The sequence below is a fragment of the Protopterus annectens genome, chromosome 1.part0 (assembly GCF_019279795.1).
Source record: "Protopterus annectens isolate FY-2018-M chromosome 1.part0, PAN1.0, whole genome shotgun sequence".
NCBI classification, from domain to species: Eukaryota; Metazoa; Chordata; order Ceratodontiformes; family Protopteridae; genus Protopterus; species Protopterus annectens.
The window spans coordinates 622,358,147-622,502,325 of record NC_056725.1 but is presented as its reverse complement, the minus strand read 5'-3'; the positions used below and the strand labels follow the sequence as shown (position 1 = coordinate 622,502,325).

The 144,179-nt window shown below is 38.9% G+C and overlaps 1 protein-coding gene across 1 annotated transcript; it reads left to right on the top strand.

The window, feature by feature from the left end:
- The first annotated feature begins 36,336 nt into the window (after positions 1-36,336).
- PRPH2 (peripherin 2) lies at positions 36,337-132,559 on the top strand. The gene is made up of 3 exons (XM_044061893.1): positions 36,337-36,917; positions 38,613-38,859; positions 132,004-132,559. The coding sequence occupies exons 1-3, from the start codon at positions 36,337-36,339 to the stop codon at positions 132,229-132,231; spliced, it is 1,056 nt and encodes a 351-aa protein (XP_043917828.1). The 3' UTR covers positions 132,232-132,559.
- Positions 132,560-144,179: the final 11,620 nt, after the last annotated feature.

The window sequence follows — 144,179 nt, the reverse complement described above, 5'->3', positions numbered from 1 at the left end:
TGAGACAGAAATCCCAAGACTCTGGTATTCAGGTCGGCTGAGGGCTACTTGCAGGCAGATAACCCAAATGTGATGACTGCAAGTTACTAATTGTTGCAAATTGTTTCTGTAGGCTACACACTAAAGTGCGCTAGCCGATTTACAGCATTTATAGCATTTACTGTCTGTTTTTTTCCTTATCTCTGTAATAAAAAAAAATCTCTTGTTTTCCCACTTTACTGAACTAGAGTAGTCCAGTTTCAGAGTTGCTGATCCCTGGGCTTTGTTTTTAGTTCCTGTTACTGATCCATTGCCTTATTAGGAAGGAGGGAAGTTTCTTTGCTTACCAGTGGGAGTGGGAAGCACTGAGCGGCCTTATTGTCCGATTTGGTGAAGTTTCAGCCAGAAACTAGTAGTCCATTGGTCGTTTGGGCCAGTTCCTAGCTCCTTCAGCCCCTGCGATAAAACACGCTAAACTGTACTGCTGATCTAACCAGCATATCCTATAACTGAAAGTTCATCTCTACTTGATTCCCAAGTAGACTATTCTCTATCTGTAAAGCCTAGCACTTACTCCTACAGTACTTGCACCTTGATAAAGCACTCTTATTATAGATAGTACCCCACCAGCCTAAAACCCACTCCCCCCGGAGTCCTTTGAAAGTTCTTTATCTACTACTTCTAGTATGTCGAGGGATCAGTTGCTAGTGTCCCTCCAGCTCAACTGGTGAACCTGGGAATATTGAGGCAATGTTACAATTGCCTCATGTACACAGACAATCCTCTCCTTCTCCCACAAAACACAAATACATGCGAGAGATGCAACTATACGGCCAAACTGGAGGCTGAGCTCTCTCAACATAGGACTGGCAAGACCAGACAGGAGGAGAAGGTAACCACACACAATACATACCCAGTCACACATGGTACCATCACAACTTCAAATCATACACATACTCACACAAAGACATACTCGAGGCTCTGATCAAAAATTTACCAAAACAGCAGAGGCCACCAAAGCAGACACCCAAACAACTACCACCTCACGACCCAACACATGCAACACATAGACCACACAGTCAGAGTGTCAAACAGTCACAGCCCTTAAGGCCAAACAAAATGCCAGACACACTTGTCATTGGTGATTCCATAGTCAGACACACTGGCGTCACCAGACTGAGTAAGGAGAAGGTCACAGTAAGCTGCCTGTCGGGTCCTAGAATCCGCCACATAACGCAAGCACTCAGGTCTCTCAACAGCAGGTACAAGTACGACTCAGTCATTGTCCACGCTGGTGTCAACGGCCTGGACTACATGAAAAGGGACATCGAGGAGCTCTCTGATTATGTAGCCCAGGCAGGTATGACCCTGACCTTGAGCAGTATCCTACCTTCACCTAGAATGATGCCACAATACAGTGATAAGATGATCAGCTTTAATAATTGGCTTAAATTCTGGTGTCATTCAAAGGGGATCCAATGTCTGTCTGCCTGGGATGACATGCTGGACAAGCCACGCTGGGGCGGCTTGCACCTGTCACCCCTGGGCTTCCGGATATTGGCAAAGGCTCTGCCACCCCATAGTGCCTTTTTAGGCAAGGCTCAAATTCTAAACCTACCACCCTAGAACACCAAAAGGAAAAAACTAAGGGTAATGCTGCTCAATGCCAGAAGTCTCAATCTCAAGATGCACGCGAGGCCCTTCTCAATATGGAGAACATCGATGTCTGTGCTGTGACAGAAACCTGGTTCAAGGCTCCTGAGAGCACCCCAGCACTAACAGGTTTCACCTCATATCATGCTCCGCCCCAAAATCGACAACACCAAGAAAGGAGGGGTGTCCATATTCATAAAGGACACCCACACCTCAAGGTTGGTGGCAACGCACGATGCATCGGAGACCATCCAGGTGCAATTAACCATAGGCAAGACTGCTCTGCAATTTGTAGCATGTTACAGGCCACCCTCTCAAACTCAGGAACCTCACATGGCCTTCCTGAAAACATTGGAGGGATAAATGTATCTCCAAACACCATCATACTAGGTGACTTCAACTACCCTAATATAGACTGGGAACACTACTCAAGCCCGAACACTCTAACCCAAAGATTCCTGAAGTTCATAAACTCAAATGCCATGGAACAACTAGTCACCATCCCCACAAGAGGTGAAAACATACTTGATCTCATCATCACGAACATGGGATCAAAATGTTCAACACCGGAAGTATACCCTCACTGGTGAGATCAGATCATAAACTAATCTCGCTGGAGGTCCTCATCCCGCCCCCACCTGAAACAAAAAGACCACAGTGAAAAACTTCTCAAAAGCCGATTTCACACTTCTAAAACTAGTGTGGTCTCCTTTAAGGCCCCTGAGCCAGTGGTAAACATTACTCAAACCGCTGAATCACTTACAAATGCCTTCTACCAGCACCTACAGGACTGCATGGATCAGGCAATCCCAAACAAAACTAAGACTCTCTGTACCAAAGGCAAGCGTCCAGTCTGGTGGACCCCAGCCATAAACAAGCTCTACAACAAAAGGAGGAAGCTACTACAAGATAGAGCAAAATCCTTGAAAGGTAAGACGCTTTGATCATTATAAGTAAAAACTAAGAGCTCTCATAAAATCATCCAAGGCAAATTTTGAGAGAAAAATCGCCAAGGACTCTAAAGACAATCATAAGGCCTTCTTTAGCTATGTTAGAAACCTAGGAGGAAACTCCCAGATATGCTCAGAATTAGTTCAAAATGATGTGAAAATTACTGAACCTACACACATTGCTAACATACTGGCTGACAGGTTCAGTGCAAACTTCTCCCCCTCCCAAAGGAGAGATATCTATTCCAGAGGATTGTAGCCCCCAAACATCTCCAACGCCCAGGTGAGAACTGCCCTCACTAAGGCAAAAACACAGCATCCATGGGACGGATGGTGTCCCCGGCTGTGTGATTCATGAACTCAACGAGGAATTAAACCCACAGTTAGGACAGCTGTTTAATCTTAGCCTCACCTCAGGATCAAGGAGTGGCGACTGTGGTCCCACTTCATAAGGGCGGTGCCTCCACAGACCCTGGAAATTACGCCCCATTAGCTTGACAAGCCTTATCTGCAAAGCCATGGAGAGGATCATAATGGAACTCATAAATAAAGACATAGGGAACTTGCAGACTTTGGATCCAACCCAGTTTGGCTTTGTCAAAGGCAGATCCTGCCTCTTAAACTTGGTTGACTTTTTGAGACAGTCACCAAGGCCATTGATGAGGGAAAGGCAGTCCATACAGCCTACCTCGACCTGGCAAAGGCCTTCACACAATACCCCACTCAGGTATCATCGAAAAACTCATCAGCTTGAATGTAAACCCATACATCACAAGATGGGTTGCAAACTGGCTAAGCGACAGAACCCACAGGGTCAGAGTTGCTGGAGCCATGTCAGACTCAAAGCCTGTCACAAGTGGTGTCCCACAGGGCTCAGTCCTGGGTCCACTCTTGTTCGGCATCTACTTTTCTGAAGTACAAGCAAACACAGGAGGGTTATGGCTGACAAAGTTTGCAGATGACTGCAAACTGGGCGCCATAGTCGAAAACACATCTGACACAGATATCCTCCAGAAGGGCCTCACAGAAACGGATAACTGGTGCCAGAGCCATGGCCTGAAGTTAAAAAAATGCATAGTCATACGAAAAACAAGGTTACCCCTAGCTACCATATAGATGGCAATCCACTTAGCACAGAAGGGATCTGGGGACCCAAGTTGACAGTAGCCTTTTGTTTGACACTCATGTTGCTAAAGTAGTTAGGAAAACCTTCTATATCGCCCACCTGATCATGAAGGGATTCACATCTAGATCAAGGGAGGTCATCGTCCCCCTGTACTCATCACTCATTAGACCTATGATTGAGTACAATGCCCCGTTCGGAATGTATCTGACCAGACACCTGATGCAGCTTGAAAGGCCCCAAAAGTTCCTCACCAAAAGGATAAAGGGTCTCAAAAATATGTCTTATGCTGCCCGACTGAAAGAACTCCAGCTCTATTCAGTCTCATACCGCTTGCTCAGAGGTGACCTGTGCCTGACATATAAGGCCATGTCAAACCCAGATTTGATGAATATGCTTCACCTCAAAAATCTAGATCCCTCAGAACCACAAGGGCGGGAGACTTAAACCTTGACACGGTTATAAATAGAACGTGCTGGAGGGACAGATTCATCACCCAGAGACTCCCTATGCTGTGGAACAAAATCCCGGTACATGTGAGGCAGAGCACCTCGCTGGCCTTATTCAAGAGGAATCTTGACCAATGGATGGGAGATCGCAGATATACCCCAGGGATTACTTCAGTGTCACTGCTTGACAGAGGCACAGAAAAATGATAGGCATAGTTTTTATTCAAACTAAAGGGGTGGCGAAAGCCACATAACTATGGGCTAGGCTTATAAATGCCCTTGGGCAGATAGCCTAGTATGAACCTATGAACCTATGAACCTATGCAACAGTGAATACAGTCGAATATCTACATTTATGGTAAGTGTACACAACTGTACTTTTTCTCTGCATGCTCCGTATTCCAACTGTTTTTTTAACTGTTCTTGAAGTCTCATAGTCAGACAGTCTTTCATTCATTTCAACCCCTGATTTCTGCAGTTCTATCTGCTCATCTGAATACCTACTTAAAGCTTTTTTTGTTCATTCTGTATTTTTGACATTTGGCTTTATAAATTCTTCCTTCTTTCTTCCTTCCTTCATTCTTAAACACATTTGTGTGTGTTTGTTTTATTCTTCTCTCTGTTACTGGAAGCCATCTCCTGTACCAAAGCTGAAACTTGATCTGCTGTTTGCTGAGCAGTTGCAAGGCTTTTCCCCACCAACAATTTTTCCCTCCTTTTCTCATAGATTTTCCCCAGATTTATTCTTTGCTGGCATCAAAGCAATGAAAGACTAACTTGTAACTGAATTTTACCCTAATTGATGGCTTTTACTGGCCTTTACCCCATAGTTTCTGCTTTCATATAGTAAGAGTGCAGTCATCTTGGAAGTCTGAGTCACCCTTTTTATTTTTGGGCCTTCTGCATTTAGCAAAGCCACCTATACCTTTGACTTTCCATCTTTTCTTTCTGTTTTGGAATTTAAATAGCTCTAAGGACAGAGATCTGAAAATTTCATATTCAGTATCTACTCCCCAGAGATAGGGGAAGCTTTTTAGGTACAAAACACCCCAGATTGTTGCATGTCTCCCTCCAAGCTGACAAGCACTGTGTTCCCTGTCAGACACCATGTCCTTTTAGTAATTTAAACATCTGTTTATCAGTCCAAGGTGGGGGAGATGCATGTCTGCTTCCATCCCAACCAGTCAGCCTGCTTAATGTTGCTGCAGCATCTTGATGGGGTTCATACATTTTGACCATTTTAATGTAATGAGTACCCTGCTTCTTGAGTATGCCTTTCCACTTCCCTGTGTATGGGAAGAGAGTTTTTCTGGACCAGATCAAGATCAGGTATCTAATGGTGAGGCTTTCCAGAGGCAGGTTATAGGCCTCTCTTCCTACTGCCAGAGGAGGTCATAAGGAGAATTGAGGTGTAGTTATATCACACCTGGAGCTTCCACATCCCATGTTAGTTTATGGACATAATTCTTACCGTCTATTCCCATGGATGGCCAAAATGTGGATGTGAATGGGTTGCCTTTGGAGGCTTTGGGATCTTTTATTGTCAGGGATTCCCCTTAGGAGGGCAGTTGTCTGTTCCTTGGTTCCACTCTGTCTCACTCAGTCCCTTTTTTACCAGGGTCTCCTGACTTCTGTATGAGTTGTGTAGGGGGAACTGGGAGCTACTAGAAAGAAGACTGTGAATTTGTTTTCATTAAGAGGGATTCTTCAGTTTAATTGAGTGGTATATGTACTAATTGGCTGGCTTCTGCTGCTATCAGGGAATATTTAAATATCTGATGATAGGCCTTAGTTCCAATCCAGGGACAAGGCCCATCCTGTCCTTGATTCCTGGCAGTGGACAGGATCTGTGGTATGTCTCCAGCTGTTTGAATAACTGCTGTTGTCTTTTCCCTTCTAGAGATCATTTGTCTGGGGGGGGGGGTCTTGAACTTTTTGGCAGGCTTATATTTCTTCAATGAGTCCTTGCCCCATGCCTCTGTGTTGGTGAAGGAGCTGGGAAAAATGATGGTAATCCTACTCATCAGTAAGACTTTCTGGGTGCTTCCCTCAGATGTATCTAGGTTTCCCAACATCCTGGGAGTGTGAGGTTCTGCTGTTGCCTTCACCCCTTGCAGGAAGGCATTTGGATTATCTGTACCACTTTAGTATCTTAATTGCCTCCAGAGTTTTTTTTTGGTAAATTATTAGCCACCATAATCGCCATGTAACTTTGGGTAGTGACACGTCCTTCATAGATAACATGGTAACCCCCCCCCCCATGTCCATGTTATCAGGCTTACCCCTTAAGTTTTCCCCATTACTCAGTTTTTTAATTAAGCCTAGTATTGGACATTAACTTCTATCACTCTCTCAGTTTTGCTGTTTGTGATTAAATGCAAACATAGGAGCTGTCAAGAAGGGGCCTGGGTTTGTGATTCAACACAAGCATAGAGCCTGTGCTTGATATAACAGATTAATTCTTATGGTATCAGTTAATATTTTGCAAGGACCCCTTTTTAATAGGCCAGACTTCATGAATATCCTTACTATCTCACTGAAGATGGATGGTCTTCCCATCTGGCTTTGCTGTTGAATTTACCTGTACATGGGGGTGCCAAATGGGTGTATGCTAATGGCAAGGGGGCATGCTAGCAAGAATGAGGGATGGCTACACTTCTGAAGTTGATCATTACATTTGTTTAATGGCAAAGTGAAACAATAGGTCTGTCTTGTCTGCCATTTAAGTGCCGTAACATTCTACTTCATCTTCATTCTTACATTGTCTTTCACCCTGTTTCCATCTATCCCATACTCTCTTGAATGCCTTTGTGTCGATTTCTTCTGTACCATCTGTTTTGGTAGTCCATTCCATGGCTTTACAACCCTTTCTGTGAAAAGGTATTTTTGGAGATGGAGCAGTTAGTCCATATGATCTGCTGCCTGGCCTCCTCCTTACCCCTCTATCCTTCCTGCTCAGAATGATCTCATCACATCTCCCTGACTTGATCTTGTGCATTGATATCATGTTCTTCCTGTTAATTCTGGTCTTAAGTGAGAAAAATTGCAGCTTCTGTAGCCTGTGATTATATTTCTTCCCCTCTATTTGATGGATCTTACTAGTAACTCTCCTCTGGATTTCTTCCAGAAACATGATATCCTTTCCTAATGTGGTTTCCAGAATGCATGTAGTACTCAAGGTGTGTAGTCTGGTCAGAGGTCCTGTAGAGTGGAAGCATTACCTCTTTCCTTCTGGATTCCATTGCCCTGAAGATATACCTCAGCATTCTGTCTACTTTTACATCTGCCCTCTCACTCTGCTGCTCCTCTCCCAGTGTGATCAACTTGGTTCCTTTTTCTGCTCTTTACCACAAGTTCCAATTCCCCCAGTTAATACCATACATCAGGGTTATTGTGACCTAAGTGGACTTTGCATTTGTTTGCAGTGAACTTCAGCTGCCACCTTTCTGCCTTACTTGTTCAGCCTTTCCAGGTCCTTCACTAGACTCTCTAATCCATTCTCCACTGCTTTCCCTCACATGTTTGAGACAAATGTACTGGACCTAGAACAGCCTTCTGTGGAACTTCACTAATCATTTTTCTAAGTCCTGAAATTGTTTTCTCATTACAACATTCTTTGTTCTACCATTCAACCATGCACCTATCCAATTCTTCAGTCATAGCCCTGCCCCAACCCCTCCAGTTTTCTTATTGGTCATCTGTTTTGGACCAGATCAGAAGCATTGCTAAAATATGAGCAGACTGTCTTCTGGTATTGCCCTGTGAAGTTCACCTGTAATCCAGGCATAAAACCTGTATCACATTTCCCTTATAGCTCCTCCTGTCTATGAACTGCTGTTGGTTGTTTTCCTGGAGATTGTTGTCTTTTAAAGTGTTAACAGTCTTCTCTTCAGTATTCCCTCTGTAACTTTCCCACCTTTACTGTTGTGGCTATCAGGTCAGAAGCTCACTGGATATTTTGCTACTCCACCTCCCACCCCCCCATGCAGATGGCTGTTGTTGATCTCCATTAGATGGTGTGCCAACTCACTGGTCATATTTCTGAGGACTTTGGGAGGCAGACTTTACTATGCTTCCTCCATCTCCCCATCACCCACTGTCCACCTCTTGTAGGCTCTATCTTTTGAACAAATTGCATCCCTATGAAGACACCTTAGCCTGCTCTTTTTGCTTTTGCCTCTTCCTCACACCCTTGGGCACAGCCCTGAACATTCCATCCCTGACTCATTTCAGCTGCTTGTTTATTCTGTTAGTTTGCTCCTAGTCTCCTAACTCATCTTTGACCACCTCTCTCAGCACAGTGTAATCCACTGTTGTAAAATTCCACAATGAGTTCTTTGGTACATTGTGTCATATAGCGTGTGCCATAACAGCACATGTTGTCAGTGGCATACAACTGTCCCAAAGTGCACGAGCTTTCCAAAATAGATACTGAATGCTGACTGATGAAGGATACATCAGCCCCATCAAGAAGAGTCCTCTTCAAAGATTAGCTGAAACATTGAGAGGTTATTTGTTATACCTTAGAGGGAAAGTCATTCTGTTCAATAAAGGCTCTCATCCGTCATCTTCTGAACGGATTTATGTTTGAGTCACACATGAGTCTTTCTTGTGCCATACAAGATGCTTTTCTGTACATAGTTATATTGGTTTTATTGTATTTCATTTACTACTATAGTTGATATGTGTGGTTTGGAAACCATAAATTCATTTTTGCCTGGAGTTTCTTACGCAGAAGAACTTAGTGTGTAGCAGTAAAGCCCCTCTACAAGGCTCAGATCACCACCTGTCAGTGCATTATAACTATAATGAACCTTTGTTCACTCAGGCAGTGAAATAGTACTGCTAAAGGAAAAGGCGAGGATCCACTGTGCTTTGCAGGTGAACAGGTCCACAAGCAAGATTCACAACTAAAATGTCTTTTTTGTAGATATACTCTTTTGATGAGTATTTCACACACCTTCCCTGTTTTATTTTGTTCCCACATCTGTGGAAAGGAATTAATCTCAGTGGTCACTAAATACAACCCACTTCTCCAATGACTTTTTAAATGGATTAGTCAGTGACATTATTAAATTACATAATGTCCTATCATGGCCCTCCTCACTTTCTGCCCACTTTTTATTTATATTGTGTCAGCATACATCATTTATTTTCTCTTTATTTGATAATAAATTTACATATTCTGTCATCCCTTTTTACCTGCTTAATTTTCCACAGTTTAGACTTTTGCTGCTGTGACTGTCTTACCCGCAGACATATACTTGTAGAGTTGTAATGCCTTGGTCTTAGGGGATCCATTGTACTTCGCAGGTATTGTCTTCCTCTCTTACTAATTCTGACAACCATTGTGGTTTACATTCATCCCATTATATTTATGTACTTCATGCAGAAGTCAAATGACTGATCATTTTAATTAATCAAGTAAATTTAAAGTTTATGACTTTAATTTTAATATGGTTTGTTTCCCTGCCTGCGTTTACTGCTAATTACACTGACCAGTATTTTTTCAAAGCTAGCTATCTAGATCTAAGTGTGAACTCCTGTTTTTGCCATTTTAAGAGTGTCTGATGTGCATCTGTCATTCTTCTGTTGCTTTCAGCCCTGGCTGGCTGATACATATTTTCTCTGTGGCAGTTATTCTGCCTCCTGCTGCTGGCAATGACTGTAGAGCATATTTTCTGGGTGGTATCTGCCTCATTCAGAATACCCATAAATAAGGTCCGTCTGTTTTGTGCCATTCTTCATTTATTTATTGATCAGTTAGTGGTCTGATCCAGGATGGACCCTATTCTGCCACAACTCCAGACCAAAGGAAAAAGAGTAACATTTAATATTCATGATGTGTAATCTTCAACAAATTAGAGACAGCTCCATAGAAATAATTCATGGTTACTATGAATGCAAACAAACACAGAGCGGAGTGATTGTGTTAGCGAATTGTATCAATTAATATGATATATAATGAAGAAAGAGGTAAATAAGTGCAGCAGTTGTAGGACTTGAGTCAGAAAGGTTACTGTGAGGTGTGCACATGGTGTACACCTTGTGGAAGCCATTTCTGATTCAGAGAGAGCCTCACAACAGTGCTTCAGCATGAAGATGTGCAGCAACACAGTTGGCTGTCTCTAAAGGCATGCTTATGATGCATTCCAGGGAGAGCTGCCTATGCTAATTAGCCATATGCTTTCCCTTGGAAATGCCTGCAGTAAGGAATTTACACAGCAGCATAAACTAACATGGCCTCTCACAGATACTAATGTTAATGAACAACATGCCAATAGCTCGTGTTCATACATTGGGGAAGAAGTAAGTGGGACACTTCACAGTGGGGGGTTAGTTAGGGGATACGCATGGTAGCTGCATATATCCATGTGAATGGGTGAGTATATCTATGAATGCAACTGAGTGGGGTGATGTGTGTGTGTTGGCACACATGAATGTGTGTGGAGGGTTCTCGCACCTCCACACTCCCCTAGACTAATAAGCAAATCCTTTTATACTGGGGAGTGGAGAACCCTAGATACCAAGGATAACTCTTCAGATTGTGCCTTAAATGCACCTAAAAATTAATAGAACAATAGCTTGGCAGCACAAAAGACTGTGGGTGAGCGGAAACTCTAGCAACCAAGGATACTCTATTTAGCATGCCATAAAGGCACAAAAAAAATCAAACACTGTACTCTCGTCAGATATCAGAAAAAGAAAACACTGAGGAGATTCTTCAGGCAACAGTTGCATACAAAATGGAGATCTAATAATCAAATAGTAGGTGTCAATATATTGAATTGTGTCATCAATTTTTATTAGTAAATAATAGGATACTGTACCTTTAAGTACTAGTTATTTAAGGATGTGATGTAGTCTGGGTTTTTATTCTGAAGGAGTTCCAGTTATGGAATGAAAGCTGTCAATCTTTAAATAAACTGGATTGTTTTTTTTTTTTTTACATTAGTTTGGGTTATTAACACCTGCTATTTGGTTATTATATCTGCATTTTGTATGTGACAGTCACCTGATCAATCTCCATGACGTTTTCTTCTTCCAGTTCCTAGTTTGTTTGAACCCTGAACACCTTTGTGTTCATTTTGCACCCTTACCAGATTCACAGAATATTTTGGTCCTCTGCGCCACTACTAGTCACCAGGGAGTAATGTAAAATAATGTCAAAGTATGAAAGAAAAAATAAGTAAGGTAAAAGGTGTGTGTAGGGGAAGGTCTCAGACACCGGTGTCTTAACTCAGAATGCAGCAATTAATCCACTGTACTGACTCACTGGTTAGTGTGGCAAAGTGCTTTTATTTATTTATTTATTTTTACATAATGTGAAGTATGAAACTCTAATCTCTGGTATTATTGAATGACCTAACTGTGGGACAGAGCACCTATAAGAGGCAAGAGCAGATGTGTCCTATACAGAGAGCTGGGTGCGTCTGTTTGAGACTTCAAGACAAAGTTGGGAGGGACACTTGATGATACCATGATGGATTTTTGAACTATGACCGAGTCACTTACAGCCTTAATAGAGTAAAAGGTGTAACCTCACAGTACAGTTTCTGCACAATAAGAAGTTTGAATATCTAATGGCTGGCATTATTGACTGAGTGTACTCTTCAATGATTTATGAGGGGAGGGAAAACATAAGAGACACATGGATGTTCTATCAACTCGGAGACAGGTCAGAGGTATGTGTTGTGTATGAATGTGTGCATAGATAGTGAATGACAGGGGTGCCTGTGCCAATGCCCTGCCTGGGCCACAAGTGTTTACTGCAAGAAAGTACTGATTAGCACTAGCTGCAGTTAAGGAACTTTCTGAGACATGCAAATTAACCAGTAATGATGCCTTTCCTCATTGTGGCTAACATGTCTCTGAATCGCAAATGTCCATATAATGTAAAAACCCCATTTTACTGCAGGTTTCATTCTGAATCCCCAGTGTAGTTTACAAAGCAACAAAATAGTTGCAAAATCAGAAATTGATATACCTGAAAAAAATCATTTGTATACTTGTACAGACATTCATCTGCCATTATTCAGTGTAAATGGAATGAGAAAGAAATAGGTAAGATTCAGGTAAATGCAAAAGTTGCTGTTCAGGAGATGGCAGTAAAGGATCCACCCCAATTTCCATATCTTGCTGCAAAACTCAACAAGCTGGAAAAAGTGTGGGTAGCCATTGATTACTGAACACAAATATTAGATGCAAACAAAAGGAAAGAATAGCAGTGGGTATATGTATGAAGTTAACTACCTGTGGTATTGACAGATTATATGACTATGGTAACAGTTATGTCTTTTATTACTAAAATACACAGATCATTTTTCTTTAATTTTAACTGTAAGAACATCCCAAATGTTTGAGCTACTGAAGTTGATGGCTCTTTCACAAAATCTCAAGTGTGTTTTGGGAGGGACAGACCACTAATTGTCATATGAAGTACAGTATTTCTGAGAATACTAAGTCTGGAGTGTGAGTCGTGATTAGGACTGGGTCTTCTGTTTGGATTGAATGTTTAGGGTGGCAGCATCTCTAAATGTGATCATATGTACTGTGCCTCTGTTCTATCCTTAACTGTTACTTAACCACTGAAGCTGGATCTGAGTGTATGATTCATGAGGCTTGATCTAAAAGAGGTCAGTCACAGTGTCTGCTCTGTGTTGAATTGGTAGCCATTTATTGCTAAGTAAGGTAATACAAGAGTGCCCAGATCAGGGAGCTAGTGAAATGAGTTTACAAACATTGCTGACTCCAGTTTGCATTACTCAGGATTTTACTGTACAGGATTCAGTGATGATAGGAAAGACACTGTCTCTCTGTGGAGAATTATTTTATCATCAGGGATTAGAAAATGGGGTTTCTTTTTGAGAAATAAAAAGTTGTCTCAAGATTTTGTATGCAAGATATTAAACATGGAGCTAAAAAGTGAAACCGAACCAAGGCAAATACCTAGATACTGGAAGTATGAAATAGTTTCAGCATGACACCCATGCCTGGCATTAGAGTACATGATAGCAAACCTTGCATGGGTACATCATAGTTCTGGCCATTCTGAGATTAATAAGATGGCATTAGGTGGAGAGCCATTAACATCTAATTAAATGATTTTGTAGTAATTATATGACTTCAGCAATGAATATAACTTTCTAATGAACACATATCATCATCATATAAGGACTTGAGGTTAGAATGTCCAGAAGAAATTGAATTTTTTCAACAGATTACATAAGGGATCTGTGTAGAGTTATTTTGGGATGCATATGAGTTGATTGCTATAAGCTGAATACCAATTTTAATCTAAAAGATTTAGGATAGCTAGTTAGTCATACAGAAGGTCCTTCAGCAAAACCATGAACAGAGAGTAACTTCGGCAGAAGGGAATGATTCACCAGGAAATGCCAATGACAGCAGCACCACTGTACCAGACAGCTTCTCTGATTATTAAGACAGTAGGTGGTAATTGTAACGCCCATGCCCTGGTCCAGCAATCAAGGAGCCTCAATCCTCACCACTTAACACCAGTGAGAGGGGCGTCTCATATAGGAGGAAAGGATAACAAATACACACAGTAAAGTGCAATTTCCCTTAAGAGCACACAGAGATCACAGTCAGTCCGGTACTGGTTGCTCCCTTGCTTTCCAGGTCCCCAATAAGACTCCCCACTGGCACAGCTATAGGGTCCAGATCTCAGCCAGCTGGACAAGCTAAAACCTCCAGCACCCTCTCTGTCCAACCAGTGCTTCATACTCCTGCCCAAGTAGCTGGCACACACACCTTGAGGTAAGAGTTTATACAACCACACAGACACTCCTGGGGAAGGCTGGCACAGATTCTCCAGCTGTGCCCCTTTACCCAGACTATACGGTAGAAATCACTACCACCCAGCTAATATTTAACAGCTATTCAAAGGCCCTTAAAAGGGTGTCCAATTATTACTGTGCAATATTATTATTCAATTGGTAGTATAACTAAACAGTCAAGGCTTATTAGAGTGACTTGGTACAGTAATCACTATAAATATGCAATGTACTCTAGAGCTTAAATTATCTCTACATAAAACAGCCACAGTTGAAAGGTTTTAAAATATTTAATAATAATAAAAACACCAGAATATACCTCTTACTACACAGTGCTAGTCAAGAGTTCAGAGATCACGGAGAAATACTTAAAATAATTCAGTAGTACAGTTGTGACATCACAGAAAAACACGTAGTCTAATCTTTCTAGTTTCTAGCTATTTCTAAGAGAAAACACAAAACTAAGATAAACTTACTTATAGAGCAAGATAGTGCTGTGAGTTGGATGGTCAAGACAGAAAATGCATAATTCTCCCTGTTTTTAAAATCACATTCCTGGTTCCCATTACATCATTCTTCACACTTCTATGGGTTCCCAGGCTAACAGAAAATACATTTACATTCTTAACATCTCCTTGTGTTATCTTGCAGTTGACCAGGAAGCAGAGCAATAAAAATACATTTGCATGTTCAAATCTAGCAATTTAACTCTTGGTTAAAACAATAGAAAGAATGTCTTCATCTAGCCAGGCTGGAGCCGACTTTAGATCAAAGGGTCACAGCATGTGTTGCTTGGTCAACTTTCTGCCAGCAGAGTGTACCATTGTTACATTTTGTCAGTTCCACATCTAACAGCAGATGTTAGGTAGTCTGATCTCACCTTCATTTTTATGTATGGGTTCGGAGCTGATCCTCGGCTCTGACTTGGCCAATTTACAAGCTGGAAGATGTCTGGTTGGCTCGTGGCTAAGCAGGTATCCCATAGTGCACCAGTACAATCCCCAGATTTCATTTGCCGCGTCGGAGTTCGGTTGTGCTTCTCTTGGCTCTGGCTAAGTTTTTCAAATTCTTTATATTCAATATCGTATTTCAATGCTTTATTAGAACTTTTATTGTATATTTAGTGTTGCTAATATATTAGGCAGTTGTATTGCTTGCCCTTTTAGAGTGTAACTTAGTTTACTAGTGGTTATTGATATCCTGTGTGCCAGTTAGTTTTAGGCGCCGTTGCGCATTTTTTGATTATTGGGTAGAGTATTAGTTTTTGGCAGTTTTCCCCTCTTAGTCAACAGGGGCTCCTGTTGTCTTGTCTGTTGTTATTCTGACCTTTTTTGGTCACCGTTGGCAGTTAGTTTTCTGCTATATTGAGATTGTTTGTTTTTGGCATGGATCCGCTTGTGAATTTACTAGGATTGCAGCCTCCCTAGTATACTACCTGTTATTAGAAATATAGAAATTTATTGTGTCATTTACGGTTTCTCTTGTGTGAGTTGGCTTTCCTTTCTGGTCTGTTTAAATTAGAAGACGTAGCTTTCTCTACACCGTGCTAGGCACATTTAAGTTAGAGGACCTAGCCCACGTGTAACTCCTCCTTAGGGCTAGGCTCGTTTTAGTCAGAGGACCTGGTCCTCCTCCTTTTTCTCTCTTTCAATCTCTCTAGGTTTTGTGTGTGTAATAAAGTCTAAGGAAAGTAAGGAGCATAAACCCTCTGGGTTCAAAAAGTGCACGAAATGCTCCCAAAAGATGTGTCTTTAATGGATGGCCACAGTAGCTGTGTCTACTGCCTAGGGGCCATCCACTTGCAGGAATCATGCTTGTTCTGCCATGCATTCTCTCCTAGAGTGTTACAGGAGAGAAAGAGCAAACTCGTACTCAAGGGTCTATTGAAACCATGCTTTGAGGAAGCACTATCCAGTTCATTGGCTTCCTCTAAGTCTGGGAAATCAAAATCCTCAAAAAGGCCTTCTCCAGTACTGGCTGGTGTCTTGGAGCCACCTCCTAAACAGTTGAAACAGTCCAAGTCTGCCTCCTTGACTCCGCAGCCTTCGGAGCTGAAGGAGAGCATCATGGTGGTGTCAGAGTCAGTTACAGGTGTTTCGGAGCTGATCTCTGAACCTATTGATACAGCAGTTGACTCTGCTACTCGGAGCCGGTCTGTAAGCTCCCTACCGGTTTCCATAACAATTAAGTCTCCAGTGCCCCCCAGGTCAAGATCCCCTACTATGTCTTCCAGGAGCCTCTCAGAAGATGATGTGGAGAGGGCAGTGCTGAGACTCCTGAAGTCGTCTGCCTTACCAAAATTATTGTTGGCTCCTACCCAGTCGGCTCCGGAGCCACTTGGCCCAGCTTTGCCTTTTTCTGCTATTCCTCCTCTGAGCCATACTAGCCTTTTGGAGCCGGAGTGCTTGGTGCCAACAGAGGAAATGCTGGCTCCAGCTCACTTTGTTGCTGCCTTGGAGCCGGGTTTGGCTCCGACACTCTTGGTGCCGTCCGTCGTGTCCAGGGGCCGAAGCTCTCCTGTCGGCACCAACAGGGAGGGTTGGAATCGATCTTCGCTTCCAAGCCTTCCTCTCAGTGCTTCGGCCAGGGTGAGCTCGGACCCTGCATCTATCTTGGAGCCGACAGCTCTGGCACTGACTTTCATCTCTTCGGAGCGGGGGAGGTCTTTGGAGCCAGAGAGGTCAGTGTTTGAGATGATGAGGAGCATGCTGTCTCATTCTCCAGCCCCTACCAGTGGCACCAGCACTCTTCCCTCGAGAGCATCCACTTCAGTCTCAGCCCCTAGTCTCTCTGGAGACAGCAGAGACTCACAGCCTCAGGAGCCATCGGCTGGTGGCCCCCACTCTTCTGAAGCATCCCCGGAATGTTCTTTCGAGGAGCCTCCCTGGAAGAGGTTATGTAAGAGGAAACATGTTGACTCCCAGGATGAGTCTTTGACATTGGACACTGACCTTGAGGAATCAGAAGGGTCCCCCAAGTCGTCCTCTGATGATGTCTCCTTTGTGGACATTTTAGAGATCCTTAGGCAGAGGTGCGAATGGCCTACTGTTAACCATTCTAATGAGGAGTCTGTGTACCTGAAGGCTTTCGGGTCTCAACCTTCTGCCTCTTGAGTGTCTCCACCTTTTTACGAACTGATGGATCTAGTTAGTTGAAAGGTGTGGAATACTCCTGACACCATGGGGCCAGTCCCCAGGTGACCGAACAAGTTCTTGTCTGCGCCTCCTGGTAAAGAGTTCTTGTCCAAGGGTGTTCCTGTAGATGCCATGGTGGTGGTGGCGGCCTCGAAGAAGGAGTTGGCGGAGACTTCATCTGTTTATCCCCCAAACAAGGTGTCTTGACAGATGGACAGATTTGGGAAGCATATCTTTAGTTCAGCGGCCTTTACCCTTCGATTGCTGAACTATCTCACACACTTCACGAGGTTGCAGAGGGATCTCCTCAAGGAGTTAGGAGATTCCATACAAGGTGCATGTACTGAGGGAGTTCCTGACAAGATTTCTACTCAGTTGTCCACCTTAAATTCTGTGGTTAACTCCTCCTTGCAACTTATCTCTTATGCTGTGGATGGCGCGAGTAGAGCAGTGGGTTCCAGAGTTACCTTGAGTGCCACTCCTGGATGCGCTTATGTAATTGTGTGGAACCGTTCAAGTCTACATTCACCAATGCCCCGTTTGGTTCCAAGGTGAAGGATACACTCACTCGGTGTGAGCAAGAAGGAAAGACTCTTTCTGCCATGGGAGTGCATTTTACTATCCCTTCCAGACCATACCCCAAGGGTCAAAAGGGCGGTAAAATGTGGCTCAAGAGGTCCCAGTGGGTCTTTCCTGACACACAGGGAAAATCCTCCTTCAGAGGCAGAAGAGGAGGGAAATGGCAGACATTGCCCTAGAGGCAGGGGTGGTCAACAATACCAACAAGGCAGTGATTCCTTTCAAGGATGGCCTTATCAGCGCTTCTCTGGGGCCGGTCGAGGGTCGCATTTCTTTGTACCAAGAAGCCTGGCTAAATCTCACCCGAGACAAGTGGGTACAAAGAGTTATTGCCAGAGTCTATATCATACCCTTTTCCCTATCACCGTTTGTTCCCAAAAGGATCCCAGATGTACCACCCAATCACAGGGATCAGGCAACTGTGGAGATCAACAAGTTGCTCTTAAAAAGAGTCATCCAGCCCATCCCAGCAGACCAGATAGGATCCAGAGCATACTCCTGGTTATTTTTAGTTCCAAAATGAACCGGAGATTGGAGGCCAATATTGGACCTCAGCAGATTGAACGGATCAGTGAAGAAGGACAGGTTTCAGATGGTAACACTGCAGTTTATACTCCCGTTGTTAGGGAAAGACTTTTGGATGTGCTCTCTGGATCTTCAGGACTCCTACTACCACATAAAAATGGGCAAGGCATCCAGAAGCCATCTACACTTCCAGCTGGGAGCCAGTCATTATCAGTTTCTCGCTCTGCCCTTTGGTCTCACCACAGCCCCCAGGGTGTTCACCAAATGCATGGCAGTAGAGACAGCTCACCTGAGATGTCAGGGATTCCAGGTGTTTCTGTATTTGGATGACTGGCTCCTGACTGCCCCCACCAGGCATCTACTCCTCCAAAAAAGGGATGCCACTATTCAACTTTGTGCTCAGTTAGGGATCTCCATAAATTGGAAAAAAATCTGCATTATTACCCTCTCAATCTATGATTTTTATAGGCGCAGAGGTAGACACAGTGAACATGACAGCTCATCTCCCCACCGAAAGGGCCCAGAACTTAATCTCCCAAGTTCAACGTTTTCTTCCATTGTAAAAAGTCAAAGCGAAATACGTTCCTCAGCTCCTTGGGACTATGGCTTCCACAATTCTATTAGTACCATTAGCCAGGTTGCACATGAGAATTCTCCAGTGGCTTCTGTCTTCTCAATGGTCCTTCCAATATCTCCCACTGAGTCATCCTATCCTGCTGATGGAATCGTGGAAGAAGGACCTTCTTTGGTGGATAGCTCCCAATCAACTGATCATGGGTGCCCCCTTTGTTCCGGCCTAACCCATTGCCACTGTGACCACGGATGCCTCCCAGATCGGGTGGGGGGTTCATTATCTTGGCAGGACTGTCCATGGCACATGGCAAGAACACGAGGCTCATCTGCATATCAATGTTCTGGAGATGAGGGCTGGCATTGCAAGCACTTGAAGACCTTCTTCCTCTAGGGACAATTGTGATACAATCAAACATGTCGGTGGTTTGGTATATCAACAAACAGGGCGGTACCAGATCTTACCCACTCTGTCGAGAGGCCATGCAAGTTTGGGAATGGGCAATTTCTTCCCAGCGTTTTCTGGTTGCAACGCACATTCCAGGGACGACCAACGTGATAGCCGACAAGCTCAGCTGGGCAATCCTAATGCCTCACGATTGGTCTCTGAAACGGGAAACAGTGGATCAAATTTTCCGGAAATGGGGACAGCCTTGCTTCATCCTTTTTGCCAGCCCAGTCAATACCAAATGCAGCAGCTATTTTTCCCTCATTCCCCCTCCAGGGGAGACTCCCAGAGATGCTCTGGCTCACAATTGGCCCATGGGACTTCTGTATGCCTTTCCTCCAATCCCTCTCATTTCCAAAGTGATTCAGAAAGCCAGTCGGCTGGGAAGCAAGTTGATCCTCATTGCTCCTTACTGGCCTCATCAGGTCTGGTTCCCCTTCCTCGAGCCTCTCCTCCTGGACGATCCTTGGATTCTGGACCCAGCTCCAGATCTATTGACTCACATGTCTTGTTCGCTACACCCCTCAATCCACACCCTCAAATTGACAGCATGGCTGCTCCAGTTCCATCCCTGGTCAGGCTTCATGATGTATCATCCTCAGTGTTGCATATTCTTATGTCCTCCCATAAACCTTCAACTAGGAGGCTGTATGGCAGTAAATGGAAAAGATTTTCTATTTTGGCATAGAGAATGAATGTAGATCCATACACTGCTTCTGTTCCTGTGATTCTGGATTTTCTTTCTGAGCTTTTCAGCAAGGATCTGCTGCGGCCACTATTAGAGTCCAATTGGTGGCAATTTCTCATTTTCACTTAGGTTTTCCAGATACCAATTTAATGTCTCATAAGCTATGCAAGACCTTTTTGAAAGTATTGATTTAAATTTTGTGTTGTCCAAATTGACTTCTCCACCCTTTGAAACTTCCCACTCATCTTCTCTAAAATGTTTGTCTTGGAAGACCTTGTTTTTGGTAGCTGTCACATCAGCTAGATGGGTATCGGAGCTACAGGCCTTGTCTATTAAGCCACTGTATTTGATTTTTCACAAAGACAGGGTGTCATTGCGTACTAATCTTGTTCTAATGCTACCTTAAACCAATCAGTAGAACTCCCAGTTTTCTTCTCTAACCAGTGTAATGCAGCTGAGTGCCGTTTTCATGAGCTAGACGTTCGTAGACAACTATGTTTTTATCTACACCGGACTAAGGTTTTTAGGAAATCAGATCAATTATTAATTTCTTTTTCTGACTCTAGATTGGGCTTACCAGTCTCTAAAGTGACACTAATTGGATTTCCAGTTGTATAGCCTTTATCTATAGCTCAGAGGGCAAACCTTTACCCTGCAGGATCAAGGCTCATTCTACCAGGTCACTGTCCACCTCTGCAGCCTTTAAAGCCATGGTACCACTTGATAATATTTGTCCAGCAACTACGTGGGCTACCCCTCGCATTTTTATTACACATTACAAATTGGATTCGCCATCCAGGGGTAGAGCATCCTTTGGCTCCATGGTGCTCAAGAGTATTTTCCAATGAGCCACCCAAGAATAAGGCGCTAGGGACGCTGTTCCATATGTAAAAATGAAGGTGAGATCGGACTACCTAACATAAAGAAGTTATGTACTCACCATAATGTTCCATGTTGGTAGTCCATCTCACCCTTTATTTTTACCAACCCATCGTCCTGCCCCCATCCTGGAAGATCTGGAAGTAATAATTTGGTTGCCCTTGGTTGGAGACCCTTTAGTGTTGGTTGTTTTTATGGTTGGTATTCTAGTGAACAGCAAACAAGATCTGGGGATTGTACTGGTGCACCATGGGATACCTACTTAGCCATGAGCCAACCAGAAGTCTTCCAGCTTGTAAATAGGCTGAGTTGGAGCTGAGGATCGTCTCTGAATCCATATGTAAGAAGAAGGGTGAGATGGACTACCAACATGGAATGTTATGGTGAGTACATAACTTCTTTTTTTTCCATTTAAGACAACAAGCCTGTGTCTTACATTAATATTTACAAATGATAGAATTATCTATAAAATTCTATCTGGCTAGGCTGGCAGCCTTCACATTTCTCCCCCCTGGAGAACTCAAGCTAGTTTTTCAAATGACCCTTGAGAAATGCTGCTTGAGAGAGTTAGGTCTGTCTGAGTGTACCTTACCCCATTCCCTGTCTTGAAAGCCCATCTGCATTGGCATTGCTAATCCCACTGTGGTGCTGCACTGGCATATCATATGCTTGCAACCCCAGGCTCCATCTTAGCAACTTGGCATTTTGTTGGCTGGCTCAATTTAACCATGTTAAGGGGTTGTGATCTGTCATAACAGTGAATTTCCTTCCATACAGATAAGGCTGAAGTTTCTGCATTGGCCACACATGGCTAGACATTCCTTTTCTACAGCTGCATAGCATTCCTGCCTGGGTTGTAGCCTATAACTGAGATAAACCACTGGGTGCTCTTCTCCCTCTGAAGAAATCTGGCTAAGTACAGCCCCCACCCCATGGTATGAAGCATCCATCTGCACAACAAATTATTTGCTGTAATCTGGACTGGCTAACACAGGGGGTCCTCCCAAAGCTTCTTTAAGCCTCTGGAATGCCTGCTCACATGCTGGGGTCCACACTACCTTATCTGGCCTGTTCTTCCTTGTCAGGTCTGTGAGGGGAGCAGCTATGGTACTATAACTTGGGACAAACTTTATGTAGTACCCTGCTGTCCCTAAAAATGCCCTCACCTGCTTTTTAGTAACAGGTGCAGGCCATGCCTGAATGGTTTCCACTTTGGCAGGTTCTGGCCTTATCTTACCACTCCCCACTCTATGTCCTAGGTAGGAGACCTCTGCCATACCCACCTGACATTTGCTCGGCTTAATGGTCAACACTGCCCTGTATAGTCTGCCCAGCACCTCCCTGACATGCTGAAGGTGCTCTGGCCAGGAATGGCTGTAGATGGCAATATCATTCAGGTAAGCAAGGGCAAACCCTACTGCTCCTGGTAGGATATGATCTACCAGCCTCTGGAAAGTCGCTGGGGCATTCTTCATCCCAAAGGGCATCTCTGTGAACTCATACAAGCCAAAAGGAGTCACAAAGTCTGACTTCTCTCTAGCACTGAGAGTCAAGGGCACCTGCCAGTAACCCTTGGCAAGATCAATGGTTGTAAGATACTTAGCCCCACCCAGCTGCTCTAGGGCCTCATCTGTCCTAGTCATGGGGTAAGCGTCTGACTCTGTGTGACTATTTCATTTCCTGTAGTCCACACAGAACCTGGTGCTGCCATCCTTCTTTGGCACCAGCACCACTGGGGAGGTCCAGGGACTGTTGGACTCTTGAATCACCCCTAGTTCCAACATCTTCTGTACCTCTTCCCTCAGAGTCTGTTTGACTCTCTCAGGCACTCTATAAGGGGCCTGCCTAATAGGCCTTTGGGGTCCTGTATCCACCTGGCCCTGCCCGGGTGGGTGCACCCTGGTTTCCCAGTGAACATGTTCCCATATTCCTGCAACACTGGTCAGATTTCTTGAACCTGTGTAAGAGATAGCTTCTGGGATATTGCTACCCCTTCCACTGAGGTTTCAGCCTGAGCTTCACTGAGGAGATCAGTCCCCAGATCTCCCTCAGACGACTCCTGCAATCCACTGCCAATGCTCAGCACAAGGGCCTCCCTGTTATGGTAAGGTTTCATCATGTTAACATGGTACAATTTGTGCCCCTGCCTTCTGTCTAGCAGTTCCACCATGTAGTTAACATCACTTACCTTTCTTACCACCTTGCAGGGTTAAGAACCATTACCTGCTGCCCCACAGCATACTCTCTAGCTCAAGCAGTCCTGTCATACCATACCTTTTCTGTTGTTGGGCTTCTGCCAGGTTCTCCTGGGCCAAGCCCACGAGTTCCCTGAGCCTTGTCCTGAGGTTTAGGATGTATGCCACAACAGACTCCTTGTGAGACTCGCACTTACCTTCCCACTCATTTCAAATTAAATCTAGAGGTCCCCTCACCCTATGCCCATACAGCAACTCAAAGGGTGAAAAACCTGTGGATTCCTGGGGAACTTCTCTGTAAGCAAACAACAGATGGGGAAAATATTTGTCCCACTCCCTCTTAAACTGATCTGCAAATGCCCGTAGCATGGACTTGATTGTAGAGTTTAACCTCTCAACAAGATCATTAGTCTGTGGATGGTAGGGGTGGTCTTCATGTGCTTCACCCCACAGGACTTCCACAGACAAGCCAGCAGGTCTGACATGAAATTTGCACCTCTGTCAGTCAGTATTTCTTTTGGGAAATCTACGCTGCTAAAAATCTCTAACAAAGCATTTGTTACCTTCTCTGCCTCAATGGAGGACAAAGCCACTGACTCATTGTATCGTGTAGCATAGTCGACTACCACTAGGATATACTTTCCTGTGGAACTTGGGTTACTCAGAGGACCCACAATATCCATAGCTACCCTCTGAAATGACTCCTCAGTCACAGGCAAAGGCATCAAAGGAGCTCTCACCTTGTCCCCTGCCTTGCTACTTTTTGGCACTGCTCATAGGTCCTGCAATACCCTGTTACATCTCTGGAAATTCCAGACCAGTAGAAGTTCTACATAATACACCTCTTTGTACGTTTTATGCCCATATGACCTGCAAAGGGAATATCATGGGCTATGGCTAGAAGCACCAGATGGTAGGATCTAGGCACTACCAACTGCTGTACTCTCTCACCTTCTAGCCCTTCTCAGGGGACCACTCTCTGTATAGTAACCCTTTGTCCCAGTATACAGATTCCCCCTTTCCTTGATAATCAGGTGCCTCCCTAGCTACATGCCTCAGGCCTTGCAATGTAGGGTCTGAGAGCTGAGCCTGTCTCAACTCTCTCCTTGTAACCCTTCCCAGCTCCCCTTCCACAGGAAGTTTGGCATCCTCTGACAGTGGTGCCTCACTGTCAGCCTGGGTACTACTACTCACCTCTACCTTTGCAGTCACTCTGTCCAAGGGAACATCAGTACCCACAAGCAGCTGTGGCTCACATGCAGTCTCACTGCTACAGAGTAGCTCCCTCCCTGAAGTAACCACCTCACCAGTCATGGCTGCAAGTATGCAGTCTGTCTGGGTCTTCCCCAGGCTACCAGACCCACATGCTTGTCTCCTAGCCACACTGTGTGTAACTGCATAAGCACATGGTACTGCCTCATCCAAATCCTTCCCTATCAGGACATCTGCAGGATGGTAGTTTGCTATCCTTGTTGTCTCAAGACAACCTACTGTTGGCATTTTGGCTTTCCCACTTACTGGCTCCCTCACCTTTTGTTCCCCACCTTGTCTCCATGGACATCTGTATGCTACATGGCCCCACTGGTTGCATTCAAAACATTTAACCCTAGGTCCTGGACGTGTACCTGGACTAGTGGCTTCCCCTGCTACTGGCAGATTCTGTTGAGGTGGTCTGTACTGACCACCATGGGTTCCTTTAGACCTATGAGCAGTACTGGGGGTCCCTTTTCTGGTGCAGGGCTGCCCTGCTTGCCAGGTATCGGTCTCCCATCTTCCCCAACTCATCTGAAGTAGCACATTGTCTATCAGCTAACCACATCCTCAGACAAAGTGCTAAGGGCTTGTTCCCTCACCAAAAAGTCTGCCAGCCCTTCAAAAGTGGTGACCTAACATCCACGCACCCACCTATGGCAACATATTCACACACACTTTCATCTGCCTTGTGTCTATGCTCACAAAACTTTTTCCTATACGTTTCAGGTGTTAGCTTAAACAATTCTAACAAATGCTTTTCAACAAGAGTATAATCAAAGCATGCAACGTCAGACATTTTTGACAACACAGTTACAGCTTTACCATGGAGTAAGGGGGTCAGGATCTGTACCCAGAGCCTTTGGTCAACACTATACTGTTTACATACCCTCTCAAACATATGAATGAAACTATCCCCCTGTAAACTGCCGAAGAAATTTACTGTCCTGTTGTGCTTCTGGGGTGCAGTTACTCCCTACCCAATTGCCTCCATGATTCTGATGAAGAGTCAGCATCTTCTTCTCATGCTGCCTCTGCCTCTCCTTTTCCTCAGCTTCTAGGCATAGCAGTTTCCCATTCTCAGCCTGCAAACATCACAGTCTCTCATTGTCCTCACTCTCTCTAGACACCTCAGTTGCTTCTTTTTCCACACGCCTGGCCTCCAGCTCAAGTCTCTTTAGCTCCAGATGGATGTTTAAGTCCTTTGCAGAAAGGTTGAGCTGTACATTCACCGAGGGTATTATATCTCCACTGCCAGTCTGATTGTCTTCCTGGTTGCTGTTTTCTGGTGCAGCTGTAACCAAAGCTGCAATCAGGTCTGCCTTAGGTTTCCATGCACCAGTCCCCTAGCCTGGCACATCTCTGCCAGCTGGCTGCTTGTCAGCTTTCCATACTCCTCTGCTGACATGCTGCCTGCTCACCTTGACTAACTAAGCTAACAAAATAAATAAAAAATTGTGATCTGAACTCTGAGTATTCACTGCATGGCTGATTTAGAGTACAAAGCACCTTCAAAGCTCACTGTACACGTGCTACAGGAATTCACTCTACCCACACCACTACAAGCCAGTTAGTATTTGCCAACCAATTAATATGTGGTATGGATATCTCACCACTGCCAAACAATTATGTGATGCCCATGCCATGGTCCAGCAATCAAGGAGCCTCAATCCTCACCACCAACACCAGTGAGGAGCATCTTGTATAGTAGGAAAGGATAACAAATACATATAGTAAGGTGCAATTTCCCTTAAGAGCACATAGAGATCACAGTCAGTCTGGGGCTAGTCGCTCCCTTCCTCTCCAGGTCCCAAATAAGACTCCCCACTGGCACAGCTATAGGGTCCAGATCTCAGCCAGCTGGGCAAGCTAAAACCTCCAGCACCCTCTCTGTCCAACCAGTGTTTTGTGCCCCTGCCCAAGTAGCTGACATACACTTTGAGATAAGAGTTTATACAACCACACAGACACTCCTGGGGAAGGCTGGCACAGGTTCTCTAGCTGTGCCCCTTTTACCCAGACTGTTGTTGTTGTCTTTCGGCTTTTCCCGGTTAGGGGTCGCCACAGCGGAACTCCGGTTCGCTAATGATTGGCAGTAAATTTTCACTATGCCGAGTTGCCAGCTCAATGCCCAACCTTCAATGAAGGCATGCCCATTCACGCATGTCTTTCGGAACGCCACTCGACTATACGGTAAAAATCACTGCCACCACCCAGCTAATATTTAACAGCTACTCAAATGCGCTTAAAAGGGTGTCCAATTATTACTGTGCAATATTATTATCCAATTGGTAGTATAACTAAACTGTCAAGGCTTATTAGAGTGACTTGGTACAGTAATCACTATAAATATGCAATGTACTCTAGAGCTTAAATTATCTCTATACAAAACAGCCACAGTTGAAAGGTTTTAAAATATTTAATAATAAATAATAAAAACACCAGACAGTACTTCTTACTACACAGTGCTAGTCAAGAGTTCAGAGATCATGGAGAAATACTTAAAATAATTTAGTAGTACAGTTCTGACATCACAGAAAAACACTTAGTCTAATCTTTCTAGTTTCTAGCTATTTGTAAGAGTAAACACAAATCTAAGATAAACTTACTTATAGAACAAGACAGTGCTGTGAGTTGGATGGTCAGGACAAAAACTGCATAATTCTCTCTGTTTTTAAAATCGCATTCCTGGTTCCCATTACATCATTCTTTACACTTCCCTGGGTTCCCAGGCTAACAGGAACTACATTTACATTCTTAACATCTCCTTGTGTTATCTTGCAGCTGGTCAGGAAGCAGATCAATAAAAATACATTTGCATGTTTAAATCTAGCAATTTAACTCTTGGTTAAAACAATAGAAAGAATGTCTTCATCTAGCCAGACTGGAGCCGACTTTAGATCAAAGGGTCACAACATGCTTTACTTGGTCAGCTTTCTGCCAGCAGACTGTACTGTTACATTTTTTTCAGTTCCACATCTAATGGCAGTTTTTTCCATTTAAGACAACAAGCCTGTGTCTTACATTCATTTTTACAAATGATAGAATTATCTATAAAATTCTATCTGGCTAGGCTGGGAGCCTTCACAGTAATCATGATCAAATGTTCATGTTTGAAGCTATGTTGCTTCTTAGAGATAAGACATGTTTGCTAATGAATTCAGGAATCTAACAGTAAATGGTCTTTTCCAGGTTAACAGGGTAGGTAGAATACATACATAAAGATATTTCAAGCAGGGGCAAAAATGCCTTTCTAACTTGCCAATATACCAAAACACTTGTTTCCATAATAAGTGTCCAGGCTCTTCTTAAACATATCTAAACTAGTTCTTGCTTTAATGTAATCTGGTAGTCTGTTCCATGCATCAGCTACTCTCAGAGAACAATTAGTACATTTTTTCATTCCTATAGAATCTTCTACACTGGTTGTCTGATGATTCTCTATTATTTTTGATAACCCCAAACATTCCCAGAGGTAGTTGTCACTAAATGCCCTATATACCTGAATAAGATCTCCTCTTAGATATCTGTAAGAGACACTATACAAGTTCAGATATTTTAGTCTTTCATAATAACTTAGATTTTCACATCCATGGATGCCCTTGGTATATTTCCGCTGTACTCTTTCCAGTTTACTTATGCCTTCTTTTAGGGTTTTCATATTGTTATTCCATACTGAAGTTTGGGTCTAATGCAACTAATAAACAATGCCTTCATTATTTTTAATTTCCTATATTTTATAAATGTTTTTATACAACCTATATTTCATTAACCAATTGGTTAATATGATTAGAAAAACTCATAGCTGAATCTACCCATATACCCACGTCCTTAAATGAGTCTACAGTTTCAATTACTGTGTGCTGTATTAAATATTCACCTTTCAGTTTGTCTCCCAAATCTCATATGCTCAGTTTTTGATGTATTTATCAGCATATTATTCTCCTGTGCCCAAGTGGTCAATTTAGTCAAGTTATTTTGCAGACATGCCTTATCTGTAACTTGTAATCAGTTTACCCAATTTCAGGTCCTCTGTGTATAGATTATAGAACACCTCAGATGAAAAAGTTAGGTCTGAAAGATACAATCTAAACAAAGAAGGGCCTAGGACAGAGTCCTGTGGGACACCCTGACTGTAACCAAGGAATGGCAGTAGGTTGATGATATGAAGCAGTGATGTCATGGACGACTATGCAAATTGATATCACATTGGTTTGTTTCCAAGTTGCAGGAGTAAAACAGTGTTGAAGTGTTGTGGTGAAATAATAAAATTGTTGGTCATTTTCAAAAATGAGGATGAAGCTGGCCAGCCCTTAAATTAGGCAGAGAGTGGAAAAACGTTAAGAATCTAAAATTAGTTATGGTTTTAAAGTAGAAGTTAAGAGCATAAGGAACAAAAGTGATAGTGGATCTAACACTATTGTCAGAATGTGGGCCCAGAAAAATAATGAATACTTCACTAAATAAAGGTGCTAACTGGGAATGAGTAGAAACAGATTAAACTGAAGTATTTTTGTTTGGTCTACAATACTGACCATCAAACCATCCCTCCTGGCTACTCTGTTAATCCATTAATTCCCCTACAAGTGAGTGCCTTCAGCCAGCTCATTACTGAGGCAAGAGTTAAACTAGCAAAGAGTGGATATTGCCATTTACATACTGGTAAATTGTTTTCCAAATTATGCTCTAGCATTCTGTGTGCATGCGTAGTCCCATCTAAGGTGCTGGTGTACAATGAGCCTTAATGATGTATGTTCACATCTCCATGTACAACATAATTAGCTGTCCATGCCCTCTTTTGTAAGCTGTACCCTCTGTGTGAGCCTGTCTCTACAAAGGCTTCAACCAGAGAGCATGCATGGACTCATGTTCCCCTGACTCTCTCCTCAAGGAGAGGTGATCAAGACAAGCTTCGTCCAGCTTCTTCTGTACTGTGCCATCTCCAACAGGTGTTCAAGCTGCTTATCAAATTCACTGGCACCTTAATCAGGTCTTTAATCCATTATACCAGTGGAGCTGGCTAATGGAGGTATTCCTTTACATTATTTTAAAGAATTTAGATCACCCAGACATACAGTTAACTTCTTTCTAAAAACTTTGAGATTGGAAAGAGGGTGAGGTTCTCCATTCTTTGGAGACCTAGTGGTGATTGAAAGCCTTTGTACAAAGATTATGAAGTGGGAGTTAAAGAGAAGTGAGCATTAATACTACTGGAGATTTTTCAATTGATCTACTTGCAGTCCCAACATTTTAGAAGCTGGTTGGGCTGTTAACTCCAATTAATGTAGAGGGCCGATAGTATGAGATCCTCATTTTAAAATTAGTCTCCGTCCTAAATGTATTTGCTAAAATCTTAAAACAGGATATTTTCCTCTGACTCTTTGAACACATCTATTAATAAATATGCCTTAATCTGCAAGAAATTAAAAAAATAAAGAATAAAGAATTTAGGAAACTGATAGTGAATATTGTGGTCAGAAAAAATAGTCCCGGGAGGGTAGATTCACGTCTTGATGAGCATCTTATACTTGAGATGAAAGTTGAAGTATGATATGGGTACTTAACCAGATAAAAATATTTCAGATAAAATTGGGGGGGGGCGTCGGTAATGGCAGGGGGTGATACCTGTAGATTTATAATCCTTTTAGGTTTATTAGCAGTAGCAATGTCCAAATGAAAATGGTTCTGTCTACAAAGATTAGGTTTGTTGGGTTCATTGATAAGTTTAAATAGATATAGGTCTTCTAATTGATCAAGAAAGAAAATCCATACTGTACAAAAACATTCACATTGAGGTCACTGAGGACGACAGTACTGGCATTAGAACTCCGTGGTTTAAATACTTTTAACTGGCACAGTAAGAGAGACAAGAGGGAAAGAAAGCAGGCAGCACATAGTATTACTCTAGGGCATTTTTTTAATGACATTAGCAACTTGCCAGTCTGGGCCAAACTGATCAGTAGATGGCAAGAGTAGATAAGTTCACAAGATAGCTGCTGCTTTGTCATTATCTTAAATCAATCCGGTGTGTCAGTAAACTTATCATACTGTTGGTAATATTTAGTCCTTAGTGGGTTAATGCACTGGATTCCGGTTTCAGGTATTTTTCAGAAAAGGATAGAAGGTAGCCATCATATTTAAAAAATGAAGCATCGAGGTAAGCTAGTTGATTTGAAATCGGTACAGCATTTAGCTTATCTGTAGTAAGCGTCTTATCTGGGGCATTCCCAAAAACAGAGTGGATGCTCTTAAGCAGTGAAGAGGACACCCTGGATAGTCATTTGGTGGACACAAATGAGAGCCAAGATTAGGATGAATCACCTGTGTGATAGCAGATAGTTGTACTACAGATGGCAGTAGAACCATTTCCTATAAATGAACCAGGATTACTTGGTTCAGAAGTGGACTCGTGACTAATGCTCAAATAAAACTTTGTTAGAGGTCGGTTTGGTTGAACCCAAAAGATTTGAAAACACTTATCAAACAGAGCAAAAAAAAACTGCTTTTGTAGGGGGCAAACCCCACTCTGGCACCCTCCCCCGTAAAGTATACACACACACAGGAAACTGCATTCCACTAACATAAATGTACTAATTCCGAGATTGCACAATACCAGAGAAAAGGGAAACTGTCCTCTCTCCAGTATTCTAAGATCTCTGACATTTACTGGTGTCCAGTGCATTGCTTTTGATATACATTTCGTTCATTCACATTGATTTGAACAAAATACATGTAAAAAAACAAAATGGCATATTTCCTTCAAAACTAAGTCTGCCTGTTTAATAAAAAAAATATTTAGTTTGTGTGAGCAAATTGGTGATGAACTGCAGTGTGTAACTAAATGCAAGAGTTAAATTGCCTGATGCTGCAAGATAATGCAGAAGTGTGTGGCTTAGGAGTGCACTGTATGCCTTTACAGAACTGGTCACAACAGTAGTTAATGTCATAGGTAACAGAAAAGTAAAGGCTAGAAATAAAAATGGCAATTAAATTAAGTTTAAAGTTAAACAGCAGTATCCTTGAAAGGACTGGGAATGTTTAGCACAGTATTAGAGGTGGTTATGAAAATCTTATTTGTTCAATTAAGGAAATTAAGGGCTGCAAGAGACGGGAATGACTGGAAGGAATATCTGAGGGCTAATCTTATTCGTGGGATGTGTAAAGGTAGGAGAAAGAGAAAAACCTGGTAGTAGCTAACAGTAATCATTTTCAGAATGTACATAAAAGAAGTAATTGCTGGAGGTAATGTAAAAACGTTAGAGGGTATAAAAGAAGAATGTCCAAAGGATTTAAATGGAGTGAGGAAGGAGATTTAGGCAGTTGGAAGAGAAATAAATACTGGATAGAAGCTTAAGGATAAATCCATTAGTAAAGACTATAGTCTGTTTCTATAAAACTAGAAGGTACAATCTGGATGGGATGGGAAAGGGGACAAGCGAAGTGTCTCCCTACTCACCGTCCTAAGGATACTAATTATAGAGTGCAGAAAGAGTGCACGATTCATAGGTAATTACTAGCCGGATGACCCAAGTGGCTTCTTTTTAAGCCTACCCATGTTAAGAATCAAACCCTATACCTTGTGTATGTGAAAGAAACACTTTAACCATTATAACAACCCAAGGAAAGAGCAAGACAATATTAGAGGAGAGGCAAAAATTCAAAGTGCTCTGTAGTTGTTTTAATTAAGATGGCATCTGCCCAGTATATAGGGAATCTAGAATGGCAGAGCTGTTGAAAATGTTTTTTTTATTCAGAAAAAAATATTGGGGCTATAAATGACAAATATTTGAGTCCAGGGCATTTTTAACTGTTGCAAGAGGCCAAGGATTTATTTGGACTGCAGGAGAGAGAGACTGGCTTCCCTATCAAGGATTGATATGAGAGTATAGGCAAAGAGAAAGAAACAGAGGGATCCTACGCTAAAGACCACCACTGGTGGAATTTTTAGTAGATTGTAGAACAGACGCTGCTTTTAAAAAGGAATAATTAGTACAGCATACAAAATACTGCATAGTAACTATAAGAACCAATCAGAAAAGGTTAGAAAGGATTGGGAAGAGAGATTGGATAAGCAATTCACAAAGAAACGCTGGATATATGTATGTCTCCCAAATGTGCAACAAAGTCTAGAAGATTTAGGATCTTTGCTTGTAAGTGTGTACATAGATATTTTTATACCCCAAGTAGACTCCAGAGAGTTTTTCCTCCGGTAGACAGCAAAAGTTGTAGGTATAATGGGGAAGAAAGGGGTAACGGGGACCATATTTTCTGGGAGTGTAATGAGTTGTCAGGCTTTAAGGATTCCCTGCAGACAGCTCTGTCAGAGATGGGTGAGCAAATTGATGTAACTAAGGAAATTATTTTTTGAGCTATGATACAGAATCGGAATTGCCTAGACATAGTAAAGTCTTGCTAAGTCTAATTATGATAGCTGCCAAAAAAGCAATTACTAGAAAATGGAAATCAAAGTCTAAACCAACCTTACTAGAAGTAATGAAGACAGTAACAGAGTTAAAACAACTGGAACTGGGATCTTTAGAAAAGGGTAGTAGCAAATTACATATGAAAAAATAGAAATTGTGGGAGCAATACATGCAAAGGAGGAGGAATGAAGTTTAACAGAAAGCAGTATTTGAATGAGCTGTGGTAGTGTTTGACTGGCAATGACTGGATAGATTCTAAGTAATGTATAATGTTTGCAACTACAATTATGTCAATATGGTTTGCGATGTATAATGTTTACAACTAAAAATATGTCAATATGGTTTGTTTTAATTTATGTAAATATATGATTGCCTATGTCATACATGATAATTTAATAAAGATGTTTCGTTAAAAAAAGGACAGATCATGATCACAACCCCTAACTGCTAGCACCTGGTGCACATGCCTCTCTCCGCCTACCCTTGCAATGGCTCTGTACTGATTAACTGGACATCGCAGGAACTGTGCGCTAATCCCAGGTTAAAAACAGCATAGATATACTTGGCTTTGTACAGTCATTTGGTTGTTTGTGTAAACAGATATGTATAATGGATGAAGTTAATGAAACATGTTTACAGTGTTTTTTCTTTTTTTTAAATGTGTGTCCCCATAGCATCATTCAGTTTGTTTAATTAATAAAGAAGTTTAAAAATGACATACGTCTGATTTATCAATAGCAAAGTATTGTTTTGCTATTACCAAACAATGTGCAGTTATAGAGAACCCTGCAGTAAAAAAACAGGGCTCAATGCTGCAGAGGAAAATACAAGAGAAAACTGACTTCATTATGAAGAAAAATACAAAAACTGAAAGTGTGTATTGTGTGATAATGCTGCAGTTCCATTTAGTGGTTTCATCAGGGTAATATAGCAGAAATTTGCATACCACTTCACAGCTTAGCAGCTTTAATGAATATACTGAACTCATCAGCAAGTTGACTGATACTGGGGCTTTGGAATATAGCCCAGTGTTAAACGTTTAATTTCACCATATGTGTAGAATTAGTATTCAGGCAGCAGTACAAGCAGTGAAAACCATTCAAGTCCCAGTGCAGGAAGTCACTTAAAAGTCAGACAGCAGAAAAGCATGAAGCACTGTAGGCTGCTTTAAAATATCAGACCATTGGTGCAATGAGAGCAGTTTCAAAAACAGAATTAATACACTGAACCCAAGCCTTGCAACCTGCTTGGTAATCATACAATTAGATGAGTCAGCAGAGAATGTAGACACAAAAATGGAAATCTGGCAAAAGCACATCTGAAAGAGTTTGTAGAGAATCAGGCCCCAACGGTGCATTCCTAATGAGCTAAGTGAGTTTCAACATTCATGAGCATGCTGTCTGCCCATCTATACCTGATACAATTTTTTTGGTTAGGTGCAAAAAAATCAGAAGCGGGCTAATGGCAACAGCAAACCCAGTGATCTCTTGCAAAACTTGATTGAACAGCAGCCCTATTTAAATACAATTACTGAAACGATTAATTAGAGTGGGGACACATACAAAGAAAGCTCAGGTTTACCTTATACATTCTGATATCAGAAATAGGTTTGTTTAAAACCTGGAGCTATAATCTGAATAAAATAAAAAATGTAAAAGGACTTGACTTCATAGGTAGCGCCACAGCAGACAAGACAAGCTGTAAATATGCAAATAAACGGAGAACAAAGGCCAAGTTCCAATTCCAAGTTGTACATCCTGAGTCATAGAGCTACAGGGTGGGGGTGAAGAAGAGAGTCAAAACCTTATCAGTGAATTGGTGGACTATATGCAGAGCACTGGCTATAAGCAGCAGGAATCAGCAGGAGTGCTTGAGGAAAGATTCAAAGTATTAACTAAAATGATGTCTGTCCAGAACAAATATATTCTAGAAAGACAGAGATACCTTCTTTTCATCTTCAAGGAAAATATATTTGATGTAAAATGGTAAAAATCTGAGTTCAGGGCATTTGTAAATGTTGCCAACAACAACTTTTTTCATCTTTGTTAAGAAGAAAACCCAACTAATTTACATGGCTTGTCTGCAGATTCTTTGTCATATCATACACATTATTTGTGAGTAAGAAAAACCAACCTTAGGAATGACACTACCACAGAATTGGTTTAATACTTAAATAAGAGAATATTTCTAAGCAATGACTGAACAAAATCAAATGAAGTACACAAACATAAACAGTTATAAGGTTTTAAAATCTTAAGGATTTGTAATTTCTATTTCGTACACTTCCCTTGTGATCATGACTTTGTAGTATTCCTGTGTAGGATTATGTAGTCATCTTCCAGTCTGTTCAGTTACCCACAATGTAACCTTCCCATTTAGCATCCCACATATTTAAACAGACCATTTTTTTTTTTTTTTTTTTTTTTATTTGCTTCTCCACTGGACCTTCCTGATTACTTGACTAACTTTATCCAGTTGGCCCGTTTGTTCTCTCTGCAGAAAGAGACAAGCATCTCTGCACTAGCTTTCAGGTCTGATAGCTTGGCCTGCCCCTCTCTTTGGAGCAGCCCAATATAGCTTCTCATAACAGCCAATTATCTGTGGGATGTGTGCCTCTGCACACTGATTTCCTCAGCCAGTGCATTTGGAAAGAGGCAAGATGTGATCGGCAGGCCCGTGCTCCACAGGTTTAAAGCCTAGTTCTTCTTCTTCTCTGTGTCACCCAAGCAGCAAACCAGAAACACTTCCATTCCTCAGGATGGGCAAGTGGACAGTGAGTGCTCACTCACATTCACCTCCCAGATCTTCCATTGCCCAAGCTGATAACTGAACTCACTCATTATCTATGATTTAGTCAGGCTTTTAGTTCTCTACGCCACAGAGCTGAAGCCCAAACAACCCATTTCTGTAATGAAAAGCTGGAAATCCAGCATTCAGATCATGATCATTAGTTCATATCTCATACTGCACATCTTTTGTGTATTTTTAAAGTTTATTCTTTTGGCATGTTTCACTGCATTCACTTAACCTGTTAGCATAGTGGACACAACTTATTCAGCTTCACAGTGTATAAGTAGAAGTTGTGAGAACAAGCCTAATGTGCAGGTTATTGCTTATTCTCATCTTGTTAATTAATACACTGTAGTGCTTACCGATTTATCTCACAACTTGCTGCTCCAACTACTGTTCTATATGCATGCCATTAAAAGGTATTTTGTTGTAATATTTCATTCTTTGTAAGCATAAATATGAACTATTCAGTGGAGAAAGTGTAAACTTGTTAAACAGTTAAATGGGCAATTACTTCAGCTGCTCATTTTATAGAGCAGATTTTTCTTAATTAGATAAAGTAGATTAACTGTACTAAGATGACGTCTTACAGCTTTAAGCTTGATCATCTGAAGCTCTGAGAATCTGTGTCCTTTGCAAACCAGAGTTCACCACAGATAGTTATAGAAGCTTTTGAAAGCTGTTTTCCTTTATGCAGAACAAATATTCATATTTATATATATATTTAAATATTGCTGTCTTACATTTGGATTAATAGCAGCCATGATGGATGGGGTGAAGAAGTGGTTAGTCAGACCAATGTCTTTTGAAGTCATTTATGAACAGCTGCATATTTATTTCTGGTTTATCTAAGATCTGAAAGGAATTCATCTGTGTAATTTAATTTTTAAATTCAGTTGGAAAATGACAATTCTTAAAATTAAATTTAACCAACAGAAGCGCGTTAAGCTAGCACAAGGAGTGTGGCTTCTGAGCTGGTTTTCAGTACTTGCTGGTGTTGTTATCTTTGGTATGGGGTTATTTCTCAAAGTTGAGCTTAAAAAGAGAAGTGAAATAATGGAACATGCTGAAAGTCATCTGGTCCCCAATTCTTTGATAGTGGTTGGCATACTATCCAGTGTTTTAAATGCTTTTGGAGGCAAAATCTGCTATGATTCTATGGATCCCACAAAGTTTGCAAAGTGGAAACCTTTTTTACAGCCCTTTATGGTTTTGTGTTTTCTTCTCAACATTCTGGTGTTTTTCTCCTCCCTTTTTTGCTTTACAATGAGAGGTTCCCTTGAAGAAACACTATCACTGGGACTGAGGAATGGCATGAAATTTTACAAAGACACCGACACCCCTGGGAGATGCTTCATGAAGAAGACAATCGATCTACTTCACATTGAATTTCACTGCTGTGGGAATAACGGGTTTAGAGACTGGTTTGAAATTCAGTGGATCAGTAACAGATATCTGGATTTCAGTTCTAAGGAAGTCAAAGAGTAAGTTTTTACACTTCTCTGTGAGTGAAAATCATTTTCTTTTGTGTGAGGTACTGCAACGATTCTTATCACAGCTTCATAAGTATAAATCTGAATTGTGAGCATTAGGTTTTCAGTAACATTTAACTTTAGACTTGAGCTTAAGTAGTTCTGGAGATGTACTTGTACAAGCACCCAGTGATGGATAAGAGGTGGCGCACACAGCCTTTGTGAATGTAAAGTTTTTTTTTTTTCAAAACTGCCTGTTAATTTAACTCTTCCACCTTTTAATATATATATTCATTAGATGAAAAAGTTGATATGGTACATATCAGTTTTCTAAACAGTTATCCATCACAGCTGAGGTGTATTCAGTTGGCTTGTTAAATTATGAAGGTATTATGACTAGCAGTGTTTAAAAAAAGATGGAATTTCAGCTGCTTTTCATAGTTCAACTACTCTGAAAAAAGTTTTTTATACTTCACCTACTCTGATAAAAGCACATCAGATCTCTGCACTTCTCAGACCATAGTTCGATATTTTATCAGTTCTGAAATTTCTAAAAAGTATGTCTCCACTGGTTTACTTCTGTGCTTCATCTCCATGGAGTAGTCAGACAGAATCCTTCTCTTAGCACCTTCCACAAAGGGTATTTGGGGATAGTTTAAGAGAATGCTTGCAGGTGTGGCAGTAAGTGTAAATGTAATGCCATGTGATCCAAGGTGAGATTTTGTAATTCAGTGATGTAACAGTAGTACTTGATTCATGGTGTGCTGATGTGCCCTATTTTTCGTAGCCATTTGCCCTGATTCTGTGTATGACTTCTGCATTACTAAACTACCTTTTCTGGCAAGGTCTGATTGTATTTAAGCTGTCCTCTTTTTAAACATTGCCACAGTGTATCTTTCTATTCCCTCCTGTACATACTGTTTGATGTTATCTCTTCTCTGTTTTAGTTGAGATGGTGATACAATAGTTATTGTTTAAAATCTGGTTGTGTGACAGTTTGGTGAAACTAACAGTGGTGTGCTTTAGTTACCAACAAAGCTTTTCCCTGGGAAAGGCCCTGCACCCATTATGTTAGCAGCCGACATCTACATGCTCTATTAAACTTTAAAATCAGCTGCAAGATCCCCAAATCTTGGAGAAAAGAAAAAAACACAAGTCTGCTTTTGATAGTTATGGATTGAAATACCTGCTTGTCTCTCCTTTGACAAGCCATTCCTTTCTTCAATTTTGACTAGATCATGTTTGACCAGTATGCCCTCTGCACAGGCATAGTTCACTGAACTGTCATTTACCCCTAAAAGACGCATGTTCTGCTTTTTGCTAATAAGAATTTCTTTGTATTTCTTCATGCACATTTTATTCTGTTACTTCAGCAATTTATATATTCATCTGCCAATGGACGTGGCATGAAAAAGGAGCATTTCTGTTGCACTCACTGGGATTCTGTAATCAACAGACAAGTTAAATGTTTTTCATTGCCATGGATTCTGTTATTTTAAAATTATTTGTGTAATTTTAATTGATTTAATCATACAGTTAATTGCATCAGTCCCATTACTGTACTGCTGATGTGATATGCATATTTCAGTTATAAAGTGAGTTTTGCTACTGAATATGTATGGATGTACAGGAATCATTTCAAACATTCATTAAAAATACCTTATGTAAATAAAGCCACATTAACTTGAATGCATTTTGTTCTTACAGTCGAATTAAAAGTAATGTTGATGGAAGGTACTTGGTGGATGGAGTCCCATTCAGCTGCTGCAATCCAAGTTCCCCAAGGCCCTGTATTCAGATTCAAATCACCAATAACTCTGCTCACTATAGTTATGACTACCAAACCGAGGAACTGAACCTGTGGACCAGAGGCTGCAAGGAGGCACTTGTCAACTATTTTACCAACATGATGCACACAATGGGGGCCTTAGTGTTCCTTTTCTGGCTTTATGAGGTAATGTTGATGCTCTTAAATTGTGTGTGTGTGTGTGTGTGTGTGTGTGTGTGTGTGTGTGTGTGTGTGTGTGTGTGTGTGTGTGTATGTGAGAGAGACCAACCATTTTTATTCTTCTCAGGTCTGTGTTGGAGTGAAATAGTATGTCATATTTATTTTTTATAATAGTTTATTTCTGTGCCACTGAGCCACCATAGTTCACACTGCCCAAAGTGGTGTAGCTGTCTCTACTGGCCTCACAACAGCTTTTATGCTTTCTGATTGATAGGCATGCCTTATCATTCTCTTTTGCATAAAAAATACTAAAAGTTGAGGAGTCTGAACCATGTAGAAAGCCACAGTGTAGCACTACTCATGTCCGAGTGTTCCTCTAAAAAAGCAAGTAGTCTCCTGTACTTCCTTGATTTCTTATTTCCATCTCCAAACACTATGCCACTACCTACTCCAACAGATGCCTGATATTATCTGAAGTAAAGGAAGAGGGCCTGTTTCAAAGACAGTAAAGCCTGTTAAACACTAAGGTTTGGTGTCGGACTGACTTTTGTGGCATGCAGAGATAAAGCCCTGACTACAACCAGTAGTAGCTCAGGTACTGAAATAGATGGGATGGGGAAGGTAGGAGTGATCACTTACAGGTGATATCAAACCAATGACTGTAACCCTCATTATTGTGAGGGTGGAAGCATGTATGTGCACAGGAAGGGTGAAGGACACCCCCCCCCCAGTGATGTGGGTGCCCATGTTAGCCACCAGTGGTGGCATTAGAGCTTTAACAAACACCATAATTGCTGGGATGCCAGCAAGGACACAAACTGCCTCCACAACTACCTGGATGACAACCCTTTCAAACTGCTAGCACCTCTGTGATGGAGATGCCTAGTATTGAGGAATGGTTAGACTCAAGATTGATGGAGGGAAGTTTGATGGTCGGTGGGCATGCAGACAAAAAACACATAAAAAAGAAATAGAGTCATTCAGTCATGCGCATTGCATGTCCCTGTATCACAGAGAAACATTCAGTGCTGACAGGCTCACTTCCAATGGGACTGTGCTCATGGTTTACTCTTCACATAGAAAAACATAATTTATCATTGCTACTCACTGTTGTACTGATTATAGGCCATTTTAGCACAATGAGATTCACTGATATTCACTTCTGGAGGGGAAAAACACTTACACACTTTCATACAAGGGACTATACCATCTTTTAAAAGGAATCAACTCTAAAGGTACTGCATGTGGGCTGAATAGACATCTCCTACTGTAGTGGTCCCAGAGCAGGGGGTCACTTATATATTGGTATTCCTCCAGACACACGTGTACACAGAGTCAGACACAAACACTTCTGTGGCCACATAAACCCACACGTATGATAATTATGTTTTTTTTTTCTGTTTTCAAAATGAAAAGTTTTCTTCAACTTAACAAAAGCAATTTACAGTCAGAAATACTCCATTTGCTAAGATGAATAAGTTGAACTGAGATTTGGTATGTTACATTTAGATGAGCCAAGCAATTGTATGTATTTTGTTTTTTGTCAAGATCATAGATGACATTTGGTTTAAGTATACATCTGGAACCTACCACAACTGATAACAGAGCAGAGCTGTAATGCAACATTACTAAACTCTAAGCCTTCGTTTTTGATAGTCTTGGAGTTCTTCTTGGGATAAGCCATTAGTGAATGTTTTTAATTGTAAAAGACAAGCAACACATAAGACAACAATGGACCTACAAACAAAAGTTTGAAATTATATAAGCGTTAACATACAGTAAATGGTACTGAATCTTTCCTTGGTACACCTGAGTTCTGCTCTCAACAGCGAAGGCCAGCATTTATTGATACAAAATAAGGCTGCTGTGAATGTTGTCAGTACACCATTAATTAGTGTGTGTGTGTGTGTGTGTGTGTGTGTGTGTGTGTGTGTGTGTGTGTGTGTGTGTGTGTGTGTATCAGTATCTATATTTTGTTTGTCTGTCGATCAGTCTAGCTGTCTTGATCTCTCTCTCTCACTCTATATGTCTATATCTACCTTGATAGATAGATATGTTGTGTTCTTTTTATTGAATGGTCATTTGTTTGTAAAGTGTAATGTAGGAGCATTTTTCTGAACACTTGTTTTTTCAAATGTTCATGTTGCTGAAAGAGGTAAGTGGGGTTATATTAGAGGAGAAAGTGTGCAAGTGTGGAATAGGGTCAAAGTTAGGTAAGGGCACTGATTTAGTGTTGTGTCTGTGGGCATGTAGTTGTGCCTGAGCTGTGTTGTATAGTCGTAGTGTTATGGAAAAAAAATTTCTAAGGTAAGGTGTAGGGTTAGGGGCAGGTGCAATATTAGTGTAAAGGCTAAAATGCATTACTGAGATGAAACAGTGGGGGTACAAGACCCCCTGCATCACCTTAGTAATGTGTACTGACCCTAACTCTGTCCCAGCACGACCACTATTCAGACAGATTATGTCTAAGTATTATGGAAAGGTTTTGGTTTAGAGATAGCCAAGGGAATTAATTTTATTTTACAATCTTTTATAGTTTTGGTGTTCTGAGTTTACACTAATGAATATTGCAATTTTTTTTTATTGCGCAAAAAAATGTTTAACATCAGGATCTAGGCACACAACATCAGGAAGATACATTTCCATAAGAACAAGGTACAAACGAGAGAGAAAAACATAAGAAATGTAAAAGAGGTTGAAGTACAACTCTGAAGTTCCAGCTAGCAGAAATTATTTTGGAGAAAGCTTTTTCTCCATTGGCTAGGCTAAATTGGTGAGTAATTAACAGAATACCTTCTTCATTACAAAGACAGTAGGAAAGTTGTTTTCTATGTAGTTTATTAGCTAGAGGTGGCAGTAACTGTTGCTTACAAGTTTGAAGGTGAGGACATTTAGTAAGAGTAATGTGCTAGCTGTTACTGGGAGCCAGTCCATCCCGTTAATAACAGAATCACAGTGACGATCCCAGTTACTAGCTACACTAATAAATCATAGCATTTTTGTTCTGTGTGGTTTAAATCAATGGCTTATTTTGGTCAATGTTTATGACAGTGAATGAAGGGTAATATTCTAACTATTGTAAAAAAAAAAATTCCTTCCCAGATGGACCCAGGTTTGATTAGCACCCCATGTATTTGATGGTACAGGCTGGAAAGATGGGAGTGGGGAAGGGGTGGATCCCAGCTGGTTCAGGCAGCTTGCTCCCTGATATAATCTCTGCCAGAGGGCATAGACAAAGTTGCAAGGGTAGGGCCTGGCACACCACCCTAGTATGGAGCATGCAGCTTACTACGAACATCCTGCAGGATCATACTGGACTGCCCCTGACATACCAAGGAAGCAGAACTGGGCTCTGAGCAGGCTGGACTCTTGCTCTTTGAAGTTATATATTTGTGCATCTGCAGTGTTATTCTGGTGTTTGGCAAAACTCTGTGGGTTCCATACATGTCTAATAAGCCAGGGCTTCACCAGGTGTCTGGTGTCATCTGCAACAGTGAATGAACATGTGGGGGTTTACTACATTTGTATATACATTACAAATGTAGCTCTTTACATTAACACTAGCTACAGTATATGCACTTACCAACTAGATGGCCTTGTAGCATTTCAATATGCAGGATGTGTGACTCATGCAGTTTCCGGGATGCTATGTGGGCACATTGCTTATGAATTCCTACATGTCACATACTACCTGGAAGATCACAGAACTGTAGCTCTTACTGTTCATAAACCTTTGTGACTGTGTACCGAGTGGGGCCTTTATTGCTAAATGTAAGCCATCTGTGGCAGTGAGTACCTTAGTGAGGTAGGCAGTGTCTTAGAGGGCATGTGTCATGTTAGCTCTCTCCTGTGGTGTGCTAGAAAACCATATATAATCCTCCACAGGTAGAAGCACAATGACAAGGAACTTGTGTTTTCTACAGCTGGAAGCCTATCAAATGTCCCTAGTTACTCTCTGAAAGGTGCTGGCTGGTAGTGTGGGATGAACTTTACATACCTTAGTTTCCAAAGGTAGGGAAAGCCAAGCACTACTATTGATTCTGTATGTGGGCAACACATGCCAACAAAGATCCTTACAATATCCCAATCAACTCTTAAGTAATCAGTGATAACTCCAAAGCAAATTTTTATCTATTGCCAAACATGTATTTGAACATTTGTTACATAATGTATTACATATTTTCTTTTATTTTATGTAAAACTCAGATGTATGTTAATTGTAAACTGCTTTCAGTATTAAATTATCAGTCTTCTACAAATCCATAACATTGTGTATAAACTTAACATATGTCCATCCATCTCCAACCTCATACAAATATATAACCCTTTCAGGCCACTTCATTCATCAGAGAAATAACTATTACATATATCCAAATCCAACATTTCTGCTGGCAAATCACTACTGTCCCACCACCTTGCTAAATTCTGGAATTTTACCCCACTAGCAGTACAACAAGAACAATCCTTAAAATCATTTCAAACTCAACTTATGTCCACTTACTTGGATAATGGCTCCGTACATGTGATATTCTTGGGTAATCTCCAAACCCTAACTGTCACCACTCTTTTATATAACTGGACATAATACAACTAGTACTTCACAATCTCTGTCTATCTAACCATCATCTACCGCTCTCAACTACTGTCTCTATCTGTCTTTTACCTGGACCTCTTCAACACTTCTTCATAATTTGTAACCATCTTCATACTATAATTACTTCACTGTCTCCTATAAAATATCTATTTACAGCTGGTGCCTACTGAAAATGACTAGACTCTTATAAGTTTGATATTAATTATATTGTATTGTATTATTGTTTAACTGTCATATCATTACTATTCTGTGTATGTGCATCTGTTATGTAAATCTTGTATAACTGCCTTCTACTCATTCTGCAAAATGGAGAATTTCTCCCTCAGTCTCCTCTGAAAGTGGGACCAGTGCCCAGTCAGCCTTTCCTGGTAAACAAAAGCAGTAAACAAATAAATAAATAGATAAAGCTTAGATGCATGTTGTTTATCTCAAACTGATTTTTAACTTGAGCTTTTCTACCTGAGCCTGCAGGGAAAAGTGTTTCTCAGAGTGCAGTGTGGTCAACAAGTGGAAATAAATAAATAATCAATCCATTTCTTGATCAGTGAAATTGTGATGTTACCCACTGACAGAAGCACTTATGCTGGCTCCAGATGACATCTTATGCTAAGGATTACAGCATGTTGCTTGTTGCCACTCCAACCATTCTTTATGTACAATGGCAACATTTTGGCATGCTTTGTCCTTTCATAGTCAGACACACAAAGCTGCTAAATTTCCTCTACATACATTGTAAATTGTGATTGTGTTCACCTTGCATACATTTTAATATCACTAGGTCCTTGTTTTGCTATCTTCTTTCATGTGCAAGTCATTATGCAGTCATTTGCACGTGTCTTCGATTTTGCATTTAGACTACTTGTAATATTTCCTTCTGCAGTGTGGACAAATTTTGTTTCAGTATTAGGGCTTTCTGGTGGGTTGAAGGTCAGATTTTTTTCTGATGAGTTAAATGTTGATGGGTTTTATAGTTAATGTAGTTAGTATTTCCAGCTGTAATGGTATATGTATTAATATGTACACACACACCAACATGCATGTATACTTATACCTCTTTCTCTTTGTAATTATGTTTATATCTATCAATCCATCTCTCTGCATGTGTGTGTATGGCTCTACTTCACATACCCGAAGACCATATAAACAAGCCAGAAATGACAAAATGTCAAATAAACGAATAATCATAAAGCTGAAATGTTTTCCAAGGTACGTAACCATTCGGCCAACAAGGGGAGATTTACTCTTTTCCCCACTGTAGTACGATCCCAGAGATGGTATATTTGGGTTGTAGATGGTGTGTTCTTTGTGAGTTTTTGGCCCAGTGCTTACTTACCCTAGGAGACATTTCAGCTATGGGATTGTTTGTTTGTTTGACGTTTTGGAGGTCTCGGCTCGGCTCAGTTATATGGTCTTCAGTTATATGGTATTTTGGGTATGTGAAGTAGTCCCACACACACACACACACACACACACACACACACACACACACACACACACACACACACATATATGTGTGTACACATATACATATAAATGACTAATGTGATATTTCATTGAAAAATAGGATGTGTCAACATTTTTGGATTCTACCCTCCATAACCCCCACACCTCTGATTTTATATAACCATCTCTCAGGTTGCACTAATTAGTGGCAAAGGGTTCAATCTCCCATCAAAAATATTTGATGAAATGTCCCACTTGATGAAGTGCTATAGCTCTATAGGTAAATAAACAGATATGTAATTTGGTATGAGTAACAAAAGTGCAACCCTTCTACCCTCCCAAAGCAAAATGGACTAAAATTAGCTAAAAAAACAAATCACCAAATGCAGGAAGCATGCCTTCTACTATCCTATGCTGGAAGGCTTTACACCTGCACCCCCTTATTTTTATATACTAATAGCATGGTTGCAGATTCACAGGGAAAAGAGTAACACCCTGCAATGATGGCAAAAATATTTCATACTACTGTGATCTCACAGTGTTTGTTTGTCTTTTCCCGGCTAGGGGTCGCCACAGCGGAACTCCGGTCTGCTAATGATTGGCAGTAGATTTTTATGGTGCCGAGTTGCCAGCCCGACGCCGAACCTTCAGTAAAGGCATGCCCATTCACGCATGTCTTTCGGAGGCCACTCGACCCCGGGGAGGACATGCAGACTCTACACAGAAGGCACTCCAGCCGAGAATCAAACAGGAGAACCTCTTGCTGTGAGGCAACAACGCTACCGCTGTACCACCGTGGCTTGCACTAATGTGATCTCACATAGAGCCAGTAAATATACGGGCCATTTACATGTAGAAGAATTTCCTGAGTATAGTGGAGACATGATCAAATGAGAGAGAGTTATCCACATAAATACATGGATATCTTATCTTATGAAGTATTAGTTTGGAGAGAAATAGCACTTATAACATTTCTGTTAACATTAAAAACATGTTAATTAGGCATGTGTAAATTGTGGGTGCCTTCTCTAAGTTGCACTGTATAGTGATTCATAGATGATTGTACTATGCAAATTCTATAAAGGTTGTATTTGACTATTAGCTGCATTGCATCTATTGATTTCAGTAGGGAATGTTATTTCCCTAATATAGCAAACTGTAGCTCTTCAGGTACAGTCTGCTGAATGCGGTGCCTACCTGCAGTTGCAACTGTATAGTAGATGCTTCAGAGAATGTCATCTGAAGGATTTAATAGGATTCAGGGGCATGCTAATTATTCATGTCTTTGGCCTACATTATAGCTGAGCAGAACATATCTGCCATCCTGAGAAGATCTCACTGTTTAGCTGCAGATATTTATGCATACCACCCATTTTTTTCACTGCTGTCATGCAAGTTACTTTGGAGCTGTTCCTGTTTAGTTTCACTCTTTATGCTGCATTGTGCAGTGACAGTTCAGCCAAGCCTTAGATGTGGATTGATGTTTTAGGGTGGAGCCTAACCTGCTGCATGAAGGTGCAGAGCTTGTATCTTATTGCTGCTTAAGTTTCTTAACTGTAAATTTTCCCTTAAGTACTGTTGCTTAGTAATGGACTGACCGTTCCATTGTGTTGCTGTTGCCTGGCACAGGTGTGGGGCAGTAATGCTCTGCAAATGACCCTTCTTTATGTAGCTTGAGGAAGGGCATGCCTGCTACTACTACTGCACACATTGCTCAACTATGTCCCCTGCTTGGCTTGTAGTTGTCACATTGTGTTTATTTGATACCACTGAGAGCTGTACTGATAGTTAACCATGCCATTGTTGCTGCTTTGTTTGAGGTTTATAATTGTTTTAGCATTTCCTACATGTGCTGTTCTCATCCACAAGGAGCAAATGAGGCAGCAGGTTAATGGGAGGCCTGGTGGCTGTCAGGCAAATTGAAAAAAAAAAACTTCTCATTAGAAAAGGACTATGATATCTAATCATTACAAACAAATGCATATATGATACACCATTAGCCAAGTCCATTTATTGAGTCTGACTGTAGCAGTTTTCTTTCTCCTACCTTTTCCTTTCATGTTGATTCGACATAGTAACATTTGCATATATTTTACTGCAGACAAGATAAATGATTAGTGTTTTATGTATCTACACGTTTGAACTTATTTGTTTGTCTTAATAATATTATTTAATTTACATTTATATCTAATTGACTAATAAAACCAGATGTTGTTTTTCAGTATTACATACTACCACTCCTTAATGCCTAAAAAGAGCAATGTTAGGTTAGCCTTTTTATGACACTGTCTTGAGTTCACATTTGACTGATGACTGGACCAGTCCACTCCTTCTTCTTTCGGCTGCTCCCATTAGGGGTCGCCACAGTGGATCAACTGTTTCCATTTCTTCCTGTCCTCTGCATCTTGCTCTATCACACCAACCACCTGCATGTCCTCTCTCACCACATCCATAAACCTTATCTTAGGCCTTCCTCTTTTCCTGTTACCTGGCAGCTTCATCCTTAGCATCTTTTTCCCAATATACTCTGCATCCCTCCTCAGCACATGTCCAAACCAAAGTAATCTCGCCTCTCTGGCTTTGTCTACAAACCTTCCAACCTGGGCTGACCCTCTAATATACTTATACCTAATCCTGTCCATCCTCGTCACACCCAGTGCAAATCTTAACATCTTCATCTCTGCCACGTCAAGCTCTGACTCCTGTCTTTTTGTCAGTGCCACTGTCTCCAACCCATATAACATAGCTGGTCTCGCTACCCTCTTGTAGACCTTCTCTTTCACTCTTACTGGTACTCATCTGTCACAAATCACTCCTGACACTATTCTCCACCCACTCCATCCTGCCTGTACTCTCTTCTTCACCTCCCTTCCACACTCACCATTACTCTGAACTGCTTTAAACTCATCCACCTTCGCACCTCTACTCCCTGCATCCTCACCATTCCTCTATCTTCCCTCTCATTCACACACACATATTCTAAGTCCTGCTGACCTTCATTCCTCTTCTCTCTAGAGCATATCTCCACCTCTCCAGGGTCTCCTCCACCTGTTCCCTACTCTCACTACAGATCGCAATGTCATCTGCAAACATCATAGTCCACGGGGACTCCTGTCTGATCTCGTCTGTCAACCTGTCCATCACCATTGCAAATAAGAAAGGGCTCAGAGCCGATCCTTGATGTAATCCCACCTCCACCTTAAACGCAGCCATTACTCCCACCGCAGACCTCACCACTGTCACACTACCCTCGTACATATTCTGTACCACTCTTACATACTTCTCTGACACTCCCGAATTCCTCATACAATACCACAACTCTTCTGTAGGCACCCTGTCATATGCTTTCTCTAAGTCCACAAAGACACAATGCAACTCCTTCTGACCTTCTCTGTATTTCTCCATCAACACTCTCAGAGCAAACATCACATCTGTAGTGCTCTTTCCTGGCATGAAAGCATACTGCTGATCACTAATCATCACCTCCCTTCTTAACCTAGCTTCCACTACTCTTTCCCATAACTTCATGCTGTGACTGATCAGTTTAATCCCTCTGTACAGCTCTGTACATCACCCTTATTCTTAAAAATCGGTACCAAAACACTTTTTCTCCATTCCTCAGGCATCCTCTCACTTTCCAAGATTTCATTAAACAATCTAGTTAAAAACTCCACTGCCATTTCACCTAAACACCTCCATGCTTCTACAGGTATGTCATCTGGACCAACAGCCTTTCCATTCTTCATCCTCTTCATAGCTATCCTTATTTCCTCCTTGCTAATCCACTGCAATTCATGATTCACTATCCGCTCATCATCCAACCTTCTCTCCCTCTCATTCTCTTCATTCATCAGCCCCTCAAAGTACTCTTTCCATCTGCTCAACACACTCTCCTTGCTTGTGAGTACATTTCTCTCATTATCCTTTATCACCCTTACCTGCTGCACATCTTTACAAGCTCGGTCCCTCTGTCTAGCCAATTGGTACAGGTTTTTTTCTCCCTCCTAAGTGTCCAACCTTTCAGACAACTCTTCATACGCCTTATCCTTAGCCTTTGCCACCTCACTCTTTACCATGCACCTCATCTCCTTATACTCGTCTACTTTCTTCATCTCTCTGACAATCCCACTTCTTCTTCACCAACTTCTTTCTCTGTATACTTTCTTGTACTTCATTCCACCACCAGGTCTCCTTGTCTTCCTTCCTCTTTCCAGATGTCACACCAAGCACCTTTCTAGCCATCTCTCTTACTAGCTCTGCTGTAGTTACCCAGCTATTCGGTAACTCTTCACTGCCACCCAGTGCCTGTCTTACCTCTTCCCTGAACTCCACCTCACAATTACCCTTTTTCAATTTCCACCATTTGATCCTTGGTGCTGCCCTCACACTCATCCTCCTCTTCTTGATCACCAATGTCATCCTACAAACCACCATCCTGTGCTGCCTAACTGCACCTTCCCCTGCCACCACTTTACAGTCTCCATTCTCCTTCAGAATGGCCCTTCTACATAAGATATAATCCACCTGTGTGCATCTTCCTCCACTCTTGTATGTCACCCTATGCTCCTCCCTCTTGTTAAAATACGTATTCACCACAGCCATGTCCATCCTTTTAGCAAAATCCACTACCATCTGACCTTCTGCATTCCTTTGCTTAGCACCATACCTACCCATCACTTCCTCATCCCCTCTGTTCCCTTCACCAACATGCCCATTGAAATCTGCTCCAATCACCAGTCTCTCACCCTTGGGTACAGTCATCACCACTTCATCCAACTCACCCCAAAATGACTGGACCAGTCCACAAAAGTTACTAAAGAAAACATTTGATGTAGTATTTAGTGTCTGTTTTTCTCCCATACCATCCATCTGTACCTTGAAGTTTTCATTGACGACACTGTCGTGGGATCCCATGACATGTGAAATTGCATCAGTACATACTAACATGGTAGAACAGTTCAGTCATGACATGAGTGCTTGTAAGATGCATGTACTTTAGCGTGCATATCTCTCAACTGTTTATCTTTTTCAGGAACATGCCTGAGTTTTCCTAAAAAAAAAATTGATTTGTCCTTATAAAATTTGCAGTTTTGTGACAGCACACTGAAGACTGTAGCCACAACATTGTCAAATACAATACAGTTGCATGTCTTTGTGCTACACGACATGCATGTTAACACTGTAAGTTTACACATTCTGGAGCCCTCATCCTATATCATTTCATCTTTTGTCTTTGATTCTTGACTGACAAGAATGAGAGCTATGCTGGTATGTATGAGATTTCAAAGTGTACACAGAAAGGGCTCAGGCACTGCACAAGTTTTAATAAGCATACGGAAGCGTAAGCAACTTCTGAAACGGCTTCCACTGTAACAATTATGTTTCATATACAGCACTAACAGTCTACCATTTGATGTTCTGTGCTGCTGTGAGACTCTACAGACAAACAAAGCCGGGTTGCCTCAGCTGCCTACCAAACATAATATGTGTAAGACTGCATGTGGTCACTCTGTTCAGGTGCAGAATGAATCCCTGGTTGTAACAGAGTGTTAGGATAACAATCCAGCATTTTTGCTGTGACCTGAGCATAATCCCACTATGTCTCTATCAGCCATGAATTTAAGGTAGTGTGACAGTAATATGGCAGTAGTTTGTGTGCCACAGTGGTAATGTTATGCAACACCTGTACAAATGGTGTTGCTACTGGGGAGCAATTTGGGGCACAGTTTCACAGTATGCTCAGACTGGATGAGGGCTGGTTTAACGTGTTTGGTTTCACTCCAATATTGCATTTTTAAATACTTTTATTGAAGCCAAACATACATTAACAGAAAAGAAAACAAACCATATTAACATATTTTTCCATTCACATACATTATACATCACATATCTTTTCTTTGTGATCATCAGTCCAGCATTGCAGAAATAGCTGAAATCCTGTCTTCCCTTAAGCTTCACTCCTTTTCCTCTTGAACATTATTCTGCATGTATTGTTCCCACAATTTTATTTTATTTCTGTGTAGTTTTCTCCTTCTTTCTTCTAAAGATCTATCTTCCAGTTCTTTTATCTCTTTTATAATATTCAATACCTCAAATATAGTTGGTTTGGACTTTGATTTCCATTTTCTAGTAATTGCTTTTTGGCAGTCAATATAATTAAACTTAATTAAGCCTTACTATATCTAGGCAAGTCAGATGCTGTGCCCCAGCTCAAAACATCATATCCTTAATTATAGCCATTTGTTCGACCAATATTTCTGACAGAGTTCTCTTTAGGGAATTTTAAAATCTGCCATCTCATGTTCCCATTTACTTCTTTCTTCCCTATCACAACTCCAACATTTGGTCTCTACCTGAGGAAAAATTCTTTGAAGTCTGCTTTGGGTATAAAAGTACCTATGAAAACACTTGCAAGCAAATATATTCAACCTTCTGGACTTTGTTGCACACTTGGAAGTCATACATATGTCCTCCCATTGTTCTCTTGCAAATTGCTTTTCCAATCTCTCTCCCCAATCTTTCCTAACCTCCTTTGATTGATTCTTATGGTTATCATGCAATAGGCTGTATGCCCTCCCAATTATCCATTTTTAACAATAACTTCTGTTCAAGATTTGACTAAAAAACCCCACCAAAGCTGGTCTTTTCTGTACCCCAACTTGCAGTCACCCTTACTGGCAAAATCTCCATTCTCCATTCTTCTGCTGGCTTAGTTCATAGAATACTTTCTAATCCTTTATGACTATAATATTATGTATGATTATTGTCATTCTCCTTAAGTATTTGCATCCAAAATCCATCTTTCTCTCTCTGTTTCTTGAACTCACCCCTGCTTCATCATCCCCCCTTTCCATTTTGAATTATAACATTCTGCTTGTCTTACGTATGTATATGAGTCTTAACTGTGTAGCTCTAACATATTCCTACAAATCAGGTAATCCTAAACCACCTTGTTGTAGTGAAAGGATCAACCAGTCCTGTTACTGGCTCACTTCCCCTCCCAGATATTCCTTCAATTCTTTATTAATTACTGTCCAGAGCTTAAAATATGCCTGACTCATGTATAAAATTAAAAGGACTAAAAACATTTCCACTGCTTGTATCTTACTATCTATATCCATAAGCAAGAGCTTCCAGTTGGTTATTTTTTTATTTTGTATTATCTTTTGCTTAGTCTCTTCCCACACATCCTTAACTGCTATAACAGAAGTCTTTTTAATCCATACTCCTAAACACTTCATCTCATCATGTCCCCAAAAATATGGGCATTGCTGAATCATTTTTATGTGAGTATTTAATTTACAGCTATAGCCTTGGTTTTATCTTCATTATATCCTTAAAAGACTTTGAAACTGTCTCAAAATGTTTCACAAAACTGACATGTCCTTTTCAGGATTTATCAGGCACAAAAAATGTAAACTTGCAAATAAATCCAGCTTTTCCTGACTGCCATACCAATTATACCCTTGCTTTTCTGAGTCCCTTATCATCATTATTATTATTATTACTGTTTTTTGCCAGTGGCTCTAAATATAAAGAAAATAAAAGGGAAAGAGAACATCCTTGCCTACTTCCTCTGTTGTTCAGACACAGTTTAACAGAGCGGAACCCTCCCACTTTAATTCTTATCATTAATCCTTCATATACCCCCCAATTAACCGTATTATTGTATCAAGGAGTGCATACTGCGGTGGTGGTGCTGCGGTAGTGTTGTCGCCTCACAGCAAGACGTTGTCCTGTTTGATTCTCAGCTAAAGCGTCTTCTGTGTGGAGACATGCGTGTATGGGCATACCTTCATTGAAGGTTGTACGTCAGGGCTGGCAACTCGGTACATAAAAATCTACTGCCAATCATTAGCGGAGCGGAGTTCTGCTGTGGCGACCCTAACCGGGAAAAGCCGAAAGATACAACATTGTACCAAGGAGTGCAAATGCTTCCATTGAACTACTCACAAAATCCCAGCTTACTGTGTCAAATGCTTTCTCTGCATCAAGACCCACCAACAACAGCAACATTTTCTTACTTTCTGCTTCCTTCTGATTCATCATTGTTCTATTAATGTTGTCAAATGTTTGTCTCCCCTCCACAAAACCACATTGATACATAACTGCAAATTTTGGTAACACCTTTGCAATTCTTCTAGCGACTATAAACATAAACACTTTATAATCACGGTTTAAAATTGAAATGGGTGTGCATGGACTGGGTCTGATGGGTCTTTACCATCCTTAGGAAATACAGCCAGCACAGCTTTCTTCCAATATATTGGTGCTAGTTTAAAGCTTGGAGGGAAGAAAGTGATAAAGATCTGGAGGATTTTCTTTAACAGTATTTTAAAATGAGTCCCCTCCTTTTAAAATATAGTTAAGGAAAATCTTCCAGATTTTTATCACTTTCTTTCCCTCCTAACTTCCAAGATTCCACAAGAATACCATCTGTTCCTGGAGACTTTCCTGAAAATTGATTATACATTACCATTCTTATCTCATCCCCTCCTATCTTAACCATACCTCTCAACTGTACAGATTTTCACAGAATGTCCAGATTTTTGCCTCATATTTTTGGTGTGTTCCTCCTAAAATCTGTACTTTTGGCAAATAGCTGAGGATTGAAGTAATTAAATAATGACAAACATTTGAGTTTAAGACTCCACATCCTTCACAAAATTCACGCTAATGAAAAACGTATTATTCTATCAACTTTCTAAGTTTGTAAGAGCAATATTTAAAATCTGCCCCCCCCCCCCCATCATTTTAGGCTTTGTCCAAATTTTTTGCTCTAAGAGGTTGAGAGGTATAATCTTAACTGTTAATTGTTGAACCTTAACTACCTCTATCCTTGGCTTAATCAAGTATTCCATAAGTATTTCCATTTGTACGATGTCTTGATTTTCAGATTGCTCTGCTTCATACAAATTTTCATAAAAAATTGAAATATCTTTAAAACCTCTACAGGGATTCTGGCTATTTTTTCTTGTAATAGGCTCCCAAAGTATTAAGAACAACCATGTCTACTTTCAGGAGACTAAGTCAGACTAAAAGCTAAACGTTTTTGTGCTCTGGAGTTCTTATAGAAATAGTTGCTTAATAGCAATTTTTCTAAATTCATAAATATTATCCAGATACTACCATATTTTTTCTTTAGCACTCTGCATTTGCACTACTTCTTCTGTGAGATTTCCCTTATCCTGTAGTACTTCAGCATTTACCAGCCCATCTAAGCAATTCCTGTTACTTCTTAACTATATACCTTTCTCTTTTATTTCTATCTTGCATTTAAACTGCATTTTTTATTTTACCCAGCTCACTAGCTATAACTTCTGAAGATATTTCTAACTTCTCTAATAACTTTTGAATAATTTAAATTACCCTGTGATGCCAGCCACTGCTGCCAATATGTGATGGGCACCAATGTGTGCTGTCCCCATGCTGGGCCAGTAATCAAGGAGCCTGAATCCTCACCACTGACAATGGAGAGGGATGTGCACTTGGAATACAAATGGATACATTCAGTATTTCCAGGTGCAGACCTCTCTGCATCAAGTACAGTTTCCCTTAAGAGCACACAGGGAACACACTCAGCCCAGGGTCTGGATGCTCTATGTCTGTCTCCATCCAGGTCCACAATAAGACTTCCCACTGGTACAGCTGCAGGGTCAGGTCTTCAGCCGAGTGTCCAAGCCAAGTCCTCCAGTACCCTCTCTGTAAACCGAGTGCTTCATGTCCCTGCCCCAAGTAGCTGACACACACACACTCTAAAATTTCATTTTCACACACACCTGGGAAAGGCTCGCACAGATGAACCCGCTCTACCAACTTTACCCAGACTATAAGGTAGTTATCACTGCCACCAGTCAGTTACTATAAGGCCATTAAAAGGGTATCCAATTATACTGTGTAATATTAATACTAATACTAATGGCAGTAGTTCACCAAGATGGCTAGGCCTTCTGGTGTGGCCCACACAGTATCACCAAATAAATATAAGCACTCTCAAAGGTTAATAGTTTCTAAAAATGACCACCAGCCACAATGAAAAGTTTAAATATATTTAATAATAAGTAATAAAAAAGCATGAAAATATTGAATATATATTCACAGTAAACTACAGCGTTCAAATCACAGAAAATATTGAAAACAACATTGATGGACAGACTCATACAAATAAAGAAAAACAATCTCTAAACTAAGCTTCACTATATTCCTGACTGAATCTAAGAGAATTTACTGTTCCCTAATAACTTACTTGGGCAAGGCAAGATGAAGTACGTGAGCAGTTTTTCTACTCAGGCTTCCCAGACAGAATACTCTATATGCTGAGATTACTCCCTGTAAAATATAATATCCAAGGTGACTTGCAGAATGACCTCATCTGGTCACCTGATTCTAGGTTCTCACATTATTTCCTTTTAACATTTGAGACAGGACTTTAGCAGACTGTTACACTACACATTTAGAGCTTTTATGGCAATACCTAGGAGGCAGACCCATTTACAACACTTCTCCCTTTTTTACAAAAGCTAACAGATAATGGCTGCTCCCAGACCTAGCATTTCCTGTCTGACTCAACACTGTGGAGTAGCATTTAATGATTTAACAGCTCATTTACATTTCCCTTATTTTTCTTAGAATAAGCCAGCTGATTAACCAAACATATACATTTAATTCAGATACCATAATACATGTACATTTCTCTTCATTTCAGCAGGGTGTACTGTTGATACATTTTGCACAATTAGCACAAGCAAAGCTCACAAATACATTTTCAGCACAAGCATCTGTATAGATCAGTTTGATATGCTAATGACATACAATTATTTATAAAATTCCAGCTAGCTGTGCTGGCACAAGTCATACATCCACTACCCTACTTCTCCCTGGTATGGCTGGCAGTATGTTTTACTGCCACATCCCCCCTACACACACACACACACACACACACACACACACACACACACACACACACACACACACACACACATTTGAAGACAAGCTAGTTTTTCAAATGACCATTGAGAAATGTGGCTTGAGAGAAATAAGCTTATCTGGGAATATGTTACCCCACTCCCTGTCTTGAGATTCCATCTGCTTTTGCATTGCTGACCACACTACAGTGTTGCACTGTCATATCATAAGTCTGCAACCCTAGGCTCCACCATAATAACATGGGACTTTCCTGACTTCCTGCCTGTAGCCATAGATCCCCCTCAGACTCCTCCTGCCAATACTCAGCACAAGGGCCTCCCTGTCACAGTAAGGTTTCATCCTGTTAACATGATACAATTTGTGCCCCTGCCTCCTACCTAGCAGTTCTACCATGTAGTTAACATCACTGACCTTACTTACCACCTTGAAGGGTCCCTCCCAAGTTGCCTGAAATTTACTGTGTCGGATAGAAATGAGAATCATCACCTGGTACCCCACAGCATACTCTCTGACTTGAGCATTCCTGTCATACCAGACCTTTTTCTGCAGTTGGTCTCCTGCCAGGGTCTTCTGGGCCATGCCCATGAGTTTCATAAGCCTTGTCCTGAGGTTTATGATGTGCCACAACAGACTCCTTGTGGGATTCACATGCACCCTCCCACTCATGAATCAAATCAAGAGGGCCCCTCACCTTATGCTCATACAGCAACTCAAAGGGTGAAAAACCTGTGGATTCCTGAGATACCTCTCTGTAAGCCAACAACAGATGGGGCAAATATTTGTCCCACTCTCTCTGCAGATGCCCATAGCATTGTCTTTAGTGTAGAGTTTAACTTCTCCACAAGACCATTAATCTGGGGGTGGAAGGGGTTTTCTTTAGGTGCTTCACCCCACAACTCTTTCACAGACAAGCCAGCAGGTCTGACTTGAAATTGGCGCCTCTGTCAGTCAGTATTTCCCTTGGGAAACATACCATGCTGAAACTCTCTAGCAAAGCATTTGCCACCTTTTCTGCCTCAATGGAGAATAGAGCCACCACCTCGATGGAAGGACAGAGACATCACCTCAGGATATCTAGCAAAATAATCTACTACCACAAGGATATTCTTCTTACCTGTGGAACTTGAAGTACTCAGAGGCCCCACAATATCCATAGCTACCCTCTGAAATGGCTGTTCTACCACAGGCAAAGGCATCAAAGGAGCTTTGACCTTGTCTCCTGCCTTGCCTACTTTTTGGCACTGCTCACAGGTCCTGTAGTACCCTGTTACATCCCTACCAATCCCATCCCAGGTCAATAAAGGTTCTGCATAATATGTCTTTTGGTGTGGTATGCCTTATGTCCATATAACCTGCAAAGGAAATGTCATGGGCTGTGGCTAGAACTGCCAGACAGTAGGCTCTGGGGACTACCAACTGCTGTATTACCTCACCTTCTAGCCCACCCTCAGGACCACTCTCTATACAGTAACCCTTTGCTCCAGTATACAGAATCCTCTTTTCCTTGAGAATCAGGTGCCTCCCTAGCAGCCTTCCTCAAGCCTCTCATTGCAGGGTCTGAGAGCTGTGCCTGTCTCAACTCTGTGTTTGTACCCCTTCCCAGCTCCCCTTCCACAGGAAATCTGGTCTCTTCTGACAGTGGTGCCTGACTGTCAGCCTGGGTACTACTACTTACCTCTGCCCTTGCAGTCACTCTTTTGAAGGGAACATCAGTACCCACCAGCAGCTGTGGCTCACCTTCAGTCTCACTGCTACAGGGTAGCTCCTTTGCTGAAGTAGCCACATCACCAGTCCTGGCTTCAGGTGTGAGGTCTGTCTGGGTACCCCCAGGCTATCAGACCCATGTGCCTGTCTCCAAGCCTGATTACATGTCACTTTATGCATTATCAAAATCATTCCCTATCAAGACATCTGCAGGGGTAGCCTCAAAACCACTTACTTGCTCGCTTCTTTTTCCACCCTCTCGGTCAAGTTGAACCCTGGCCAAAGGCATTTAGAATGGGATCCCTCCTAAAGCTCTGACTGGAGTGGACTGACCAAGTAAGTACTGCTCCTCTTTAACCACTGCAGGCTTCACAATGGTTATATCAGAGGGTGTGTTTCTCTTAGCATTGACTTGTTTTTCATCTACCAAGATCGGATATAAACTCTGCTGGTAGTTTGGTACCATTGTTGTCTCCAGACAACTTACCACTAGCATTCTGTTATTCCCCACTTGCTGGCCCCCCACTTTTTGTTCCCCACCTTGCTTCTGTGGACATCTATATGCTACATGGCCCCACTGGTTACATTTAACCCTTGATCCTAGTAATTTCCCTTAAGAGCACACAGGTAACACACTCAGCCCAGGGTCTGGATGTCTCTATGTCCATCTCCCTACAGGTCCCCAATAACACTCCCCACTGGAACAGCTGTAGGGTCAGGTCCTCACCCGAGTGTCCAAGCCAAGTCCTCCAGCACCCTGTCTGTAAACCCAGTGCTTTGTTTCCTTGGCCCAAGTAGCTGACACACACAATCTTTAAGATGTAATTTTCACACATACACACACACACACACACACACACACACACACACACACACACACACACACACACACACACACCTGAGAAAGGCTGGCACAGATGTACCCACTCTGCTAACTTTGCCCAGACTATAAGGTAGTTATCACTGCCACCAGTCAGTTACTATAAAACTCATAAAGGGGTATCCAATTATACTGTGTAATATTAGGATTTACTTTATAATCTCGAAATACTGAAATATCGAATTTCAGTATCTCGAGACTATAAAGCCAAAAAATCAAAAACCCGAAACTTTAAAACCGTGAACTTTCAAACTACTTACGTCACAGAAACAAAACACTACACCACACAAACACAAATACACCTACCTGCTGACACTGCAAAAAAACAAACCAACGCACACAAATACAAAACTAACATGCACACAATCTTGCTAAAAGCAGGGGGGCAAGCCCCCCTGCTCCCTGCATGGGGGGACTGCGCTCCCCACCCCCCTACTTATATATACTAACTTTGAGGTTGCACTAAACACACAAACATGTAAAACTCACCACTACACACACACACACACACACACACACACACACACACACACACACACACACACACACTCACACACACACACACACACACACACTAAAATCCCTAACCAATACCCTTACAAAAACACCACTTACAAACCACAGCTAAATCCACAAACCGCACGTCACATACGCGAACACATAATGGTGAATGTGACATATCCGCATTCACTATTATGCAGTTTCACGTAACTGCACTTTCGACTTTATAGTCTCAAAATACTGAAATTCGCATTTCAGTATTTCGAGATTATAATGTGTAACCGTAATATTAATACTAATACAAATGGTAGTAGTTCACCAAGATAGATAGGTCTTCTGGAGTGGCCCACACAATGTCACCAAGTAAATATAAGTACTCAAAAACTTCCCAAGCAGGACCAAGAAAATGACAATAACTAGAAAAACCAGCCAGATGGACCAAAAGGACCCCAATAAAATCCAAAGTACAAAGTACAATAACTGTGAAGAACCCAAATTTTAGAATAAAACACGTTTAATTCGCTTTCGTCTAAAAAACAGACTTCTTCAGAAACAATACAAATGACTAAAAATACAACTACTGTATATACTAAAAAGACACACCTTAACAATTAAACAGTTAATACTAACAATTAGCTAACTATTTTTTCACAAAAGCCACTTGTTGAACAAATATAAATGCTAATAATGAAACAATAAATCCTATATCATCTACAAATGGTCAGCCTTTTGTCTCATTTAATGTTTACAGTATCATTCAGACCAGGAAAAGTGACTGCCGCCTATTTTAACTGCTTAGAGTTTCCCCTCTTTTCTATTCTATTCCTATAGGTACCACCTCATAGGTCCTTCGGTACCGGTTCTAAAATAGTAAATATAAACTTCTTACAGTTACAATTACCTTTGTGTCTATATAAGGCATTGCTACTGTCCTTATCTTTAATAGAGTAAAGGTGTTCCTTTACTCTTTTAAGTAAACTTCTTTCTGTCATGCCTATGTAGTAACTTTCACAGTCAGAACACAGCGCAATATAAACTATTCCCTCAGTTTTACAATTGCAAACCCCTGAAATAGGTATTTTTTTCTCCAAAAATCAGTGAAGGGCCCTTCTAATATAAACCTACATATAGCACAAAAACCACATCTATACATACCTCTACTTTTGTTAGACACGGTCGTACATGGGGTCGCCAAGGTAGAATCATTTTGTAAAATCCTTTTAAGATTATAGTTATTTTTAATTTGAGTCATGAACAACCACCTTTAACAAATCTGCATTGCCTTCAATAATTTTCCAATTATTTCTAATAATCAAACAAATATCTTTATTATCTATTGTCATATCGAGGCAACATGTGGCCATATAGTCAGGTTTAACAGGAATTGGGGGAAAAATACCATTTGTTTTACTTCTAATTTCATTAGCTGAAATAAACAATAACTTTTCCTGATATCCCCCATCTAAAAACATGTGTGTAATAAATCCTAATTCTTTTTCAAAAATCAAATCATCCATAGTCATCCTAGAGGCTCGAATGAACTGGCCTCTTGGTATGTTTTTCTTCATAAAATATGGGTGATTTTTAGCAAAATGTAAATAATTGTTTGCAAATGTTGTCTTTCTATAAATCTGACTTTTAAACTTATGTTTTATCTCATCCCACATGAGGGTAACATCAAGAAAATTTAGTTTAGTGCCTACATCGCCTAAAATGAATTTCAAGAAGTTGGAACTATCATTGATTTTTTCCATAAAACTGTTAACATCATGTAAATTCCTCTCAATAGCAAAAAATCAAGTCATCCACAAAGCAATAATAAAATACTATATGAAATTTTCCAAAAAAGGAAATAAAACCAAGTGCTCCCACCTCCCCAGTACCAAATTCCTATAAACTGGGGCACCAGCATACTCCATGGCTACCCATCTAACTTGTTTGTACACTCTCTTGTCAAACAAAAAATAATTATAATTTAACATAATGTCCAATAAGCTACATGTTAATTAAATAGTATCTTACTTAAATAAATCTTACTTAAATAACTTCTACCATAATCTACCCCTGTATCATGAGGAATACAAGTAAATAAAGAACTAATGTCACCAGTGAAAATCATGTTAAATTTCTCATTAAAAATATAATTATCTGTAAATAATCTAACTTTATCTAAAAAGGCCCACGAGTCTTTAATGTAAGACTTCATTTGTTATACTACAGGATTAAGAGTAAAATCTAGAAACAAAGATATTCCTTTATTAACATAATTGGGGGTGGACACTATAGGTCTGAATGATGGTTGGGTGGAATTTTTATGAATTTTGAGAATCCCGAATAAATTACCTAAAACCAGGAATTCCACATTCATAAAATTATACACTTACTTCTAGGGTAATAAGTCCTTCCATTAAATATTCATACAATAACCATTGTATTTATTTAAAACTCTTATGGACTTCTGTAAATATATTCATTTTCATTAGATAATACCCTAGTCATATACGCACAATAATCATTGTGATACATTATAACCATCCTACCCCCTTTGTCTGAGTTCATAAATCTTAGTTCTTTCATACTCTTTAATTCACTTAAAGTACTTCATTGTTTGTGAGCAAGGCTGAAAACTTTACTACGTGGTTTACGCGTAAACATGTCTCTTAAATCCCATACACAAGCTTCTTTAAAAACTTTCAAGGTATAAACCAATGTCGGATTAAAAGTAGAAGGTTTTCTAAAATGAATAACTTATTTATTAATATCCCCACTCTCCCCCCTTAAACACAAATAAAATAAAGCTGCAGCCCAAAGCTCAAAATGAAAGGATGGTCTTTTATTCCACTGAATTCACACTTTTTGTTATTTCAATTGGAAAACAGAAGGTTAACACTGGCAATCAAGGAAGTTATGTCATAATTATGTTACCACCTACATTTTTAAACAAGGTGCCTTGCACTACTACTTTTGACTCTGTAGATGTCTTTTTAGCTGTAATGCTAGGCAAACGTGCTTAGTCAACTGTGTGTGTCTGTTTGTTTCAACTAAAAGTGTGAATTCAGTGGAATAAAAGACCATCCTTTCATTTTGAGCTTTGGGCTGCAGCTTTATTTTATTGCTTTATATTATTTACTAACATTGTGCAAATATAATTAAGGTTAAGTTTGTGACTAAATAATTTAAGGCCCAACAAAAGTCTATCAATATCCGACCTTTTCGTAGGCATAAAATTGAATACAAATTGTAATACGACCAGCTGATCCCTGGTAAATTCTCTGTCTGTTAGGTTAAACAGTGTAGATTTAATACTTACTATGCTGTGTTCCACAGGTTGTTCTTGGTTCTGCCTCAAGTTTGTATTTGCTGTATCATTCCTTTCATTTCCCCTTTCCAAAAAAAAAAGAGGAAGAAGGCGCCAACATACTGTCCTTTGGTCTAGCCTCTAATGAAACCCCATGTGCACTTGCATGGTTGTGAGAAAGTAAAGGGAGCTCATCAAAACCTTCTGCTTTACTAGTACAAGCTTCTATAACTGCTGGTTCCTGCTGATAATACCTTGTCTTCGATAACGTCATTTCCTTCTACCGAATCCAAGTCAATCACTGCATCAGATTGTGAGGCACTAGGAACAGAAGGTTTCCTTAAGGTGGAAACATGTTTACCATTCTGAAATCCTCCTTTCTCCTTAGGTGAAAACTGTAAATAAGCTGTCTTGGTGTTGTAGGCTACAGTGTCTCTCTCAAGTTTTTTCACCTTCTGTAAAACTATTAATTTCTCCTGCCACTCAACCAAGGATAATGTGTAGTCTACTTCTTTCTTTAAAGTTGGTTCTCTTTTCAGAAGGTGCTGTAAGGACTGATCCACGATAAGAATTTACTGCCACAATTCATGAACGATCTCTCTATTGCAGTTGTTTATTAGCTTTAACAGAGTTAACACTGTATTATTGAAAAAAGTGACCAGGGTTGTAAATAATGGATTATTTGAAGTAACTCCATTTGGGCATTTAAACAGCCACAGCCCTTTAGGGACAATTTTCAGGTCTAAACATCTCTCAAATTATTTAATTTCTGTGACCGTAGTACTATACCTCAACAACAGTTTCTCTAATTTATTCAACAAGGCTTTTACCTTAGTATATATGTCGGCATCTTCAGTATGTAACAAAGTCCCCAAAAATGGATCATAAGTTATGTTGAGAACACTGCCAACATCTTTATAATCTTTAATGGTCAAATTCTCAACTCTACTTTTGTGAGATGGTTCAAAATTGTCTATTACTGTGTTCCCAATTGTCTATTACTGTTTTCCGGTCATCTTCATCGAAATTAGTAGATGCTGATTTTGAACCAAAACCAATGTTCACCTTCTCTAATAAAACTTTCAACATGTTTTGTGTATCATTAACAGACCGCAGTAGATTCAACATAACAGTACTTTCATTGTCTCCAGGTGTAGTATGCAGAGACATGTTGAATAAAGGGTCACTTTCGGAACCAGCCATAGGGAACATATCACGAAAGAACACAAAAATGTCCCAAGCAGGACCACGAAAATGACAATAACTAGAAAAACCAGTCAGCTGAACCAAAAGGACCCCAAAAAATCCTATATCAGCTACAAAAATAATCATAATCATAAAAACTAAGTGCAAATGGTCAACTTTTTGTCTCTTAAAAAACATTTAATGTTTACAGTATCATAAAACAAATTATATTTTTCCCCCCGATTCTTGTTAAACCTTTGAAAAAAAAGCTTAGTAATGAAGAAGGATCTGACTATGTGGCCACATGTTGCCTCAATATGACAATAGATAAATATATCTGCTTGATTATTAGAAATAATTGGAAAATTATTGAAGGCAATGCAGATTTGTTAAAAGTGGCCAGTCATGACCCAAAATTTGTTTTTAAAAATAACTATAATCTTCAAAAGGATTTTACAAAATGATTCTACCTTGGCAACCCCATGTACGACTGTGTCCACAAAAAATAGAGGTATATATAGATGTGGTTTTTGTGCTATATGTAGGTTTATATTAGAATGGCCCTTCATTGATTTGAGGTTTTTGGAGAAAACAATACTTATTTTGGGGGTTTACAATTGTAAAACTGAGGGAATAGTTTATATTGTGTTGTGTTCTGACTGTGAAAGTTACTACATAGGCATTTTGGAAAGAAGTTTACTTAAAAGAGTAAAGGAACACCATTACTCTATTAAAGTTAAGGACAGTAGCAACACCTTATATAGACACAAAGGTCATTGTAACTGTAAGAAGTTATTTACTATTTTAGAACAGGTACCGAAAGACCTTCAAGGAGGTAAGTATAGGAATAGATTAGAAAAGAGGGGTAACTTTATGGCAGTTAAAATTGGTGGCAGACACTTTTCATGGTCTGAATGATACTGTAAACATTAAATGTTTTTAAGAGACAAAAGGTTGACCATTTGCACTTAGTCCTGTAGCTGATATAGGATTTATTGTTTCATTATTAGCATTTATATTTGTTCAACAAGTCGCCTTTGTGAAAAAATAGTTAGCTAATTGTTAGTACTAATTGTTTAATTAAAGGTGGGTCTTTTCAGTATATATAGTAGTTGAATTTTTAGTCATTCGTATTGTTTCTGAAGAAGTCTGCTTTTTAGAAGAAAGTGAATTAAACGTGTTTTACACTAAAATTTGGGTTCCTCACAGTTATGGTACTTTGATCTTTGGATTTTATTGAGGTCCTTTTGGTCCAACTGGCTGTTTTTTCTAGTTAAATATTAATACTCTGAAAGGGTAATGTTTTCTAAAAAGGACCAGCCACAATGAAAAGCTTAAATATATTTAATAATAAATAATGAAAGAGCATGAAAATACTGAATGTATATTCACAGTAAACCACAGAGTTCAAATCACAGAAAATGTTGAAAACACCATTGATGGACAGATTCTTACAAATAAAAACAATCTCTAAACTAAGCTTCACAATATTCCTGACTGAATCTAAGAGAATTTACTGTTTCCCAATAACTGACTTTTTCAGGGCAAGATGAAATAAGTGAGCTATCTTTCTAGTCAGGCTTCCCAAACAGAATGCTCTCTATTCTGAGATTACTCCCTGTAAAATATAATATCCAAGATGATTTGCAGAATGACCTCATCTGGTCACCTAACTCTAGGTTCTCATAGTATCTCCTTTTGAATTTTGAGACAGGACTTTAGGAAACTGCTACAGTACACATTTAGAGCTTTTATGGCAATGCCTTGGAGGCAGAACCATTTACAACACTTCCCCCTTTCTTTACAAAAACTAACAGATAATGGCTGCTCCCAGACCTAGCATCTCCAGTCTTACTCAGCACTGTGGGGTGACATTTATTGATTTAACTGCTCATTTACTTTTCCCTTATTTTTCTTAAAATAAGCCAGCTGGTTAATCATTGCTGTACCACTGTCCTCTATTAAAACATATACATTTAAAACAGATGTCATAATACATGTACATTTCTCTTCATTTCATCAGGGTGCACTGTTAATGCATTTTACACAATTAACACAAGCAAAGCTCACAAATACATTTCAGCACAAGCATCTGCAGAGATCAGTTTGATATACTAATGACATACAATTATTTATAAAATTCCAACTAGCTGTGCTGGCACAAGTCATACATTGACTGCCCTATTTCTCCCTGGCATGGCTGGCAGTACCTCCTATCATCACATACCCATTCTTTAAATTCCACTCTTTTTAACAGGTAGGTAAGAAAGCACCAGTGTCTCATTTTACTTTAGTACTCTACATTTTTATCTTAGTTTGTACTGGTGTATGACCTAAAATAATTGTTGGATGTGTGTCACAGCTTTCAATTAAATGTAAATGTTCCTGTGAAATATAATTTCTCTCTAGTCTAGCCCAGTTATGCACCTTGAGGGCTAACATGTAAATTTTGCCCATGATCCCATTACTGAATTCACATCTTCCATACCAAATATTTTTATAGTATTTCTTTAGAAATCTACCTTCTTGTTATATTTTCCCTTCTAGGTCCCCCAATACACCTTACCATTGTAAATCAAGATCCAGTTCCCACTTGTAAGTGATATTACCTGTTGAAAGCTGATTATTTCTCCAAAACATTTTTTAAACTCCATAATAGAAGTTTTTGGTGGAATATAAATACTTGCCAGCATAATTCTCCTCTCTTATCAATAGCTCCCTACTTCCATAAATATACCATTATTGTATCTTTATCCACTTCTCTCACTGTTTGAACCTTTTAGAAATTAGTATAATTGCTTCCCTTTAACTTTGTCTATAATATTATGCTGATTATCTATCTTGAAATCCCTTCATTGTCAATTTCATATGCTCATTCTTTCCAGATTTGTTTCCTGGTGCATTACTTTCTGCGCTCTGGATTTCTTAATATAGTTCTGTAGTTGTGAAGCCATTTATGTTCCAAGATAATATGGATAGTATAGCCATTATAATAAATAATTACTGTTCTTACCTTTTACACAACAGTTTTTTTCAGTCTGTATTTTCAACTTTTGTGTTACATGCACTCAGTAATATTTGTCAGGCTGATCTTTTATATAGTTATTTCTTCTCAACTCCATTTGAACCAATGTGATGTTTTTCAAGACTTTTTGTTTTAATAAAAATCTTAAAAAAACTAAATACATTTTCAGAACATTCCTATCCCATATTAACTTGAAACAACATACACTAAACTATGTACATCTTCAAAAATTTTAATTTAACCTCCAGATAGGAACAATTTCTCTAAATCAACAGATGTACCTACAAGCATTACTTAACCTAAAATTAAGATTAGTCATGCTAAAAAGCACACTACAGCCTATGTCCCCACTTATACTGATTGCTGTCTGTTCTTTCTCATCTCTGTTCCCCTACCAGTTATGAAAAACACTTGTTTGCTTTCAGAAAACATTAGCTTTTAGCCCTTAGGAAATGTATACGGGCTATCTTTAAATAAAAATAAAATGTATACTATTCTGTTAAATGATTTAAAGTATTGAGGCAGCTATCTCCTATTTTCTTCCCATAATTTCATACTTTATTTCTCACTGATCTGCTTGCCATTTATCTTTAAATTGTGCATTTCCCTCAGCAAAGACTGTTCATAGCTCTCAAGATTAATTTCTTAATCCTGCAAACAGATCATCTCCATGGAAAAGTATTCAGCAATGAATCTTTGTAAATTCAGTCAGAAAAGAATATACAGCTGCCATCAGCTACAGACTTCCTGACTCCCACTGAACATTAGCTAATGAAGAAAAAAACAAGCGAATATCTTTGCAGGTGTAAGAAACTTAGCATTGTTCATGGCTTTTATAATTTTGTCTTATTTTTAAAGCTTACTTGCCTACAAAAAATGTTTATAGCTTAAGCCCAGGGCATTAATATAGAAATTCACCATTGTGAAAATAAAAGAAAATATCTTAATTCGACATATAATGTAATCCATGCACTTTTACACCCCAGCCCAAGACCACAGCATACTGACATCAAACTTGCTTTTGTCAAACCATTCATCTTTTACTATACTGTAAAGCCTATATTTTTTACAACTAAAAAGTATTTGTTTACTTTAATAATTTTAATATACACAACAGTCACTGAAGACTCACCCCACATTTAAAATACCTGACTAAACACTACACAAAATTTCTCTACTATATATAACATGCAGTTTATATCATGAACTGTTTTATACAAGTACTAATAACAACAAAAATTGTTTTACTTTCAGTTCCTTTTTGCCCCCTTTTAGTATCCTTCTAAATATTACTAACATAAAGTGAGGTATATTCTTTATAGTTCATACAAGTTTAACAACGTTGACAAAAATTAATTTTCTCAGCCACATTTTCTTACAAAGCCATATGTCACAAATGTTTTTGATGTTTTAAAATCCCCAATTTTAGTGTTGCTGGTCTTTTTCCTGTTCATCTCCATCTCACAACACCAAACTCTGGTTCAAGTCCAAGGTACTCCTGATTCTTCTAGTCAATTCCTGTGTTTTTCTGCCTCTCAAGGATTTTCCTTTGGAACAGTGAGTATGGTTTCACTGATAAAGTCTCTCTATGAACCTTACTGTCAGAATAATGAGAATCAGAATCCCCTTCAGCTTGCTGGCTCACTTTTTGTTGGAACAATTTTTTTTAATTCCTCATTAACCTGTTCTGCATCAAAAATGTCTTTGATCCTCCAGGAAAAACTACTCTGAAAACAGCTGGATACAGCAGCATGAATCTCACATCTGCCTCTTGACGTTCCCTGATTGCTGATATAAATTTACTTATGTCTGGTGTACAGTGAATAATCGTTTTCTACAAACACTCTGCTGTCACCATAGGTAGGTACTTGGCTGTCTGCCCAAGGGCATTTATAAGCCTAGCCAGAGTGTATCGGCTTTTGCCACCCCATTGATTAACTGAGCCTCTGTCAAACAGAGCCAATGAAGTGATCCCAGGAGTGTACTTTCTGTTACCCATCCACTCTTCAAGGCTTTAATTTTAACAATTTCCCCTTCTGCCAGAGGTTTGTCGAGATCAACTCTTTTTGCTGGTTTGGTGCATATTTACTAATATAGATCTTAGCTGCTTTCTCATGGCCATGTTTAGAGCATACACTTGATGTGCCCTCTTAGTTAACAGATCCCGCTGTGGAACATCAGTCCAGTTGCTTATTTTTGCTTTCATAAAATTAATAGTCTGTCCCTTCCAGTTTCTCTGATACAGCAGAAAATCTCAGCTTTTCTCTATGCACTCTGTTTACTAACTCTACTATTTTTTGAAACATCTCTTCTTGAGAAGTGTCATATTCAACCAACTCTTTTTTCATTTCATTCTCTGATTTTTTGCAGTTTTACCAGTTCATCTGAACAGCTAGTTAAAGCTTCTTCTATTTTTTCCAACCTTTAGTTTTTTAACATGATATATTTATTCTCTATTTCATTTATTTAATCACCTCTGAGGACATTTGGTTTATGTTTTCCTCTATATTACTGGAACCCATCTGTTGAACCAAAGTTAAAGCTCAAACTGCTTTTTGCTAAACAGATACAGAATCCTTCCCAGACAGTGTTTTCTTGCCACCTTTTCTGATTGATTTTCTTTCAAGATTTCCAAATTTCTTAATTGCTGGCTATGTACTAACTGGCCAGTAGCTAAATTGTACCCTCAACCAAAACAGTTTCATTGGCACTGCTTTTTCTTAGTTTTTGTTTTCATACTGGGAGATGTAGCCATCTTGGAAGTCTAGTCCAATATTGCATTGATAAATAACTTCATACTGTTCAAGAATGTTCAAACCATGCTAGCTAGGTTCATAAAAATGGAAGAAGAAAGCAACTGCATTTTGGTAAAGGAATTACTTTCTGTCCATACAAAAATCACTTCCCACTTAGCTATCAGTATAAACACTTTTTACGATGTGACATATTTCAAGTTATCTGCTTCTACATAACATAAATATGGAAACTAGTCATTCGGGTAGAAGTATTCATTATGCACCATAAGCCATCAATTCTGTTACTTTTGTTTTCTCGCTCTTTATTAACAAGTAAGCATGTCAATGTTGATTTGATAATAGTATGGTTTCAATAATACTCATGAAAATGCAAACTTGGAAATCAAGGGCTCCTTTAAAAAAACAGGTATGTGGAGAAAAGTTATTCAGTACAAATGTAGGGTCGGTTTTAGAGTAGACAGCATAAACAGCCTGTCTTTAGGAGATGGGGAAACTAGAGCAATTATGTGCTGATTTAAGGAAATCCCACTATAGATTTACCCAGGCAGTGTCTGAAGGCTAGGAATGAACTTGACTCTTGACATGAGAGGTACTAATGCTGCAGATTTTCAGAAAATAAAAAAGAAATGATTGGATCACAAAATCTTCATCCTGTCTAATTGTTGCACATGATTACTTCAGCATGTCATCCGAGCTTCTGTAACTTTGTAATAGTACACAGATTCAGACTTCTCTAGTGCAGATAAATTATACATCGCACTGGTTTCCATCATAAATGTTAAGGTATGATAAGGACACATACATGCATGCACGTGCGCACACACACACACACACACACCATGATAGACAAATATCAGAATAAACAGACGTGCCTAACACCAGCACGGATATAAATAGGACATGCTGGAGGGATAGATTTGTCACCCAGAGACTCCCTATGCTGTGGAATAAAATCCCAGTCCATGTGAGGCAGAGCACCTCGCTGGCTCTGTTCAAGAGAAATCTTGACCGGTGGATGGGAGATCGTAGGTTTACCCCGGGAATCATCTCTGTGTCACTGCTGGACAGCAGCACAACAAACTAATGGGCACAGTATGTTTTAACATAAGGGGTGGCGTAAGCCACAAAACTTTGGGCTAGGCTTATAAATGCCTTAGGGCAGATAGCCTAGTATAAACCTATGAACCTATGAACCTATTATTCATCAAGGCTACAATTATTGTGATGCATACCTGGTTTTCATTCCCTTGCCCCTTACAGACATGTTTTTTTTAATGGCGTGATAAAAAAGTACAATTTATCCACTAAATATTTTTAATGTCCAGCCCTTCTTTCTTTAAAACTGGTGATTTCTTCCAGTCCTTATCCATTACCAGTCTCTAAATGTTCTTCCCTCCTTTCTACAATCTGTACAACATTCCTAGCATTAGGATGAAAATGTGTCTTATGAAGTAGTGATACCAAAAGGTGAGAATTTATAAGACTTCATATAAAAATATGGTGACCATAATAACTATTTTGTCTTATTTCTAAACCTGTTATGGATATGTTATGACCCGACTGCAGAAATTCAGATGTGTTTGAAGCTCTGCATTTGAAAACATATATTTAAGCATTATACAAAGACACAGGTGCAACAAGTAGTATTTCTTTACACATAATTAAGATGTGATGGTTGCACTATGCCCAGCTGGGATAACTGAAAGACATGAATTAAATATGAGGTCAAATGTAAAGATATACTTAGATCATCCCAGCTTTGTATACGTGACCTAATTCAGTAATTTCAGTCTTGTTAAATTATACTGCTGTATCAGAACAGTATGTTTTGCTACTGGTTCTTGCAAGACAAATTATTTTTCTGCCCACATCCATAGGTATGGGGGAGGTATTCTATGTAATGTTACAGAAGAATAATTAAGAGTTATTTCTAACTCATATATAGCTAAATCTGCCATTGTCCTACTTTTCTTTAGTACCTTAAAGGTCAATGACAATGTCCTCACACTCTGCAACCATGTTCTGTTCACTGTCAGGCACATTTTAATAATTAAAAGTGGCAGAAATATAATTCTAGGGGAAGATGTTCTCTACCTTAAACTGAAACATAAGTTGCTTTATAATTGTGAATGTTACAAATGGCACGTGTGTGTGTGTATATATATATTTATATATATATATATATATATATATATATATATATATATATAAAAGAAGAAAACTATACATTATATAACTTGTCTGAATGCATCCACCATAAAGGAGAATATTCTTTAAACTGTTTTGGGCATTTTTTAAATAGCAGCAAGATTTTGGTTTCAGCATATACTGATTACAAACAGAGACATCTCTGACCCATTCTGAAACTGAGAAAGACCCTTAAAGTACTTGTCTTAGACTAAAACAGATAAAACTGTAGATTATTTACACATGGTTTATCACATCTTCCTACAGGAACAAGATGAAGATCAGCTATGTGTCATTTAGAAGGCTGGATGTAATCGCTTCTTTCCTTCTATAAGGGTATTGAGAATTAGTGAACAAGAGTATGAACAAGCTGTATAGTAAACTCTAATATAAATTTAGTAGTAGTCTCTTGACTTGTGCAATTCCAGATTTCTGATACATTAGATGTGAAAATACAGTAGTGTAATTACAGATTAATGATATGTCATGTGATAATACAGTAATGTATGTAATTCTAGATTTCTGATGCATCAGATGTGATACCACAGTAATGCATGTAATTCCATATTTCTGATACGTCAGATGTGATAATAGAGTAATGTATGTAATTCCAGATTTCTGATACGTGTGACATGATAATACAGTAATGTATGTAATTCGAGATTTCTGATACGTCAGATGTGATAATACAGTTTTCTTCTTCTTTCGGCTTTTCCCAGTTAGGGGTCGCCACAGCGGATCACCTGTCCACTCATGACTGGCAGTGGAGTTTTACGGTATCGAGTTGCCAGCCCAGCGCCCAACCTTCCACAGAAGGCACACACATGCACACACTCACACCTAAGGCCAGTTTAGAGTGTCCAATCCACCTACAGGATGTCTTTGGGATGTGGGAGGAAACCGGAGCACCCGGAGGAAACCCACGTGACCACGGAGGACATGCAGACTACACACAGAAGGCACCCCAGCCGAGGATAGAACCGGAGAACCCCTTGCTGTGAGGTGGCAATGCTAACCGCTGCACCACCGTGGCCGCCAGTAATGTATGTAATTCCATATTTCTGATATGTCAGATGTGATAATGCAGTAATGTATGTAATTCTAGATTTCTGATACATCAGATGTTAATAACAGAGTAATGTATATAATTCTAGATTTCTAAAAAAAAAAATGAATAAGCACAGGAATCTGTCTAGTTCCAACCTCATCACCATGAGTGTTGAGGAAAAAATAGAGAGAAAATAGTGTTCTTAAAACTTCATTGATGAGCTCAGTCACAATAATGTCCAAAAGTCATGAAACCCAGGTAATGTTCCAAAACAACAAGCCTTTATTCGTCACAGACAAGCGATCTTCAGCAGCAAAAAAATCATAAACATTTTAACAGTGTTGAACATGTCATCTTTTATATACTTAGAAGTAGGTCTGGAAAATATATGTATTGTTTAATTTTAAACCAGCCTCTTCATGGCAAACAATATAAACAGGGTCGTAAAAGTGCATTTTCGAACAGCAAGTACCCCCCCACTACTACTGATTAGATCAAACTAAATCCTAGTTAAGGAAAATACTTCTTATTTGAAACCCACATTCCAAGATCAGATATTAAGCAAAGCATGACATATACATAAAAAACTTTTAACTAAAATTGCTTTCAGCTAACTAATGTAATAAAAACTTCATCAGGTCTGTGACAAGAACTAAAATCAAGAAAAACACATAGCTATCTAACCATAAACATAATCAAACTAGAACACTATAAATATAAAAATACATATGTCTAATAATATCTTGTAAATATCCATCCATGTGTATTAGTGTGCATAAAAACTAAGTTGTTACCAGCTCAGAAAAACTGTCAGTGCTTTGCAAAAAAAACCTGTCATGACAGTTTTCATGTTTACTGCCCCCAAAACATGTTTATACAATGAAAACTAGTAGAAAACACACACACAAATACAGAAAACAGAGAATGAAGTTTGCAGGTGTGTACATGAGTGTGTATGAACGTCCACCAGTATGGTAAAGGGGGGACTATACCAATACTACAGGGTAATAGCGGCATAAAAATGTGTTTTGAATTTACCGTTTACATCTCTGGTGTGATGCAGTAATTCTACTCCAATTGAGGTTAAAATAACTAATATATATATATATATATATATATATATATATATATATATATATATATATATATATATATAGAAAGAGAGAGAGATTCTACACATCATTTTTATTATTATTTAGTATATTTTAGTACATACAATATTCTTCAAAAAACTCCCTAAAAAAATTTACATATTGTGTGGAAGCTTATGTCAATTTAACACACTCTTAATAGAACAATAGTAGTTAAGTCCTGGTATTCTAAATGCATTTAATTTCATTTGCCAGCATAGTTCTTTTTTCTCCAACACACCATTGATGGCCCCTTCAATCTCATCCATCTCTACACAGTCCAGAATGATAAATTTAAAACCAGAAAGTCTGGGGTGTTCTAATAAGTGTTTGGATAAGGCATTCCTTGGGCATTTACATCTGATGTCAGAAAGATGACCTGAAATCCTCCTTTTCAGTTTATTCATAGTCTTACCCACATAAAATGCAGAGCAGTCATTACACATGGCCCTGTATACAATTTTTTCAGTATTACAGTTACCACCTGCTGAGGATTTCACCATCTTTTTTTAAGATAGGGGCACTCAAATGAGTTGCACTCCAAGTATTCACAGAAAATGCAGTTAGGTGGCCCACAGATTTTAGTGCTCATATCATCCTGGTATTCCTTATTTTTCTTTTCCACATAGCTCCACATGTTTCTGCTCTTTTTATATACAAAAGTAGGGTGATCTCCTAAAACCCTTACAAGCTGCTGATTGTCAGTAAGGATGCCCCAGTTCTCCTTAATAATGGCTTTAATTGTATTGAAATCCCAGGTTTAAGTTAGAATGCAACCGTCCTTACTTTTCTCTTCTTTTGGGTTAGGGTGTCCTCATTGCAAAATTCTACCACAAGGCCTATTCCACATAGGGTTACTGTTAGATTTAGAATCTCTAATGGAATCCAGGATCATATGTAACATGTTTGATTCATATCCTGTGGTAAAGAAATCGTTTTCAATATCATTCATATTTTTAAGAAATGGTGGCAAATCTGTGGCAATACATGCTAATCTATAGCCTTGTAATTTTATTACATTGTGCTTAGTTTTTACTGGATGCATACTATCACTGTGAAGTAAGTAGTTCACTCTTGTTGGTTTCGTGCATAAATTACTAATTAATTTTCCTCTGTCTTTATTAATACCAACAGTCATATCCAGGAACTGCACTGACTCTGAGCTGATGGAAGTTATAAATTTCAGGAATGAGGTGGAGTTATTGATGTAATAGATAAACGCAGTGAGTTTAGATTTCTCACCTTGCCAGACTATGAATACATCATCAGTAAAGCAAAGGTAGCTGGTCATAAAATGGTGGTATTCACTTTGTACTACAAATTCCTCCTCCTACTTGCCTAAGGCTACATTGACTATCCCCTTGTCTATTTGTAAGCCTGGCCATTGAAACTGAAAAAAAAAATTGTAACTCAGCACCAAGTTTATTAGCTTTCCCAAGTGTTCAGTTTGCCCTTATGCAGCATTATTTCTGCTATAAGCATCTGTAACTGCTTTAGTACAGTACATGTGTGGTAACACAGTGTATACGGCTTCAATGTCAATAGTTACCAAAAATGCTTTATTCATTCACATACATTTCTTTTATTTTTCTAAAAAAATCAAGTGAATTAAAAATAAAAGATAAGTTCTTTTCAAAAAGAGGCTGAAAATAAAATCTCTAAGTATATGGCAGTGGCCTCTGGTATGGAACCTCCACTTGTACTTGTTAATAGAACTAAATGTGTTATGAAGGTTGACAAGGGTGGGGGCATACTTTTTACAGATACTGACAGTTATATAATGCAAATAGAACACATGCTGAACACACCTGAGTTTTATTCTAAACATTCCTTTGAGGAGGGTTAAATGCATCTATAAAACGGAAAGATAAGCTATCCATAATACTTAATGAAAAACTCATTCATGAAAACTTTTTTGAGTATTTAAATACTCCTCACCCTAAGTTACCTTGTTATTTCAGGGTTTCCAAACCTCATAAGAATAGGGAAGGTTAACCTTACAGACCTGTTATTACAAGTGGAGGTTCCATATCAGAGGCCACTGCCATATACTTAGATTTTGTTCTTCAGCCTCTTTCTGAAATGAACATATATTTTATTTTAGATTCCCTTGATTTGTTTTAAATAAAAATAATAGAAGTGTATATGAATGAACAAAATATTTTGGTAACTATTGACGTTGAAGCCATATACACTGTATTACCACACATGTACTGTACTGAAGCAGCTACAGAGGCTTATAGCAGAAATAACAATGCTACACAAGGGCAAACTGAATGCTTGGGGAAAGCTAATAAACTTGGTGTTTTGTTACAATTTTTTCAGTTTCAGTGGGAGGGCTTACAAACAGATGAGGGGATAGCCATGGGTGTGGCTGTGGCCCCTAGCCTGGCCAATGTAGCTTTAGGCAAGTGGGAGGAGGAATTTGTACTACAAAGTGAATACCAGAGTTTTATGACCTTTGCTTTATTGATGATGTATTCTTAATCTGGTGAGGTGAGAACTCTAAACTCACTGAGTTTATCCATTACATAAGTAATTCCACCTCCTTCCTGAAATTTACCTGACTAGCTGTACTGGTTAGTTTAAGGTGAAGGCAACTCCAGCATAGAGGAAGAATGTGACCTGGGACACCCTTCTACTTTGCTTCATATTTTAACTGGGAAAGCAAAAGCAATCCCACATTTCTAACATGTTATTTCCAAGGAATGTATATATGATAGATCAGAATATATTTATTTCTATAAGAAGCCTCTGAGTAAACCTAACATTTTAAATGTTTTTGGCCCTGCTGCCTGCTGACCATCAACCCTCTGTTTTGGCTGATTGGCCCATTCATTCTCCCTAGTAGGGCCAGAGACAGCCAAGAGAAAGCATCAGTGAAAGAGCCACTTGAGTTTTATTTCCCTGTTTTAAACCCTAAATGCCTTGCATGGTTATTCATGTTTAGGGGGTTGCATGCAGTAGGCCTTTGAAATGCATGCACTCTTTCCACATAATGTGATTATCAACCATGTCTCCCTTAGATAATCACATCCATGTGATCTCTGATCACCACTGAAGAGTCTGCGGATGAGCACATACCCCTCCTCATCCAAAGAGAGGCAAGCAGGTTTAAGCCTTGCCATTCCTCTCCCTCCCCACACCAGCTCCAACAGGCACCCAAGCTACTAGTCATACTGGGGTCACCTGAACTATAATCAGGGCTTTATTCCTCTATGTCAATGCAGCTGGCTGGGTAAAGGTGCTATTTTTGGCTCGTTTTTGGCCCCCCCAGAGTTGACCTTCATCTGTCCCCAGTTCCTCTCCTTGTCTGCCAGCCCTTTCGTACTCTCCCCAGCTAAACCTAACCCATGTCCTGTGATGGGCATGGGAACAAGAACTCTTGGGTCACTGTCCACAAGGGTGGGACATACAATGGCTGTCAGAGCTAAATCACCCCCTCACTTCAAAAAGAGAATGAGGTTACTAGGATGCCCTGTTTTCCTGATCTCCACCAGGGAAATATAACCACAAACATCTACCAGAAGCATGTATACATTTCTCCTCCACCAAGAATATGCACTCCCTGCCTAACCTGCCAGCACTTCAGATGATTAAGCTGCAAATCAAAGTCTGGTTGTCTGGACCATATTCAAGGCTTTATCCCTGCAAACCACAGTTTTGGTTTTCAAATGCTGATGGTACATGATCCAGTTTGTAAAGCTCACCTGCAGTAGTTCATTTATCCTACTTTTCTTAGTTTATCACAGGGGTGCATAAGAGATAGCATATGAATGAAAATCTGGTGATTCTCTTATAAGCTATTTCCATTTTTGCAGTGGACCTTGCTTCTGTGATCATCTTGATGCTTGTGTCATCAGTGATCAATGATTCATATACTAGCCTGAGCAGTAAGACAGCTTGAGCATCTGTGCACTGTTTCACATATAAGTCAAAGGGTTATTATAAACACAGTTCATAGTTTTTTGGTGTATTTCCTTGTATCAGTGCCTGAATGGTCTTCAAAACAAAGTCTGCAGTCACTAATAAATCCAAAATATTTCCAGGTATTAGCTACTTTTTTAGGTCCATATAATGCTGTGGTAGAGGGATGAGAGATTGTCATACTAAAATACATGAACTTAGCTGTTCTCTCAGTTAGTAGCAATCTGTAAGACTATCAAAATCAAATCACATTTTTTTTAAGTGGTAATGTTGATTGAATAATATAGCAGTGTGGAATCTTCAGCATACTGTATTAGTGCATATCCCCCTTGTATGTCGAGCCTTAATTGAAGAAAATTGTAAATTGTAAGGGGGGCAAGTGTAGATCCAGGTGATATTGCTGCCTTTACATGTTAAGATAGTGAGACTGTTTTTTTTTCCTAAGCTGCTGCTTCTGTTTGCTGTAATAGCTAACTTTGGAACCAGTGCAGAACTCAGAGTATTACTACTGGAAACTTCATTTATTTCTTCATTGGTTTGTGTTTGGGAGAATCCAAGATGGCATACCACAAGGAGAGAAGCTCCAATGACAAGTAACATACATCCAGTGCTTTAGAAATAGGCAAGTAATTTTGCACAGAATAAAAGTTACCTGTTTGATTAAAATGCTTGTGTATCCTGATGTTAATGACACTACTGATTGACAACATCTTCATGAATTAAAAATGAAAGTGCCATTTCTGCAGAAAACCACACAAATGAGTGAAGTAGTGTCTACCAACCTCAAATTTGACCAGAAACAAGCAGTTTAACCTCACAGCATAGTAATTTTAAATTGTTCAGCCATAGAAAATTATTTTTTGTCAAAAATTAGAAAGTTTAACCCATCAGAGCCAATTGACTTCTCAAAACATCTGGCTGGCATGCCTGGAGGCAAAAGTTCACACATTTTAGAACAGTGGCCAGGTTTAGGTGCATAGCTGTGTACTAGGCTAATGGCCCTGGGGCCTTTGCAAGCCTAGCCATTGGATTACCCTGGCATCTTGCCACCCGACCTTAGTTTCCAGTGCCTTTGTCAAGTAGAGCCACTGGGGTTTTCCCTGGGGTGAATTTTCTATTTCCCATCCACTCATCAAGATTTCTCTTGAAGACGGCCAGTGAGGTGCTCTGCTTGACATGTATGGGAAGTCTAGTCCATAGCATGGGCAGTCTCTGGGTTATGAACCTGTCCCTTCAGCATGTTCTGTTGATTGTGATAATGAGGTTGAGGTCTCTGGAGCGTGTGTTGTGGAGGGATTGGGATTTCTTTAGATGTAGCACTTTTAACAGAGCTGGGTCAAACATGGCTTTGTAAGTCAGGCAGAGATAGCCTCTAAGTAGGCGATATGAGGCAGAGAATAGTTGGAGTTTTTTGAGTCTGTCCATATAGGACATGTTTAAGGCCTTGGATCCTCTTTGTGAGGTACTTTTGCGGTCTCTCCAGTTGTTGCAGGTGTCTAGTGAGGTACATGCCAAATGGGGTATTGTACTCAATGATTGGCCTAATGAGAGAAGACTAGAGGGAGACAATGACCTCTTTCTTCCTGGATGCAAAACCCTTAGCAATGAGATGTGCCACATAGAAGGACTTTCTGACCACAATGACAATGTGGTGGTCAAAAGAGAGGTTGCTGGCAACCTGTGTTCCCAGATCTCTTATAATGCCTTCTGTGTTCAGTGGACTACCATCGATTTGGTAATTCATGGGAACTGGGTTTTCCCCAAAGGGGATGATGACATTTTTTGGCATTGAGTTTAAGGCCATGGTTCTGACATCAGTCGTTGGTGTCAGTGAGGCTTTTCTGTAGGATGTCAACATCACTTGGGGAGTTAATACTAGTTGCCAACTTGCAACTGTCTGCGAATTTTGTCAACCAGTGTCCCTTTGTGTTGGCTTGGACTTCAGAGAAGTAGATACCAAACAGGAGAAGACCCAGGACTGAACCCTGTGGGACTCCACTCATGACTGGCCAGCAGTCTGACTTGGAGTCAGCTACTTTCACACTGTGGGTTCTTTCTGTGAGCCAGTTTGCAACCCACCTAGTGATAAAGGGATTGATGCCTAGCTTAGTGAGTTTTTCTATGATTATTGAGTGGGGAATGGTATCCAAGACCTTGGCCAGATCAAGCTAGGCTGTATGAACCACCTTGCCTTCATCCACAGCTCTGGTGATTGATTCAAAGAAGTTGACCAAGTTGAGCAGGCATGATCTAACTTCACAAAACCAAACTGTGTGGGATCCAGAGTTTGGAGATTCCCTATATCCTTGTTTATTAAGTCCATGATGATGCATTCCATAGCTTTGCATATCAGACTTATCAGGCTGATGGGGTGATAGATCCCAGGGTCTGTAGTTGCTCCTCCTTTGTGGAGAGGGATGACTGTAGCAGTGCGCCATTCAGTAGGGACAAAGCCTGAGATGAGGCTGTGATTGAACAGGGCACACAGGTGAGGAGCTAGTTCACTATGTAGTTTGTGTAGAACACAGCCAGGGATATTGTCATGTGCCATAGAAGCTGTATTCTTGGCCTTGGACAGTGCTGTTTTAACCTGTGCAGCAGTAATACTGGGTGCTTGGCAATCTACTGGTATTGTGATTGGTCCTTTGGGGGGGGGGGGGTGTTGACACTGAATCTGCCGGCCAGTATATTGGCAATATCTCTTAGCTTGGTATAGGAGGTACCATTGTGCAGTAGCTCAGAACAAATCTGGGTATTGCTGTGGAGATTCTTTACATAATTATAGAAGATCTTGTGGTTGTCTTTACTATCTGCTGCAATTCTGTTTTCATAGCTAGCTTTAGAAGATTTGATGAGGGATCTCAACTTTTTGTTGAGGCTGATAAGGGAGTTTTTCCAATCTTGGGACTTCACCTTATTCCACATCAGTTTCATCCTTCTGTTCTAGAGTTTGTTTATAGCAGGGGACCACCAGATTGGCTTGCTTTTTTTGGAGGAGAGCGTCTTGGTTCTATTGGGTATGGCAAGATCTATGCATTTATGTACATGTTCGTGCAGTGTATTGGTGTATGTTCGGCGGTCATGCAACTATTCTCCATTTTCATCGATGCTGTGAAGTTAGTCACCTCTGTTTTTAGGAGCCCAAAGTTAGCTTTGGAGAAGTTTTTCATAGTGGTTACCTTTGCAGGGGTGGGGGTGGGGGGTGGAATGTGGATTTCCAAGGTAATTAGTTTGTGGTCGAATCTAACCAGGGAGGAGTTGACTATTGGTGTAGAGCAATGGTCGCCCATCTTAGTAATGACCAGGTCAATGATGTTGCTACCTCTAGTGAGGGTAAGAACAAGCTTGTCCAGGGCATTGGAATTAATGAATTCCGGGAAACGTTGGGCAAGTGTATTGGTACATGAGTAGTTTTCCCATTTAATCGAGGGGTAGTTGAAGTTACCCAGTATGAAAGCGTTAGGTTGGACCCTAATATTCTCCAGGGTGTTTAAGAACGTGGAGTCTGAATCTTGGGACATGGTTGGGGACCTATAGCAGGCTATGACCTGAATCGCTGTCTTACCCAATGTTAGCTGCACCTGAAGTATCTCTGATGCGTTATGTTGGGCTACCAGTCTGGAGGTGTGCACATCCTTTATGAATATGGAAATAACACCACCTTTGGAGCTTCGGTCCAAGTTCTGGGGCCAAAAGATGTGGAATGAGTTATAGCCTGATAGTGCAGGGGTACTTTCTGCTGTCTTGAACCAGGTCTGTGTTACAGCACACATGTAAATGTTCTCCATTTTAAGGAGTGCTTTGAGTGACTGCATTTTGAGATTTAGATTTCTAGCATTGAGCAGCATGACCCTCAGATTGCATTTGTTTGTAGCTGTTACGGTGGTAATTTGGTCTTTGGAACACCGCCTAAAAAAGGGACTATAGGGATGGCAAGAGTTTTGGCCAGTATCCAGAAGCCCAGGGGTGACAGATGCAGGCCATCTCTGGCAAAGCATCGAGGTCTGTCAGTCATGTCATCCCAGGCAGACAGATACTGGATCCCCTTAGAATGACACCAGAAAGTTAGCCAGTTTTTGAAATCAATCATTTTCTGCTTGTACTGTGGTATCATTCTGGGTGATGGTAGGATGCTGCTCAGGGCTTGGGTCATACCCGCCTGGGCTACATAATCTGAGAGCTCCTCCATGTCTCTTTTCATGTAGTCCAGGGCGGTACATCTCGGGTCATTCACACCCACATGTACAATGACAGAGTCATATGTGTACCTGTTAATGAGGGACCTGAGTGGTGCATTATGTGGTGGATCCTGGCACCTGACAGGCAGCTGACTGCTAGTTTTTCCTTATTCAAACAACTGAATGGGTCATCAGTGTGCCTCACTATCGAGTCACCTATGACTAGTGTGTTGGGCATGCCGTTTTGCCTTAGGGGCTTTGGTTGAGTGGCATACTGTTTAGGAGAGTTATGTGTCTCGTAATTAGTGTTGTGTTATGGTGGTCAAGTGCATTTCTGCCTTGGGAGGTCTCTGCTGTTGGGTAGATTTTTATTGAGAGCCTCCATGAAGATGGGCGTGTGATTTGTGTTTTTATGTGAAGGAAGTGCTGATGTGTGTTCTGGAGGGCTATGTGTTCCATGTGGTGTGGTGCAAGTGTTGACCTTCTCCTCTTGACCAGCTATTCCAGTCTTGGCTGGAGAGTGCGTGGCTTCCAGTTTGGATATACAAGTGCATCTCTTGTAAGTCTGAGTGTTGGGAGGTAAGAAGAGGGGGTTGTCGGTGTACATGAGGCAGATGATACATTGCCTCAGGATGCCCATGTTCATCAGGTTAATAGGAGAAAGCACAGGGAACTGACCTTTATACATGCCTGGAGGGGTAGGCATTAATAACAAGTACTGGAGCGGTTTCCTTGCAGAATGTTTAGTGCTGGTAGCACTTTTGTGTGCTACAATAATTGCTACAAGAAGTCTGGTAAAGTGCTAGACTAATATGCTAGTAAAAGTGCAGGGGAGGAGAGAACTAACAGATCTAATGGAAAAATTGAAGAGAGACTTTGGCACTGCTCAGAAGCTTACAACAGTCCTGGATACAGCAAATCTGTATCTGGTCTTGACTAGTTACAGGAAAGGCAGGAAAGAAGTGCAAACGTAAGCTTTTAAACCAGAAAGTTGAAAGAGATGGAAAAACTGCCCAAATGGCCAATAAACTACAATTTCTGGGCCAGAAACCATTCCTCTTGTGGTAGATAGGCTACCTAGTGCTTACCACTCCCACTGATTAGCTAGGCTTCCCTCCAACACAGAAAGCCTGGGGGGGGGGGGGCTCAGAAGCTTACATAGAGTCCTGGATACAACAAATCTGTAACTGGACTAGACTAGTTCCAGGAAAGGCGGCACTTTTTCAGTTTGTGCACTTTTAGCTGCAGTGGTAATTAACCGCACATGTAGTCATGACAATACTTTCATAAGATGTAGAACAAAAGTATACTGAGAGCAGTATTGCTAGGATAAGGTAGTTGCTGTGCTCATGGAATACGTGTAAAGGGAAACACACCCATCTGCAACTACTAACAGACTAGGTGGAACTCATTCAGCCTGGTCTTGTAATACTTTTGGGTTAAACTGCTTGCTTGTTGTATGCTTTATACTCACACCACATTTGTCAAACTGTTTTTAACAATGACAGGAAACTAATATTGAAGTCATCTTGGGGAGTTGCACTGGTAAAAATTGTCATACTGTGGGGGACTTTGGTCAGTAATGTTATCTACTAGACACTGGGTAAAATACCTGTATACACAAATATGAATGTCATACACATGATCAGCATGGTATATGGGCAAGGGAGAGAGCAATGTTATGAGTGGTTTTCTGGACCACTAGCAACCAGGATGTACATAACAGCATTTTCCATATCAACAGATCAATATATCTAAAAAACTGACAAAGCAGAAACACACTGTTGAGTTTGCAGAAAAGCCTGCCAGGAAGACAAGGTTCTCAGATGAAGAGAACGAGGTGCTCATCCAGGCCCTCCGTCTCTATGGCTGATGGGTCTTTGGGCAGGATGCTGCTGATTGGGCCTACCGAGGCTGTGCCTGGAAATATCTGAGAGCAGATATTAATGCTGTCAGTGGCCATGACCATACATATGTGAAGGTCTGCTACAGGGCCATCAACATTATTCATGCTGCTGAAAAATGAGTCATCTCAGATCGAGATCCAAGAGATTTTGGATTTCTGTCAGAGGCAGTGACACCTCTACATGGTGTGGTGCTGGATATTGACAAACAGCTTCACCAAGCACAAAAACTTTCTACAGGAGATGCCCCAGTTACGTATAGCTCTTTCTCTGTAGCAGCACATGTAAGGCCTGATTCATTAGTCTCTGGCCAAGAAAGTAATGTCTGTTTTGGGTTATATTGGCACATCAGGGATTCTACCAGCACAACTGTGTTGACAAGGTGTGCTATTTAAATGTGTGGTTTTCAAATGTTAGTAGTTCTACACCTACGCTTAAGGTATACTTCTGGTACTGGGTTTACTTACATGTGGGATTGTGATTTGCTGTGTTCAGAGGTGACTCTGTATCTAGCTCCACCATCACTGTGAAATGCCACGTTTTCTGATGGTGATGGAGGGAATGAGCTGGCACTTTCAGGAAGTAGTGTGTGTGTGCTGGACACAGGGAATGTAACTACTGTATCCTCTACATAGCAGCACAGCCTTCATATCTGTGTATACCCAGGAGACACACACCACACTGTTAGTCAGGGAAGTGTGGTATTTCCTACTGGACACATGTCAGGATCTGCTTCTAGTACCCTTGTGTGACAGTGAACACACAGGAAAGTAGTTACTGGTTCTCACTGGTGACATGGTTATCACTGTCCCCTTGAAGTTAGTGTATCAATTACTGCAACCCATGTATGTGCAGAGCCATTATGAAGGCACAAGCTAGTACCACCACAGCCATGGCAGAGTTAGTAAAGCTGATGCAAAGTGTCCAAGATGACCTGCAATATGAGATGTCCTGTATGTGTGATTGTTTTGATAGAATACATCATCTACTGCAGTGTGCCATGTCCTATCAGGCTCGCCTGCAGTGAGAGAGGCAGCATCCATGAAACCATTCCACTGCTACATCAATGGACAGTGACCTTTAAGGCCATGGATGACCTAGATTATGCTCACACAATGCTAGCACTTCCACTGCTACATCTGTTGTGGAGATATCTATGCCCAGGAGAGGGTGGCAGTTGTGGCAGTGGCATGTCAGGCAAAAGAAATTGATCACAGTCATGAAGCACATCAACATCTACCCAGGGAAATGGTACAACCAGTGCTACTTCTGGTAGAGCCAGCCCTCAAGGCAGGTGTGTGTACAGGATACTCAGTCTTCTACCATGCATGCTGTGGACCTGTCCAGTAGATTATGTACTGCTGCAACAGTTTCAGAGGCTGTGTCCAAGCAGCCATACACTCATACCAACACAACACACAGTACATTGCACACACCCTTCCAGTGACAGTGGCCCTTCACAAAGCCTTTACATTAAGGCCCCTCCCCTTTCACAGACTGCACACACAGCTGCATTCTTTCTTATAATTGTCCTCAACACTCACATATCACCCTGAAAAGGCATCCACACATATGCTCCCTCCCCCACCTATGCAGAAGATGATTACTGTGCCCTGCCCTTTGTACACTGTTACTTGGATTACATATGTCTGCACAGTATGGCCAGCCTGTGCACTGGTAAGCACAACCGGGTATTTGTTTTGCATACATCAATTTTAATGTAGTGTATCTGCTTTAACGTGCTTTGCTTTGGTCTGAAGCTAAGTGCAAGGTACTCCATCTTTGTCAGTGTCACTCATACTACATCCATCTCCTTCTAGTATGTTCATCCCTTGCTGCTAGCTCAACTGATTCCCCATCTGGCTCATACCCCAGTGCCCTGTGTACTGCGGAGATCTCCTCCTGCAACTGGCTATCTTGCTGCATCTGCCTCCTCAGTATGACATCATTGTGTAGCATTGCACATACCATAAATACTTTCTACAAATGTCCTAGGATCATACTTCATGTCACCACTGGATGAATCCAGACTGTGAAAGCAGTCCTTCAGCAGCCCAAATACATACTGAGTGATGTTCCTTGTTTGCAGATAGGTATAGTTATAACCCTGGTCTGCTTAATTTTGTGGACTTCTAATGGGTATCATCAGTCAGGGTACCAGAGCTTATCCAGCATCACCAATAAGATGGTCCTGGAGAAAAATCACTCCATACAAAACATTGGTATAGGTCACAGGTGTGCCATATGTGGAAGTTATGGTAACTACCTTGGTGACCTGTACACATGTAAATAATATCCTGTGCATTATAGATCACCTGGCAGATTATGGAGTGATGTTCCTTGTGGTTCATGTACTTCAGTACTGTAGATGGTGAGTGCAGTCTATGACCCCCAGTAATTCAGGGAAATGGGTTACATTGTAGAAGTCCCCATGGTTGTCCTCTGTGGTATGTAGGAACTGCATATGCTTCCCTACATGTTACAGCATGGTGTCAAACAAATGATGATGGATTCTCAAGGGAAATACCTGAGATACCCCCACTGTGTCCCCAGTAGGTTGCTAAAAGGTCCCTGTTGCTAGTATACGTAAAGCCACACATACCTTGGTATCCACTGGGACAGATACTCCACAATTTCCATGCGGCTGCAGATGAGACCATCACATGTTCACAGTGTCTTGCATGGCCTCCCTGTCCACATTCGCAGTCCATAATGTCAGTGCCATTGAGTGCATGAAATGTAAAGTATGGTTGAATGACACAGGATCTCCAGGAGAGATGACAGGCACTGCAGTGGCTCATAGCAGCTATAAGAGCTTGTTGCACATACACAGTTTCTAATGCAACACCTTTCCCAAACATTATATTATAATTCAGTTTGCATGAATACAGAGAATCAGTGATGTTCATTTCCACAGCATGCACAGCTTTTTATTTTTCTGAATCACTCAACTGTCTTGATTTGCCTTATTTGCATGCAACAGGCCATTCATTTTACTAATGTTGCTCATTATATGGCTGCAGCACATATTGCAACCAGCTCTGCTCTCCACATTTACTGCTGGCAATGTGTGTCTCTCTGAATCTCATTCAACCACTTGTCATGCAAATTTGCTTACTGCAAAGGGGCAACGTTTTATGAATCCCAGCCCATGTTGAATAGTTGCAAGAACAGCTTTGCATGTATTATATAAATCATGTATAGTAGAGGGAAAGGTATGCATTCTGATAGTCTCCCTCACTTCTGGGGTACCCAGAATGTTGAAACTGACTCCTGGCACATCCTTAAAGATAAAATAAAGTGAGAGAACCATCCATTTTTCCTCCAGAAACTTCAGCATTTCTCTGGTTCTTTTCTTCTGGCAATGAATGATTACCACAAGCCAACTAAATATTCTTCCATAAAATTTAAAGTTTGGATAAAGGCAATATCTTCTGGTGGAGAACCTAAGAACCATGAAGAAGAATTTTCCTTATTAGAATCTTGGGAAGGAGAACATTGAATTTGTCTTGCATACAAATACTCTTCTTCATATGACCAGTCAGGACTTTGTTTTCTTTATGTCAGTATTCTGGCCACAGAGTGATGTCAGTGCAGTGATGGTTGTGACAAAGATCCCTGTTGTTGTAATGTGGTGTCATGCACAAAACTGAAATATATTTCATGAGCACTTTAGAATTAAAGAGAGCCTGCAGCAGGACAGTAACGAAATTCGAGAGTGTTACAGGTGGGCTAGTTTGGAAAAATACCCAAGAAGTATTTAATCACCTTCTCCAGAAAATAACCTTGACCCAGCATGACAAAACATAAGCATCGGTGAAGGTGCAGACAAGGTTATATCATTTGGTAGTAGCACTGTCAGAGAGGAAAATCTTGGCTATTTTAGAAGCTGACTTTGAATCCTTATTTTTAGGGAGTCATTTGTAATATAGTACAGTCCTCAAAAATCTGAAATAGAAAAAGTGGGTTTTTATTTCTTTAGGTCTCTCATAAGTTTACTTGAGGCCTTTCCTTGACTCCTTATCACTTTCCTATTGAATATCATTAGAACCTCTTGTATTTATTTTGAATAAAAGGTGCATTTTTAAGAGATTTGAGGTAAAAAAAATTGGACTGAAGCCTACCACAACCACAAGAAAACACATTAATAATGTTTTGAAAGATGCTCTTTGAAATACAAAATCATGGTCTGTGAGACTGAGGCACTATGTAGTTACTTTAACATCAAAGCAGGATGTGAAGCACCTAAGCATTGAAGAGAACTTAAGAGAAGTCCTAGGAATGCTGATATGCAGAAACAGCCACACAACCAGTATTGATCTTCAAAGGTGTGTACTAGGCTAACTGCCCTGGAGCCCTAACAAGCCTAGCCCATAGAATTGCCCAGGCATCCTGCCGCCCGATGTTAGTTCCCAGTGCCTCTATCGAGTAGAGCCACTGGAGTGATCCCCAGGGTGAACTTTCTATTTCCCATCCACTCATCAAGATTTCTCTTGAAGAGGGCCAGTGAGGTGCTCTCCTTGACATTTATGTGAAGTCTATTCCAGAGCATGAGCAATCTCTGGGCTATGAGCCTATCCCTCCAGCATGTTCTGTTGATTGTGGTAATGAGGTTGAGGTTTCTGGAGTGTGTGGTATGGAGGGATTGGGATTTCTTTAGATGTAGCATTTCTAACAGAGCTGGGTCAGACATGGCTTTGTAAGTCAAGCACAGATCGCCTTTTACTAGACGATATGAGACAGAGAAAAGTTTTTAGAGTCTGTCCATGCAGGACATGTATTTAAGGCCTAGGATCCTCCTTGTGAGGTACTTTTGTGGCCTCTCTAGCTGTTGCAGGTGTCTAGTGAGGTACATGCCAAATGGAGCAATATACTCTATGATTGGTCTAATGAGGGAAGAGTAGAGAGAGAGATAACTTCTTTATTCCTGGATGCAAAACCCTTGGTAATGAGATGTGCCACATAGAAGGACTTTCTGACCACAGTGGCAATGTGGTCATCGAAGGAGAGGTTGCTGTCAACCTGTGTCCCCAGATCTCTTATATAACGCCTTCAGTATTTAGTGAACTACCATCAATGTGGTAATTTGTGGGGACTGAGTTCTTCCCGAAGGGGATGACAATGCATTTTTTTTTACATTGAGCTTAAGGCCATGGTTTTGACACCAGTCATTTGTCTCAGTGTGAGGCCTTTCTGTAGAATGTCTGCATCACTTGGGGAGTTAATAATGAGTCTCCGCTTGCAATCATCTGCGAACTTGGTCAGCCAGAGTTCCTCTGTATTGGCCTGGACGTCTGAGAAGTAGATGCCAAACAGGAGAGGACCCAGGACTGATCCGTATGGGACTCCACTTATGACTGGTCTGCAGTCTGACTCGAGTCTGCTACTTTCACACTGTGGGTTCTATCTGTGAGCCAGTTTGCACCCCATCTAGTGATATAGGTATTGATGCCTAGTTTGGCGAGTCTGTAATTCCTGAGTGGGGAATGGTATCAAAGGCTTTGGCCAGATCGAGGTAGGATGTATGAACTACCTTGCCTTCATCTACAGCTCTGGTGACTGACTCAAAGAAGTCAACCAGGTTGAGCAGACATGATCTACCCTTCACAAAACCAAACTGCGTTGGATCCAGGGTTTGGAGATTCCCTATATCTTTATTAATTAGGTCCATGATGATGTGCTCCATAGCCTTGCATATCAAACTCATCAGGCTAATGGGGTAATAGTTCCCAGGGTCTGTAGTTGCTCCCCCTTTATGGAGAGGGATGATTGTAGCAGTGCGCCATTCAGAAGGACCAAAGCCTGAGGTGAGGCTGTGATTGAACAGGGCACACAGGTGTGGTGCCAGTTCGCTCTGTATTTCATGTAGAACACAGCCAGGGATATTGTCGGGTCACATGGAAGCTGTATTCTTGGGCTTGGACAATGCAGATTTAACCTATGCAGCAGTAATACTGGGTGCCTGGCATTCTTCCAGTATTGTGATTGGTCCTTTTGGGGGGGAGGGGGTAAGGTTTGCACTGAATCTGTCGGCCAGTATGTTGGCAATATCTGTTGGCTCAGTATAGGAGGCACTATTGTGCAGTAACTCAGAGCAAATCTAGGTATTGCTGTGGAGGCTCTTGATACAGCTATAGAAGGCCTTGTGGTAGTCTGTAGTATCTGCTGCAATTCTCCCTTCATAGCTAGCTTTAGAGGATTTGATGAGGGATCTCAACTTTTTGTTGAGGCTAATAAGGGAGTTTTTCCAGTCTTGGGACATCACCTTTTTCTGCAACAGTTTCTTCTTTCTGTTGTAAAGTTTGTTAATGGCAGGGGACCACCAGATTGGCTTCCCTTTTTTGTAGGAGAGCATCTTGGTTCTGTTGGGTATGGCTAGTTCCATACATTTACTGAATGCACATGTTCGTACAGTGCATCGGTGTATGATTCACATATATATATATATATATATAAAGAGAAAAAGTACTTATGACAGTTCATTTTCAACACTGGTTCCCAGATCCCTAAGTATGGCAACAATTTTCAGGGGGTTTTCTCAATGTGATAGTTACAAGGGGAGTCATGCTTTCTGAATTATACAGTTACATGACACCTAACAAAATGAGCATAGCCTAGCTGTTCTGCAGCTGCAGTCTTCCTGATACTTGATCTCTCTTTTTCTCCCTTACTCTTGTCCTTCCCTTTTTTCACTGTCATTTACTCTTTCATATCTACTTTGGTCCCCCTCATACCTCACAACCTCTTAGTACAATTTTGGACAAAGCCAAAAATAATGGCAGGGGGATACAAAGGCCCAGAATCAGGGACAGATTTTACATATTGCTCATAAGCAGGAGTCAAAATAATAAGTCTGAAACTCAAATGTCTGTCTGTTAATAGTGCCAGTGCTCACTGATTTGCCACAAAACCACACATTTTATGAAGAACATACTAAAAACATGAGTTAAAAATCTGGACATTCTGCAAAATTCTGTTTTGTTGTTTCTTAAAGGCACTTCAATCTGTGGAAATATTTGTTTCAGCAATAAAAAACAATCACTATATAAACTAAAGTAATGAAATCTGAACTGGGGCAGAAATACTCCATATGTAAAAGGTAGATGTGAAAGATTGTTAAAATGATAGACCAAAAATTTAATGTTTGCAATATATAAAATGCTAGAAAGATTTATAAATAAAACAATATCTAAGCAACAGAGGCATAAGAATATAGATTTGAAGCAATTTCCTTTTGTCGTAACCAATTTATTTTTTTAAAATGAAACAATAATTAAAGCTTTACAGTTGCTAACCAGATATAATTTCCTTTTACCAGATTTGACATTCTACCAGTCTGGATTTCAGGGAATTGACTGTTTCAAGATATATTGCCATGGGTGCTACTTAAGTGCAAATATTGTTGATCTGTTACTTATTTATGTTAGAGTTTTATTGATTTAGATCATTTTTGCTGTTTTAGTTGTGAGACAAGAAAAATTGCTAGTGTTCTAAACATTTACTTGTTGCAAGCCTCATACTCTTTAAATATCCACTGCCATATGTGTGCTATTTAAGTGCAACTACTGTTAGCAGAAGCATAACTGGTTCAACCCCTGTGCCAATCCCACAAACTGGCACCCCTTCCCCTCAGCTCTTTGGAAAAAAATACCCAATCCATGCTCCCCCTGCTCTTCAAGTGAAGGGGAAAAAAGTCCATTTCTTGTATTATTAGCACACCAACTGAGGGGGGGGGGGGTGAGATGCATGATACAACCCACCCTCCCTCCTGCCCCAGTCACTTAGGTCCCATTTCTGTGCCCCACTTCTGACCCTCCTTCCTAACACTTTGGTAAAAAAAATAATTTCTTCCTGTAAACTGTTTGCTACAATTGTAGCAAACAGTTGCTAGTGCTACGGTTTATACCTTGCCTGCACAGAGCTCTACGGCACTCAGGTTTTAGTTGAAAAAAAACTTTCCTATTTTAAACTGTAGCAAGCAGTTGCTATAGTTTATATCCTGCAGGGAGTGCTACAGCACTCAGGTTTTGGTTTAAAAAAGGTTTTATTTTTACTTTTAAATTGTAGCAGGCAAGCAAGCAGTTGATACAGTTTAGACTACACATGGAGCACAGCAGCACTCAGGTTTGACTGCAAATAATGGTATTGCACTAAAAAACAATCAGGATGATGGATGGCTGATCATACCCCATAATGCTTTATACCACAGGCAGTTGCCCATCTTGCCCCACCGTAGCTATATTAATGACTGTTAGTCTGTGACTAGTGCTTGTTTGTGCCAGAGTTTTATTCTTTTAGAACACGTTTTTACTGTTTTTGCTGTAAGAGAAGGAAACTTGCTAGCATTCTTGGTATCTGGTTGCTGTAGACCTTGACTGTTGACTTTAAACTTTAGTTTAATATTGTGCTGCATGGCATGGCCTAGGACTCTCTTCCTGGGCTGCTGTGTGCTGCAGATAGCTCTTCTACCATTGCTAACCAGCCTTGACTTGGTTTTTGCTTGACTTGACTTTCTACCAGACACAGTGAGCTATGCTACATGTATTGGTGAGGCATCATGGATTAAGTCACAAGTGGCATTTTATTGATACAGCCCACATTGGTCCCTTATCTACCATGCCATAGACTTATTTAGTTTTTGAGTCATTGCTGCAGGTGGCACTACCAGGTTGCACACTCCTGCAGCTGCTGTTTGTAATAGTTCTGTTTGTTGCATTCTGTTAGCCTTCTTTTTCTGCATTGCAGAGCTGCATTATGTGGCATTATGCACATGACCCTCCTAAACCCACGCTACACAGTAGCATGGGAGTATCTGTCTTTCCATCACTAATTCAGATCATCATAAATGTAGCTTTCATTTACCTGTGCTTAAAGCAGCAGCCTGAAATCCTGAGCAAACAAGTGTGGCTCCCCATTCTGGTACCTCTGTATCTCTGAGTTGTTAGTTTTTATAACACCTGTGACTGTGATTTGTGTTCTTTCTTCACAAAATTTTTACTTCCTCATTTTCACTTTGACTGTGCTACTACTGTACATTACACCAAACTACCACTGCTGTATCATGTAACAATCAGCTAAACATCTAAGCTATTGTTTCTGTATTGCTGCTGGCATACTATTCAAAACCTGCTGAACGTATAATTTATCTGAAATCTATATTACTGAAGTTATCACTTCTCTCCGTCTGAATTCCAGACAACATGTACTACAAGCTGCTTGTATTCCATCTGTTGCCAAGCCTATTTGCATTAGGTACTCTGATGCAATATAGGAACTGCCTCCTACTCACAGACAAGCCCTTATGGTTACCAGACACATAATCTACTTGGGAGATGCAGATACACACTTGAAATGGCAGCAAATCTCTCATGCTTCTCATGTACTAGATTGTTAGTACTCACTTCACACTTATACCACCACATCACACCGCTAATACAAAACCTATGTGTACTAGGGTATTAATTAAAAAAATCTCTCACAAAGCCTTCCAGAACTCCTAGGCAATGTATTAATATACCTAGGCCACAGAAACACAGTCATACCTCACCTTCCAAACACACTATGTTTCCATTACAAGCAAGGGTCATGAAAGTGTTGTGCAGAAGTCCCTAAACCAGTCAGAGCATACTGCCACTTATGAAAACATCCCTGTAATAGGAGAATGAATAGTTAGACATATGGGGACACCACTCACCAAATTAAGAAGAAGCAAAACCCATGGGTAAAGGTCAGAGCACCAGAAACGATGATAAAGCAGATAAAAACAATGTTAACCAACATGGCAGTAAAAGCAAAAAAATAACCTTTAATACGCAGTTAAAAAAAAAACAAATAGAAATAATGGTAAGCACTTTCACGGTCTATAAGAACCACTTCATCAGACCATTCAAAGGTGACTCACCAAGCTGAACAAATGACAGAATGATGGTGTATCTCTCAGGTGCCAGAATTTGCAATGTCAGCAATGGTCTTAATCCCCTTCACCGCAAATATGCATACAATATGAAGAGAGACTTAGCTGAGGTCTCTTGTTATGTTTCGGCTGATTATTCTTGAGCAGTATCCTGACATTACTGCAAAAGATGCCAGAAACAAACAACAAATAATCAACAAAACAACTGTCTCAGTGTTTGGTGTCATTCTTGGGGTGGGGTCCAATGTGTGTCAGATTAAAAGGAGATGGTCAACATTCCTATATGCTTTGCTAGGGATGGTATGCACCTCATTGCACAGGATTTATGTATGGATACTGGCAAAGGTGTTTCTGCTCCACTGGTGACTTTTTTTAGCAAAGTCAGTCTTTTATACCTGTAACAAAACAGTTTGAAGCCAGACCAATTAACATGATAATATTCAATGCAACAAGCCTAAACAAAAAGTTGTCCACCCTTGAGAGCTTCCTAACTCTTGAAAACATAGACACCTATACAATTACAGAAACATTGTTCCATTGTAGTGACAACACTCCTTTTCCACCTGGCTTTAAGACTTACAAGACAAACCCTTTCCTGAGGACAGCTGCATCTCTGGTGAGGGTGTGTCTGTTTTTATCATCACCTCACACCTAATCCAACAAGGTAATGACCTAAAAACTCCTGCATATTCTCGTAACTTCTAGCAGGTCCACCTTATGTTTTATGGCCAGTTACAGAACCTCATCCATGATGTCTGTACCCCATGAAACTTACTTCAGCAAATTAGACTCTAACTACTGAACCTAACACAATCGTTCTGGGTGATTTTAACTGTTTGTGAACTGGATGACATGTACAATGGACAAACAAGTATGCACAATGGTTCCTGAACATCGTCGTCATTAAATTTCTCTCAGTTAGTTAGTGCCTTTCCCTACTGGGACCTGAAACCTGCTAGAACCGGTCCTTATGAATATGACACCATTATGCATGTTACCTGTGGCTGTTTACTTTTTAATTAATTCTGACCACTGAGCCATGGTATTCTCCATACCATCACAACCAAAGATGCTCCAAATCCCAGTATCTTCAGGGGAAAAGCTCCCCACCCTACCCTATGAGGACCCCATGTTAATACAACAGATTTCTATTCCCATCCACACTCCTGTACTGAAGTGTCTGTCCCCATTCATCACAAGTATAATTCCAAATTTAGAAACAAACCATGTTGGAGAAATGCCAGCATCAGCAAAGTCTACAACAGAAAAGACTCTTAGTCTTAAGAAATATACTCAAATTGACTTGCTTCAAAATTGGCCTCGCGAGATTATATAAGAACTAAGACAAATGCTCAAGACTTGCAAAGCTAAGCATGAATGACATATTGCTAACACATACAAGGGCAAAGCTTTCTTGAAGTTATGTCAGGAACTTAAACAATACCCAGCACTGAAATGAGTTGATACCAAACAACACTAGCCACTCTAACCCTGAGGATATCACAAACATACTAAGGGGAACATTTAACTCAAACTTTTCCTCTTTGTCCCTTCATGTTTTCCCTCTTCAACATCCAGTCAGCACCTCCCCAGTGATTACCATGGAACAAGTACTAAGAGCCTTCTCCAAAATCAAAAAACACAAGAGTTATGGGTTCAGGCAACATACCAAGCTGTTTCCTTGTTAGTATGAAACACTGCCTCATAGGCTCCCTCTCAACCCTTTTCCACCTCAGCCTCTGTTATGTACCAAATGCTTGGATAACAGCTAATGTGGTTCCCCTTCACAAGAGTGGCTCAAGCACTGCCTCTGGTTACTATAGATTGATTAGCTTTATCAGCCCCATTTACAAAGTAATAGAACATACAATTGCAGAAGTCATAATAAAGGATATTGGTATCTTACAGTCCCTTAGCTTAAACTAATTTGACTTTGTGAAGGGCATATCCTGCCTACTTAACCTGGTTGACTTCTCTGAAAGAGTTAAATAGGCACTGGATGAAGGCAAATCTGTGCACACACCCTATCTAGAACCAGCGAAGGCTTTCAACAATATTCTGTATTCTGGCATTATTGAGAAACGGACGTAACTAAATATATACCCTTACATAACTCATTGTATAGCAAACTGGCTACCATAATGAATCTGTTCAATCATGATTAGTGGCTCAATCTCCTCAAAAAGGCTTATCAGCAGTGGTGTTCTCCAGGGTTCCATTCTGGGAGTACTACTCTTCAACATATAATTTGCTAATATCAAAGCTGAAATCTAGGGTCTCCAGCTGAAAAAAAGTTTGTAACTGTCATCAGCCCTCAAGAAGACACCCGTATCCTCCAAGAGGGCCTTACCCTTACAAATTACTGGTGTCAGGACCATGATTTAAAGAATAATGCAAAAATGTAGTATTGCACTCTTTGAGAAACAAGAACATCCCCACACGTACCACATAAATGACATCTACTTTAAAACAGATACTGTTATTAAAGACATGGGCTCATTCATGGACAATGAATTCTCATTTGACCACTATCAACTGTTGTTAGCAAATCGTTCTGCCTAACACAACTTATTACTAAAGGCCTATACTTCAGGTCCAGTGGAGTTATTTTTTTTCAAACACCTTTATTGAATTACCATTTATGACATTAGCAAACTTGTATTTATATAAAAGTAATCAAATAAACCATATTAACAAGTTCACGTTTACAAACATTATGCCACACATATATTGTTCTATACCACATAATCAAAGCAACATTACATAAATTGTTCAATCCTGCCTTCTCTTACACTTCATTCCTCCTACAAAACCTTTTTCTGCATGTGTTCACATAAATTCCATTTTTTCTATGTAATCTACTCCCACCCTTTTCTAAATATCCCACTTTGTTCTTTTATCTCTGTTACAATATTTACTACTTCGTTCAAGTATGGTTTAGCCTTTGATTTCCATTTTTTAGTAGTTACTTTTTTGGCAGCCACTAGAATTAAACTTCAAAGGGCTTTACTATGTCTAGGTAATTCAGATCCTGTAATACAGCTAGGAAAAGTCATTTCCTTAGTTACACTTCATTTTCCCACCCTGTATTCCTGACAGAGTATTCTGTAGGAAATTTTAATGTCTGTAAATTCATTACACTCTGAGAACATATGCTCTTAGGCACATTTTTTTTCCTCATTTTAACTCCAACATTTGCCATTTACCTGAGGAAAAATTCTTTGGAATCTGTCTACTTGGGGTATATAAAGGTATTTATACAAACACTTCCAGGCAAAAATCCTAAATCTTATAGATTTTGTTGCATATTTCAGAGCCATACGTATGTCTTCCCATTTTTTTTTTGTTTTTTTTTGTGAATTGCTTATCTAATCTTGCTTCCCAATCTTTTCTGACAACCTCTAATTCAATACTATAGTTACCATGCAATATTTGATATGCCCTACTAATTACCCTTTTTTAACAGCAGCTTCTGTTCTAGATGCAGTTAAAAATCCACCAGTGCAGCTCTTTCATTTAGGATTCCTCTATCCCTTTCTCTTTGCTTATACTCTGATACCAATCCCTGATAGGGAAGGAAATCTCTAGCCTGCAATCCAAATGTCTTATTGGACTCTTCCCATTCTATTACCTTTCCCTTTCTAATTATTTGTTCCCAATACCTTCGTTCTTTTGCCAGCTTCCTTCAGGAAATTCGAACCACTCCTTGCCTATTCTCTGAACCTCTGTTGTAGTCATCCGCATCAGCAGAAGCTCCTTTATCCATTCCTGTGTTTGTTTATTTCTTAGTACACTTTCTGCTATTTTATGAATATACTATTCTGTATAACTGTTGCTATTCTCTTTAAGGATCTGCATCCAAAATCCCACGCTTTCCTGATATCCTGAATTCCCCCACCCCACTTCATCATAATTCCTTTCCACTTTGAAATCTAGCTTTCTGCTTGTTCTATGTATAGCAGCCTTAACTGTATTGCTCTAAAATATCACTTCATTCTTGCCTTCCCAGATAAAATCTTCAATGCATTATTAATTACTGTCTACAACTTTTTCCTCTGGTTGAAAAAAATATGTCTGACCTGTGTATAAAACTAAAGGGACTAATAACATTATTACTGTTTGTATCTTGGTATCCACATCCATAGACAAGAGCTTCCAGTTTCTCAGTTTTATATTATCTTCTGTTTAATCGCTTCCCACATATCTTTAGCTGACATAACAGAATTGTTTTTAATCCACACTCCTAAATACTTCATGTTATCATGTCTCCATAAATGTGTATTGCTGAACTGGTTCATGTGTGGGTGCGTAGTTTACAGCTGTAGCTTTTATTTTATCTTCATTAACTTTATATGCAGGAAAAAAACTGGAATTAGCTCAGAATGTTTCACAACACTGAGATGCCCCTTTCTGGTTCCATCAGGTACAAAATAATATCATCTACAAATTTATCTTGAACATCATACCAATTATATCCTTGAATTTCTGAGTCCCTTACTTTCTTTGCCAGTAGTTCTAAATATAACACAAATAACAAAGGGGAAAGAGGACACTCCTGCCTGGTTCCACTGTTCAGACATAATTTATCAGAGAGGAATGCTCCCACTTTGATTTTTACCTCCAATCCATATATAAATGCTGCTAATTAACCTTATTATTATATTGGGAAATGTAAATGCTTCCATTGCCCTACTCTTAAAATCCAAACTTTTTCAGTCCAATGCTTTCTCTACATCAAGACCCACCAAAAACAGAGGTATTTTCTTACATTTTGCTTGCATCTGGATCATTATTGTGCTATTAATGTTGTGAACTGTTTGCCTTCCCTCCACAAAACCACATTGATCCATACCTGTAAATTTTGGCATTATCTTTGACATTCTTTTAGCCATTATACATAAAAATACTTTATAATCATGGTTTAAAATTGAAATGGACCTGTATGAAACTGGATCTGAAGGGCCTTTATTGTTGTTGAGGTATTACAAGCACATTTCCTTTTTTGGGGGATGTTGGTGCCACCCCTCCTTTTAAAATACTGTTAAACAAAACCTTCTGGATCTTTATCACTTTCTTCTCTCCTAGCTCCCAAACTTCCACTGGGATACCATCTATTCTGGAGATTTTCCCGCAGTTAGGTTATACATCACCATTTTTATTTCATTTCTTCTTATCTTAACTGTTAATTGTTGAGCCTCATCTACCTCTACCCTTGGCATATTTGAGTGTTCCATAAATATTTCCATATGGGCTTTTTCTTGATTTCCTCACTTCTCTGATTTATACAAATTTTCATAAAATTTCAGAAATATCTGTAATACCTCTACAGGATATCTGGTTATTTTTCTTGCTATATCCTCCCTAAGTTTGGCAATAGCCTTTTTTATGTTCTGTTGCCTAAGTCATTGTGCCAAAAGTTTTTGTGTATTAGAGTTATATTCAAAAATCAGTTGCTTAAAATTTTTTAATTTAAGAGAGGAATAAAGATGACAAAATCAGACAGCACTTAGTGGAAGTAGAAACACAGGGTGTACCATACATCTTAGCATGGATAACCTTCCTTATAGGTTAATCCAAGTCTGAGTGTGGCTGTCCATCTGGGACAATTATTCCTATAAGGTGGGGGTAAACTTCAATATTTGAAGATGTACATAGTTCTGTGTATTAGTATTACGTTAATAGGTTTTAGGGGGTGTTCTAGTGGTATGATTGTGTTTTTGTTTGAAGGCATTCACTAAAACAAAAAGTTTTGTAAGATGTGACATGGGTTCAAATGGATATGACAAAAAACAACTGTATAAAAGATCAACCTGCCAGACATTAATGCATGCATGTAAAACAAAAGCTGAAACTAGACATTAAAAAAGCTGCTACACATAACAGGTGTGAATAATAATTTCTTAACATAATGACAATACTTTCTATATTATCTTTAAATGTATATGGTCTCATATATATATATATATATATATATATATATATATATATATATATATATATACATACACACACACACACACACACACACACACACACACACACACACACACACACACACACACACACACACAAAGAATGATTAGTGAACTATATTAAAAATGTAGAGTACAGATAGCTATGCTACAGGAGACACATTTTGAAAGAACTGAGCAAGTGACTGGTAAAGAAATTATTTCAGGATAGTTATCCAGCAGAATATCAGGGACAATGGAAAATGGGAATACTTATATTAATTGCAAGAGGAGCTCCAATAAGGATAGAAGAGGGAAAAAGATAATAATGGTAGATTTGTAGTACTAAGGGGCTACTGGCAAGGGAGGGGATTACAGTGGCATGTATTTATATTCCAACTAGAACTGCTTTAATGGAGCTTAAGAGAATTCTGGGAGAAATAATCAACTTTTAGCATGGAATATTACTTTTAGGAGGGGAATGGAATTTGATTAGTTGCAGTGAGGGTGTATTGGATGAGCCCAGAATGTAAAATATAACAAAAGAAGGTAGATTTTTGAAGAAATTTATGAAACTGTTTGGCACGGAAGATTGAATTCAGTAGTAGGAATTCAGAGTTAATTTTTACATATTATTCCCTAAGGTACAAAAAAATGGGCTAGGCCAGACAGAAATTATATCTCACAGGAACATGTGCATTTAATTGAAAGTTCTGATATTCAGCCAATTACTATTTCAGATCATGTGCCAATAATAACTAAATAAAAATGCATGGTAATGAAATAAAAATGAAACACTGGCACTCTCCAACTATCTGTTAAAATGAGAGGAATTTAAGGAATGGGTAATGGAAATTATTCAGAAGTTATTAGGGAAGATAGAAATTTCTTCTGAAAATGTAGCTAGGGAGTGAGATAAAATTAAAGTGGAGTTTAAAAAATAGGGTGGGAATAAAAGAAAGCGAGATATGGTTAAGAAGTACAGGAATTATTTAGAGAAAAGTTTAGAAAGGCTGCTGTTAAGCAATTGTTTTTTTTTTTTTTAATAACTCTAGAGCACAAAAACTTTTAGCACTATAGCTCAAGCAACAGAAAGTAGAAAATGTCACCAAGCTTAGGGAGCCTATAAAAAGGAATATAACCATAGATCCTATAGCTGTACTAGAAATATTTCAAGAATTTTATGAAAATCTGTATAAAACAGAGGAAAATGGAAATCAAGAAAATGTACAAATGGAAATGTTTATGGAAGAATTAAATATGCCAAAGTTAAAGGTAGATGAGGCTCAATTACTGACAGGATAGGAAGCAATGATTTAAAATGGTGATGTATAACCAATCTACAGGAAAGTCCCTAGGAATAGATGGTACTCCTGTGGAAGTTTGGAAGCTAGTTGGGAACAACTGATAAAGATCTGGAAGGTTTTGTTTAAGAATGTTTTAAAAGGAGGAGAAACACCAACATCTCAGATGAAAGTGGTGGTGGCTGTAATACCTAAAGAAGGAAAAGACCCATCAGATCTAGTTTCATATGGGCTTGTTTCAGTTCTAAACCATGATTTTAATGTGTTATAAGGGATAAAAGAATGGCAAAGGTGATGCTAAAATTGACAGATATGGATCAATGTGGTTTTGTGGAGGGGAGGCAAACATCTGACAACATTAATTGTACAATGGTGTTCCATAGGGAAGAAGAATGTAAGAAAATACCACTGTTGTTGGGGTCTTGATGCATAGAAAGCATTCAACAGTGTAAGCTAGGATTTTATGAGCAGGGCAATGGAAGCATTTGCATTCACTAATAAAATTATAAAGGTTGATTAGGAGGATATATGAGGGATCGGAGGTGAAAATTAAAGTGGGTGGGTTCCTCTCTGATAAGTTCTGTTTGAGCACAGGAACCAAGCAAGGATGTCCTCTTTCTCCTTTATTATTTGTGTTATATTTAGAACCATTCACAAAGAAAATAAGGGACTGAGAAATTCAAGGATATATAATTGGTATGGTAGTAAAAAAAAAGCTGGCTTTATTTATAGTTGATATTATTTTATACCTGATATAACCAGAAAAGACATTTCAGTGTTGTAGAACATTTTGAGACAGTTTCAAGTCTTTTTGGGATACAAAATGAATGAAGATAAAACAAAATCAATAGCTTAAACTATACCCCACAAATGAATTGGTTTAGCAATACCCATATTTATGGGGACATGATAAAATGAAATACTTAGGAGTATGGCTTAAAAAGGATACTGTTGTGGCAGTTAAGGATATGTGTGAAGAGACTATAGAAAAGATAATATAAAGCTGAGAAATTGGAAGCCCTGTTTTATGGATATAGAGAGCAAGATACTGGCAGTTTTTAGTCCCTTTAGTTTTATACATAGGTCTGGCATATTTTTATCAACCAGAGGAGAAGTTGTGGGTAGCAATAATAAAAAGTTGAAGGATTTTATCCGGGAGAGAGACACTTCAAGAGTCAAGTAAGTTGATTCTTCCAATAGAACAAGATGGTTTGGGATTACCTGATTTGAAGGGGTACTTGAAAGCTACACAGTAAAGGATCCTGTACATAGCACAAGCAGAAAATAATAATTCAAAGTGGAAAGGAGTGTTGACAAAACAGGGGGGAAGCTCAAGAAGCAAAGAGAGACTGGGATTTCTGGATGCAGATCCTTAAGGAGAATAACAGTAACCATAAAGAATATTATATTCATAATATTATATTCATAAAGTAGCAGAAAGTATTCTAAGAACTAAGCTAACACAGGAATGGAGAAACGAGATTCTGCCAATAGGGATTACTTCAATTAGGGATACATACAGTAGACAGTAGGGGGGCTGGAATTTACTGGAGAAAACTGACAAAGGAACCAAGGTATTTGGATCAAATAATTAGCGAGGGAAGGGTAATAGAAAGGGAAGAGGCCAATAATTTATTTGGACTGCAGGCTAGCTATTGGCTTCCTTATCAAGGATTGATATCAAAGTGTAGGCAAAGAGAAAGAAATAGTGGGATCCTAAGCAAAAGACCAGCAATGGTAGTGTTTTTAGTAGAATCTAGAATATAAGCTGCTGTTAAAAAGGGATAATTTGTAGAGCATATAAAACATTGCCTGATACCTATAAGAATCAATCAGTGTAGGTTAGAAAGGATTGGGAAGGGAGATTGGATAAACAATTCACAAAGAAACAATAGTGGGGGTATTTGTATGTCTCCCAAATATGCAACAAAGTCTAGAAGATTTAGGATCTTTCCTTGGAAGTGTTTACATAGGTATTTGTATACCTCAAATAGACTCCAAAATAATTTTCCTCAAGTCGATAAGAAATGTTGGAGGTATGATAGAGAAGAAAGAGGTAACTGGGAACATATTTTTGGGAGTGTAATGAATGGGCAGACTTTAAAAAATTCCCTGCAGACTACTCTATCAGAAATACTGGTTGAGTAAATTAGCATCACTAAGGAAATGATTTTATGAGCTATGATGCAGAATCAGAATTGCCTAGACATAGTAAGTCCTTGCTAATTATGGTGGCTGCCAAATAGCGGTTACTAGAAAATTGAAATTAAAGTCTAAACCAACTGTACTAGAAATAGTGAATATAGTAACAGAGATAAAACAACTGGAAATGGGATCTTTAGAAGAGAGTAGGTGCAAATTACATAGAAAAAAATGGAATTATGTCAACAATACATGCAGAATAATGTTTTAGAGGAGGAACAAAGTTTGAAAGAAGGCAGGATTTGAACAAGTTATGTAATGTTTGACTGACAATGACTGGACAGATTATAAGTGATGCATAATGTTTGCAACTAAAAATATGTCAATATGGTTTGTTTTTATTTATATAAATATTCAGTTGCCTGTGTTATAAGTGGTAGTATAATAAAGATGTTTCTCGTTTAAAAAAAACAGTTGCTTAATATCAATCTTTCTAAACTCATGCATATTACCCAGTTACTCTCTTATTTTCTCTTTAGCTCTCTGCAGTTGTGCCTCTTTTTGTTCTATGAGATTCTCCTTATTCTTTAATACTTTAATCTTTGTCAGCCCCTCTAAATAATTATTGTTACTTCTTAACCAGATCACATTTTCTGTTATTTCAACCCTATTTTCAAACTCTACTTTCTGATTATCCCACTCACAAGATATAACTTCTAGAGTATATTCTACCTTCCATATTAGCTCCCAAATAATTTCCACTAAGCATTCCTTAAATTCCTCTCTTTTTAACAAGTAGGTGAGGAAGCACCAGTGTGTCATTTCCACTTAATTACCTTGCATTTTTATCCTAGTAATTATTGGCACATGATCTGAAAGAGTTATTGGATGTGTGTCAAATTTCTCAGTTAAATGCACTTGTTCCTGTGAAATATAATTTCTGCCCAGTCTAGCCCAGTTACTGTACCTTGGGGAATAATAAGTAAATTCTCTTCCAAGTCCCACTATTGAGTTCACATCTTTCACACAAACTATTTTCACACATTTCTTTAGAAATCTACCTATATTGTATTATATTTTCCCTTCTAGGTCCCCATATCCATCCTCATTGTTGCAAATCAAATTCCCATTCCCACCTATAAACAATATTTCCTGCTGAAAGCTAATTATTTCTCCCCAAATTTGTAAGCTCCATAATAGTAGCTTTACGTGGAATATAAATACATCCCAGATAATCCTCATCCTGTGCTAGTAGCCCCTTACTGTGGCAACTCTGCTATTATTATATTTTTCCTACTTCTATCACTATTGGAGCTCCTATAGTAATTCATGTAAGTACTTCTCTTTTCCTTTGTCTCTGATATTTCTTTATAAATGTGTATCCTGTAGCACTGCTATTTACACTCTGCATTTCTTAACATAATTATTATTTCCTTTTTTTGTCTATACCTGTGAGCGAGCCCATTGAAATGCCAAAATAATATTTAAAGTACCACCATTATGATAAGAAGTCATTATTCCCACCTATTGTATATATGGCAGCATTTTCTAAATGCCTGTTTCCAGTTTTTCTGATACATGTATGCACTAATGTTTGACTAGTTACTTCTTTATATATTTTTCTTCTTATCATCAACATTAGAACCTCTGTCCCATTTTACAAGACTTTTTGTTTTAGTAAATATCCACACCTGTTAACTTAAAAAGCTCATAACTACATACATCTTCAAATAATGAAATTTAACCCTTCTAATAGGAGCATTTGTCTCAAATAGACAGCTGCTAACACAGGCATTAATTAACCAAAATTGTGGTTATCCATGCTAAGGCACATTTTATTGCCTGTGCTTCTACTTACACTAATTGGTGTTTATTTTTTATCATTATTCCCCTCCCAAATGTGAAAATAAATTACATGCTTTCAGAAAACATTAACTTTCATTGTTGAAGAAACTAGTGCTCTGGCTTTTTATTGTCCTGTTATCAGCTTGTCTCCATGGAAACTTAAGAGAAAACAAAAATGTAGTTCTCTACTGCAGCCTGAAAGACAAGCTGAAACATTTTTTGCTAAAGGAAAACTTTTCAATACATTCAGTGTTCTCGTCTTCACTTGTTTCCCCTTAAAACATATGATTAGATTAAGCTAAGGGTATTAATCCAGACATTAACCTATGCAAAAGAAAGAGAAAACATATTAGGTCTACATATATTATGATTTATGTAATTTTGCACCCTATCCCACCTCAACAACCCATGATTACGGCCTATTAACTTAAACATGATTTTGTCCAGCCTTTCTCCTCTTTTTGCACTGCAATGCATACATTTCTTAATACTAAACAGAAGAAAGAAAGAAAGAGAAGAAAAAAAGGCATCACATACAGGAACTAAAACCACTTTCACAATATAAATTGCATATTTTATAGTAAACATTTCATAGAAATACTGTTACGAATAGAAATAATTTTACTTATAGTTACATTTTTTTCCTTCCTCCTCGCCTTCCCTCAGTGTCTTTACAGACGTTAATGACATAGAGTAAGGCAAATGCTTTTCAATTCTCCAAAGGTTTAACAAAGTCCACTCCTTGTATTTTTCTTATACTGCCAGATTTCACAAATGTGTTTTGCAGTCTCATATTTAGTCAAGAATTTCCATGTTGCTGGTCTTTTTCTTGTTCATGTCTATCTCCAACTCCAGATTCTGGTTCAGTTCCATGGTACATCCAGTTCTTCTTGTAAACTCCTATGCTTTTCTGTCTGTCAAACATTTTCCTTGAAACAGTAGAAATTGGTTCACTGGCAAAGTCTCTCTTTGTGCTTTATTATCAGAAGAATGAGAAGCAGAGATCCCTTCTGCTTGATGTCTCACGTTTTGTTGGACAAACTTTTGTATTTCCTCAGCCTATTCTGCATCAAAAAATTACTTTGATCTTCCAGGAAAAAATATTCTGAAGACAGCTGGATGCAGCAGATTGAATCTCACAACTGCCTCTCAACATTCCATGATTACTAGAATAAATTTGTTTCTCTTTTGCCAGGTGTACAGTAAATAGTCATTTTCTACAAACATTCTACTGTCTCCAACATTTAATACTTTACCCTTATGCCAGGATCTACTCTTTCTGCTGGTAAGCTCGCTTCTTTACTGATACAAGTCTTGGCCTCTTTATCATGGCCAGATTTGGAGAATACACATGTTGTGCCCTTTCAAGTGACAGTTCCTGCAGTGAATTCCAGTCCAGTTGCTTATTTGTGCCTTCATAAAATTAATACAGTATTTCCTTCTATTCTCTCTGGTACAACAGAAAATCTCAGATTTTTCCCACGTGCTCTGTCTTCTACTTCTACCATTTTTGAAACATCTCTTCTTGAGCAGTCTCATACTCAACCAGTCTTTTCTTCATCTTGACCTCTGATTTTTATAGTTCTATCAGCTTATCTGAATAACTGTTTAAAGCTTCTTCCATTGTTTCCTGCCTTTTATTATTTGAGCTGTAGTGTTTCATTTATTTTAATCAGCTTTGAGTACATTATTTTTTTCCACTAGATTACTGGAAGTCATGTTTTGCAGCAAAGCTGGAGTTTGAATGACTTTTTTTCTGAACAGCTGCAAGATTCTTTACAGTCAGTGTTTTCTCTTTATCTTTTCTAGTTGATTTTCTTTCAGGCTGTCTTAGTTTCTTCTTTGCTGGTATCCAGGCAGTGTATTTACTAGACAGTGACAGAATTTACTAAAAGTGATGAGTTCCTGGCCCTTATGATTCAGTTTCTTTTTTCACACTGGGAGAATTCAAGTTAAGCTATTGATCACGGTGCAGCCATCTTGGAAAGTCAAGGCCCAATAGAGTTAGTGCCCTACTCTACATCTCCCTTATGAGGCCCACACTAGAATATAATGCCCTCTTTAGCATGTATCCATCTAAGCATACAATCCATCTAGAAGAACAACATTTTCTCACCATATATATCATGGATATAGCTATACAGTGCATCTAAAAGATCTTAACACTCTTTTCAGTCTATTATAAACTTTTATTAAAACAACAGCAAGCAAGATGTATATATATAAACAACAAAGACTATCAGTGAGTCCCAGCTCTACCTTCCAATAAAATTTATTTCGTTGAACAGTTCCTTCTCTAGCGCCTCGGCCAACAGCCTTTACAGAGTAAAACAGTAAAACTCATAAAACACTTGCAATATATACAAAAAACAAGTAATCAATCAATTACATAATTAAACTATCAAATCACATAGCTTAAATATATTTAAAGTCACAGTCTTAAACAAGACATTGCCAGTTACATTCTCTGTTCATTCCATGTGGATGCAAAGTCCCAAATTTCATAATCAAAATGCATTCCTTTTGTCTTAACATATTTTTTGCCTATCAACATCATTATAATATAATGGAACATGTTCCAGAACAGACACTTTTATATTCTCAATATTTCCATGGTGTACTGAGTTAAAATGCTCAGCAATAGGACTAGTAATTTTATTATTTTTAACATCTCTAATATGTTCTTTTATCCTATCTGCTAGCATTCTTTTGTTTCTCCAATATAGTATTTGTTACAATCACAGAATATGACATACACAACACCTTTGCTCATACATGTATATTTGCCTTTTGTATCAAAAATTTTGCCATTTATTTTATTCACTTCATTTACAACATGTTTACATATAGCACATTTTCCACAAGGGAATGTTCCCAAATTCTTCACAACATTTAATTCATTAGTACAAGGCTTTTTATAAATGCTGTGTATCAGAAAGTCCTGTATATTTTTCCCCTTTCTATATGATGTCATTAATTTTATATTTTTCAGTGATGTTATATCTTTTTAATAAAATTCCAATATTCCATAATGATTTTATTACCAATCATAGAGAAGTTAGTGTACTTTGTAACAAAAACATTCTCTCCTGTTCAGTCCCATATTTATTGCTACTTTCATAGTTATTTTGTCTAATAGTGCCCTTACTCTGTTTAAAGGCTCTATGCAAGCTATTTTCTACATCATCTGGGTTATACCCTCTAGTTTTGAATATCTCGCCACTTTATAGGCCTCCCTAAAGGCCATATCAATATCAGAATTGAGTCTTTTTATTCTCAAAAATTCCCCATAGGGATGGCTGACAACGTATGGGGGATGGCAACTATCTCCCACATTTTCCAACTTATTTCATCAAATTTTCTATGAATACTAGTATATATGGGAAAGCCATTATTGCCCCTAAGCGAAATATCCAAGAAATTAACCTGGTTTCCCTTTTGTATGTCACTAAATTTTATACCAAATCTGTTATTATTTAATTCATCAATGAAGTTATCTGATGTATCCCAATCCCCATGACAAATGAAAATTAGGTCATCAATAAATCTAAAATACCTTAGAACATTATTTTGAAAGAAAGGCAACCTATACAGGTGTTCATTTTCAAATAGCCCCATAAACAGGTTAGCATAGGCTGGTGCAAGCGCTGCCCCATAGCAGTACCTGTAACTTGTCTATAAACAGTGCCATTAAATTCAAAAATTATTTTTCAAGCAGAATTCTACCAGTTCCAGGACATAATATGTTTTAGGACTATCATTCAAAAGAATTTTATAGCTTCCAAGCCCAAAATATGGGAAATATTGGTGTAGAGGCTCTCTACATCCACCGTAATAAAGTACATATTTTCACCCCAATATATATCTTTTATTTTCCTTAGAAAATCATATGAATCTTGTATATAAGAAGGTAACAACAGAACTTTCTTTATCAATATTTCATGTAACATGGTGCAAAGATTATAAGTAAAATATCCAAAAGCTGACACAATAGGCCGACCAGGTGGTCGGTTCAGATCTTTATGAATTTTAGGTAGGCAAAAGAATTTTGCAATTTTTCTGTTCTTTACATTTATTTTTCTATTTATATCCATTTGACTTAGATAGTGTAATCTCACACCTTTCTGTAATAATTTTTCAAAATCTTTTTCTGCTTGACATAGCTGATTAATGTTAGTTTTACAATATACATTGTTGTTATCTAGATGTTGCATACACATACTATAATAATCATGAGAGTTTAATATAACTAATTTTCCCCTTTGTCTGCTTGTTTAAAGACTATATTGCAGTTTTACTCAGTTGTTGCAGCTTTTCCCATTCCAATTTTGTTAGATTATAAGTATGCTTTTTATTCATAAAGCTCTCTATTTCCTTTTCTAACATTGTATTCAGTAAAGATTCAAAGCGTACTATATTAGAATTTTTACATGGAGGTAAAAATAGTTATTATCTTTAAGCATATGTGTATTTAATAAGTCATAAGCATTATTTTCATCTTCACTACCCGATGCACATGAATAAAAACTTTCTTCACTTTCTGTTTCACTATCTGATGAAAGTAAAACATCACAGTTAGTATCTAACTCAGTTGCTTTATTTAATCTAAAGAAGTGTTCCTTTAAATGCATTTTTCGGCATAGTTGGAACAATTCAGTTTTAACCTCATACTTTTGGGTAAGCATGTGGGGACAAATTTTAAACCCTTCTCTAAAACAGACATTTCTATCTTGTCTAGTTTATAACTGGACAAGTTAACAACATAATTGCTATGTAAGTTATGTCCATCTACCTTTCTTATGTTGTCCATCGCCGAGTCTCTCTGGCGTTCTGGATTGTTCAGCCCCTTTTCCTGGTATTGGTATAATGTCCATTCGATTCTGAGTAGGTTTTATGAAATGCTTCTGGGTTTGCTGCAACTGGCAGTCTAGGAAAAGTTTCTCTGTCATCTTCTTCCCATGAAGACGCTCCACTTTCACCAGACAGGAAGTTCTTACTGGCATATTTTTCTGAAGCAGGATTTCCTTTTTGAAAAGAGACACTCTTTCTCCTGTTTCTTTGATAGCTAGGAAATACAAACGCCCTCTTGTGGTCATAGTCTCTAATGTCTCTAGTCAGTTTAGATTTTTCTTTCTACCAGATCTTTCTCATAACTATTTAATTTGGTGTTAATGCCTGAGAGGAAATTCTCTAATGTAGAATTTGATGTAATATTTACCAGTTGTTCACAAACTTGTTTGGTTTCAACTTCTAAGTTTGTCTTTTTCATATTGTCTCTTTCAATTGAAGTTGACACCCACTCTAAAGTGCACCGCTGTGCAGCTGGTAGGCATCGTTCATGAAATTTAACTTCTACTTCATTAGTAAGGTCAGATGGTGTTGATGGATTCTTAATAGACCTTAACCCTCTAGGTGTTATATCCAGTTCAATATATCTTTCAAGACTGCCAATATTGTAGAAAGTAGATGTTTCTTTAAAATCAATCTTTCAAGTTTAGAACACAAATCCTGTATATCTGGATTATCTGAAATAATGTTCTTTTGCCTACCATAGCAAAAGGATTGGTAGTAGTTCTCTTCCTGGAATTTTCCCATTTCTTTATAATACCAAAGCCTGAGTCTCCTGTGGCTTCTGGTACTACATTCTTTATCATTGTTGTGCCAGTGTCATTAGGCAAATTACTGGAGCAGTTGCTATTTTCTCCATTCGATTAAACATCTCCATACCAGTCTCTCTAAATATTCTAGGAAAGGAGCACATGGACTCACTTGTCATATTAAAACAACAGCAAGCAAGATGTATATATATAAACAACAAAGACTATCAGTGAGTCCCAGCTCTACCTTCCAATAAAATTTATTTCGTTGAACAGTTCCTTCTCTAGCTCGGCCAACAGCCTTTACAGAGTAAAACAGTAAAACTCATAAAACACTTGCAATATATACAAAAACAAGTAATCAATCAATTACATAATTAAACTATCAAATCACATAGCTTAAATATATTTAAAGTCACAGTCTTAAACAAGACATTGCCAGTTACATTCTCTGTTCATTCCATGTGGATGCAAAGTCCCAAATTTCATAATCAAAATGCATTCCTTTTGTCTTAACATATTTTTTGCCTATCAACATCATTATAATATAATGGAACATGTTCCAGAACAGACACTTTTATATTCTCAATATTTCCATGGTGTACTGAGTTAAAATGCTCAGCAATAGGACTAGTAATTTTATTATTTTTAACATCTCTAATATGTTCTTTTATCCTATCTGCTAGCATTCTTTTTGTTTCTCCAATATAGTATTTGTTACAATCACAGAATATGACATACACAACACCTTTGCTCATACATGTATATTTGCCTTTTGTATCAAAAATTTTGCCATTTATTTTATTCACTTCATTTATGTTAAGACAAAAGGAATGCATTTTGATTATGAAATTTGGGACTTTGCATCCACATGGAATGAACAGAGAATGTAACTGGCAATGTCTTGTTTAAGACTGTGACTTTAAATATATTTAAGCTATGTGATTTGATAGTTTAATTATGTAATTGATTGATTACTTGTTTTTTGTATATATTGCAAGTGTTTTATGAGTTTTACTGTTTTACTCTGTAAAGGCTGTTGGCCGAGAGAAGGAACTGTTCAACGAAATAAATTTTATTGGAAGGTAGAGCTGGGACTCACTGATAGTCTTTGTTGTTTATATATATACATCTTGCTTGCTGTTGTTTTAATATGACAAGTGAGTCCATGTGCTCCTTTCCTAGAGAGACTGGTATGGAGATGTTTAATCGGAATGGAGAAAATAGCAACCGTTCCAGTAATTTGCCTAATGACACTGGCACAACAATGATAAAGAATGTAGTACCAGAAGCCACAGGAGACTCAGGCTTTGGTATTATAAAGAAATGGGAAAATTCCAGGAAGAGAACTACTACCAATCCTTTTGCTATGGTAGGCAAAAAGAACATTATTTCAGATAATCCAGATATACAGGATTTGTGTTCTAAACTTGAAAGATTGATTTTTAAAGAAACATCTACTTTCTACAATATTGGCAGTCTTGAAAGATATATTGAACTGGATATAACACCTAGAGGGTTAAGGTCTATTAAGAATCCATCAACACCATTTGACCTTACTAATGAAGTAGAAGTTAAATTTCATGAACGATGGATAGCAGCTGCACATCGGTGCAGTTTAGAATGGATGTCAATTTTAATTGAAAGAGACAATATGAAAAAGACAAACTTGTAGTTGAAACCAAACAAGTTTGTGAACAACTGGTAAATATTACATCAAATTCTACATTAGAGAATTTCCTCTCAGGCATTAACACCAAATTAAATAGTTATGAAAAGATCTGGTAGAAAGAAAAAAATCTAAACTGACTAGAGACATTAGAGACTATGACCACAAGAGGGCGTTTGTATTTCCTAGCTATCAAAGAAACAGGAAAAAGAGTGTCTCTTTTCAAAAGGAAATCCTGCTTCAGAAAAATATGCCAGTAAGAACTTCCTGTCTGGTGAAAGTGGAGCGTCTTCATGGGAAGAAGATGACAGAGAAACTTTTCCTAGACTGCCAGTTGCAGCAAACCCAGAAGCATTTCATAAAACCTACTCAGAATCGAATGGACATTATACCAATACCAGGAAAAGGGGCTGGAACAATCCAGAACGCCAGAGAGACTCGGGCATGGACAACATAAGAAAGGTAGATGGACATAACTTACATAGTAATTATGTTGTTAACTTGTCCAGTTATAAACTAGACAAGATAGAAATGTCTGTTTTAGAGAAGGGTTTAAAATTTGTCCCCACATGCTTACCCAAAAGTATGAGGTTAAAACTGAATTGTTCCAACTATGCCGAAAAATGCATTTAAAGGAACACTTCTTTAGATTAAATAAAGCAACTGAGTTAGATACTAACTGTGATGTTTTACTTTCATCAGATAGTGAAACAGAAAGTGAAGAAAGTTTTTATTCATGTGCATCGGTAGTGAAGATGAAAATAATGCTTATGACTTATTAAATACACATATGCTTAAAGATAATAACTATTTTTACCTCCATGTAAAAATTCTAATATAGTATGCTTTGAATCTTTACTGAATACAATGTTAGAAAAGGAAATAGAGAGCTTTTTGAATAAAAAGCATACTTATAATCTAACAAAATTGGAATGGGAAAAGCTGCAACAACTGAGTAAAAACTGCAATATAGTCTTTAAACAAGCAGACAAAGGGGAAAATTAGTTATATTAAACTCTCATGATTATTATAGTATGTGTATGCAACATCTAGATAACAACAATGTATATTGTAAAACTAACATTAATCAGCTATGTCAAGCAGAAAAGATTTTGAAAAATTATTACAGAAAGGTGTGAGATTACACTATCTAAGTCAAATGGATATAAATAGAAAAATAAATGTAAAGAACAGAAAAATTGCAAAATTCTTTTGCCTACCTAAAATTCATAAAGATCTGAACCGACCACCTGGTCGGCCTATTGTGTCAGCTTTTGGATATTTTACTTATAATCTTTGCACCATGTTACATGAAATATTGATAAAGAAAGTTCTGTTGTTACCTTCTTATATACAAGATTCATATGATTTTCTAAGGAAAATAAAAGATATATATTGGGGTGAAAATATGTACTTTATTACGGTGGATGTAGAGAGCCTCTACACCAATATTTCCCATATTTTGGGCTTGGAAGCTATAAAATTCTTTTTGAATGATAGTCCTAAAACATATTATGTCCTGGAACTGGTAGAATTCTGCTTGAAAAATAATTTTTGAATTTAATGGCACTGTTTATAGACAAGTTACAGGTACTGCTATGGGGCAGCGTTTGCACCAGCCTATGCTAACCTGTTTATGGGGCTATTTGAAAATGAACACCTGTATAGGTTGCCTTTCTTTCAAAATAATGTTCTAAGGTATTTTAGATTTATTGATGACCTAATTTTCATTTGTCATGGGGATTGGGATACATCAGATAACTTCATTGATGAATTAAATAATAACAGATTTGGTATAAAATTTAGTGACATACAAAAGGGAAACCAGGTTAATTTCTTGGATATTTCGCTTAGGGGCAATAATGGCTTTCCCATATATACTAGTATTCATAGAAAATTTGATGAAATAAGCTGGAAAATGTGGGGAGATAGTTGCCATCCCCCCCATACGTTGTCAGCCATCCCCTATGGGGAATTTTGAGAATAAAAAGACTCAATTCTGATATTGATATGGCCTTTAGGAGGCCTATAAAGTGGCGAGATATTCAAAACTAGAGGGTATAACCCAGATGATGTAGAAAATAGCTTGCATAGAGCCTTTAAACAGAGTAAGGGCACTATTAGACAAAATAACTATGAAAGTAGCAATAAATATGGGACTGAACAGGAGAGAATGTTTTTGTTACAAAGTACACTAACTTCTCTATGATTGGTAATAAAATCATTATGGAATATTGGAATTTTATTAAAAAGATATAACATCACTGAAAAATATAAAATTAATGACATCATATAGAAAGGGGAAAAATATACAGGACTTTCTGATACACAGCATTTATAAAAAGCCTTGTACTAATGAATTAAATGTTGTGAAGAATTTGGGAACATTCCCTTGTGGAAAATGTGCTATATGTAAACATGTTGTAAATGAAGTGAATAAAATAAATGGCAAAATTTTTGATACAAAAGGCAAATATACATGTATGAGCAAAGGTGTTGTGTATGTCATATTCTGTGATTGTAACAAATACTATATTGGAGAAACATAAGAATGCTAGCAGATAGGATAAAAGAACATATTAGAGATGTTAAAAATAATAAAATTACTAGTCCTATTGCTGAGCATTTTAACTCAGTACACCATGGAAATATTGAGAATATAAAAGTGTCTGTTCTGGAACATGTTCCATTATATTATAATGATGTTGATAGGCAAAAAAATATGTTAAGACAAAAGGAATGCATTTTGATTATGAAATTTGGGACTTTGCATCCACATGGAATGAACAGAGAATGTAACTGGCAATGTCTTGTTTAAGACTGTGACTTTAAATATATTTAAGCTATGTGATTTGATAGTTTAATTATGTAATTGATTGATTACTTGTTTTTTGTATATATTGCAAGTGTTTTATGAGTTTTACTGTTTTACTCTGTAAAGGCTGTTGGCCGGGCTTAGAGAAGGAACTGTTCAACGAAATAAATTTTATTGGAAGGTAGAGCTGGGACTCACTGATAGTCTTTGTTGTTTATATATATTATAAACTTTTATTTGACAATCTTTGCTTGGCCTATGAGGCTGCAAGTGATCCTGTCCTTCATGACATGCTACATGTTCAGAAAACTTGTAGCACCACAGATACCTGCTCTAGGGACCTAAGCCTACATTATGGTATAAATGGGGTCTGTTGGTGGGATAACTATCTCTCTCTCAAATAGTACCCTACCTGTGGAATAAACTCGCACCTCACTTTAAACAAAGTAACTACCTTGCTTGCTTTAAATCTGATTTAAATGAATGGATAGGTAACTGTAGATTAGCCCTAGGTCTTAACCCTTGGTTTCTTAAGGACAGGCAAATAGGTAAATTTCAGTGGCTAAGCTCTTAATGGTCTTCTATGCTGATTGCCTAGTATATACCAGTTAACTTATTTTGGACAAACTAGAGGAGTTAACATAACATCGTTCAGCTCTCAGTAGAGCGTTTGATCATCTTGGTCATTACATAATTTTAACAGCTTTGGAGAAAGCTAATACAAGCATTCAAATAATTTATCTAGAGGACTGTTGATTAATAAATAAGATTTATAGAGTGAGAATAACCAACAATACATCAGAACGGGAAAAGAAAATATATGATTCTCTCAAAGATCTGTTCTGGTGTTTGCTCTTTTAATTATTGTATGTTCTCAGTAATTTCAGCCTGCAGAAACTTGATAGTTATTTTAAAGGGTGTTACAATAAATAAAATAAAAAGCAAGTTTCTAGAGGACATTGATCATATTCATGGCTGTTTACATTTAAAGGCATTGTGTTCTCACTTGTAAGTGCATTACAGTGTGCTGAATATAAAACTCGTGTTACAGAGAAGGAAGGCTAGTCACATAAACATAAAGAAGACAACATAAGCAAACAACTTGCTGTGGCTGAGCTGAACAGAATATTGCAATGTGTGGCAAGGAGGTTGCATGCAGAGCAATATTTACAGTTCTAGAAACTATATTGGAAAAGAAGGTATTGAAAAGCTCAAGGGAACTCACAGAAGAGTAACAAAAATTAATATATAATTAAGAATCTAGAACTTTGAGGAAGATCAGCTTTGTTTTCATTAAAGGAAAGAAGGGGAAGAGATATACAATACTGAATATTATTAAAAGGGAACTTATGAGCCTTTCATTTTAAAGTAAAGATGGGTGAAGTAAAAGGGACATAACTGGTAAATAAGGGGTGTTAGTCTTAGGGTGGATTCCAAACATTTTTTTTTTTTTATTTATAGAAAAAGTAGTTGGCACACAGAGGGGATTGCCAGAATTGTTTCTGCCATAACATAACTGTGGACTTTAAAAAGGCATATCCTATAATATGTAAGATCTAGCTCTAACTATTGATTGAATGCTTTAACCCTTAATCTTTTTTCATTAATAATATTTTGTATTTATGCAACAATGATATTCTCAATTTGTTCATCTCATGATGGATTTTCTATTAATACATAATAGTGTGTCATTGTCTGATGAAATACTTTACATGGTAAAAGAATCCAGAAAACATTCAACAAGAATATATTACTTAGCAAAATAGATATGGTTTCCTTTTAGGTGGAAAACCAGACTACTGAGCCAAAATACAGATCCACAAGTTGGGATAATTAGAACTAGAAGATACTTAGCAAGGTTAGATGAATGGTCAGATATGTAGCACATTAGTTTCAAACTGTGTAAAGAAGATAGATAACAAATGCCGGATGGGAATGGAGAGACTGCTTATCAGAGGTAAGCTACTGCTAACATCAAAAATGGAAAGGGACTTTGGTATAATTAGCAAGCAGGCTAAATATGAACAGTCCTGTGAGAAGCAGGTCCAACAGGAAAAGAAGACATGCTTCCCGATATAAACATATATGTTGTAAACTTTGTTAAGCCACATGTGTAGCACTGTGTACAATTTTAGAATCATCACTTCTAAGCTGTTGACAAAAATCAAAGCAGTGCAGAGAAGGAAAGCAAGAAACGTACAGAATTTGGACCAGATGACATGATGAGAAATGAAATGGAGTTAATATGCAAACCTTGAAAGAAAGGTAGGCGGAGGAAGCATGACAATGTAGCATTTTAGCAGCTTAGAGGAATTAAAGACCAAAAAGGCAGCGTCTTTCTTAGACATATTTCTGAAGTGGGGACCACAGTCTTTATTGCAGACCTGGCTCTGACCACAAGCAGATTTTTTAATTATCTGTTCCCACCTGGCTGTTTCCCTTTGTTAATTGTTAATCACCTTAGAGTCACATCACTTCTGGAAAATAAACAGCAGCTGGGTAGACACTGTCATGGAGACCATATTGCTGAATCCCTGGGATAGTCACTAAGCAGTGACTTATCAAAATGTTCCAGTGATTTAATCTGAAAAACCTTTGGTACACACTCAAAAAGCTGGACTTAATGCAAAAGTTGATACACCGTCATCATGGGACTGTTATGCAGAAATATATTTTAAAGACTAAAAAAATACTGAGCAAAGATCACTGTTCATTATTTTTGGGAGGAAAAAATAATTTTACTTTACAAATAGTGTTAGCATCATGCTGACCATTAAAAATAGGGTATTTTGTTTCTGGGTGCAGTTTGTTTTTTATTATTTAGTTATATATGTCCCCCTCCTATAGTTGTGCTCTGTCATCTATGCCGTTCTAAAACGTCTGCTCTGATATCACTGGCACTTGTGGGGCTGTGGATTTGTTGCTGGATTGCACAGAGAGGACACGCTTAGCATTACAGTTGTAACAAATTCACATGACACAACTGCTGACTGAGGAATGTTTCATAGACATTTCAGCATTATTAGCACCGTGTCCTTAGAACACCTGAGGAGAAGGGATTGTAACAGAAATATATCTGGATTAGTGAAGAACTGATATAGAGCTGAGTGTAACATTTGTGCTGCCATATAGATTCTGACACAGACTTATAGACTTCTGTTATGTTGTGGGTTTTTCTATACGGTATTTTGAGACAAGAACTGAACCAGTGAGTGTGCTGTCATGGTCATGATGTACCTTATATTTTTGAAATGCATTATGTTACAACTTCACTTTTATTTAAAAATTTAGAAAGAATAGTTTAACGTGACAGTAATGAACATGAAACCTTAATAATTGAAATAACTCAAGAAAAATAATAATAAAAAAGGGACTACAAATAAGATATTTAAGATTCAGTTCATGTATATGGGACATGTAGAAGCAAAATATTCTGTTATGAAGTTATAGTGTTTTGGTGTTAAATGTGCTTTTACTATCAATGGATGAACAGTAATTGACAGGAGTGCTAACTCCCCAAACCCAACTCCCTGAAAAAAAAACTATGAAAACACAGCTTTGTGTGTGTGTGTGTAAGTTTTATTTATTTTTTTATTTTTTGCAAGGGAGGGCATGTGTAAGTGTCCCTGCACCCTATGATGTGGGGGGTAAATAGTATAATAAATCTCATGTTTGCACTGTAAATGGAAAAGGGGCAAACCCCTGGAAATGTCACTTAGTATGATTCTCCATCAGTGCCAAAATGTTTTGTCTGGAGCTGAGTTTCGTGGGGATGAGGCTCAGGGAGTTGGGATTCATTAAGCAGTAGTGTACCAGTTAAAGGTAATGACTGTAATCCCAGATCCTGTAGGCTCTGGTTGAACCCTCAGTGGTGTTGTATGTCATCCACATCATAATGTGTATCATGTTGAGTTGCCACCTAAAACAACAACTTTTCTTTAATAGGCCTATCAGGTAACAGAAATAGTGACTGGTGTATTTCATTGACTAGGTCTCTCTGAAAATTTACCACAAGGTAATTTAGCTCTGTCATAGAAAATGTGCAGGATGCATACATTTGCTTCTCCAAGTGGTCCTTTAATCAAGTCTTTTTGCCCAGTGGATGAAGCATAAGGTTGTGGGGAGTTGGAGACTTTTCATTGTTAGCTGAAGAAACTAGTGTTTACAGCTTGAGCATCTCCAGCCAAACATCCCACTATCTAGGCGTCTAGAGGATACAGGTTTCTTAGGCTTTGATGCCATAATTTTGGGATTTTACAAATAACATTGGTAGCCACTTCTACATGTTCCTTAATGGAGGGACTACCCAGGAAGTCTGATGGAGGTTCACAGGATTAGTGTTGGGTCATTTCCATTCCTGTCTCATTTTAAGGAACTCCCCAAATCTAAAATATCTAAGGGAAGGCTGGAGAATCTGTGTCATATTAATCATTAGCATCAGGTGTTGTGGACTCATGTGGAGAGTCCAACTACTTCCTCTTGCATAATGTCTTCATTAAAACCATCAGTAGAGTTTGAGGGCAAGAAAGACATGCTTGGATGCATAGTGTGCTTTGTGCTTCTATGCCTTACTTTATAGCAAGTGTCAGAGCCAATGGCTCAGAAAATGACTGCTGCAATGAAATGGATGGTGCTCACATTAAGGTTGAAAAAAACATTAGCAATAACTATTACAATGAAGAGTACTTTATTGGGCACAGCCTTGTGATCTCTAATGCAAATCAACCAGGACTAGCAGCAACACCAAAGGACATGGCACAGACATTGGTGCCAAAACCCTAGGCCCAAGCACTGGGTCTGAGAGAATAGTCAGTACATGCAGTGATGGCTTTAACAGCACTGATAATTTTACACAGTACTGGTGCACTGATGCCAAGACATATGATACCAACAAGGACATAGTGACATCAGGTATCAACAATGATTTTGATGCTGAACTGGTCAAAATCTGCATGGTCAAAAGTGATACTGAAGATACTGGGGTCACTGATGAAAGTTTTGATATTTGAGGTTTGCATAAAAACACACCAAGGGAGCATCTGTTCCCCCCCAAAAGGTAGAGGAGTGGGATGTGGACAGACTTTCTTTTGCCCTCAGTGCAACCACAGTCAACCAATCATAATCCAACTCACAGATGACAGGGATGGCAGTAGCTTTAACGCCTGAGAAACTTCTCAGGTCTGTTGTAAAGTCAGATAAATTTGACAGACTCAGAAAAGCAGTGGTGTTTGGCTCAACAACTTGTATAACAACTTTTTGACTAGCATCATTTATTTTCTTCGGAGGAGTATCAAAAATGAAAGAGAAAAGAAGTGGTTTAGGCATAGGGTTTTGTGAACTGTATGTTTTTGGGGGAGATTTTTTTCTTCACAGTTGTTGACTGTCTTGGTTTTGAATACGTGAAAATTCCCTATTTTTCAATGCTTGAGGGACAATGGTAACAAATTAATGCAATTTTTAACAGTCGCAGAAGGTTGTGCGTTAGGCCCGGCAAGCCAGCATGTAAAACTCTACTGCCAATCATTAGCGGACCGGAGTTCCGCTGTGGCGACCCCTAACCGGGAAAAGCCAAAAGACACAAACAAACAATAAGTAAAATAGCACATAAAAATGCTATGCCTGTCTCTAAAGCAGTAAAGGCAACTTTTCTGTTTCTCCTATGGTGAAACTTTTTTTCCATAAACACAGTGATCGAATGAATGGTTCGGAATGGCTAACCAGGCAAAAGTCTACCAACAATCAGAGTATTAAAAAAGAAACTCAATGAAAGAAAGTGCTTTCTCACTTTTTTGTGTTGGCAATGGGCTAAAAGAGAATGTTTGTCTAATAAGATGAAAAAGGGAGAAAGTGTTGAAAAAGGGGCAGCTACAACAAATGAGAAACAAAATAAAAGCAAAACAAAATTGAAAAAGAAGTGTACTCACTGAAACCTTGTTGTCAGCTCAGAAAACAGGTAGCCTGAGGCCATTATAAGGCTATGAAATGGTTGTTGAAACACTACTTTTACTGAAAAATGCTATGAAAGTACTGTATTACTGTGAAACTATTGTTTTCAATTGCTATCTTTACACTGTATAATACATGGAGCATACAGCAGCAGAGGGTGTGACAGTAGGTGAAGAGGGTTAAAGCTGTGCACTATTAATGAACTACTTCCTGTGGTACAGTGTTTGATTCCCTCAGCCTTCATTTGCCTGCTGTGTGACTTTGAGCAAGTCACTTAACCAGACAGTGATTTGTAGCAGTTTAGGCCAGGCTCATTAATAGTCTCCTGGACTACATGCCTATTAGCAACCTATGAGACTCCTCCATATATCATTTAAAAAGAGAGGGTTTCAGCTGCACACACAATAGAAACATTTGCCTTTCACTGTGGAGGGAGAATCTTCATGAAGAGTAAAGACTCTTGAAAGCTGCCAGCTGGAGTATATATAAGAAGAAACATTGGAATTACAAGAAGATACATAAGAATGTAAGTGAGGCATTTTTTGGACTTTGCCTAAGACTATTTTGAATATTTTTTGATGTGGATCAGAACAGTAAGACTTGCAGGGGCGGCTGGTGGCCCTGGCTGCTGGGCTGCAGCCCCCATTAAAAATGTATTATTTATTTATTTTACATTTGTTTATTTATTTTACATTTGTTTACCGAGATAGTCTGACTGGATACATGTCCATTTTCAGCAGAGGCCCAGGGAGAAAAGCTCCACAAAGACAAACTTACATAGATTACACAGAAGTTAGCAAACAATTATAAAAACAAAGTGATTATATACAATGGGTTAGTTCCCTAGTAGGGACTCGCAATTGCCATGGACAGACAATTAAAAGTAAGAGACATCAGATTGGAAGCAGAGCTTGGTGATGTAGTTACAAGTTATGATAATTGCAGAATATGCTTTTAGTTTATAACTGAATTAGGGTTGGTACATGAGCATAGCCAGTTCACTTTGAGATACTGTTTGAGGTTTTTTTTTTTGAAGAGACTTTTGGAGGATTGTATGGTTATATAGTTTGGCAACAAATTCCAGGTTTTGCCATTGAAGTTGGCAAACAGGGATTCACCAGCAGAGTTATTAGCTTTGTGGGTTTGGACCAGTAGTTTATCGGATGACCGTAGGGATCTTAGATTGCTATATGGCTTAATAATATTAAGTGAGGGGGTATCCTCAGGGTGGTACAAAATTTTGTGCACTATTAAGAGTTGATTGAATTGAATTAAGCTGGGCAGTTCTAGCCACTCTAGTTGTTTAAGGTTCTGGCAGTGGTGGGTTCTATAGGTGGAGCCAGTGGTGAATCTGGCAATATGATTGTAGCTATGGGACAGCTTACCTAGTTCGGATTTGTTGAGGTTTGAGAGTACAGGCGAGGCATATAAAAGAGTAGAGAGTAGGTGTGATTGGGCGATTGCATTCCTAGCCAGTGGGGTTAAAAATGTCTTGTTTCTGTACAGTGATCCAAGCTTCTTATTGATGGTCTGTATGGTTTTGTTGACCTGTAAGTCAAATTTGAGATTATTGTCTATGATAACCCCTAGCAGTTTGGTGTGATTATCTGGGGAAATAGTGGTACCATTGTTAGATGTGATAGAGAATGAAAGTGTGGTGGATCTACTAATGGGAGAGAAGAGTAGAAGTTTAGTTTTATTGGGGTTCAGAAGTAGGCATTGATTGGTGAGCCAGTTCTCGATAGTGTTATATGTATTTTGGGTTAAGATTTGCAAGTTGGATGGGGAGGTGGCTGAGCAGATGAGAGTGGAATCATCTGCGTATTGGATGCAGGTGGCTTTAGGGATAGCAGTGTGGAGGTTGTTGATAAAAATAGAGAAGAGTAGTGGACCTAGTATGGACCCTTGAAGGACACCAAGTGTGAGGTAAATGGCTGGAGAGTTTACCCTGCCATAGTACTGCCTGCTGTCTACCAGTCAGGTAGGACTGGAACCACTGGATAGCAGGCTTGTTGAGGGAAATAGATTTTAGTGAAATAATGAGAAGTTCATGGTTGACCATGTCAAAAGGTTTTTGATAGGTCAAGAAAGAGGGCAGAGGTTAGCCTATTGTCATTCCTGTTTTGGTTTATGGCAGTAGTAAAGGAAATGAGGGCTGAGGTGGTGCTGTGGTATGGCCTGAAACCATGCTGGGAGTTGGATAGTAAGTTATTCTGTGAAAGGTATTGCATTAGTTGCTTGTGTACACATTTCTCCATTATTTTGGCTAGTGGGGAAAGAATGGCAATGGGTCTATAGTTGGATATGTCTGAGGAGCTATCACCTTTATGGAGTGGGATGACGTGAGATATTTTCCATTGGGAGGGGATAGCATTTTCAGATAAGGTTCTGTTGATGAGGATAGATATGGGATATACAATGGCATCTGCAGCTATTTGCAGGTACTCTGCAGGGAGGAGGTCAGCAGTGAGGGTGGTAGGTTTTAGATTTTTTAGAAGTGTTTTGATAAAACTAGTGGATATTGGTTGGAAGCCAAATTCCGGGTGATTATTAGGTAGATTAGGCATGTGGTTTAAGTTAGAGGGGGTTAGTTGATTTGCTAGGGATTGGATTGTTTCAGAGAAAAAGGTATTAAAGGCGCTAGCTATTGTCTCTGAGGAACTATGGGTGTAGTTAGCCAGGGTTGGGGTGGTGGAGTGACCTGGACAAAGTAGTTGATTTAAGCCTGCCCAGAACTTTTGAGGGTTATTGTGGTGTTTTTGTAGGAGATTTTGGTAGGAGCTTTTTTTATCCAGTAAAATAGATTTTTTTGTATCATTCCTGAGCTGAAGATATTTTAGATGGTCAAGTGGGGCTTTGGTTGTTCTCCAGCTGGCCCAGGCTCTGTTTCTAGTTTTGATTTTTTGCTTTGGTATCTTTTATGAGCCATGGTGCTGTATTTGATCTAGTTTTTATTGTACGTGCTGGAGCATGGGAATCAAGGATACTTAGGAATTTAGTGTTAAAGTGATCTATGGCCTTCTCTAATGTTAGATTTTTTAGTTTTGACCAGTCAACTGCTTTTAATTCATTTTGGAATATAGCAGCATCAAAATTTTTCCTGTTTCTAAATGTTTTATATTTGGGCTGGTGAGGGTTTCCTGCCTTATGTTTTATGATATAGGTTAGAGAATGGTCACTGAGGTCATCAGGGAGAGTACCAGCTGTGTACAGTTGGGGTTGGTTATTAACTAGGATCCAGTCTAGAATACTTTCCTTGTTGGTTGGTTTGTTTATCCTAGTGGGAGAGGTTATGGTCTGTTTAAACCCAGATAAGTTTACATGAGTGAGGGGGGGGGGGGTCAGAGAAGCAGGGTTGCCAGTCGGCGTTAAAATCACCAAGAACTATGGTTTCTTGGGGATAGGTAGTGGATAACCAGTAAAGGAGATCTTCTAGGGTATTTAGGTTGTTACCTGGTGGAATGCATGCACAGATGATGTCCAAGTGTCTGTTCCGGCAATCTGCAGCCTGGCCACGAGGAGCTCCGCGCCACCGAACTGGGGAGGCCAAATGGTGTCTCCACCAACGGCCAGAGCACCCCTGCAAAGGACCACTATCCCACCTCCCCTCCCTGCAGCACGGTCCAACCGGTGAACACTGTATCCCGGAGGCAGCATCCCACCATCACCAGCACTGGGCTTCTCAGGAAGAACAATCCCAAAGAATTAATTCTAAAAAAGTAAAATAATAATATTTTTATTTTGCTTTTTGTAGCTGAGCATGGAACTATTGTGCATGCTCGGAGTTCTGAGAACAAAACACAGCTTCATTGGCTTGCCAGGCTGTTCTTTCCCTTCTCCAGAAGGCAGAAATGACACTTGAAAAGTGGCTTATGAGGCTGTTTTGTGAAGCAGAGAGAATCTGTTTCTATTGGCTCACTCTGTCTCACATGACATAGGCAGCCTGCCTGAAAGAGTATTCATGCTACTTACAATATGTAAATGTAACAGGTAAATAATTTTATTTTGTGTGTGTTTGTGAGCAATGCATGTGGGTATGTATGTATGTATGTGTGGGAGTATGGATGCTATCAACTGTCCCTGATTTCTGTGCCTTGTAAAGTTTGTATTTATTTCTGATAAATCAGTAAGGAGTTCAATCACTAAATAATGGCAAACATTTGAGTTACCCTTAGATGGCTATGTTTAGTTAATTAGGCATTACCTTTCATGACCAAACCATGCCAACCATGTCTAAATCAAGCATTATTCACACCCAGCCACAGGTTATTCCTAAATTGGATCCATCAAACAGGGACCTTCCATATTAGATCTTAACAAGTACATGCTCCTGAGTAGCCCCTGAAAAGTGAAACTTTTTCCTGGTATGCTTACCTGGTTGATAGCTTTATTAAAGAAAATTAATAATACGTGGTCTGTACGATACATTTTGTGAGGATTTGTACTTTTTAATTTAAACTGACCTTTTTATTCATTGTGAATTTATATTTTTGAAAATATATTTTATAGTGTTGTGTAGTTCTGAAGACCAATCTGAACATTTAGGCTAAAGAATGATTCAGTTTTACTGAAGATCAGTATCTGCACACATTGCACCTAAGATAAATTGCATAAGAGCAACAAATGCACATTACATGAGTCAAGAGGTAAACTGCATCATATAACGTAGTCACATAATAGCATCAAATGCACATTACATGACTCAAGAGGTAAACTGCATCACAAGTAGGATGCATGTTGACACGTGCTGTGGGATTAGTGGGAAACACTAAAGTGCATCAGAAATTGACTGAAAAATGATGGATCAAGGAATAAAAACATTTACTAAAAAAATTGATGCTCTTATGATAGAGGTGACTGACATTCTGCTACTTGGCATGGAAAGGAACAAAGCCCAGTGTTGCAGTCATACTTTCTATTCCTTACCAGCATGCCACCGATATTTGCTTGGAGCTTGCCTCCATCATCTAGTTTTGTTATACATCCTAGTACTGTGCAGAACGGTCAGCATTACTCACCATCACACTTCTGTGTTATTATTTGGCTGTTGCCCAGTTCCTACACATTTAAAGGACCAGCACCACAAAGCAGAAAATACAGCCTTTCTAGATACATTTTAAAATATTTATTTTCCATCATTAGCACTGTGTTATTGTCAGTTAAACTTGTTTCTTGGCACAGGTCTTTTTCAGACATACACAGTACTTGCATCCAAATTTTTGGGAGTGAAATGTGGTTCATACATCAGACATACTGCTCTGTGGCAGTTAGATTTTGTTTAAACAGGTATAGATTATGCCATTCACATCTAGCATATTGTCAGATGCAGTTTATTAGCATCACTGCATTTTTTTTTAAATCCTCTGCATTCACTGGGTACATGTAAAAGGAACTGCAAAGTAACAGGGCTAGAAAATAAATGTACAAGTATTACAGTGTGTGATGATATGAGGTATTGCCAGCTATGCCAGGAGAAGTAGGGCAGTGGATGTGTAACGTATGCCAGCAGAGCTAGCTGGAATTTAGTAAAGAATTACATGTTATTTGAATATCAAACTGATTTGTACAGATGCTTGTGTTGAAAATGGATTACTAAAGTTGCTTCTGTTAAAAATGTGTCAACATTGGGTCCTGACTGTATTCCAACTGAATTAAATATAAATGTAAATCTGTGCCAGCATTTCCCAGGTGTGTGTTTGTGCATGTGTCAGAATTAAATCTCAATGTGTGTGTGTGTGTGTGTGTGTGTGTGTGTGTGTGTGTGTGTGTGTGTGTGTGTGTGTGTGTGTGTGTGTGTGTGTGTGTGTGTGTGCTACTTAAAGCAGGGACATGAAGTACTAGTGTCACTGAGAGGGTGCTGGAGGACTTTGCTTGGACACTCAGCTGAGGACTTAACCCTATAGCTGTGCTAGTGGCAAGCCTTAAAGGGGCCCTCGAGGGAGACAGATATAAAGAAGTCCAGGCTCACTGTGTTTCCTGTGTGCTCTTAAGGGAAATTGTACTTGATGCAGAGAGGGCTGCATCTGGAAATACTGAGTGGTTCTATTTGTATTCCAAGTGGAAGTCCCTCTCCAGTGTCAGTGGTGAGGATTCAGACTCCTTGATTACTGGCCCAGAGTGAGGACATCACATATTGGTGAGCAGTTGTGTGGATATTAATTGAACTTCTGTAGCCTGGAGGCAGTTCTCACTAAAGGTGTATCCTCTCAGCAGCCACAGGGTAGACATTCAGAGTTTCACTTCACAATAGTTTTATTTATTTATTTATTTTTGTTAGTTTAGTTTAGCCATGGAAAGCAGGCAAAGATGCCAGCAGAGGATTATGGCAAGCTGACAAAGAACCAGTTGACCAAGGTGTGTGAAGCCAAAGGACTGGTGTATGCCAACCTGAGTGAATAGGAAATGATTTAAGCCATAATTACAGGTCAGACCAGCAACCATGAGGATAAGCAGTCTGCTGATGGGAATCTGCAGCCCTCAGAAACAGGACAGTTCACCTTTTCCTTAGATTACTTAAAAGCCTGTCTGGAGTTAGACAGACTTGAAATGGAGGCCAAATGTTTGGAATTAGAATCAGCAGAGAGATTGTGGCATTTGGAGGCTGGAGAAAATGAGAGACTGCAGTGTTTGGAGGCTGAAGAAAAAGAGAAGCAGTGTCAACATGAGAGGGAGATGCTGACTCTTCACTAGGGTCATGGAGGTAATGGGGAAAGTAATAACCAAACCACAGAAGCAATAAAGGTCAGTACATTTCTTCCACAGTTTACAGAGGGTGACAATTTTAATAGTTATATTCATATATTTGAAAGGGTATGTAAATATTATAATGTTGACCAAGGGCTCTTGATATGGTTCCCGACCCCCTTAACTCCATAGTAAAGCTGTAACTGCTGTTTCTAAATTGTCTGATATTGATTGTTTAAACTTTGAAAAAGTAAAGAAATGTTTACTTGAATGTTTTAAGTTAACACCTGAAGCTTACAGAAAAAAAGTTTCATGAGCATAGACGCAAGGCAGATGAAAGTGTGTGTGATTATATTGCTAAGCACTTATTTTCATAGGTGGGTGAGCGGGTGTACTTTTGAAGGGCTGACAGACCTTTTGGGGAGGGAACAAGCCCTTAGCACTTTGAGGACATGAGAATCTGGTTGGCAGACCAAGAGTGTAACTCTGCAGATGAGCTGGGGAAACTGGGAGATCTCTACTTAGCAAGCAGAGCATCACTGCTTAGGAAAGGGATATCCAGTGCTGCACGTGGATATAAGGAAACCCATGGTGGGCAGCCTAACACACTCCAACAGAGTCCACCAGTAACAGGAGAAGTTTTTCACCCTTTGAGATCAGGTACACGACCAGGATCAAGGGTTAAATGTTTTAAATGTAACCAGTGGGGCCATGTATCATACAGATGTCCACAGAGGCAAGGTGAAGAACAAATGGTGGGGGAGCCAGCAAGTGGGAATAACATATGCCAGTAGTAAGTTGTCTGGAGACAACAGGGGTACCAAACTATCACAAACGTTTATATCCTATCTTAATGGATGGAAAACAGGCCACTGCTAAGAGACACAGACTCTGACATAACCATTGTGAAGCCTGCAGTGGTTAAAGAGGAACAGTACTTGATTGGGCAGTCCAGCCCTGTCAGAGCTTTAGGAGGGACCACCATTCCAAATGCCTTTGGCCAGGGTTCACCTTGACTGGGAGGGTAGAAAAGGAAGCAAGCAAGTAGGTGTGTTTGAGGATATCCCTGCAGATGTCATGATAGGGGAATGATTTTGATAATTCAGTACCTTGTGTGTATGCAGTTATACTCAGTCAGGCTTTGAGACAGGCATGTGGGTCTGGTAGCCTGAGGGAGACCCAGACAGACACCATACCTGAAGCCATGGCTGGTGAGGTGGCTATTTCGGGAGGGAGCTTGCCTGAAGGTGAGCCACAGCTGCTGGTAGGTACTGATGTTCCATTGGACAGAGTGACTGCAAGGGCAGAGGTGAGTGGTAGTACCCAGACTGACAGTGAGGCACCAGACTTCCTGTGGAATGGGAGCTGGTAAGGATCACAAAAGTAGAGCTAAGAGGCTCAGCTCTCAGACCCTACATTACAAGGCTTGAGGGAGGTAGCTAGTGAGGCACCTGATTCTCAAGGAAAGGGGGAATCTGTATACTGGAACAGAGGGTTACTGTATAGAGAGTGGACCCCTGAGGGAGGGCTAGAGGGTGAGATAATACAGCAGTTGGTTGTGCCTGAAGCCTACTGTCTGGCACTTCTAGAAAGCCCATGGCATTCCTTTTGCAGGCCATATGGGCATAAAGCATACCAAGAGACATATTTTGCAGAACTTTTATTGGCCTGGGATTGCAAAGGATTTAACAGGGTACTGCAGGACCTGTGGGCAGTGCCAAAAGTAGGCAAGGCATTAGACATGGTCAAAGCTACTTTGATGCCTTTGCCTGTGATTGAGGAGCAATTTCAGAGGCTAGCTATGGATATTGTGGGGCCTCTGAATACCCCAAGTTCCACAGGGAGGAAGGTAGATCCTGATGTTAGTAGATTATGCTACCAGATACCCTAAGGCAGTGGATCTGTCCTCCATTGAGGTAGAGAAGGTGGCAAATGCTTTGTTAGAGATTTTCAGCAGGGTATGTTTCCCTGAGAGAAATACAGACTGACAGAGTTGCCAATTTCATGTTAGACCTGTTAGCTTGTCTGTGGAAGTGCTGCGGGGTGAAGAACCTAAAGATCACTCATACCATCCCCAGACTAATGGTCTTGTGGAGAGGTAAAACTCTACACTGAAGACCATGCTACAGGCATTTGAAGACCAGTTTAAGAGAGAGTGGGGTAAATATTTGCCCCATCTGTTGGCACCCCAGATATGCACCAGGTTATTCACCCTTTGAGTTGCTGTATGAGCACAGGGTGAGGGGGCCTTTAGATTTGATTTGTGATGAGTGAGAGGGTGAGTGTGAATCCCACAAGGAGTCTGTGGTGGCATATGTCCTAAATCTCAGGACAAGGCTTAAGGAGCCATGGGCTTGGCCCAGGGGAATCTGGCAGGAGCCCTACAGCAGAAAAAGGTCTGGTATGACAGGAATGTTCAAGCCTGAGAGTATGCTGTGGGACAGCAGGTGATGGTTCTCATTCCTGTCAGACACAACAAGCTACAGGCAGCTTGTGAGGCATCCTTCAAAGTGGTAAGGAAGGTCAGTGATGTTAAACACATGGTAAAACTGCTAAGCAGAAGGCAGGTGAACAAATTGTACCATGTTAACATGATGAAACCTTACCATGATAGGGATGCCGTCATGCTACGTATTTGCAGTAGGAGGCAGGAGGAGTCGGAGGAGGTTCTATGGCTACAGCAAGCCAGCCAGCAAAACACCAATTTACTATGGCAGGGCCTAGGGTTGCAGGCATATGACATGATAGTGAGAGGTATTCCCAGCTATGCCAGGAGAAGTAGGGGAGTGGATGTGTAATATATGCCAGCACAGCTAGCTGGAATTTAGGAAAGAATTATATGTTATTTGAATATCAAACCAATTTGTACAGATGCTTGTGTTGAAAATGGATATGTAAAGTTGCTTCTGTTAAAAACTGTATTGTAACCAAAATATATATATATATATATATATATATATATATATAGATAGATATATAGATGTGTGTGTGTGTGTGTGTGTGTGTGTGTGTGTGTGTGTGTGTGTGTGTGTGTGTGTGTGTGTGTGTGTGTGTGTGTGTGTGTGTGTGTGTATGTCTGTGTGTGTGAACAGAGGATACTGGAAGAGAAGAGGTTAAAGCTCAGTCCTGCTAACTTTGAGAAATAGTAAGAAATTAAATTACTGGGCCTAGGCCATAAAGATGTTATCTCACGGTTTTGAATGAAGCCAGAGACACAGTGTTTGTAAAAGTATAGTTTGTTGGTCTCTGAAGGAGGAGTAGAAGTTTGTAATTGTTTTATGACTTCCTGAAGCTGCACAAGATCTGAGCAATGCTCGTGTGTGTGTGTGTGTGTGTGTGTGTGTGTGTGTGTGTGTGTGTGTGTGTGTGTGTGTGTGTGTGTGTGTGTGTGTATTATTGACAAGTAGGTGCTAAATTTTGGCAGTTTCTAGCAGTGGGGGCTGCATGGGAACTAGAAGTCAGATGACCAGATGTTTGTGATTCTATACAGAAATAATGTTTTATATTAGGTGAGACAGAAGTCTCAGGGCAGTACGTTCCTTGGAACCTGACATAGAAGAATCCCTTACCTACTTCATCTTGGCTTGATCTGTTAAGTAAGTAGGAACAGTAAATCTCAAGATCAGTCAGGAAAATATAGTGAGAATAATTGTGTAGTTTTTCTGTAAATGTGTGAAACTTTCCAGCTGTGTTATTTTTAATATTTCCTGTGATTGAAACTCTGGGGTTTACTGTAAATAAATATTTTGTATTTTCATGGGTTTTTTTTATTATTTATTATTAAATATATTTAAACTTTTCATTGTGGCTGGCCTTTTAGAGAATATTTTAATCTTTGAGAGTGCTTATATATATTGATGACACAGTGGCCACTCATGAAGCCTGGCTGTTTGGTCAACATTACCATTTGTATTAATATTAATTTCACTCAGTATACTTGGGTACCCTTGCAAGAGCCTTAGGTAGCTGGATTTGTAGTATGTATGTATGTGTGTGTGTGTGTAAGTGCACTCATATTTGAAAATCAGATCTCACAGTGTGTGTGTGTGTGTGTGTGTGTGTGTGTGTGTGTGTGTGTGTGTGTGTGTGTGTGTCAGCTACTTGGAGCAGGAGCATGAAGCACTGGTTTCACAGAGAGGGTGCTGGAGGACTTCACTTTGACACTCAGCTGAGGACTTAACCCTATAGCTGTGCTAGTGGGGAACCTTACTGGGGCTCTGGGGGAGACACATATAAAGAAATCCAGACCCCCGGGCTGTCTGTGTTCCTTATGTGCTCTTAAGGGAAATTGTGCTTGATACAGAGAGGCTTGCATCTAGAAATACTGGGTGTATCCATTTGTATTCCTGCTCCAGTGTCAGTGGTGAGGATTTAGACTCCTTGATTACTGGTGCAGAGTGGGGACATCACACAGAGTATGGTGATTCAGATAGCTGACATGGATTTGCATGTCAAGAATGGCAAATTTACTTAAATATTTATATTACATTTATACAGTCTGTCATTAATCATAAAGTTAAAGAATTAAAAAAAAAAAAAACAGATAAGCCTTCTGCTTAACTGTAATTATTCCTTTTTCCCCCCTCTGTCTAATGTAGATTACAGTGATGGTCGGACTGCGTTACTTGCTGACTTCTTTGTTAAGTATTACTGATTTAGAAAATCCAGAAAGTGAAAGTGAAGGATGGCTACTGGAGAAAAACCTGAAGGAGACATTTAAATCACTTCTAGAACGTGTGAAAAAGCTTGGTAAATTCAACCAAGTACAGTCTGGTGAAGACAGTCAAGAAAATGGTGAGGTCCAGACTGTGGCCACAGTTAGCTGAAAATCTGTATAATACAGACATTTGTTAAAAATTGAAATAAAATCAAAAAACTACCATCTAACTCTGCAAAACAAAAACATATCTGTTTCTACTAACGCTGCCAAGCATTTCAAGATATGCTCTTGTATAGTTAATGAGTTTCTCTGGCTGGTTTTATAGTGCTCCCTAAACAAGCTTTTGACTATTGTAGCTGCTGAATTCTAATTCTAGTCTTAGTTAGATGTTCCCATTGGTGAATACATTTTATATTGTTGACTAGTGCACTGAAGTGGCAGATAGCCAGACCCCTATTAGGATCACATAACTAAACATTAAATCATCCCCCTAATATGTCATCACACAAAGCATATTTATCTGGTTTTATGTGGTCTTATATACATTTGTTATAAGATTTTTATTTTCCTACATTATCTCATACCAACCCTCAGTGTAAATATACCAAAGGTGTATTAAGTTGAATATTTCAGAAGGTGTATTAAGTTGAATGTTTCAGAGTATAGCTAGAGTTACCATTTTTGCTATAGGAATGAGAACTAATAAGGCTGAAACATGCCTGTTCTTAATAAGTCTGGACTGCTGACCTAAGTACGTTTATCAAAAAGCAGTTGGTTACTGTGCATTTATTAGCCTCTGAGGTGAAGCATTTTTAGGGGAAATGTGCATGTTCCCATGCTATTCTGATAAAAACAGACTTGTAAATGCATTTGAACCCTCTTGGGTAGTGGCATGGAAGATCATATTATTTTACAAAGAGTGTTCCAGTAGTAGTAAGAAATCATAAGCATCTTAAAAGCTACCAGTTCAGAAAATATAGTATATACCAAATGTGCATTTTAGTGACAAAGCACAAGAAGAAATATTCATTAACTGCTGAAAATGTATTACAATGGTTAATTTCTTTCAGGGTCATACAAAGAAAGAGAAAAAACAATAGTTCTCTGCAGGTTAGCTTTAATAATATTTCTATCAGTGAAGGTGAAAGAACTGTGGACATTATCTTATTAGACGTTATGGTCAAATATATTAAAAGCATTGGGCATTGACAGGTTGTATTTCTGTTATCTGCAAGCTTAAATCACAATTAGTGAAAATTTCATTTTAATGTTTGATGGATCTTTCTTTCTGCTTTTACTCTGTCAGCTGACCTGTATCTCCACATTTCTTGATTACAATTATAAGTTTAACACCTATAAAGCATGCCATTTATTTTTTTTTTTGAATTTGTGTAACTAGATAAGCACATTAGAAAAATGAAAAGTGTATTTTTAGGTATGACACAGCAGAACTACAAAATAACAATGTCACCAATGGATACAGACAATTCCTTTTCATAAAAGAACCAAACTAAGCAGTAGTCATTGACTGTTGTACTATGCTTCCTGGCACAATGAAAACCATTTTTATGGCTATTAGTTATAAATGTCACAGTGCCTGCTTTTTTAGAGGTTTCTAGGTTGACTGCCACTGTGTGTACCACTGGCAACAACTATTGTTGAGTATTGCTCGACAGACATAGCACTTGCTCCTGACCTTCTCCTATGCTATTCTTGAGAAAGACATAGCTATCATTATCAATTACTCCTTTGAGGGTCGCTAGCTGAAGGTCAAGGTCACTTTAGAACAATGGGCAATTGGTGATGTTAACCTTACCATAACATAAAGAGGTGAAGCCCATATTTCACACATAAAAAATAATTTCTAGGTCAAAATGTATTTATCCATATATTAATTTAATTCTGCTGGATAACTTAATTGCAGTCCAAATTCAGTTACTGGGAATACATATGGAGAAAAGCTACATTTATGAGTTGTGCTATCCCAAGAGACTTTTACCCTGAACAAAACTTTATTAGATTCCCTGGAAACATGAATTGTAGCCACAAAAAAGCAGATTGGTGCAGGGAACCCTAAGACAAAAAGAAAGCAGGAACTGGGTAAAACAGTGTAAAAAACTTGAAAAGACAAATTATCGTCTCATTAACACATACTGACACTCAGTTAATAAGATGCCAGCAGGCTAGATTGCAACAGGAAAATTAACCATGAGTCATTTTTTTCAGCTGAACAAGAAAAAAAAAACAGCTTTTTGGATTTCTTGTTCAGCTGAAGTCATTTTCTCAGCACTGAATACCACAAACTGACTACTGCTATTAAGTTACAGCAAAAAAATAAAATAAAATTAAAAAAAAACTGTTTGTAGTCTGCCTTTTAAGTGTTATCAGCCTGAATGTGGAGAAGGCAGCCCACACCAGTAGCACTGCAGGTATGATTAACACCAGAGCATGATTAGCACTGTCAACATTAATGAGAGTGTAGGGCTTAGAGGTTAACAGTGACCAGGACTGTATGCAGTTTAACCTTTCACACGTCAGTTAGCACCATAGAGAATGCACTATCTGAAGTCACAAAACTATTTTTCTTTGGAACTCTTAGCTGAAGATCTTGGACTATATCCAATAAACACACTGGTGTTTTCCAAAAAGGTAATTCTACCTTAGCATAATAGAGCATTAAAATAAATAACTTTTCCTGATAACAGGGAGATTTACTGGACAATTTGCTTTAAAGTATCTGTTAATTATAAGTCACTTGAATGACCACAAGTTGGTCCTTCAGAACAAGAATGAATGTAAATATGCAACTAAGTAAACAGTAAGCAAATGTCCTATTGTCAGCACTACACATCTTTCCCTACTCAGATAATACAGGGTGGTCTTGTTGCCCATTTGTATTTTGAACATTTAAAAAAGAAAGTGAAAAGAGCAGCTGTGGTAACCAGAGGAATAGCCATCAAACCTTCGCATGGGCCAAAGAACATGGTCTGTGTGGATCCCCTAATTATCTCAGCAAATAAAGAAGATGACAGTTGAACTTTTGATTTAATTTATCATCCAATATGTAGGACATTTCCCTGAAGATGTTCTAGAACCAGCAGTAGTAGATAGCTTTTTGTTAGGTTACAGTGATTAGGTGGTCAACTGGCACAAAACCTAATAGCATTTAGGAGGGGAACAAAGACAGGACAAGGACAGTCACTATATGTGCAATTGGGAACAGAGACTGTAACATGTATTTTCAGTATGATTAACCCTAATTTTAGAATAGGTAGCACCTGCCAGTGCAGTTGTTGATTTGGGGCAACTGTCCCTTTATGTAGGGGTAACCTCCATTTTTTGAAGGCATATACAGTTTTGTGCATTTGCTGTGAGTTAAAAGTTTGCTTGTTTCTTGAGAGTTTTTTTTTTAAGCCAAAAGTCTGGAAAATATGACATGAGTTCAAACAGATATAAGAAGCAGTAACTATATACAATATAATTTTCCCTCTAGCACTCTGTAGTTGCTCCTCTTCCTGTTCTACAAGATTCTCCTTCTTCTGCAATGCTTTAACATTTGTTAAACAATTCCTATTACTTCTTTCCCATTTTTCATCTCTCTTATTTTTTCAAGCATTAGAATGTGCATGTAAGTTTCAAGTTGGAAACATATTCAAAACAGCTGTCATGTAGAATATGTTGATATAATAGCTTTCTGTCAGAATGACTGCCTTATCAATATTGTCATGGAATGTAAATAGCATTCCAGGTATAGATGAAAAGCAGAGTAATGAATCATATTAAGAAGTGCAAAGTGCAAATAGCAATGTTACAGGAAAAGCATTTGGAAAGAAATGAGCATGTGAATTTGGAAAACAAAGGATTTTAGGATGGATATTTAGCAGAGTATCAGAGACAAAGGAAAGGGGGAGTGATAATATTGATTCTGAGAGGGGCTCCAATAGTGATAGAAGATGAAATAAAAGACAGTAATGGTAGATTTATGTGAGTAAGGGGTTATTAGAAGAGGATGAGGATTGCACTGCATATATATTTCACCTAAAACTACTAGTATGGAGCTTAGGAGGATTTGGGGGGAAATAAGCTTCCATCAAGAAATATTATGAGTGGGAAATGGAAACTGATTTGCAATTATAAAGACTGATACAAAGGGACCTAGAAGAGAAAATCTAAATAGAGTATTTCTGAAGGCATATATCAGAATATGTAGTATGTAAAATGTGAATTTAGTAGCAGAAACTCTAACTTGATTTACATATTATTTCCCAAGACACAATAATTGGGCTAGATTAGATAGCAATTACATTTACCAGAAGCATGTGCATGTATATGAAAGCTCAGATATTAATCCAATGACTTTATCAGATCATGCACCAATAAAAACTAGTATAAAGAGTAATGATGTGAATAATAGACACTGGTGCTTTCCTACTTACCTGTTAAAAACGAAGAATTTTGGGATGGTGTAATGGATCTGATCTGAGAGTTATTTGAGAAAAAAACAAATTAGTTAAGCAGGAATAGCTAGTGAGTAGGATAAAATGAAAACGGAGTTTAAAAACGTGGGAAAATAAGAGAGAGAGATGAGGTATGGGAAAGAAGTAATAGGAATTGTTACAAATGTTAAAGTATTACAGAAGAAGGAGAATCTTGTAGAACAGGAAGAGGCGCAACTACAGAGTGCTAGAGGGAAGATGAAGGGCTATTTGGATAATATGCATGAGTTTAAAAGGATCCCTGTTAAACTATTTTTGATAAAGAATGCAGACTGTAAAAAGTTTTAGCACAACAATAGAAAGTAGAAAGAGTCATAGCCAAACTTAAGGATCATATGACAAGAAAAATAACCAGAGATCCTATAGAGATATTAGAGATATTTCAGAAATTTTATGAACATTTATATAAAGCAGAGGAATGGGGAAACAAAAAAAGGTACAAATTGAAATATTTATTGAAAACATAATTATATTAAAGGAAGATAAGACTGAACAATGAATAGCAAAGACAGAAAGACATTAAATAAAATGATGATGTACAATCAATCAACAGGGAAGTTTCCAGGAAAAGATAGTGTTACAGTGGAAATCTGGAAGTTAGGAAGGAATAAGTTGGTAAAGTTCTGGAAGGTATTATGTAACAATATTTTAAAAATGGAGGGGGAAGTATCAGTCTCCAGGAAGAAAGCTGTGGTGTCTGTGTTACCCAAAGAGGGTAAAAACCCTTATTTTGGGTAAATACCCTTTATATCTGGCTTCATATTGACCCATTTCAATTTTAAAGCATGATTATAAAGTGTTTGTCTATACTAGCTAGGAGCATGGCAGAGGTGTTACCAAAGTTGATAGGTAAGGATCATTGTGGCTTTCTGGAGGAGAGATAAACATTTGATAACATTAATAGAACAGTGACGATCCATGGGAAGCAGAGTGTAAGGAAGTTGAAGTTTCTAGTAAAGTACCTGTTATACTTTTGCAAGATGTTTCAGGTGGATTGTTTAAAAGCTACAAAACACAGACTCATGGGTCAGATAAGTGAGATATAAAGCAATGATCTCCCTTGAGTGACTAAAGATGTCCTTTAGAATTTGTTGAGCTGTAGAATATGCTTTTCAGAATATGGTAGGTACAAAGGGTCTATATCAGCATTTCAAAAATTTAATAGTTCGAATCACAAAATATCGAACTGAAATGATCGAACTATTACATTTTTGAATGCCGATATAAAGAAAAACAAATAAAGGGTGTAGGCACGGGGGGGCAAGCCCCCTGCACCCCCTACACCCCCCGCTACTTAAATATACCAACTCCGAAAACGCACTACATTGTAGTAAACTGAAATCTCCCCTTACGGAGATTTCCATTTACCCGTTCGATGTTCTGCACTTTCGGCATTCTCATGTCAACAGTATCGTATTCGACGTTCGAAATGCTGATAGGAACCTGATACAAAGTGGCCACAGTTTAAATTTTTGACCCTAGATCTTTAATGTTGATGTCTTCTTTATGATTTGCTCATTTATTTTGTAACCATAATTTATGTTCTTTTTGCAAAATCTTAGCTGCTACATTTCCTACACATTAAAGGTAAGGTCATTACTAATGGATTCAGTATGTCTTTTTCATACACCATCTTAGAGACCTTTAGTATCTTTTATTGATGCAATTGTAATTATTTTATCCAGTTCACATTTCACATTCATCTGCAAATTTTGGTACCCAGAGTCCAGTTCTCACTTTTATATCTGAGAAGAATAGTTCAAAAGCAAGTGTCTTGCCCTGAGGGGTATATCTAATAACCCCCAGAAGAATAGGTCAGTGCCCCCCCCCAATTTATACTTATTGAATCCTGTTGCTTAACTAGCATTTTATTAGTTCAATTATGTATAGATTGATGTTTATCATTGTTAATTTTCCCATTGTTCTCCTTGTCTGGAATACTACCACCGAATTCCTCAGTTAAGTGAAAAGAAGCTTCGATATCCACCACGGACTCCAAATGAAATCTTTAAAAACTTTTATTCGTGTAGAATCAAAACACGGATGGAAAAATAAAACAAAAAACTTTTCTGGTAAGCTCTTTCAGTTAGACAAGCCTTCTTCAGATTGTTAAGCCAATAGCATTTCCAAATCTACTAAAAGGATTGAGCAACCAATAGGAGCTCTCATTAAAATTAGCTAAAAAATCTCAGCCCATGCAAGTGCTCCTTCCTCTTTACTCATAGCCACTCTTAAAATACTTCTCTGTTATAGTACTCCTATAGCAGGTATTCCATTCACAAAGTTCTGCCTGGTTCCTTCCTTCCAATGACCTTGTTTTACTAGTAATTGGTACTCCATTATCAACTTGATCCTATAGCTTTTTCTACGGCCCATTTTTCAAAATAAAGGGTCACATTACGTATTATTGATGATCATAAAAAGGAGGCTATTCAGCCATTTGATCTACTGCGTTACTCTCATTTGCGGGCATAGTTCAGTGGAAAATATTTTTGCTGTTTCTCTCCAGAAACTTAGGTTATTACTCTGCTCATCATTGGTCAATAAGGTTAGATTTTCCTTACCAAATAACCAATAAGCATGCTAAAAGCAGCATCAGTACTACTGGAAGGCACATTTTAGCAGTCAGCCTATTGCATTTGGTCTCCTGATGCACATCATCATATGTGAAACAATGGCTTAGTTTTTTGAAGACATACTTCCCCTTGGAGCTCTCATGAATAAATTACAGTAAGTAGAGAGTATTACTGAGTATTTCTCACTGATGTCAACGGGAATACTTCAAGATGCCCTGGATTTGAGTTTTTAATTAATTTCTTCTTAACTAACTCCACGGATAAGTTATACAAATATTTAATCATATTCAGCCAATCATATAGCTGTTACATTTACATGTAACCAATAGACATAGAATGGATAACTATTTTGCCATTAGTGCTCAGATTAACACTCAGCCAATCACGTTCAAGCTCCAAAAAGCACAGTGGTGTAAACGGAGTAATTACTTCACTTTTTTAAAAAGGCTTTAATAATGAAATTGGTAAGTGCGTCATGCCAATCGCCTTCAAGCTCCAGAAAGCACAGCAGCATAAACAAAGTAGTTACTTTACTTTCTAAAAAGGCTTTAATAATGAAATTGGTAGATGCTTCATGCCAACACTCATTGAGGCTTAGAATATAATTTTTTTATTCTATACTTCTTATAAATAGCCATTAATGCTTTGCAGATAAAACCAATGGTCTCCAATTATCCTTCCGATATAACCAATTGAATATATGATGGACACAGTTCAATGGAGGAGACTTTTGCTAAATATTTCTCACCTATAACATAGATCATTAATCTCATATTCAGCCAATAAGGTTGAATTTTCCTCTCCAGGTAACCCATGAACATCTCAGAAGCAACATTGATATCAATGGAGGACATATTTTAGCAGTCAGCCAATTACCTTTGGTCTCTTGGTGAAAAAATGGCTTAATTTTGAAGTTTTTTAAAAACATATTTCCATTAGAGCTCTCAAGAGTATATAGCAATAAATAAATAGAAAGTATTGCGTGAAGACTTCCAGGTGCCCATAAATTGTGTTTCTTATTACTTGTTTCTTCTTATCGATCACGAATGTGTTATACATGAAAAAAGTGAATATCTTGAGTAAAACCTCAAATATATTGAGTTCAAACACAATTGGTTGATTGTAAACATAGGCTCCAATGACAATTGACTCATTCCTAGTACATTCAATTGGCCACTTATGAAGGAAAATAGGAGATTATTGGTTGAATTCATCTGCATATTCATAATGCATTCATGGTCACTTACAAGAAGTACAGAATAAAACTTTTATTTTCACTTTAAGCCTTGAAAAGTGTTGGCAAGAAGCATTTACCAACTTTGTTATAAAGTTATTCAAAAAGCAAAATAATTACTTAGTTTATGTTGTTGTGCTTTTGGAGGTCAAATGCGATTGGCTGATTGTTAATCTGTCCATCAATAACAACAGAACCATTCATCCTTTGTTTACTGGTTACTTGTAAAGATAACAGTTGTGTGAATGAATGAACATGATCAGGTGCCCGCATAACACATGGCATAAGCCATTTTTTCACCAAGAGACCAAAGGTAATTGGCTGACTGCTAAAATATGTCCTCCAATGATATCAGTGTTGCTTCTGAGATGTTCACTGATTACATGGAGAGGAAAATTCTACCTTATTGGCTGAATATGATGAGATAAATGATCTATGTTATAGGTGAGAAATATTTAGCAAAAATCTCCTCCATTGAACTGTGTCCATCATATATTCAATTAGTTATATCGGAAGGATAATTGGAGACCATTGGTTTAATCTGCAAAGCATTAATAGCTATTTATAAGTACAGAATAAAAAATGTATATTCTAAGCCTCAATGAGTGTTGGCATGAAGCATCTACCAATTTCGCTATTAAAGCCTTTTTAGAAAGTAAAGTAACTACTTTGTTTATGCTGCTGTGCTTTCTGGAGCTTCAACGCGATTGACATGAAGCACTTACCAATTTCATTATTAAAGCCTTTTTAAAATAGTAAAGTAATTACTCCGTTTACACCACTGTGCTTTTTGGAGCTCGAACGCGATTGGCTGAGTGTTAATCTGAGCACTAATGGCAATAGAGCTATCCATTCTATGTCTATTGGTTGCATGTAAATGTAACAGCTATATGATTGGCTGAATATGATTAGTTATTTGCATAACTTATCCATGGAGTTAGTTAAGAAGAAATGAATTAAAAACTCAAATCCAGGGCATCTTTAAGTATTCCCATTGGCATCGGTGTGAAATACTCAGTAATACTCTCTACATATTGTTATTTGTTCATGAGAGCTCCAACGGGGAGTATGTCTTCAAAAACCTAAAAACTAAGCCATTGCTTCACATATGATGATGTGCATCAAGAGACCAAATGCAATAGGCTGACTGCTAAAATGTGCCTTCCAGTAGTACTGATGCTGCTTTTAGCATGCTTATTGGTTATTTGGTAAGGAAAATCTAACCTTATCGGCCAATGATGAGCAGAGTAATAACCTAAGTTTCTGGTGAGAAACACTTAGCAAAAATCTTTTCCACTGAACTATGCCCACAAATGAGAGTAACACAGTAGATCAAATGGCTGAATAGCCTCCTTTTTATGATCATAGATAATATGTAATGTGACCCTTTATTTTAAAAAATGGGCCGTAGACAAAGCTGTAGAATCAAGTTGATAATGGAGTACCAAATACTAGTAAAACAAGGTGATTGAAAGGAAGGAACCAGGAAGAACTCTGTGAATGGAAGACCTGCTATAGGAGTACCTATTACAGAGAAGTATTTTAAGAGTGGCTATTCACTACAAGTAAAGAGGAAGGAGCACTTGCATTGGCTGAGATTTTTTAACTAATTTTATTGAGAGCTCCTATTGGTTGCTCAATCCTTTTAGTAGATTTGGAAATGCTATTGGCTTAACAATCTGAAGAAGGCTTGTCTAGCTGAAAGCACTTATCAGAAAAGTTTTTTGTTTTATTATTTCGTTACTGTTTTGATTCTACACGAATAAAAGTTTTTAAAGATTTCACTTGGAGTCCGTGGTGGATATCGAAGATTCTTTTCACTTGGTTGCATTTTTTCTTCGATACCTTCAGCAGCACTACCTTATTTTACTTTGAATTCCTCAGTTAGGTCAGAATAAGCAGCATGCACTGCTGGTCATTCATCAGGTGTTGCTGTTACCCCTGCACTGAATGCCCCAAGATTCAGAAGGTAAGATTACCCTTGACTAACCCATTCTGATCCGTATCTGACATATGTCGGACCTCTGTATCATTTTCTGCAGAAACTGCAGTGTGACTCTGTCCAGGATTTTATATAGAATGCCGAGCAGGCTGATGGTTTTAAAATTGTTTGGGTCAGATGTGACTCCTCCTCCTCCCTTTTTTTTAATTGGTACCATGGTACCAGTACAGTCTTTTGCCTTAGGCCAGGGACACATTTACATGCTGACATTTTGTTTAACATAGTTGAGAAGTAGGTTTTCCTTGATTTTGTGTAGGAAGCTACCAGGTATTCTTGTCCCATTGAATTTTATTTTCTAATTTTCCTTGTGGCAAAGTTTTATCTTATCTGCAGTTATATAAGAGATTTCTTACCTTGTCCTTACAGCACATTATTTCTTTTCTTATTCTGAAGTTAGCAAATATTTTTTTCTTCAAGTTTATTCTTAAGTGTTGTGAATCTGGGTGATCACTTTAATTTATTAATAACATGTGATCATAATTTCCCCTTTTTGGTTTATGGTGTATTTAAAGAATACATGCTGTCAGCCTTTGAAATCAAGATGAGTTCATAATAACATCTGGAATTATCGGTAAGAAAAATAAGCAATCTGTGTACATTATTAAGTCTAGACTTGTTTTTATGACTATGGTAATTTTTCAAAGCTATTTAATACCTCTTTCCATACCATTCAGCTGTCCAGATTTTTTGTAGAATGTCCAAATTTTTACCTCTAAGTTTTTGGTCTGATCCTTATAAAATTTTTGATTTTCTGACAACTCAGTGAGGACTGAAGTCAGAAAATAACGATAGCCATTTGAGTTTCAGAATTCATACCCTCCAGAAATTCCCACTAATACAAAACCTAATATTGTATCAACTTTCTAAGTTTATAATAGCAATATTTAAAAGTTGTCCCTATTTTCGGGCCTTTGCCTTCCAATTATTCAAAGCTTTGTCTGGATTTCTTGCGCTAAGACATTGAGATGTATACCTCTTTCTTATTTTTATACTTTATTAAATATGTGATTCCATCATTTTTTTAATTTACCGATATATGTTAGTTTTACCAGTATGTACAAATACATGCAAAAGTAGATAATAGTGGAATTCAGTGATAGTATCTTGACTTGACTTGTCCAGGTCACTGAGGATACCATCTCAATCTGTTTTCATAAGTATGCATTTTATTAGATCTTGGTACCCCTTTGCCATGTTTAGGAAAGATGATTTGCCAATAACTGAGTTCAATTTTATTTTCAGGTTAAGGAAGGTGGTATCATGATTTGTGTTAATATCAATGACTGTGAAGCAAAGAGATCTGTAGTTTACCACTTTGGCTTCTAATTGCTATCTCTATATGTATTTCATATTTATTATTCACTATTATGTCTGTGTAATCTCAGCCTCTCCACTAGATTCATAACAGAGGTACAGAGAACCACTGTGGCCATCCCACTCCATAATAAGGGACCTGCTACTGACCCAGGGAAACATAGCTCTATAAGCCTCACCACCCTTATCTGTAAAACAATGGAATGCGTATTTATGGAATTTTTTAAAGAATATAGTAGTCTACATGCACTATACCTAACCCACTTTGGGAATGTTAAAGGCAGACCTTGCCTCTTGAAGTTGGTGGACTTCTTTGAACAAGTCACTGTTGCATTAGATGCAGGTAAATAGGTTCACTCTGCCTACCTGGACCTGGCCAAGGCCTTTGACACCATTCCACATTCTGGCATTTTAAATATGTTAATCAAACTAAATGTAAACCTCTATGTTACCTGCTGAATAGCAAACTAGATGTTTACTGACAGAACACAA

Coding starts and splice junctions, on each gene's coding strand:
- PRPH2 (XM_044061893.1), top strand. CDS start 36,337: ATGACAATTCTTAAAATTAAATTTAACCAACAGAAGCGCGTTAAGCTA. Junction 36,918..38,612: donor AGTTCTAAGGAAGTCAAAGA/GTAAGTTTTTAC, acceptor TTGTTCTTACAG/TCGAATTAAAAGTAATGTTG. Junction 38,860..132,003: donor TCCTTTTCTGGCTTTATGAG/GTAATGTTGATG, acceptor TGTCTAATGTAG/ATTACAGTGATGGTCGGACT.